General features: G+C 39.4%; 10 protein-coding genes, 2 long non-coding RNA genes and 4 other non-coding genes across 21 annotated transcripts; 7 read left to right on the forward strand and 9 right to left on the reverse strand.

The window, feature by feature from the left end:
• Positions 1 to 28,639: 28,639 nt before the first annotated feature.
• LOC141646446 (uncharacterized) lies at positions 28,640 to 29,750 on the forward strand. The gene is made up of 4 exons (XR_012545559.1): positions 28,640 to 28,718; positions 28,826 to 28,910; positions 29,048 to 29,120; positions 29,392 to 29,750. It is a non-coding gene; the product is annotated as an uncharacterized LOC141646446 (long non-coding RNA).
• A 1,185-nt stretch (positions 29,751 to 30,935) lies between these two features.
• Positions 30,936 to 38,253, reverse strand: LOC141648402 (putative disease resistance protein RGA1). 5 transcript variants are annotated; one of them, XR_012546022.1, is made up of 4 exons: positions 38,186 to 38,253; positions 33,410 to 36,830; positions 31,309 to 31,461; positions 30,937 to 31,222 (listed from the first exon to the last, which is right to left on the reverse strand). XR_012546022.1 is itself a non-coding variant. In XM_074457053.1 (2 exons), exon 2 carries the CDS (start codon positions 36,812 to 36,814, stop codon positions 33,419 to 33,421), a length of 3,396 nt encoding a protein of 1,131 aa, XP_074313154.1. In that variant the 5' UTR covers positions 36,815 to 36,830; positions 38,186 to 38,253; the 3' UTR covers positions 33,010 to 33,418. The 5 variants fall into 5 exon arrangements, 1 of the variants encoding a protein (XP_074313154.1); XR_012546024.1 differs by lacking the exon at positions 38,186 to 38,253 and adding an exon at positions 36,888 to 36,972 and having other exon boundaries at positions 33,410 to 36,757; XR_012546023.1 differs by lacking the exon at positions 38,186 to 38,253 and having other exon boundaries at positions 30,936 to 31,222; positions 31,309 to 31,499; positions 33,410 to 36,879.
• LOC141648404 (uncharacterized) lies at positions 32,707 to 38,254 on the forward strand. Its single transcript, XR_012546025.1, has 2 exons — positions 32,707 to 37,542; positions 37,835 to 38,254. It is a non-coding gene; the product is annotated as an uncharacterized LOC141648404 (long non-coding RNA).
• A 1,412-nt stretch (positions 38,255 to 39,666) lies between these two features.
• Positions 39,667 to 44,180, reverse strand: LOC141648403 (uncharacterized). The gene is made up of 5 exons (XM_074457054.1): positions 43,620 to 44,180; positions 41,824 to 42,276; positions 41,213 to 41,350; positions 40,209 to 40,448; positions 39,667 to 39,996 (listed from the first exon to the last, which is right to left on the reverse strand). The coding sequence occupies exons 1-5, from the start codon at positions 44,019 to 44,021 to the stop codon at positions 39,880 to 39,882; spliced, it is 1,350 nt and encodes a 449-aa protein (XP_074313155.1). The 5' UTR covers positions 44,022 to 44,180; the 3' UTR covers positions 39,667 to 39,879.
• Positions 44,181 to 45,859: 1,679 nt separating this feature from the next.
• TRNAI-UAU (transfer RNA isoleucine (anticodon UAU)) lies at positions 45,860 to 45,933 on the reverse strand. Its single transcript has one exon. It is a non-coding gene; the product is annotated as a tRNA-Ile (tRNA).
• Positions 45,934 to 46,772: 839 nt separating this feature from the next.
• On the reverse strand, positions 46,773 to 46,846 carry TRNAI-UAU (transfer RNA isoleucine (anticodon UAU)). Its single transcript has one exon. It is a non-coding gene; the product is annotated as a tRNA-Ile (tRNA).
• Positions 46,847 to 47,684: 838 nt separating this feature from the next.
• Positions 47,685 to 47,758, reverse strand: TRNAI-UAU (transfer RNA isoleucine (anticodon UAU)). Its single transcript has one exon. It is a non-coding gene; the product is annotated as a tRNA-Ile (tRNA).
• Positions 47,759 to 48,597: 839 nt separating this feature from the next.
• On the reverse strand, positions 48,598 to 48,671 carry TRNAI-UAU (transfer RNA isoleucine (anticodon UAU)). Its single transcript has one exon. It is a non-coding gene; the product is annotated as a tRNA-Ile (tRNA).
• Positions 48,672 to 49,286: 615 nt separating this feature from the next.
• Positions 49,287 to 49,658, forward strand: LOC141649937 (S-protein homolog 5-like). Its single transcript, XM_074458604.1, has one exon. The coding sequence runs from the start codon at positions 49,287 to 49,289 to the stop codon at positions 49,656 to 49,658; it is 372 nt and encodes a 123-aa protein (XP_074314705.1).
• Positions 49,659 to 55,602: 5,944 nt separating this feature from the next.
• On the reverse strand, positions 55,603 to 58,249 carry LOC141648406 (uncharacterized). Its single transcript, XM_074457058.1, has 2 exons — positions 58,089 to 58,249; positions 55,603 to 56,754 (listed from the first exon to the last, which is right to left on the reverse strand). Exon 2 carries the CDS (start codon positions 56,747 to 56,749, stop codon positions 55,763 to 55,765), a length of 987 nt encoding a protein of 328 aa, XP_074313159.1. The 5' UTR covers positions 56,750 to 56,754; positions 58,089 to 58,249; the 3' UTR covers positions 55,603 to 55,762.
• Positions 58,250 to 58,341: 92 nt separating this feature from the next.
• LOC141648405 (uncharacterized) lies at positions 58,342 to 61,829 on the forward strand. Of its 2 annotated transcripts, none has more exons than XM_074457056.1 (2): positions 58,342 to 60,327; positions 61,523 to 61,829. In XM_074457056.1, exon 1 carries the CDS (start codon positions 58,941 to 58,943, stop codon positions 60,300 to 60,302), a length of 1,362 nt encoding a protein of 453 aa, XP_074313157.1. In that variant the 5' UTR covers positions 58,342 to 58,940; the 3' UTR covers positions 60,303 to 60,327; positions 61,523 to 61,829. The 2 variants fall into 2 exon arrangements, with proteins under 2 accessions (XP_074313157.1, XP_074313158.1); XM_074457057.1 differs by having other exon boundaries at positions 58,342 to 60,312.
• Positions 61,830 to 62,753: 924 nt separating this feature from the next.
• On the forward strand, positions 62,754 to 66,485 carry LOC141648390 (AP-1 complex subunit sigma-2-like). Its single transcript, XM_074457012.1, has 7 exons — positions 62,754 to 62,910; positions 63,785 to 63,871; positions 63,954 to 64,045; positions 65,433 to 65,541; positions 65,648 to 65,683; positions 66,001 to 66,087; positions 66,220 to 66,485. The coding sequence occupies exons 1-7, from the start codon at positions 62,908 to 62,910 to the stop codon at positions 66,289 to 66,291; spliced, it is 486 nt and encodes a 161-aa protein (XP_074313113.1). The 5' UTR covers positions 62,754 to 62,907; the 3' UTR covers positions 66,292 to 66,485.
• A 7,122-nt stretch (positions 66,486 to 73,607) lies between these two features.
• LOC141648407 (wax ester synthase/diacylglycerol acyltransferase 7-like) lies at positions 73,608 to 79,514 on the forward strand. The gene is made up of 6 exons (XM_074457059.1): positions 73,608 to 74,510; positions 75,780 to 75,852; positions 77,726 to 77,793; positions 78,038 to 78,250; positions 78,815 to 78,952; positions 79,059 to 79,514. The coding sequence occupies exons 1-6, from the start codon at positions 73,683 to 73,685 to the stop codon at positions 79,242 to 79,244; spliced, it is 1,506 nt and encodes a 501-aa protein (XP_074313160.1). The 5' UTR covers positions 73,608 to 73,682; the 3' UTR covers positions 79,245 to 79,514.
• Positions 79,515 to 83,223: 3,709 nt separating this feature from the next.
• Positions 83,224 to 108,225, forward strand: LOC141646447 (wax ester synthase/diacylglycerol acyltransferase 5-like). Its single transcript, XM_074454332.1, has 6 exons — positions 83,224 to 84,065; positions 85,383 to 85,455; positions 105,219 to 105,286; positions 106,727 to 106,939; positions 107,477 to 107,614; positions 107,859 to 108,225. The coding sequence occupies exons 1-6, from the start codon at positions 83,235 to 83,237 to the stop codon at positions 108,036 to 108,038; spliced, it is 1,503 nt and encodes a 500-aa protein (XP_074310433.1). The 5' UTR covers positions 83,224 to 83,234; the 3' UTR covers positions 108,039 to 108,225.
• Positions 108,226 to 115,753: 7,528 nt separating this feature from the next.
• On the reverse strand, positions 115,754 to 116,569 carry LOC141649938 (uncharacterized). Its single transcript, XM_074458605.1, has one exon. It carries the CDS (start codon positions 116,567 to 116,569, stop codon positions 115,754 to 115,756), a length of 816 nt encoding a protein of 271 aa, XP_074314706.1.
• A 4,658-nt stretch (positions 116,570 to 121,227) lies between these two features.
• LOC141649939 (uncharacterized) lies at positions 121,228 to 121,800 on the reverse strand. The gene has a single exon (XM_074458606.1). It carries the CDS (start codon positions 121,798 to 121,800, stop codon positions 121,228 to 121,230), a length of 573 nt encoding a protein of 190 aa, XP_074314707.1.
• Between the last annotated feature and the right edge of the window lie 22,379 nt (positions 121,801 to 144,179).

Consider the following 144,179-nt stretch of genomic DNA (forward strand, 5'->3'; position numbering starts at 1 on the left):
CGAAAAGGAAGATGCCATCAAGGCCGAGGTCGATAAGTTGTTAGATGCAGGCTTTATCATCCCTTGTACATACCCTGAATGGCTAGCTAATGTTGTAATGGTTAAAAAGTCATCAGGGGGGTGGAGGATGTGTGTTGATTTTACGCAACTTAATAAAGCATGCCCGAAAGATTGCTACCCCTTGCCTCGGATAGATAGCTTAATAGACGCAACGGCAGGCTACACAATGCTGAGCCTGCTCGACGCCTTTTCAGGATACCATCAGGTATTCATGGCAGAGGAAGACATGCCTAAATGCGCATTCATCACCATACACGGCACCTACATGTACAAGATGATGCCGTTTGGTTTGAAAAACGCCGGCGCGACTTACACAAGACTGGTGGACAAAGTGTTCCAAAATCAAAAAGGGCGAAACATTGAGGCTTACGTCGACGATGCTATTGTCAAGAGCAAGTCCGACGGCGAGCACCTAGCCGATTTACACGAGACATTTTGTTCACTAAGGAAATACAAGATGAAGCTTAACCCTACAAAGTGCAACTTCGGTGAACCGGGCAAGCAAATTCCTCGGCGTGCTTGTCGGCGCCGGGGGAATTGATGCCAATCCAGAGAAAGTGCGAGCAATTCTAGACCTGCCGGAGCCGAGGAATCGCAAAGAGGTCATGATATCTTGGCCGGGAGGATGGCGGCCCTTGCCCGTTTTATCTCTCGGTCAGCCGACAAGAGCACCCCATTCTTCAAAGTGCTAAAGGGGAATAAGGACTTGGCTGGGGGAGGAACAGAGCACGGCTTTCAAACAATCGAAGGCCCACCGCAAACTCTCCCGACCCCGTCAGGCACCGACGCCTGGGGAAACACTATATCTATATCTAGCAAGTAACCTCGGCCACGGTCGGTCGTAATCGTCGAGAAGAAAACAAGCAAGAAAGACCCAATCTACTTTATCAGCCATACACTGTTGCCTGCCGAGAGAAACTACCCGCTGATTGAAAAAGCAGCCTTTGCCGTGGTCGTTGCCGCAAGGAAGTTGAAACCCTACTTCGACGCACATCCCATGACGGTCTTAACCGACCAGCCGTTGGAAAAAGCATTGGAAAAATTGAACGATCAGGCAGACTTATCAAATGGGCGAGTAGAGCTATCTCGGCTTCGGCATTCAATACAAACCGAGGCCTTCGATAAAGGGGCGGTATTTGCGGACTTCTTGGCCGAATGCACGTATCGGGAAGAATCGTGTCCCGGCATGTGGGAGGTATATACCGATGGATCCTCCACAACGAACGGCTCGGGAGCCGGCATCCTTATCATCAGCCCAAACGGGGACGAATTCGAGTACGCTTTGAAGTTTACCTTCTCGACCTCAAACAACGAATCCGAATATGAGGCAGTGATAACCGGAGTTGAGTTAGCCGAGCCGCCAAGGGCGTAACACATCATTTTGAAAACAGACTCTCTCTTGGTGACTAACCAATACGAAGGAGAGTACTGGCTCGGGACGATGGGATGGTAAGATACCGGAAAAGGTAAAAGCCGAGACCTCAAAATTGAAGTCATTCAAAATGCGACACATCCCTGTGTCCGAGAACAACCGGCCGACGCTCTCTCAAAGCGGCGGTTCAACCATAAAGAATATCACCGAACCGTCTTTGGTGGACATCAGGAACGCTAAAAGCATTGACGAAACCATCGGCATGGTGTGCGACGTGGAAGCCGAGACGACATGGATAACTCCGATAAAGAGGTATAAACTGTCAAATGAATTACCAGGGGACCGCAACCTCTCACAAAAGATAAAGAGGATCGCAGCAAGGTACTTGGTATTCGAAGGAGAGTTATACAGGAGGTCCGTGACAAGGCCACTCCTAAAATGTGTCGGTCCAGCCGATGCAGAGCTAATACTGACAGAAATACACGAAGGCATCTGTGGACATCACATGGGGGCAAGAACACTAGCCCACAAAGCTCTCCGAGCCGGCTACTTCTGGCCCACCATGCTTGAAGATTCCAGAAACAAAACCAGAAAATGCAACAACTGTCAGATGCACGCTCCGGTGATACACGCACCTTCCCGAGACCTGCAACCAGTGCTTAATCCCCTCCCCTTTGCACAGTGGGGAATGGATCTACTAGGGCCATTTCCAACGGCATCCGGAGGAAGAAAGTTCCTAATCGTCGCCGTCGACTACTTCACCAAATGGGTTGAGGCGTGGCGTGCTGCAAAAATCTGCGGCGGCCGTAAGAAAGGTGATCCGGGAAAATGTCATAACTCGTTTTGGGTTACCCCAAGTCATGGTGTTCGACCATGGCCGAGAATTTTGGAGTGACACAATAATGAGCTGGTTGGAAGAACTCGGCATCAAATTTGCATACTCCTCCGTCCGCCACCCCCGAGCAACAACGGACGGGCGGAGGCGGCCAATAAAACGATCCTCAACGGCTTGAAGAAGACAGTTGAAGACCTCAAGGGAAGATGGGCCGATGAGCTACCCGGCGTTCTATGGTCCCTCCGGACCACGGAGAAAGAAGCAACGGGGTACAGTCCTTTTCACCTAGTCTACGGGTCCGAAAGCGATCCCGCCGATTGAAGCAACGGTGCCAACATTGAACGGCCACTTTTAGCCCGGATGAAAACGAGGAAGGCCTAAGAACCTCCCTGGACCTGGTCGAAGAAAGCCGAGATACGGCACGCCTCAACTTAGCAAAGATATCGAGCCGAATGAAAAGGGCCTACAACCGAAGAGTCCACAAAAGGGACTTAAAAGTAGGAGATCTGGTCCTAAGGAAGTCAGCCGCCACCAACAAAGGAAACATCCATGGCAAGTTGACGGCCAATCGGGAGGGTCCCTACAAGGTAGTTGAAGAAATGAGGCCGGGTACATACCGGCCGACGGACATGGGAGATGTACCTTTGATGAGCCATTGGAACACCGACAATCTCAGAAAATACTTTGTATAACAAAATGAGTTGCCCAAAACAATTGTTGGCACCCCAATGCATATTCATATCTAATGAGGAGTCATCCAAGTTTTTCATCAAAGTGTTAATCCACCCCAATCAGAAGGCATACTAACATATGTACACAAACAGACAGAGCAAAACCTCGTCTCATCCCGGCCTTTAACGGGAGTGACGGGGGGACGAGCCGATATGCTAACATATGTTCAACGGCGGTCAAAACGTAAACTCCGTTGCCCGTGAATGGCCGGGAAGAGACGAGTGAAACGCGACTGCCCTCGGCAAATTAAGACCGAGCTTAAAGACGTTAAACACAGTTGAGATACGCATCCTAACTGCCTCGGCCAAGCCGAAGGTAAAAACGAAAAAGCGCTCAATTAATTAACGCAACTGCCCTCGGCAAATTAAGACCGAGCTTAAAGACGTTAAACACAGTTGAGATACGCATCCTAAACTGCCTCGGCTAAAGCCGAAGGTAGAAACGAAAAAGCGCTCAATTAATTAACGCAAGAAGACAAGTGAAGGAATAAATCAAAGGCCTCGGTCAAGCCAGAGGCAAAACAAGCGAGTTCTCATTAAAGAAAAAGATAACAAAGTTACAAGAAGGAGAAATACAGACGACGGCCGTCCCCTTTGGGATAAGCCAAGACTCTACCTACCAAGGTTTCACAAAATACAAGGAAAAGTAAAGCAAAAGGTTACGGACTGGTTCTTTGAAGCGCCAAAAGGATGGCAGGGAGAAAAGGCTTAATAGTTGGCCCCCGAATAGTGAAGCTATCCGAGACGCCGGGTGAGCCGGTGACGACCGCCCGTCTCCCTATGCCGTTCTTTCGCTTGCCCTTACCGCCATCGGCAGCGTTACCCTCGGTGAGCGACTTAGATGCGCTGCAGGCAGCCTTAGCATCCTCGGCTTTCTTAGCGGCCTTAGCATCCTCGGTGCCTTGATCCAGCGAGACTCCTCCTCGGCCGCCCTCGTCTTCTCTCGCAAGGGCCGCCTTTGCGGCGTGTCGCCTCCTCCTCCTTCTTGGCCCTCGCATCCTCGGCAGCCTTATCCGCCGCAGCCTTCTCTTTAGCCTCGAGCCTATCGTCGAACAGCTCGTCAAATTTTGTCCATAGAAAGGAGCCATCCGGATAGACCTCATCTACCACCTCTCTGAAAACTTCTTCGGTCAGGTCCCTATACTGAGCACACATGCGAGGGAGAATCGTGCTTTGAAGTGTCTCAATATCCTTCTCCCTTTGGGCAAGGATAGCACTAGTCTCCCTATGCGACTCAGCTTGGAGCCGATACGCCCTCTTCGACTCCTCCCTTTGGGCGACAACAACGTCGTAGCCGCCCTTGTACCTGTCCCGTTCCTCCTTTAACTTGGCGGCGGCAGAATCAGCAGCCTCTACCTTGGCCTTCTCGGCCGACACAGCTTCTCAATTTCCTCGACCCGCGCTGTGCAAAGCAAGGAGGTCATGTTTAGCCTTCCCGGCCACCCCTTTGCGGCAACAACATCGAGCCTCACTGTTTGCTCTATCAACGGTCCCGTATCGGCCAAGGCCTTTTCTTGCTCCCTGATACGAGAGCCGACCAGATCGGACCAAATCCCAACCTTCTTGCTCAGCTTTGTACCCTCCGCTATGAGCCGGTCGTTGGATATCGACGCGAGTACGGAGTCGACATTTTTTCCCGCCGTCTGCATAGGCCTCTTCTCAACTCGCCGCTCAGCAATTGGGACAGATCGCGCCGGTTGATCTACAAAAATTCAACCAAAGAGTCCACGTCAACGTTCATGGACATACCAGAGAGCCGGTCATCGGGTATATCTAATGAGCCGGCTAAACCGAGCCGCAAGTTAGACTGCACCGGAGGGCTTGCTCTTCTTGGCCGATTGATCCGTTTCTCGGCGCGGCATTAACATGAGCGACGGAAGCGAAGCATCGGTGGCATGGGTAGATCTTTTCCTCTTACGCCTAAGCGGAGATCCTCAAGATCGGAATCCTCTCCATCAACAATGTCAACGACCTCCACCTCTGGTGGAGGCGGAACAGAGGTTGACACCGTCGCCGCCGTAGACTTGGCTTTTCGGACCGGCGAGGAATGGGCAGACTACCTTGGCCTGGGCCGCCGTATCGTCCAAGCCCTTCGGGAGGTCGTGGCGACGGACGGCGGTCATGCACATCGACCTTCGGATTCTTCTCCTTAACGTTTCCGTCTTTGTCCAGCCCCATCTTCTCGAGGAGTTGCTCGGACAGTTCGGGACCAAAGTGCTCTGTAAAAGAAACAAAGCAAAACTTAGACAAAGGGACATGTCAAGAAACAAACAACGAAAAACATTAAAGCAGAAATGGGCCTCACACCGACCCCACTCACCCCGTGCTGGGGCGGTATGAGGCCGACGTGGCAAAGCGGCTCATCCATCCGGATGACTTGCGTCGGGGCAACCAAACCTTCGGCGCCCCATCATCATCGACCTCGAAAAGCTTCGATTCGCTTCTCGTCCTCATTAAGATAGACATTCCGGCGTCCATCTTATTTTTGCCCTTGGGGATCATCTTCTCACGCTCCCCTTTGCTCTCGCACCGCAAGTTAACATGGTGCTCAAAAGACCGAGGCAACGGATAATCATCCGGGACCTCGACATACACCCACCGTTCCTTCCAGCCCTTGCAAGAGGTGAGCTTAGGCACGGTGAGATAGCCCGGCTCGGTCGGACGCTATACCACCCCGGCCACCTTGAACATTCATTCGAAGAAAATGAATTCGGCGGAATAAGTTTACCGTTGGGATCACCCCCCTGAAGCGACACAGCCACACGAAGCCGACTATAGTCCTAACGGCCAAAGGGTGAAGCTGCGCCGCTGCAACGTTCATCGCCTGAATTATGGAAGAGACGTACATATTGAGAGGAAACCAGGAGACCATACTCCGGTGCCTCATATATACGCCGATGTGACCGGGGAGGGCAACAGACGGCCTGACCCTCCCCGGGGATGACAATGTTGTACCCCTTGCCAAAAAAGAAGTGCTCTTGAAAAATTTGAGCGAGAAGCGGCGGACCAACTTATCGATAAAACCCACGATCGGCGCCGGTAGTACGGGCATCGTAATGATGCAAGACCGTCGCCCTCTCCGCCCCGGAAGGATTCCTTTCCTCATCATCATCACCGTCATCCACATCGTCATCATCCTCCCACTCCTCCAGAACTCTGCGGTCAACTTCCGGGGAAGGAGACCTAGGGCCCCTCGACCTTAACGGAATTGCGGCTACCACCTCCTCCTCATCAAAACGCGACGGGGAACCCCGGCGCACGAATCTTGGGACCGGCATCGTAGAAGACATGGTTCACAACAATTACTTAAACAAAACAAAAAGTTGAAAAGGTTTTTCGGTTTACCTTGAAGAAAAGTGCTACGCCGACGTAAAAATTCTGAAGATCGGAAGAGAGGGAAAGACTTGGAATTTTGGAAAGAAGAAAATTTTTAGAATGAATGAAATTGCTAACCAATTTCACTTCAAAAGTCTGGTATTTATAGGCAAAGGCCCATAAAGGAGGACCAATCAAAACGCAGCCCATAAAGCGTCAGCCAATCAACGAAGAGACACATGTCAGGCATGCGTACACGGAATGTCAATCGACGCAACAGTTGAATGTCAATCAATGCAACAGTAACCAAGCGTCTTCAACACGCCCCTTTATATCCCTTTGACTATTCATCTTCCTCAGCAAAATCCTAAAGTATCTGTTCTCCGCCGGCAGTATGACTAACCAAGCTAGGTAGCACCGGCCGGGGGCAATCAAAAGTACACCGGCACTCTCAACCTTGAGTCCGCCGGCCAGTAACATCTTTTCTTCCACATTTGATGTCCATTACCCATCCATGTGGAGGGGGGATATGGTACGGCCTGCACAGAAGTAAGCCGACGGAGAAGAAGCCGGGGCAGAAAATTTTCACTTGCGCAGAATATACGCTCAACATACATCGGAGCCCATACCACGGCATAGACTACGCTGGGGGCAAATTGATGGGGCATATTCTGCACCCGCTGACCAAATCAACATATTGAGTGGGGTCAAAGACATCCACAGCAAGCCAATGACTTAGACATCCCGGCCCGAGCCTTTCGGCTGCCCGCACCGGGTCTCGGCATGGCAACCTACCAGCCGGGGCACATACCCGCGTACTCATATCCAAGAACCCTCGGCATGGAGTCAACCAGGCTCGCCGGCCTGCCATGGGTCCCCCGGCCGAGGGTAGATCAGTCTTTCCACCTGCTACGCCACTTGGCCCACTTGGCCACTACGTGACAAAAGGTGAAAGTCTATAAATACTCCTCAATCCTCATTGAGGAAGGGATCCGGAATCTAACCTAAGAACCACTTAAATTGGTATTATCTCTCTCATCTCTCTACAATACACGTCATCAAGCAACATACTACTTAATCACAATAAGTTCACTGACTTGAGCATCGGAGTGAGTACGCTTGGCACAAAGCCAAGCCCTCAGTTTGCTCATTGTTGCAGGAGAGGCCGAGGAGAGCAGTCAAGGCTAGAAGAGGCATTATTCGACAAAGCTAGCGTGGTAAACAAACCTACTTCGGAATTCATACCCGGAACAAACGTATTTAAACGCGAAAGTGGTAATTGAACCCCATAACTTTTAGCAATGGTGAGATTAGCCCCCCATAAGTGTTATTTGTAGCAATTAAACCATTTTAACTCTTTAAGGCTCCGTTTGGCCAACACTCCAGATAGCTTATTTGACCAAAGTAGCTTATTTGATCAAAATTTCAGCTACCTGATTTTCTTGCAAGTGTCTGACAAATAGCTTATTTGGTCAAATAAGGTACTCCCTCCAATTTCTTATTATCTTCTCTCATTCCTTTTTTGGTAAGTTTCATTCATTTTTTATTAATTTCTCTCTCCTAAAAAATCAACAACTCTCATTACTTTATCTATTATTTATTCATTATTCATTCTTTATTATTTTCTCTCCCCTATAAATTACACAACTTACAATACTTTATTCTACTTTATTTCTTCTTTCTCCCCCTTTCTTAATTTTTGTGCCCAAAAGAAATGGGAAGATATAAGAAAATTGGAGGGAGTACTTGAAATAAAATGCTACCTCCATTAGCATTTGAGAAATCAGGTAGTTTAAATGATTTATTTTTCATTTTTTACACTGAAATGCTACCTCCGTTAGCATTTGAGAAATCAGGTAGTTTAAATGATTTATTTTTCATTTTTTACCCCTTTATTCTATAATGTTAAATAATTTTCATATCCTTTTACGTCATTTTACCAAAATCAGCTACCTTTTCAGCTAGTTTGTCAAACACATTTTTATATAATCAGTTACCTTATCAGCTCCTAATTTTCAGCTACCTTATCAGTTACCTTTTCAGGTTTCAGTTAGCTTTTCAGTTTTCAACTACATTTTCAGGTTTTCAGCTACCTTTTCAATTAGTTTTGTCAAACTAAGCCATAGTGTGGACAAGGCCCTCGGGAACTGCGTCCGAGGGATCCACACCCGGCATAATCGACTCGAGGTTCTTTCGAATCGAATTAAGACAAATTAGAGTCGCCACCAAGTTTTTTGGGAACTTGGAACCGTTCAAGTCAACTTTACACCTTTCATCGAAAAGCATAAAGCCAATCGACTACGAGTGATTAAAGATATAGACTTGTACCCTATATCACTCGAATTGAATGACTCTCGTAATCCAATGGTATTTAGACGGATCCACAAACCATAGATCTTGAGTAAGGGGTGAGGGTACGTGTTGGGAAGCCCATAAGGACACCCAACCCCGCCCGTCAATAACGGCCTCTACTAAGTCAAGTGTCGGATTTCAAACAAGATCATAGCTACTGCGATGTATGATATGCAAACGTTGTTTTAAACCCTAACATGTGACAACAGTTTCTATGTCGTTTTAGATGCAACTAAACTAACTTTGTCAAAGTTGTAATTTAGCATGTGGGTTGATTGATCTAACAACATACAAATAAAGCAAACAAGGCTTAAGGGGGAATGGGGGAGCCGTTGGGATCTACCTATTACAACCCAGGCATTTCATGCCGACACAACAACAAATTAAAGATACAACTCGATCTAAATACAATGGCTACATACAACTCAACACACGACACAAACACACGGCCATTGGGCCTTGAAAACCGTGCACATGGGGAAGGTGACTCACGGCCTACATGACACACGGCCGTGGGTCCCTCCTCGTATTGCGTGCTCTCACTTAATCCCATCGAATTAGACATTGGGCTACGCACCAAAGCATGCATTAGCATAAACCGGGCCATGTTGCTTTAAACGACATGCGGTTTACTACGCTCCTACAAGCATTGGGAACAACCGTCTAACCAAATAAAACTAAGGTTTTTAGAAAAGGTTTTGACTCAAAAGGGAGAACTAATTACAAATAGATTACAAAACGTGACTCAAAGAAACATAAACTAATTACAAGTGATAAAACAAATAAAGAACGAACGATGCAAAAACAAACGAAATAGGAAAGGCCAAACACACGGCCAAACACACGGCCAACCACGGCCCAACCAAAGCCAACCTAGTTCCTAAGTTAGATTTATTGATTAGATCGAATGATTGCGAAAAGGAAACGAAAACAAGTTAGAAAACGAGTTAAAAACGATGTTGATTGATTGTCGCGCAAGGGTGCATTCTACACGGCCTAAAGGGTCTAATTAGGTCAAATTCGCTAATTAATTTAACTCATCGAGTGTCAATAAGAAGGTGCTAATCACGCACTCTTATACTAGCGAGAAATTAGGTGAAAGAGAGAGATGCATTTAATTAATTACAGAATCGTCGATTGATTTTATAACTTACGTCGAAGCCACCTATCGTGTCTAATTAGGTTATTAAATTAAATTAAAGTCATCTAAATACGTCATAGGTTAACAACCAGAGGTTAAACTAACATGCAACGGGTCCTAGGGTCATCGATTTGGCGAAACAAAAGGGGGTCGAAAACGAAGAACAAAGTTAGATAATTGTCTTATTTATGCCCTACTTTGAACACGAGGATATGTAAATGAGACGGGGGTGTACGACCGACAGATGTAGCGGTTTCTTTTCCCATCTCAAGTCAACGCGGGTGTTCGTGGTGGTACTTTAACTCATACTCGGACTAACTAGTTTCGTAGTTAATTTAAAACAATCGATAAACAAGCGAAAAAAACAAACAAAAAAAGACGATAAAAAAAGGCATAAAAAACGAAATAAAAAGAGAGAAGAGAAGGGGATTTGATGCACCCTCAACCTACATGTATCGTTGACACCGTCTTGGGTCGTAATCGATGGTAGATTTTATCTCGAGAGGCCGTCGTCGACGAAGTAACAAAGCAACACGCGTTTTGGAAAGTTTCTGGACAGCAGTTTTAAAACAGTGATATCTCCCTCGTTTCACGACGAAAATTCGATCCGAAAGATGTTTTGGAAACTAGAAAGAGAGGAGAACAAGGATCTTAAAGCAACCCCTGCTCGATTTGGGTTATTGGGCACGAAAAACGAGCACAAACAGAACTGGACAGACAAGAGTAAACCGCGAAAACAGAGTGTTATTTCACTCTGTTTTTCGAGGGATCTCGTGTGCTCTCAAGGTCAATTCGGCTCGTAAATCTTTGTCTAATGTGTAGATGGATGTTATGTGGTTAATTAGGAACAAGAAACTCGAATTTTTATGGTGATTTGATGGAGGAACGAAAGGGTTTTCGAAGGAGACACACAAACAGTTTCAGTTTGTGTGTCGGTTTTGTTTAGGGTTTTTGGAGGATGTTTAGGGTTTGTTTCTGAGGTTTAAAGCTTGTGGGTGATGGTTGGATGTATGGAGAACTTAGAGGAATGATTGTATGGTGAAGGGGTGGTATTTATAAGGGTTTAAAATAGGGTTTAAGGGAGGAGGAGGCAGTCGGGCTCAATGAGCATAGCTGCTGTCCATCGGTTTTGGGAGGGGTTTCTAGGGTTCGTTTTGGGGGATTTCTTGGTGATCAAGCTAGGATAATATGGGTAGGATACTAGGGTATGGGTTAGGGTTAATGGGTACGGGTCTTGGTAGTGTTTGAAGCGGGTTTGGGCTCCGGAATTGGCTCGCAAAACAGGGGAGGGTTTGCGGTTTATGCGGGCTGCTTGGGGTTGGTTTTGAACGAGAATTTGGGCCATGGTATGGGGGTTCGAACATGGGTTGATGGGTATTGGTATAGGTGGGTTAGTGTACTCGAGATTCGTGCCAATTCGCAAAGGAAACGGGCTTAAAAACCGAGCTAAAATCGAGCTCAAAACACACGATGCAAAACGAGTTTTTCGCTTTTAAAATTGATTTTTCAAACCAATTAACAAATTGAAATAAATGACTTTTCAAATCAAATATACTTATAAAATGATTTTTCAAATCAAATATTTATTTTATTTTCAATAAAATAAACTCGGGAAAATAAATTCAAAATAAAACATCATAAATTGAATTCATCTAAAAAACCATAATTTAAATATCATTTAAATCAACAAAATGAACTCATTAAAAAAACACTAATTTAAAAAAATCATTTAAATTAATAAAATGAAATCACTTAAAAAACATTAATTTAAACATCATTTAAATTAATAAAATACTTCATCGACGACGCCATTCTACATCGTAAAACGAGCTCCAAATAATGACAATGACAACTAAAGAATACATGTGTCCTATCATCATCGGGTGTTTGTCGGGTTCCCTATAAATTCCAATATCGACGGATACGGGTATCTCTGAGCCCCCACTTTGACCGAGGCTTGGACAAGGCGAAAGTCAAAGTATACCCCAAGTCCCTTTCGACCGAGGATTCTTGGTCGTTTATAGTCCATTAGACTTGCGTATATAAGCTCGCTTGACCATAAGAAGAGATCATACCGAAACTTCGTCGGGGATTAACTCTTCCTTCTATTGCGTCGAATTATCTTCGTTGGTCATCGACCCATGAATTGCATAAATGGTGGGTTGAGCCTTATCCTTAGGCGCCTACGTATCCGTTTCTGACGGAATCAAACCCGCGTCGTAGTTCGGCAAGAACCGCCGACACACAGCCCAAAGTTTATCATCTCTTTGGCGTATGTCCAAAATTCATCATCTACCGACATTGGCCCAAAATTTATCATCTCATTGGCCCTTGTCTAAATGGGACGGGACTTTCCGAGGAGGTTGCCGTCGCTTTCATCATTTGCTTTCAGCTAAGGAATTCTTCCATTTCATACTCTTGTAATTGAATTGAATTCTCGGTGGATATCATCCTCTACATCTTGATAATGGTCTCTGAAGCCAACGGCTTCGAGCCCCGATTTCTAATGGCTCTAAAGTCGAAGACTTTAGAGCCCCCAGTTGAAGCATATCCTGCTACATTTGAAACATAGAAAATGTACGAGCAATAATCATCACATAAGCACATTTGGATCATCGATCTTGGAATTGGATCGTTTTGAAGTACTGGGTCATCGACCCGAAAATTGTATTTGAAAGACTGGGTCATCGACCCGAAATTTTGAAATTGTTGACAACTTTGAATTTGAAATGAATCACTTGGATGTTGGGTCGTCGACCCAAAAAGTTTTTGAAATTTTGAAAGTTATTGAAATTTTGAAAGTTTTTGAAATTTTGAATGTTGAAACTTTTGATTGATGGGTGAGCATGAAATGCGACTCAGACATACTATATGATTCGTGAACGTGGGCGTAGCCCGCTACCGCAAAACAAAAAGAGAAAACAAAACCGTAAGTGTGCACGGGTTTTAGTTCAAGTATTGACTTGCTGGGGGTAAAAATGTAAATTGGCCATTGTGGCGCCAAAAGATGGCAAATGGGAATCACAAGGTCGTCGAACTTGGGACGGAGATTTCGTATGGCATGGGCGTGCTCCCGAGGGCACATGTGAATCAAGATCACTTGGCATTGACAAGGTGGATTAAACTCACAGAGGAACAACGTTGGCTTCGCCCAGACACTAAACACAGGTTAATTTTATGAGAACACTTAGACATCACATATCACTCTTGTTGGGAACATTCTGTCACTCTTCTCCTCGCCTCCTTTCTTTTCAGCGAGTTTTCATCATTTCTTGCCACCGCCTTCTTTCTTTTCAGCGGGCTTTTACTATTTTTTTTCCACGCCTTCTTTCTTTTCAGCGGGTTTTTCATATTTTCTGTTCCCAACACAATCCCACATTTATGTGTGTAATACTCCGTATTTATATGTCTAGGGGGTACTCTATCGAGTAGCCCTTACTCTGTCGAGTAAGGGCAAGTTGCGAAGATAAATAGTTTCTGACCTGTTGGGCACTCGATCGAGTTGCTGGGGCACTCGATCGAGTAGGGGGGTACTCGATCGAGTACCTTGGGTACTCGATCGAGTGTCCGGTTTTACGGGGGAGTTTTCTCGGGTTTTGTTAATTACGCGATTAAGGTATATAAACATATTCGGCATTGTTCTAAATCACTTTTTACAAAACCTAAAACCTGTTTAAGAGAGAAAGCAACTAGTCTTCTTCCTAATCGCGTTCTTGACAATTTCCGGAGTTCAGACGGTCAGTTCGTATCGTAGTTCGTGTCGTTGGAGTCCTTGCGTCGAGGGTAAGCTTTTAATATAATTTATATAATGATTTGTTAAGATTAGTGAAACCCTAATTTAGGAATTGGGGGTTTTTATGAATAGTAATTGAATAGTAGTATCTATGTGTTGTATGGTAGGAGGAGAGTTCATAGAAGAGGCGTTTTGAGACAGCTGTAGATACCGTCTGCGTGTTGTGCTTTCCAGGTAGGATTTCCTACTCAGTATTAGTCCCATAATGGGATATTGGTGATGTGTTGTAGTTAGTTGTTTGATATGATGATTGTGATTGTGATTGTGATTGTGATTGTGATTGGTTGTCTATGGCTCTCGAGATGCGTTCTCGGCTGAGTGGGGTCACTTGCGGGAGTGACTTCACGCCCTAGTTTCGCCCTTCGTGGAACCCGCCACGGGAAGGGATGTGCACATTAATGATACGGGGTTATCGCTCGTACGATGAGCGGGGCTTAGGTGGGAACGGCTGCGGTCCCCCATTTGTGGTGGGTCCGGTGGACGGTCGATTGAGATGATGGGAGTTGGTGGTGTGTGTGTGTGTGTGTGTGATTCGGTTGTCTGTTTGTCTTATTGTTGTTATCTATATTGATTGTGTGATTAGTACTGACCCGGTGTTGTTTTGTAAAACCTGCGGTGATCCATTCGGGGGATGGTGAGCGAGATATTGAACAGTATAGAGATGAGTACTTGGGATAGCGGGATGGCCACGACATGATGATAGAGTCTTCCGCATTTGTAGTTTAGCATTTCTTATTATTTCGATTGAGAAAGATAGTTTGAATAATGTATCGTACTTTTAGTTGGTTTCATGGATTGTAACTATTCGTTAAACTATTTATAATAAACGTTGTTTCTGTTTTGTCTATTTGATTATCATACCTCGGGCGACCGAGATGGTGATGTCTTCATACCTGAGTGGTCCTGGTAAGGCACTTGGAGTATGGGGGTGTTACAAATGGTATCAGAGCCGACGATCCTGAAACCTGTAACCAATGAACTTAATGAACATAGGGAGTCAATTAAAAAGAACCCGGGGTAAAAGTTGTAGGAGCTAGTGCAAAGGCTTGGGAGACGTCCTAAAGTCGCAAGGGGTCGCCCTACAACTTTGAACCGGTCACATGGGAAAGTGTTTGTCGAGTCGTATGTGTGTTTGGTTAACTGGTTTATGAATGTGATGGAATGTGTTAATTGTTGGATGTTGAAGTAGAAAGTTGAGCATGTGAAAGAAAATGATGATATGAGGAAACTTGTTGATGAGATATATAGAACTGTGGTTGGAATGAGAAACATGATGGATGATTCATAATGTGACATAATAATAACATGCGAATAGAAATGTTGTGTTGTATACGTATATTTTGTCTGCATAGAGTTGTATGATAAGTTTATGTACTTGTCCACGATTGTTCATGGGCATATGTTGTAAGAAGTGTGTAGCTGTAATTGATGAATTAGTTGGAAGAGATTAAGTAAGTAATTGCATAAGAATATGAAATTCATGGGTGGAGCATGTTTATGTGGGTAAATCGTGATTGACAATTAAATAACCTATGTGCATGATGAATGTTGTTGCTTGATTTTTGAAAATAGTAACGTATGATTACGAATACTGGTTTTATGAGTTTTGGACTGGTTTTGTTTGCTTGGTTGTTGTTTAAGTCGTTTGGGAAGTAAAAATCAATAGTTGTGTTTTTCGTTTATAAAGAGGTTGTCTTTAAACTGTTATAACTTGAGATGCATAAATGATTTTGATGTGATTCCAATTGGAGATGATAGCTTGTTCTTTTACGATTCTAACGATAGGTCACACGCCCAAATTGACCAAGTAATGAGTGAGTTATGACCATTTACGAAAACTGGGACAGTCTTGAGAATTAGGGTACTCGATCGAGTATCCGTGGTACTCGATCGAGTAAGGGGGCACTCGATCGAGTACCTCAGTTACTCGATCGAGTAGCCCTGGTGATTTATTTTACGTGCTTCTGATCTTGACCTACTCGATCGAGTAAGTCCCTTACTCGATCGAGTGGCCTGTACTCGATCTAGTGACCCCTGTTTTGGGTCATATGCTTATCTTTTGACTTCGTTGCATATTATGTTTAATTCAAAGTTATTATTTTGCTCTTTTATGCATTGTTTTACATGTATATTGGTCTTGACGCGTAAGTTACCCAATCTTGTGGTGTAGTGAGTGGCTTTGTGGTGAGTATGAGTTCGGTGGGAGGACATGAGTTATATGTGTTGTGATAGATAGTGGAAAAAGAAAAGGAAGATTGGTATGGTGTATAGAGACATAGAGCATGTTTTGTGAGATGAGATGAGTGATATGTTTGTATGTTGAGTAACGTAAAAGTAAGTGAATGTGGGCAAAGGATGATGTGAGTATAAGGAACGTGAGAATGAAAGGATTGAGAGTAAGGATATGGATAGTGACAACCTGAGATGTGTAAAGAATTATGGAGGGAGGTAGTTAAGAGCCGTGTGGGTTAAGAATATACATAATGAAAGTTCGTTTTAAAGGGGTTGAGAAGAGTGGTATATAGTGAACTTTGTGGAGACATGTCGCGGGGTGGAGATTTGGCTTTTTAAGAGATGAAACTATTGTGGGTTTTCCTTGGGCAATTAGCGGTATGAAAGGAATTTTGATTTCTAGAGATGTAAGAAGGGAGATGCAATTGTTGAACAGTAAACGTTGATTTTATGGATGGATTAGTGGCAAGGGTGATTGGTGACATAATAAGAGAATATTTGTGGTAAGAAAGAGTGAGATGATATCGATATGAAATAATTAGATGTGAGTTTTGGAGCAGTGAGAACGTAACTGGATTTCTAAAGAGTTAGCTAGAAGGAATAAGGAGTTGAACTATTAATTGGTATTATTGAGTGTAAAGAGAAAAGAAGGATAAAAGTAAGCTGAGGAAAATATTCACCGGAGTCATGTGATATAAAGGTAAGGAATCATTGAAATGTGTGATAGCGTCACGAGGATGTTAGTTAATGGTTATAGAGGAGTTTTAGGACAACATGATTAGTAATGAGTTTCAAGGAATTAAGAAAAGTAAGAAGTTGGTAGAATATTTGCACGATACGAGATTTTTGGCGGAGAGTTAGATGATGATACAATTAAGGATAGTATTGGGAAGAATATTGAGGTAATTTTGTTGATGGATTCGATGTTTGTTATTTGGGATGTCAACCAAAGATAGGAAAGAAATCGTGATGTTTAGAGATAAGTGTAAGAGGTTTGATGTTCGGACAGTGGTAGTGTTATCGTTTGTGGTGTTGTCACTAGTGGTTAAGAGTGATGGTATATTAGAAAGGTAGCAATTCTAAAAAGGTTGATTTGGTAGGGACCTGATTGTGGTGTATGATTGTAAGAGGGTATAAGATGTGGTTAGATGAGGCGGATGCTAATAGTTGAATAGTAAAGGTATGGTTATATTTGGCAGGAAGTGATGGTTGTGTGAATGGGGGAATATGTTATGAGGGGCATATGAGTTAAACTCGGGCGACAGGTAACCTTTATCGAGGGGTAACTTACGTGATCAGGATTGACTGGTTGGATGTGATTATGGGTCTATGTCATATATATAAATGTTTGTGTGAGGTTGTGACCTCACAAGAAATGGTATGGTGTGATAATTATAAGTTGTTATCCCGAATTTTACGTAATACATGTTGGATACGAGAACGTTGGAATGATATCCAAAAAGGTAATAATTTGACTGATTTGGCATGACTAGTTATGCTTGTCTGTATTCATGATACATGTCAATATGTGATATGGTAAGGGGATGATATTCACGAGGTTAGTATCTGTCTAATTCATAAAATATGTTGTGCTATGATTTAGTAAAGTGGATTTGAGTAAGTTTTTCTTGACTGAAAAGTTATCCTGAGTCAGTGTTTATGGGAGTTGTATGCAGTTGTGATGTCTATCGATGTGGTTGTGGTGCCTCGGGTGGTGATCCGGACACGCTATTTAGTGTTGTGATGCGGGTATTTTCGCACTACGGTGTGGTTGTTGGTGGCGGTGTTGTGATGCCGTCACCGGTTGTGGTGGATTAGGCGGGATGATTATGATTCGAGTTTCGAAAGTACATACCCGATTATACATAGTTTGTTGTTCGTTTGATGTTGCTCCTGCGAGTTTCGGTTTACGCATGTAGACAGTTGTCTTGCTTATTGATGTTCTCTTTACCGAGTTAAGTTAAGAATGAGGTAGAGTATGATAGGAAATAGAGTTGAATATGTTTTCGTTGTTGTCATGGTATAGTGATGTTCTATTGATGGGATACGGTTGTGAGAGGTCGTTACAATAATTATGATCTTGTTCTAGTTAAGGTTCCAGTAGACATGGTAATGGCAAGTGAGTCGTAGAACATGTGTGGTAATGACCCGAAAGATGCAGGTGGTTCATAATCTTTTGTTGAGACAGTGAGTGTAGGGTATTGGGAATTAGTGTCATGTTAAGTTGTGTATGAGTTTTGCGGTAATGGAAGAAAGAACTTGATGATCTAGTGTGCGTGTACATAACGAGTGTGGATCGTGAGTTATGCTTCTGGGAGATAAGTGCCTTACATAGAGAGGTATGTTGTTTTGCAGAAATAATGGAGAGTTAGTATGGTGATTTCGCTACGAGTTTTGAGGTATAGGTTAGATGGTGTGGCGAATGAGTTGAGGTATGAGGAATGTTTAAGTAAGAGAGCCTTGGATATATGCATGGCGAGTGTTTAGATTATAAGCGGTTATCTTACACATGTGGTGGTAAAGAGAGTAATGAGATGTATCTAGTATTTAGTATTAGTGAGTTACGAGGACGTAACAGTTATTTTAAGAGGAGTAGGATGTGATAAAAGAGATTTTGATGGGTGTGCATATGGTAGTATATTTGAAAGTAGAGTGTTGGTGTAACATAAGATATGGATTTGTATATGTTGTGGTTGATAGTGTTAAAAGGTCACGGACGTGCTTGTAGTAGTTTGATGTTAGGAATGCGAGAATACTTCGATAGTGTTGACAGTTGGATGATGAGATTATGAGTGTGAGTAAACTTCGAGGACGAAGTTCCTTTAAAGGGTGGTAGAATGTAACATCCCGTTTGATGTCTATGAGTGTCTTGATTTTGGATTTGATAGTGGATGATATTATGGAGCTAGCAGCGTTAGAGGATGGTAGTTGGTTATGTATGGAGTTAGTGTCGTGAGAGATATATATATGTGGAGTTGATACGATATCGTGAGCCATGTTGTGGAGGTAGGAATAGTTAGTGGAGTTGGTGTTACGAGTTCATGTTTGGGTTGGAGTTTTGTTTCGAGTTCTTAGTTACGTTGTTGTGTCTTGATCGAGTTAGCATGTTTGTTTTTATGTATGGGTTGAACTTCGGGGACGAAGTTCTTTTTAAGGAGGGAAGACTGTAATACTCCGTATTTATATGTCTAGGGGGTACTCTATCGAGTAGCCCTTACTCTGTCGAGTAAGGGCAAGTTGCGAAGATAAATAGTTTCTGACCTGTTGGGCACTCGATCGAGTTCTTTGGGGCACTCGATCGAGTAGAAGGTACTCGATCGAGTACCTTGGGTACTCGATCGAGTGTCCGGTTTTACGGGGGAGTTTTCTCGGGTTTTGTTAATTACGCGATTAAGGTATATAAACATATTCGGCATTGTTCTAAATCACTTTTTACAAAACCTAAAACCTGTTTAAGAGAGAAAGCAACTAGTCTTCTTCCTAATCGCGTTCTTGACAATTTCCGGAGTTCAGACGGTCAGTTCGTATCGTAGTTCGTGTCGTTGGAGTCCTTGCGTCGAGGGTAAGCTTTTAATATAATTTATATAATGATTTGTTAAGATTAGTGAAACCCTAATTTAGGAATTGGGGGTTTTTATGAATAGTAATTGAATAGTAGTATCTATGTGTTGTATGGTAGGAGGAGAGTTCATAGAAGAGGCGTTTTGAGACAGCTGTAGATACCGTCTGCGTGTTGTGCTTTCCAGGTAGGATTTCCTACTCAGTATTAGTCCCATAATGGGATATTGGTGATGTGCTGTAGTTAGTTGTTTGATATGATGATTGTGATTGTGATTGTGATTGTGATTGTGATTGGTTGTCTATGGCTCTCGAGATGCGTTCTCGGCTGAGTGGGGTCACTTGCGGGAGTGACTTCACGCCCTAGTTTCGCCCTTCGTGGAACCCGCCACGGGAGGGGATGTGCACATTAATGATACAGGGTTATCGCTCGTACGATGAGCGGGGCTTAGGTGGGAACGGCTGCGGTCCCCCATCTGGCGTGGTGGGTCCGGTGGACGGTCAAGTATTGAGATGATGGGAGTTGGTGGTGTGTGTGTGTGTGTGTGTGACGGTTCAATTTGTCTGTTTGTCTTATTGTTGTTATCTATATTGATTGTGTGATTAGTGCGACCCGGTGTTGTTTTGTAAAAACTGCGGTGATCCATTCGGGGATGGTGAGCAGATATTGAACAGTATAGAGATGAGTACCGGGATATTTGGGATGGCCACGACATGATGATAGAGTCTTCCGCTGTAGTTTAGCATTTCTTATTATTTCAGTTGAGAACAGATAGTTTGAATAATGTATCGTACTTTTAGTTGGTTTCATGGATTGTAACTATTCGTTAAACTATTTATAATAAACGTTGTTTCTGTTTTGTCTATTTGATTATCATACCTCGGGCGACCGAGATGGTGATGTCTTCATACCTGAGTGGTCCTGGTAAGGCACTTGGAGTATGGGGGTGTTACAATGTGACTCAGCATCTTTGCCTAAACCATTAGATAAAGCTCATTCTGAGACTTGATACTATTCGTCTGAACCTATATCCTTATCCTAGCCTACATCGAGTGCTAAGACCGACTCAAACAAAGGTGGCTTCATTTGGACTTGGTTAGGACCCGTAAAAAACCGACAAGATGACAACTTGGATGATGGGTGGATTGAATCCCTTATTCTGAAGGACTGCCTACGTATTCGCGTGGAGCGAAATCAAATCCGACGTAGTTCGATCATGGTGCATAAACAGGGCATTTTGATTGTGTGTACACACTCGAAGGTTTCACCTAAGGTATCATGTCATATTCCATTCTAGCCTGTAAAGTACCGTTAAATCCCGTGTTTGGGGTTAGGTGTAAAAGGCTTGGATCTTTTGGGATGTGGAGCTTGGTAATAACAAGTTGGAATGGTTAACCATCATTCTGAAGGTTTGTTTTGTGGTGCTAAGGCCAAGGTCTATGGCTGTTGATGTGGTTGGAATGGGTGTCTCGGGTTTGACGAAACACGAGTGCAAATGGGTTGAAAAATGATGTGGGTTCAAATTTCCATGTCTGGACCCTAAAGGCTAGGTATAACAACACAAGCGGAATGATTCTCAAAATTCCCGACTATCCCCTTCAGAATCGTCTCGGGGAAGGACTTAGGGGTAAAGAGGTTACTACTTAAGCTTTTGGGCTTCGCCCATTGAACTTCAACTATGGGTACTTGACTTGACTTCTGGCCTCTGTAACTTCGACATCCAACCAAAAAGCATTCCGCAATAACTTCAACATCTTTTTTCATTTTTCCTTTTTCTTTCATCACTTTTCATTTTTCTTTTTTTCATTTTTTTTCATTTTTCCAACTTTTCTCTTTTTTTCATTTTTTCATTCTTTTTCATCTTTTTTTTTTCTCTTTGAAAATGATCTTCTATTCATTCTCTTAGTCATAAATGGATACACCTTGAAAACTGGGCTTCGCCAACTAAATTGGGTAATAACTAACAATTCCTTGTTAGAACGGGTCGATATCTTCTCTCTTCGAGATGGGATGATTTTGTTGGGGAAAAGGCTTGCCTTCCATCATCGATAGGGGAAACAAGGAGCTAGTCCGGGTTTGTCATAGAATCATCTAAAAGCTTGTCACAAACATTGGTTCAGATGGAGGTTTTCTACCACCAGACATGGAATAGGTAAAGGAATCAAACACGGGATCCTAGTGTACCTTACATTTTAAAACAGGACATATTTCCACCCCAGGGATGCCTTTGAGTGTGTTGTGCATTTTATCATGTTTCGGAATGATTGAGGATTGGAAACAAGACATATTTGGAAACGAAACTGAAACTTTTTATTGGAAAGGCAATTGCTTAACAGACTCAAAGGAACGATTCCTAGGACACACCCTAGGTCATCGCGGAACAAACGACTCAACTTCAAGAAAAGAAAGTCCTAGACTCGACTCGACTAAGAAAAGAAAACAGATCCCGACTCATAATTTTTCAAATCTGGTCTTGAGCTTTCCCTTGTTCAGCTGTCAGCTTAGATGCTCGGTTCTAGTCCTTGATCCCTTTGATGGTCTGCCTCCATCCTGAGGTAGTCCTCTGAGGATCTACGCCAGTGATGACGGTTGGTGAATTGAATTGTCCTTTATTAACTTCGTTAACAAGAGGAGTACATTCTAGAGCAAGACTCCCGATTTAAATTTCATTCTTCGGGTTTGGCAAGAATTCAGAACAATCCACAAATATATTCCCGATAAACACTCCTTTCCGGTGACATGGGCGGATAAGATGGGAATAATCGACATTGTCTTCGACAGAAACAAAGTTGGCGTGATCGCCAAATGGATTGGTGATGTTATTAGGTTTAACAGCTGGGATCGGGAGCGTTCCGTTCTCAATCATGTCTTGAATTTCGTGTTTCAGTCGATAACACCTTTCAATATCATGGCCTTTCCCTTGATGAAAGGCACAGTAGGCAATTGGTTTATACCATTTACCTTGTTGATCAGCGGGAGGGTCCGGAGTTGGACCAATAGGCTTCAGCTTTCCTTGGGCTATGAGCCTTTGGAGAGCGTATGTATAAGTGCATCCGATATCGGTGAATGCCCTAGGTGTTTGGCGCTGCGACTTCTTCGATTGCCCTTCTAAGAGATTGATGGCTTCATCAATATGGGTCGTTGCTGGGGCCTTGGCCTTAGACGATGAGGCCCCTTGGTACCCTTTCGGCTTTTCAGCCTCTGCCCTTATGACATCATCTTCTACCTTTATCCCGATTCTTATCAATTCTTTGAAAGAGCCAAAATTCTGGTATTTCAGAGCATTGCGGTAAACAGGTCGTAGATTCTTTACGAACTTATCTACCATTTCAACTTCGTCAGGCTTCTTGGCTAATTTCACGCTTTCAGCGCGCCATCTTGCAAGGAATTCAGTAAAGCCTTCTTTGTCTTTCTGTGTCATCACCTCCAATGTTCTTATGTTGGTTTGAATCTCGACATTATCAAAGATAGTGCTTGCAGAACTCCACCGTAATATCCTCGAAAGTGGGGAAGTTCTTAAGGTCAAGATTGTAGAACCACGCCTTCGGGTGTTCATCCAGAGATTGGGCAAAAATTTCAGAGAGCATGTCAGCAGGTACTCCCTTCAGTGCTAAGTACCCCTTATAGGCCTTAACATGGTGGACTGGATCTTCTGTGCCCTTAAACTTAGGGATATCAGTGAGTACCATGTTTGTGGGCAACTTATCCTGAACTGGGGCATAGGCCCTAGCATTCTCATAGTGAATGTTCTTCCCCTGGGAGAGTTTCAAACGGTCTTCGATGAACTTGAACCGTTTTTCCAGATCAGTCAGTGGTGGAGGGGAATCTTCACCCAGCTTAGATTCGATTGCATCCATTCTGGCCATCATGAGGTTCACGGCCTCAGTGAGTTTGTTAACAGCATCTTCCATTGCTTGACGTCGGGTTTTTGGCGGCCTTTCTACAAGAAAACCCCGTACTAAGTCAATATTTAAAGTAAGAGCCCCTGCACACTTAAGGACACGACCCCAACTTGACTCAAACACAGACTCGACTTGAGATTGGTTAACCAAAGGTTCGACTCACGGTTTGATTTAGACATTGGTTCATTTTAGACTCGACAAAACGACATGACTCAAGCTGTCATAACTCGATTCTAAACTGGACTTGGTGTGACCAAACCCGTGATTGGGCTAACATAGCCCATGGGTTCGCGTGAAACGTCCATAAGGGCCTAGCCTGGACGTTTTTTGTGGACTATTCTAGACCAAAAGGTCGACCAACATGACTCAAAGCCCAAGAGGTGAGTTTGGGTGACCCAACAAGGTCGTGTTCTAGCCCCTTAAAATGAAACATACCCGGCCTAACATGGCCATGACCCGGACACGACTTGACGCATTTCATGCTTGGTTGAGGTTCGGGAAACATTTTGGATTGATTTTGAAAAACGAAGGATTGATTTGAAAATGAGATTTGAAATGGGCAGCATGCCGGCTATAAAAGCTCAATTTGGGCCGAAATTCTAGTCCTATTTGGGCAAAGCATTCGCGTTTTGAAAATCATGCTAGGTTTGAAAGTAAGTTGTTCAAAAGTTCGGTTTTGAAAAGGACTTGGAATTTTCGAAAAAAAAAAAAAGACTCGGGAAAACATATTGCACATTGTCATTCTCATGCTATAAGGATGTATGCTCCTAGACATCTCTAAGTCTCGGCAAGTCTTCTACAAGAAGGTCTATGCCCTCCATCCTTTGCGGTCTTATAAAGCGAGGTGTCTTAAGGTAAAGTACCTAGAAGATCGTCCCCATTCCCAAGAACCACGCGAGGCGAAGTGGAAGCGAGCAATGTGCAGCTTCCCGGCATAGTGGGGACGTCGCCCCCACGCATCATGAAGAAACGCGGACGGCCCGGGCAAGTCCTTAAGGGTTTATGCATGAATCGTAGCACTATGAGTAATGTTTTACTTTCCAACACTTTCTTTTCAAGTTTCACCTCGGAGGAAAAGACCCTAGAAACACAAAGTGTAACTAGTCCTCTCTTCCCAGTGAGTCGCCAAAGCGTGGACAAGGCCCTCGGGAAGCTGCGTCCGAGGGATCCACACCCGGCATAATCGACTCGAGGTTCTTTCGAATCGAATTAAGACAAATTAGAGTCGCCACCAAGTTTTTTGGGAACTTGGAACCGTTCAAGTCAACTTTACACCTTTCATCGAAAAGCATAAAGCCAATCGACTACGAGTGATTAAAGATATAGACTTGTACCCTATATCACTCGAATTGAATGACTCTCGTAATCCAATGGTATTTAGACGGATCCACAAACCATAGATCTTGAGTAAGGGGTGAGGGTACGTGTTGGGAAGCCCATAAGGACACCCAACCCCGCCCGTCAATAACGGCCTCTACTAAGTCAAGTGTCGGATTTCAAACAAGGTCATAGCTACTGCGATGTATGATATGCAAACGTTGTTTTAAACCCTAACATGTGACAACAGTTTCTATGTCGTTTTAGATGCAACTAAACTAACTTTGTCAAAGTTGTAATTTAGCATGTGGGTTGATTGATCTAACAACATACAAATAAAGCAAACAAGGCTTAAGGGGGAATGGGGGAGCCGTTGGGATCTACCTATTACAACCAGGCATTTCATGCCGACACAACAACAAATTAAAGATACAACTCGATCTAAATACAATGGCTACATACAACTCAACACACGACACAAACACACGGCCATTGGGCCTTGAAAACCGTGCACATGGGGAAGGTGACTCACGGCCTACATGACACACGGCCGTGGGTCCCTCCTCGTATTGCGTGCTCTCACTTAATCCCATCGAATTAGACATTGGGCTACGCACCAAAGCATGCATTAGCATAAACCGGGCCATGTTGCTTTAAACGACATGCGGTTTACTACGCTCCTACAAGCATTGGGAACAACCGTCTAACCAAATAAAACTAAGGTTTTTAGAAAAGGTTTTGACTCAAAAGGGAGAACTAATTACAAATAGATTACAAAACGTGACTCAAAGAAACATAAACTAATTACAAGTGATAAAACAAATAAAGAACGAACGATGCAAAAACAAACGAAATAGGAAAGGCCAAACACACGGCCAAACACACGGCCAACCACGGCCCAACCAAAGCCAACCTAGTTCCTAAGTTAGATTTATTGATTAGATCGAATGATTGCGAAAAGGAAACGAAAACAAGTTAGAAAACGAGTTAAAAACGATGTTGATTGATTGTCGCGCAAGGGTGCATTCTACACGGCCTAAAGGGTCTAATTAGGTCAAATTCGCTAATTAATTTAACTCATCGAGTGTCAATAAGAAGGTGCTAATCACGCACTCTTATACTAGCGAGAAATTAGGTGAAAGAGAGAGATGCATTTAATTAATTACAGAATCGTCGATTGATTTTATAACTTACGTCGAAGCCACCTATCGTGTCTAATTAGGTTATTAAATTAAATTAAAGTCATCTAAATACGTCATAGGTTAACAACCAGAGGTTAAACTAACATGCAACGGGTCCTAGGGTCTGTCGATTTGGCCGAAACAAAAGGGGGTCGAAAACGAAGAACAAAGTTAGATAATTGTCTTATTTATGCCCTACTTTGAACACGAGGATATGTAAATGAGACGGGGGTGTACGACCGACAGATGTAGCGGTTTCTTTTCCCATCTCAAGTCAACGCGGGTGTTCGTGGTGGTACTTTAACTCATACTCGGACTAACTAGTTTCGTAGTTAATTTAAAACAATCGATAAACAAGCGAAAAAAACAAACAAAAAAAGACGATAAAAAAAGGCATAAAAAACGAAATAAAAAGAGAGAAGAGAAGGGGATTTGATGCACCCTCAACCTACATGTATCGTTGACACCGTCTTGGGTCGTAATCGATGGTAGATTTTATCTCGAGAGGCCGTCGTCGACGAAGTAACAAAGCAACACGCGTTTTGGAAAGTTTCTGGACAGCAGTTTTAAAACAGTGATATCTCCCTCGTTTCACGACGAAAATTCGATCCGAAAGATGTTTTGGAAACTAGAAAGAGAGGAGAACAAGGATCTTAAAGCAACCCCTGCTCGATTTGGGTTATTGGGCACGAAAAACGAGCACAAACAGAACTGGACAGACAAGAGTAAACCGCGAAAACAGAGTGTTATTTCACTCTGTTTTTCGAGGATCTCGTGTGCTCTCAAGGTCAATTCGGCTCGTAAATCTTTGTCTAATGTGTAGATGGATGTTATGTGGTTAATTAGGAACAAGAAACTCGAATTTTTATGGTGATTTGATGGAGGAACGAAAGGGTTTTCGAAGGAGACACACAAACAGTTTCAGTTTGTGTGTCGGTTTTGTTTAGGGTTTTTGGAGGATGTTTAGGGTTTGTTTCTGAGGTTTAAAGCTTGTGGGTGATGGTTGGATGTATGGAGAACTTAGAGGAATGATTGTATGGTGAAGGGGTGGTATTTATAAGGGTTTAAAATAGGGTTTAAGGGAGGAGGAGGCAGTCGGGCTCAATGAGCATAGCTGCTGTCCATCGGTTTTGGGAGGGGTTTCTAGGGTTCGTTTTGGGGGATTTCTTGGTGATCAAGCTAGGATAATATGGGTAGGATACTAGGGTATGGGTTAGGGTTAATGGGTACGGGTCTTGGTAGTGTTTGAAGCGGGTTTGGGCTCCGGAATTGGCTCGCAAAACAGGGGAGGGTTTGCGGTTTATGCGGGCTGCTTGGGGTTGGTTTTGAACGAGAATTTGGGCCATGGTATGGGGGTTCGAACATGGGTTGATGGGTATTGGTATAGGTGGGTTAGTGTACTCGAGATTCGTGCCAATTCGCAAAGGAAACGGGCTTAAAAACCGAGCTAAAATCGAGCTCAAAACACACGATGCAAAACGAGTTTTTCGCTTTTAAAATTGATTTTTCAAACCAATTAACAAATTGAAATAAATGACTTTTCAAATCAAATATACTTATAAAATGATTTTTCAAATCAAATATTTATTTTATTTTCAATAAAATAAACTCGGGAAAATAAATTCAAAATAAAACATCATAAATTGAATTCATCTAAAAAACCATAATTTAAATATCATTTAAATCAACAAAATGAACTCATTAAAAAAACACTAATTTAAAAAAATCATTTAAATTAATAAAATGAAATCACTTAAAAAACATTAATTTAAACATCATTTAAATTAATAAAATACTTCATCGACGACGCCATTCTACATCGTAAAACGAGCTCCAAATAATGACAATGACAACTAAAGAATACATGTGTCCTATCATCATCGGGTGTTTGTCGGGTTCCCTATAAATTCCAATATCGACGGATACGGGTATCTACACATAGTTTCGCCAAAAGTGAAATTCAACCCCTTTTTAAAAATTTCACAAGAATTAAAATAAAAATTCATTTTATTATAGTATTATACAATTTATTAAACGCAAATTCTTATTTGTGACGGAGGGTATCCGTCACAAACAAGAGAGGGATACCATATTGTCTCACAAAAAACCCATAGGGGTGAGAGAAGGAGCACATGGGGTGGGTGCCCACCTTGTCCCCTCTACCCATTTCCACTCACAAAATACCCGTCGCAAGATCCGACCGTCGCAAGGGAGACCTACTGTTTATTAAATACTAAAAATTACAATTAGAACTTTATGAATTTCTACATAATTTATTATTCATTTGTTGAACACATTTACATAATCTTTGGTAAATTGTTTGTAATTTATATAGTGTTATTCATGCATATATAATAAATTGTCAAAATACTATAGAACTAAAAAAAAATAACTCTCAAATTTTAATATAAAAATAAAATTCTGAATTCATAAAAAAAAAAATTTTATATTTGATAAATTGGATTATAAAATGGTTTTATGATAAGAATTTGGTGAAAATTTAACAGTTGGGGTTGAATTTCACTTTTAGTGAAACTTAAGGGGCTTGATTGCTATAAAGGTAACTTATTCGGCTTAATCTCACAATTAAACAAAGTAATGGGGTTCAATTACCACTTTTGCGGATATTTAAATATACAAGTTATTAATATAAAACTTTAGGCTATCAAAATAAGATATTTTTTTTACAAGTTTATTAACTAATTTTTTTGGGCTTTTGATTATTTGATTAAAAATGTGAGTTAATTGTTTGGACTTTTGGATTATGGGCTGGTCTTATGCTATAAGATAGTCCATGTGTATTTAAGCATTTATGTTATATGTATAATTTTCTTTCATATGTACTTCCAGCCAATGAGGAGGAAGAGTTTATCGGCTCCGCTGTGAAGTGGAATACCATTTCTGAACACTGAAGACAGTAGGTAGTAGGTACTACTTAAACCTTGACTACCGTCTTAACTTGTATGTGCGTGTGTTAATTGGAATGTGTCTATTCTACGCCTCTTCTTCTTTGGCTTATGGCATTTTTTATACAGGTAAGTTTTTTGGGGTACTTACAGGAATAAGACCTGAACTTTTGTGGAAAAGCATTCGCAATTGCAGTTTTCTGAATTTTTTGAGGTACACTATGGCTCTATGCTGTTAGAACACATTTGTGGCGTGAGGAGCGTATTTAAAACTAGTCATCTTATTGATAATTGTATTAGAAATAAGTGTTAGTAGTTGCTATTGATATGAGCATTTGGTTTTGCTTGCAGGACCAGAAGAAAAAGCGACCCACAAACGAAATTTGTTTCTTAATCTCGCTACTTGGCATTTTGTTTCAGTATGGTATGATGGCATTTTAATATGGTTAAGTTTCAGATCTTTTAGTTGAATTAGATATGTACATATTCTGACTTTGGTCCTATGGTAAAAGTAATATTCGTAGCCCTTATTCAGCTTCCATCTTTCGTCTTTCGTCTTTCATATTTTATTTATTTTGGTTGGTTATGAACATTGTAGCCTTGTAGGACATGAGTATCGACTATAGTAGTTATTTCAATTTTATTTAAAGCAATGCATGCTGCAGTATTAATTCCGAATGTGTTGTGATTTTCAGGCGGTAACAAGAAAGACAAGGTAATGGCTGAGAATACATCAAGGTCAAGCGAAGCTGAAAGCTGGTTGCTTATTCCTGTAGAGAGTTTAATGTGCTAATTAACCTAATTTGAAGTTTTTGTCTACTCAAACTACAAAATACTGAAGATGGAGTAGATAATGTGTACTTTTTATTAAATATGTTTCCCTAATTACCTTTGTAAAAACTAAAAAGGATAGAAGCCAAACCGATGATTTTCGTTTTAGATTTGCTTTTGTTAACGGTGATGCAATTAATCTCTAATCCACTAAGAGGAAGTAGCATTCAACATGTCATTGCTACAATGTTTTTTTCTTACCTACCATGAATAGGTTGTGATATGCGATCCACCATCAATCGGTTTTATTCTAGGTATCTATTTTTTTGGGTTTAATTCAAATTTCCAAGATTAAAATTAAGAAACTTTATTCTAATTGTTCAATTTTACTTGATCTTGAAATTAGAAACAAAAGTAACCCATGTAGGATTGGAACCTACATCCATGATCCACCGTATTGTTCCAACTCCTAATTGATTTAATAGGCTTTTATATTCATATCACATGTCCTCAAAATTGATGAAGTAACGAGTTATGACTTATGAGTTATTAAACGTGTTTTAAAGCATGGTCATTATTGGCACGGATCAGATTAATGCAATTCATAGCAATGTTAGAATGTGACTTCAAATTAGCTAGTTCGGGTCAGGTCGGGTCATTTAAATCGGGTCACTTTTGGGTCAGGTTGTTTCGGGTCGGGTGGTTTAGCTATCTGGGCCAGTTCGGGTCATTAAAATCGGGTCAGTTTCGGATCAGGTGGTTTCGGGTCGGGCGGTTTCGGGTCAAGTGGTTTCGGGTCGAGTGGTTTCGGGCCGGATCAATTGCGGGCCTAGAAAATCTCGGGTCGAGTTCGGGTCGGGCCGGGTTAATTCGGGTTCCGGGTCATGTTCGGGTTCTACAACTCGGGTTATTTTCGGGTCTCGGGTCAGCTTTTACGGGTCGGGTCATTCGGATCGGGTTTATTTTGCCAGGTCTACTTGTGACCCAAGCACACAAAGTAAGTAACTGAAATCAGTCTTGTTTCAGATGAGTCGTTTTAGTCTGAAGCAATAAGACGGGATTTTATAACCATTTCACAGTCAAATGTGACTATTATCGAAAAAACAAGTTAACATAACTTGTAACACTGCCTGTACCATTGTGTTTATATTTAATCATAAAATGTTCACATATGTCCGTCTAAAACTTCAGAGAAAAATGGTCGTCTAAAACAAGAATTTGCATTCTCAAATAATTCTGGGCATTTCAATACTCTAATCTAAGAATGCAATCTTCATTATACAGAGTATATTATCCCTCCGCCCTATTTATTTGTTTACCTTTTATATTCCTCGGCTCCGCTGATTCCCGCTTTTTTAGGCAACAAGGTAAACAAATTATGATATTTATGAAGTGTCCGTTGCTGTCAATGATGGCTTCCCAAATTTGTCAAGCACTGATACCTTCTGATTATACTGCCCAGGAAGCAGTCAAACCAGTCAAGCAACAATGATGTACCAGAAAGGATAATTGCATTAACTGTGGCTGACCAAGAAGATTTTGTTTATGCTGTCCCACAGAAAAATTTCCATGTAAATATTAAAATAATAGATTTTTCCATTTTCTAGCACAAAAATTAGGCAAATTACAGAAAAAAAGAAATCGTTTTTTCGGTGTCTGGGATCCCACATGTAATTAGTATGGATCCGCCAATGATATCTTGTAGCTAGAACTGGCAAATTGACCTGACCCGATCCGAATAACCCGACCCGACACCTGAACTCAAACAAGAAAATGTTGATATTTGGCTCCCCAGTCCAAAGAAAATGTTGTTTCAAACAAGAAAAGGGTAACGATTTTACCTCAAATGTCATATTGCGTGATGTGATGCAGACGCCCACTCATCAGTCATCAGCAATGCGTTTTTCAGGCGCTGCTTGGTCAGATGTAGGTGGGAATCGGGATGTCAATTCCTGCTTCAGCTTCAGACAGTTGCGCATATTCACGACAAAACCCTGATAGGAAACGACGAAGTCTTCATATGGCTAATCCTCTCTAAGAACACAGATGAACAGTAATGTTTTACCCTTTTAAACCTTACCTTACTGAGGCCGAAAGGATTAAGCATGGAAAAACGAAACTTCTTGTTTTGTCAAGTAATATCACTTAACTAGAATACACACCCATCCAAACAGCACAAAAACTTAAAAAAGACGGTATTACAACAGTTACAAGTGAGACCAACACATTAACCATATCATTAGCTGAGGACTACACAAATATCAGGCTTGTCCCCCTTACAAACCCCATCATCATTCCCCACCTTACCTAGCGCTCCATACTCGTATAAACTACAGTACATAACTAAATTTATCGACTAAAAGTACAAACTGACTTAATACTTCAATCCCACATTCAACATTCCCATGTACTTTATAGTGTCAATAGATCAGGACATGGGCTTACTGTAGGAGTTTGTGTGCCAGCTTTCAGATACACCAAATTTACTGAGACTGCCTCAACATTCCCATGTACTTTAGACGCTCAATATCCCCTGATACTCTCAATACTCTTCAACAAATTCTCCATTGCGGTATTGTCATAGAGCCTTTAGAATCAACTAAAGGTCATATGTTTTTTTTTTAGTACAAACTAAAGGTTATATCTAGAATGTAAACTTCTATATCCTCTCTCACCCAGCTGTTATTTGTCCGAAAAATTACCGACTATATCCTTTTATTATTCCGAAGACTTGAAGTAGACCTTAATTTCTGAGACAATCTTATTTTCAGTACATACCAGTTAGCTTTGCCAATGTAAATCTATGGCATAAATATTCAGACCATTCTGTCAACATGATGCATATCAACAGGCAACAGCAGAGCCATAAAACATAATTTTGAAATAATTGCAAGCCAGTGGACAAATTGCTCGAATATTTCGAGTTTTTTCAATGAAATTTAGCTAATTCATTTTTTTGTCATAATTTTGAAATATGACAAATTGCTCGAATACTTCGAATATTAATTCCCATATATTCCAATATAATACATTCATTGATCAACATCCTAAAACCCAAATTACCCCAGTACAAATTTCTCTGAAAAACCCAGAAAACAACATGACTGTCTGCTTACATCAATCCATTATACATATTGAGAAGTGAGAACTACCACAAATTAGTCTTGTGTAACGCAGTTTTAACGTGTCCAAATCACAAGAAAACCATTCCATAAGCACCAAATTTCAATTCCCTACAGTATTGATCTCCATATATTGCAATATAGAACAGTCATTGATCAACATCCTAAAACCCAAAGAAACAACATGACTGTCTGCTTATTTCAATTCATCAACTCATCATACACATGAGAACTACCACCATATTGCAATTAGTCTTGTGTAACGCGATTTTACACACGTATCCATATCACAAGAAAACCATGACCAACATTAATCTAAAACTAGTTACTGTAAAAAAGAATCCGTTCTACAATATACTTACGATAAGCCCGCCTCACACAAGTGCAAGTGTATAACAAAATAACTAAAAAGATCAAATCTTTAATACAAAAAAAAGTAAAAGGTTAAAGATATTCATAGAAGTCAATATACATATATATGAATTATCACAATTATGTCGCTCCGACTCGTTTAGAAGTCAAGATGCACAAAATAAGCAAAAACACATACAGCAGAGAAAAATATCCTCAAGTACAGGAACCGATGGAACCGGCATTTAATATACTGTATACAATTATCCTGAGGTACCAAAATCAAGTGAAATTAAAAATCTAGGAAACGAAAAAGCAAATCCAGATACAAAAAAACACAGATGCAGCACTTAAACAAGTTCCTCGAGCATAAAAGAAATTTCCGTCTCAACGTTCTAAAAGGCTAGACTAGAGACGTCGAAGGAGATGTAAACATCCACATGAAAAGATTTAGAGGAAGAACGTGCACCTTTATTTACTAGTCTGAGTCGCACGAGTCTAGACTAGAGACGTCGAAGGAGATGTGAGGGATGTGACAAATATTGGCCCACTCCTTGCCGCTTGGTTCTTCACATGCTTCTCTTAGTTCGTATGAGCAGTTTAAGATCTCAAGTTTCTTGAGGGAAGTGATGTTTTGGAGTGCGCCTAGTGATTTGAGGCCAGTGCAGAAAACAATCGTGAGGAATTGAAGTGATGATAAGCAGCTTATCCATTCTGGTAGACCTTTCAGCGATCTACAAGATTTAATGGAGAGGCTTTCGAGAGCGGTCAAATACTTCATCCCTCTGGGCAGCATTTGCAGAGTTTCAAGAGACTTCAGCTCCAGGTAACGGAGATTGTGACGTAGGGATTTCCAAGGCATGTCATCGTCAAATTCCTCGTCCACTACCGGTATATTATCTAGTGATAGAGACTCCAACGCAGTGAGATGTTCAAACACTCCTGAAACACTAGTCAGTTTTCTGCACCCTTTAATCTCAAGGCCTTGTAAAGATGAAGAGCTCTTGAATACCTCCTCAATTTCCGATAACCTCTGCAATTCGTCATCATTTTCTATCCATATGTGGGTAAGATGTCTAGCAGGCAGAGTAGTGAGATAACCCGCACTGTCTACTTCCACATCTAATTTGACATCTGGACCTAGTAATATCCGCAACGACTTGCTGCTCCTCACCTTAAGAAATTCTAGGGTCGGACAAGGAGGAAGAAATGTCAACTCAGGGCATGATTCGATTAATAAATTTGAGAGACGAGGAAATGGTAGTGGTTGCCAATGTGGCATGGAGCTGCTGCCATCACCTTCACCAATCCCTTCCCACCATCCTTTCAACCTTCTCAAACCCACAATTTCGAGAACCTCAAGGGATGGGAAAAATGGTAAATCCTTTGACCCAGAACCACCACTGCCCATTTTATTGGTCTCCATATACTCCAAATTATTCAACTCGGAAAGAGACAATTCTTTCAGATGCTTCAACTTACTCAACAATGGGATTCCATGCAAACTCTCACAATTAGAAAGGCTAATGTAGACAAGATTAGGAAGAATAATTGACCAGTCATCATGTGCTCTTCCCCACCTTGGAATTTCAGTGCCATTATAATTCTCCAAGGACAACTCCATGAGACTACTATTTGGCTGCAGCTTCTCAATCAGAGCCTCATTATTGGATTCACCAGCTTCTTTATGAAAAATTATCGATATCACCTTCAGATTCTTAATGTGCTCCAAATAACCGCCTTCCCATTTATTTTCCTTCTCAATTACAAGGTTTTTGTTGATCTTGATTTCTAGCTCACCCCTTAAATTGACAAGTAATTTCAAGTCTTTCAATTGTCCTCCAATTTGCTTCCCAATTGAACTCACTCCACCCACTTTAAAGTGGGATAGGTCATGCAGATTAGTCAACTGGTCAATGCCCAAAGGCATGCAAGTCAACCCTGGACACTCCTTTATATCTAAGAGCCTAAGATTTACCAATTTGCAAAAATCTTTTGGCCACTCTTTCAAGGTAACACAAAGTTGCAAAACTAAACTCTGTAAATTATATAATTTCGAAATGGAATTTGGGAGTGTCTTGAGAGAAAAACTTTTAGAGAGATCAAGATATCTTAAGTGCAACAATTGACCGATTGACTCAGGCAAAAATTCGGCATCTGGCAAAGATAAGCGTAATGATCTAAGGAAACGACAATTAGCTACGAGAGTTTTCACCACATCAGAGTAGACCCTTGAATTCATATAACATGTACGAATATTACTTTCAGGGAAAAAACTGTTTGTCCATACTTCCTCATCAACAAATAAATGGCGATTTTTTTTGCTTAAGTTGTTTGGCATACTATCAGTCACAATAATCGTATCTCCTGCGACTTCTTGAGCTAGATCGTGCATTAAATCGTGCATTTTAAATGATATGATATTACCTAAGTCATCTATTTCCACATCTTGAAAAAAACACCGTTTCAGTAAGATTAAAAAGCAGTCCTCACTATCACCAATGTATCCTTGCGCCATCCAAAGACTAATCAACTCCCGTTTGTCCATTTGGAAATCCTTAGGGAATAAAGCGCAATACCTAAAACAGTTTTTCACAGAAGGTTGGAGATTGTTGTAACTGAGCTTTAAGATAGACATAATTGGATTCTTGTCTGTTTCAATTTGAGGTAACCGGTTCTTTTCAAATAATTCCCATCTATGTGTTTGACCATACAAAAGAGTTCCTAGAACTTTTATAGCAAGGGGAACATTGGAACATTTTGTAACAATATTTTTGCCAATCTTGGTCAACTCAGGGTCACTCGCTGCTTCTGATTCTCGTTCGAACGCAGTCGACACAAACAAACGCCACGAATCGTCATCAGACAAACCTTTTAACATATACTTTTTAGGGTGAGCGGCATTTCCTAATATCACATCAGCTGTCTTCTCTAAACGGGTAGTAATGACAACTCTGCTTCCCCAACCACCAATTGTCAAGTATTTTCTCAGCTTACTCCACTCATAGGGATCTTCTGTCCAAACATCATCTAATATAAGCAAGTATGTCTTATTTTTTAGTTCTTCTTGAAGTTTTGTTTGCATGGATTGCATAGTGGAGACATTACTAGGCTTTTCATTTGTTGATGATTCTATTATATTAGCTAAAATTGCTTTCACATTTAATTCTTTTCCATCTTGGTCGGAGACACATGCCCATAACTTCTTCTCAAACGTAGTACCAAGCCTATCGTGATTATACACGAGTCGAGCAAGAGCCGTTTTCCCCAACCCTCCTATTCCCACAATAACAACAAACTCAACATTTTCCTCAACATTAGGATCAAGCAACATGTCTAAAACCAACTTCACATCGTCCTCCCTCCCGATTATATTCTCATGGGTTTCATCTAAAAAGGAACAAGTTTCCTCTTTCCTTTTCAAAGTAGCAAGAGGATCAACCTTAAACTCATATCTAGCATGATCCTTAGCTATAGCATCCAACTTTTGTCGGATGCTCTTGACCTCTTGAGAAGTTTTGTAACTAAGAAGAATATGATTCTTAGACGAAAAGAAACGACTCACCTTATCTAAGACATTCTTGGAGAATTTAGCACCAGCGTTGAGTTCCTTCTGTTTAGCGGTAGTGATAACCTCGTCAAAGAGATCATCAGCTTCATAGAGAACCTCATTAAGCTCATCAACCCAACCCTTTTCTCCATGGGAGAGCTCGGGTTTCGCTTCCGCATCCAAAAGCATGTTTTTGATGAAGGAGACAGAGTTGTTAAGGTTTTCGACATCAGATTTCCAGTCTTTCATGTCTTTGAGGACAGGAGACTGTAAAAGTTGAAACACTTTGTCAGCAATGGTGATCAGTGTTCCCAAATCTGCCATAGCTTTGTGTAATATGCTGGAGAATAAGATGAGTGATAGAATGAGAGTAATACTAATAACTTTGTGAAATAACCTTGTTGTATAAAATGAGATGCTCAATCCTACAACTTTAATTATTCTTCAGTCCCACCACTTCCATGATTCTTCAGTCATACAACTTACTAAAGTAGTCAAGAGTAATAAAGAAACAAGTCAGGTTTGACCATTGTAGAGCCTACAACGATCCTATTTAACACGGAATGCCATTGTAGAGCGTACAATGATCCTATATAATGAAAATAATACGAGAAGTAAACATTTTGTCTCAACTGTTAGTTTACCTTTTGTTTAAATACAAGAAAATAGAAAAATTAAACAATTGACCAGAACGGACAGAATAATACACAACAATTTTATCTAAATCAGCACTAGTGTGAAAATAAAGTTCAATGTCCTTCCTATGTCCCGATAAGCGCAAATTCTCATTTGAAATGCCCGTAAGTTACAACGAGATATATGCGACCATTTTATGATTAAAAAAATGACCATTGGTAAACTGGTCGTCAATTTTTATCAGGACGCCCAAATTAGGTGTCACCCTCTCACATGCATTCTTAATTGAAGGGGTCCCCACTCACCCCATGTGAGAGGGTGGCGCCCAAATTGGCTCGGTGACGCCCTTTCATTCTCCTGTAATAAAATGGTCACTTTTCCTCCACTATAACATACTCCCTCCCAGTCACTATAATGTTCCCTCTTTACCGAAACGGATTATTCAACTAATGTTCCCCTTTCTATTTTTAGAAACTTTTACTCTTATTTTATTCATTCCTCTCTCCTATCACCAAACCCCACACAATTCTTTTACTCCTATTTTATTACTTTCCTTTATGTTTTGGCCCCACAATTCTTTATTTAACTACTAATAATTCATCTCTCTCCTATCATCAACCCACACAACTCTTTTACTCTTATTTTAATACTTTTTCTTAAGTATTGTCCCCCATATCAAATGGGAACAATATAGTGACTGGGAGGGAGTATATTATAATAAAATGGTCACTTTTCCTCTGCACGTTTCTGAAGCATGATTGGAGGGCCCAGAATTATTAACAAGGAATCCAAGGATGAAATTGAACAGAATATCTGGGCCTTGATAGTATGAAGATGACTGTAAATGTAATCCCAAAATTTACAGGGGCGGCGTCGTGTTTGTTTATTATATGACGCTTTTGATCTTCGAGAAGGCAATTATAGAATACAATTACAAATATGATCTACCATTGTTGGACTAATAAATTGAAGATATTTGTGTTGTGATTGCATGGCTAGTATACTTTTATTTACACATGAGAATAACAATCACAGAAATTATATGGCGGTAATACATACCTGTTCTTGATTAAGAGTGAAAAATATCAGCTCTGCTACATCTTCCTTGTGAAACCTGAGAAGCTAATATTTGAAATTAGTGCTGAAAATTAGGGGATTTTAAGAATGAGAAGATCACTCAGTTATTTGGTTAATCGCCAAAGTGCTACTTTAAGAATGAGAAGACCTCACCAATAGATCGGGTTCTGTCAGGTTCGTATTCGTGTCACATATATACGGGTCACAAATCCTTCAACCCAAACCCGACCCAATTAAATATCGTGTCGTGTTCGTGTCGACCCACTTACATAAATGGGTCATTAAGCTTCAACCCAAACCCGTTAATTTTGTGTCGCGTTCGTATCGTGTTTTCGTGTCATGTCATTATTTGTCGGCTCTACTTTAGCCTCATAATTTTGGCACAAATACTTTTATAAAACGGCCTAACACGAGAATATTTATAACAAAATATTTATAACAGATCCATGTTATAACGACCTTTTATAAGTCTTAACAATTACATGTCCCTTTCTTGTTGATAGGATCCGTTTTAGTCCCATACATTTAATGTAAATTAAATGTTCGATATATGGCAAAAGAAAAAAAATATTATACATTTCACTAAGTAAATTTATTTTTAAATATAGAAGACGATGTTTAACTTTAGAGCAATAGCAATAGTGGTTCTTAGTCGAACTCAAAATAAAAAGTTCTTCTATTGAAAATAAAATGTTGTTCTTAATTTTAAGAATTGAGTTCCAAAATAAAAATTTGGTTGTTCATACATGGGAATTTGAGAACCAATAAGCATACTTTGAAAAATGTGGAAGACCAATTACTTATTTTTTTTATTATTATTTAAGAACTTTATACAAATGTCATCTATTGTGGGTAAAAGCTATTAAACATTGAAACTAATAAAATATGATACTCCGTATGACATAAGAAGAACTTAATATCAAATACTCCTACTGCTATTGCTCTTACAACAAGGTTAAGAAGCGTAATTACTACAATCAAAATTTAAGGGCTTATCTCACAATTAAATAAAATTAAGGGGATTAATAATCCATTTTGCATAATATATACTCCCTCCATTCAACTCCACTTTACATGTATTCCATTTCCGTCCATTCAACTCCACTTTACTGGTTTCCTTATTTGGCTAAAAAAATGACAATTCTATCCTTATTGAAAATCTTTATTTACAAAAAATGCCACCCAAACCCCACACTAACCCACCATAAAACCCCACCTTTATGTTTTTTTAATATTTTTAACCTCTTCTTTCTCTTTCCCCATGTACTTTTAATACTTTTTTAATCTGCTTCTTAATATCCGTGTAAAAACCAAAGTTGCAAAGTGGAGTTGAATGGAGGGAGTAGTCTCCAACAATTTAGTTTATGTGACCGTCTTTCACAAGATTTCCTTCTAGACAAGTTTTGACCATCAATTGTAAAACAAGGTACATTGCCATCTCTCCCAAGAGGTAATTGTTCATATTAAGAGGTATTAAGACTCGGTTTGAGCATACTCTATTAACGATCAGTACTTCAAATCTATACATCAATCACTCGCTCTTAAGAAGGATTATTTTAAACCTACCAAAAAATTATTCGCTAAAACGAAAACCTACAAAGCACATTGATGGGGGTAAACTAGTACAACATGAAACAAGAATGATAGACAAATAACAAAAAAAAAAAAACACAAATCTATAATTCATCTCTGAAGGCCTTGGGTTCTTCAGATTGCTCAGAATAAGATGCATAAGCTTTAATAATCGAAGCATAAATGTCGACTCCTTTCATATATTCTGCTTCATTTAGGAACTGCATCAAGTAAAACACAGTCACAGTTAGAATGCAATAGCTATACTGCTGTACTGCATACGAATGACATTGATATGCATCTGTGCATCAGATACTCTGTAGATTGTTACTGACATTCATAGAGCAGTGCATCAAAACTGGACGTTTACCAAGTACCAAAGAGATACATGAGATATAATAAAGGATTATAAATACACAGAGAAAGTAGTTACCTCATTATGGTCATGGAATAGGGGTGGAGTATTAGCAATGGGAGAAAATCCGATTGCAGGAAGCCCTTGTTGCCTAAAAAAGCGAGCATCAGTGGAGCCAAGGAATATTTCCGGCTTCTCGAGTTTTCCACCAGCATTTAGGACAGCTTCTTCTAAGATGGTCCACCAAGGGTTCGAACTGTCAGCCACTGTTAATGCCGGCTTCCCAAATTTGTTAAGCACTGATACCTTCTGCTTATACTGCCCAGGCAGCAGTTAAACTAGTCAAGCAACAATGACTTGCCAGAAATGATAATTGCATTAACTACGGCAGACCTAGAAAATTTTGTTTATGGTGTACCGCAGAAAATTTTCAAGTAATGATTATACTAAAATAATCAATATTACATTAAGCAGCACAAAAATTAGGCAAATTACACAAAAAAAGAGAATTTTTTTCCGGTGTCTCGGATCCCATGTAATTAATATGGATCCACCAATGATTTCTTATAGCTGATGGTCACCCATATTTTCCTGGTGGTAATACATAATCCCTATCCTACTCATCTCTAGAAGCCCGTCTCAGGATGTATGAACCATGTAACTCAGGGTCTCAAGCTCGTTTGCAAGTATCTGATGTGATAGTAGTGTTCAAGCGACAGTCTTGGCTAGTTTTGTGAAAAATCCACATGTTCTTGCCTTAAAATGAACTCATACCCATGTCCAAGCATCAAGTGTTACACGACATAACATGAAGAGTTGGAGTAACATAGTAGTATATGATATGCTGGAAGATGGAAATTATCCAAATATCAAACTTAAAATAAATGGATAAGGTAATAGAGCCAGTCAGAGACTCCGACCTGTTTAGACTATAGAGTGGTTAAGCCAAGCCATTACACATTTACACTCCACTAATTTCACAACGAAGAAGGGCAAATATTCTATTTGTTGTTGAAATTTGAATGCGTCTCCCAAGTGCTACAAAAATGGTTTTTCAAACAAGAAAAAGCTAATGATTTTACCTCAAATGTCATATTGCGTGCAGCAGGCGCCCACTCATCAGCAATGCGTTTTTCAAGCGCTGCTTGGTCGGCTGTTGGTGGGACCCGGATGTCAATTCCTGCTTCAGCTTCAGAGGGTTGCATATTCATGACAAAACCCTGATAAACAAAAAGATTCCACATGTAAAAACTAAAAAATCAAGTGTTGAAGCACCGGACTGTTCCTACTCAGAAAGATCTCAATTGACCAGTGGAATCAAGAGGAAAACACGACGTCTTCATATGGCCAATCCTCAATAAGAACACAGATGAACAGTAATTTTTTACCCTTTTGGACCTTACCTCACTGAGGTCAAAAGGTTTAAGCATGAAAAAAATGAAACTTGTTTTGTATAGTGAAATCCCTTAACTAGAATTTAGAAAATACGGCTTGCAAGTGAGACCAACCCATTGACCATGTGAGACTGTCTCATAACTCACTGTACAAACATATATGTTTGTCCCTCGTTCAAGCTTGAAGCTACATTTATCAGAGTAAAACTACAAACAACGGACTTAATACTTCAATTAATCAATTCCATTCAAGTTTCCCATGTACTTTATAATGTCAACAGATCAGGACATGGGCTTACCGTAGGAGATTGTGTGCCAGCTTTCAAATACACCAAATTTACCGAGATAGCCTCCCCTCCCATTTTTAAGCCACTCTTTACCATATCAAACTCAGATGCTCGATATCTCCTGATACTCTCAATACTCTTCAACAAATTCTCCATTGCAGTATTGTCATAGAGTTTTGCCCCATGCCCAGGTGCCCCTGTGGCCTTAATCACCAACCACATTGGTGACCTTTCGGCATAATATGCCCTATAGTTCTCATCGCTTGATGGCATCCCCTCGTCTAATACAAAGGCTACATTCATTTTCTTGAATACATCAGACTCAGCCAACTTTTGGGCCCCATCCCTTCCTCCAATCTCTTCATCCGGCACATATGATAGATATATGGTACGAGTGGGCTCAAATCCGGAATCCTTCAGCTTTCGGATAGCTTCTAAGTACTGTAAACCCACACATTTCATATCCTGTGAACACAAAACACGTCATTTTCAGTGTCTTTAGAACGACAAACATAGTTCACTGATCCTCAAATCTGTTACTTCTACTTTGCGAATAGCCTTTCAGTGAAGTTATTATTCGCCAGACTACATCCTTTTTTCTTATTCTGACGACTTGAAATAGACCTCAGTTTCTAAGACAATCTCATTTTCATGACATATCAGTTAGCATTCATTGGGAACACTTGAAAACACTTTTGTCAATGTAAACCCATGACATAAATATTCAGACCAATCTGTCAACAATGCATATCAAGGGCGAAGCCATAAACGACAATTTTGAAATGCTGGCAAGCCAATGGACAAACTGCTCGAATATTTCGAGTTTTTCAATGAAATTTTAGCAAATTCAACTTTTTGTCAAAGCCAACACCCCTCCTTGCCCAATCTCCATACCCCATTGATCCATTTGAAATCATCAACACTTCCAAACTCACATATTTGAACAACAACAACATTAGAGCCTTAATCCCTAATTGATTTGGGGTCGACTAACATTAATCATCCTTTAAAACCGTCAATGAACCTCACATTTTTGAAGCCATTCCATAAAGCACCAAATTTCAATTCTCAACAATATTGATTTCTTTTCTATTTTTTTCGCATTTTGCGGTGTGCATTCATCCATCTACGATTCTAAAAGATGATTCATGTCAGCCGACCCCAAATCATTTTTGAATTATGGCTCTGATGTTGTTGTTGTTGTTGTTGTTGTTATTGATTTCCATATAGTACAGTCATTGATCAGCATCCTAAAACCTAGAGAAACAACATGATTGCCTCCTTATTTCAATTCATCAATTCATTATACAAACGAAAACTGCCACTATATTCCAATTAGTCTACTGTAAGACGGTTTTACACACGTATCCAAATCACAAGAAAACCATGACCAACATTAATCCAAAACTAGTCATTGTTAAAACTTAAAATAATCCATTTTACAACAAAATTACGCAAATCAGTTACACACAAGTATACATGTACATAAAATAACCAAAAAGATCAAACCTTTAATACAAAAAATGATGACCTGAGACCCTTTAACAATTAACATAAATATCAATTCATCAATTCATTACACATATGAGAAATTGAGAACTACCACTGTATTCCAATTAGTCTTGTGTAAAGCGGTTTTACATAAGCGCAACAAAACAATAACCAACATTAATCTAAAACTAGTTATAATTAAAAAGAATCCGTTTTACAATATACTTACGTAAACCCGTCTCACAAAAGTATACATACACATGTACAACAAAATGCTTAAAAAGATCAAAACTTTAATAATACCATAAAACAACAACCTGAGAACCTCTAGCAAAAATATTGCCAAGAGAATCAATATGAGCAGAAAAAGGAGGGTGGACCCACTTATGAGATTCGACAGGAACAACATCTGTATGAGAATTGAGTAAAACTGAGGGTAAATTGGGTAATTTCCCAGTCCATTTTAGTAAAATTAAAGGTTTATTTTTGACAAATTCAATAACTTGAGATTCAAGGGATAGTGAATTAGCTTGTGAAAGTATAAAGGAAGTAGATTGGTTGTAATTTGGGTTTGGTTGTGCTGTGTTTATTCTCAAGTATTCTTGAAATCTTGTGATTATTGATGATGATGATGATGATGGGTTTTGGTGTGCTTTAATGGTGATTAAGAGGATTGTGAGATGGAAGATTTTGATGATGATGTAGTTTAGTGACTGCATTTTTGGGGAGTTTGACTTGTGCGTTAAATTTCATTTGTCAGGACGGAAATATTAGGACCTTTGTTGATGAAATGCGCGGTAGTGGTGGCAATCGGGTTGAGTTTGGGTCGAGTCAAGTCGGATCGGATTGGATTTAATCGAGTTGCGGTCATATACTCATATCGGTAGAGGTGGACATTGGGCTGGGCTGGGCCGGGCTGGTGCGGGCCAAGGGCGGGCTGGGCTGGGGTAGAGCAGCCCTGGCACGGCACTAAAGGAGGACCGGGAAATTTGTCGGGGGGCGGGTGGCCAGTTTTAGTCGGCAGACACAAGACTATAGGGCGGGTGGGCGGGCTGTTTACAAAAAAAAAAAAAAATTTATTTTTTTTTTTTTTTAAAAAAACAGTGGCAAAACCGGTCAAAAAACTCAACATCGCACGGCCGTAGGGTCGACCGGCCGGGCACGATCTTTGGCCATTTTGCTAAAGTCGCCCGTGTGTGATCTTGGCCGTCTTGTTGGCCGGGCTGGCCCGCTATGTTGTCCACCTCTACATATCGGATCACCCAAACCTTTTGGGTCAAGTTGGTTTCGGGTTGGGGCCCAATTATTTCCGATCAACCTGGTCTATGATCTCATTATGACATTACATCGATTTTTTACCATTAAGTTCAGTTTTCAACCTGTTATTAAGCCAAACGTATCAAGGTAAAAGTTAAATCTCTTTCGTTTAGTAATGTGGATGTCGCCATTGTCGGGTCATCGATCTTATCGGGTCAATATTAGATCGGGCCGAATTCAGGTGCAGGTCACTACTCATCGGGTTATAGCAGGTGTCGAGTCGCAAAAGGGTTGGGGTCGGTTTTCGGTCGGTTTGGGGTGGATTTTTCGAGTCAGGTCAAGTTTGCTCGCTCTTTTGCAGGCTTTTGACTCACGACACGTTTATTTGAGGGTTAGAGGATTATTAATCTCGTTTAGTCAGAGAAATGGGGTTTTGTGTTACTAGAATGTCTTCAACCTCGGTTAACAATGGTGTGAATTAGTCGTTTCTCTTATATTGAATTGAATCGTAATTGAATCAAACTCGGTTAAGCACAACGGTTGAAAAGGGTCTAATGTATGTTTGTGGACGTCGTGGGTTGATGAATTCCTCTTTTGCAACAATCTTAATAGCCCTCCGTTCAGATTATTAGTTATCTTTGTTTCCAAATTCCCCAAAAAAAAGTCAAATAGATAACTATCTATCAGAACGTATGGAGGTAATACTAGGATACAACTTGTTGGAACTTGTGTGCTTGAGAAGATGCTTATAATCAACTTTGTGATTCCAAGTTTAGTTAGAGCAAGAAAGTTTTGTGTCACTAGCTTTTCATCAAACTTGGTTAATATTCAATAATTGTGTGAATTAGTTATTTCTCTTGCATTAAATGTATAGAAACTGAATCGAAATCGGTTAAGCATGCTCGCACCTTGGTTAAAAAAAAGGTATGTTGTTTTTTAACGTTGTGGGTTCAATTCTCCTAGCGACAATGTTATAGTACGGTAAAACTTGTTAGAACTTGGTTGGCAGTTTGGCACTTGTGTATATCCCTTGGCAGCAAGTCAACAACCTAAGGGTGATGAACAAACTTGGTACAACATTGGCACCAACGACAATCGTTTCATTTCTTCTAACTCCCGATATCATCATATATGGTTCACACGATAATATTTACTTTCTTAATCAAAATTAGTTGTGATATTAGGCAAAAAATTAAACGACATTAAACGAAAAGGGTTAAACGAAAAGGGTCCTATTTAGCAAAAAAAATTAAGGGTCAAATTTCGCAAAAATGAAAAAAAAAAATAAAAAACCAAAAAATGCTCTCGGCGAAGCTCGAACTCGCGACCTTCGGCTCATAAGACCAACGCTCTAACCAACTGAGCTACGGGGGCTAATTGTTACATAAATTGAATGGTGTGAATTAGTCGTTTCTCTTATATTGAATTGAATCGTAATTGAATCAAACTCGGTTAAGCACAACGGTTGAAAAGGGTATAATGTATGTTTGTGGACGTCGTGGGTTGATGAATTCCTCTTTTGCAACAATGTTAATAGCCCTCCGTTCAGATTAATAGTCATCTTTGTTTCCAAATTCCCCCAAAAAAAGTCAAATAGATAACTACCTATCAGAACGTATGGAGGTAATACTAGGATACAACTTGTTGGAACTTGTGTGCTTGAGAAGATGCTTATAATCAACTTTGTGATTCCAAGTTTAGTTAGAGCAAGAAAGTTTTGTGTCACTAGCTTTTCATCAAACTTGGTTAATATTCAATAATTGTGTGAATTAGTTATTAAATGTATAGAAACTGGATCGAAATCGGTTAAGCATGCTCGCACCTTGGTTAAAAAAAAGGTATGTTGTTTTTTAACGTTGTGGGTTCAATTCTCCTAGCGACAATGTTATAGTACGGTAAAACTTGTTAGAACTTGGTTGGCAGTTTGGCACTTGTGTATATCCCTTGGCAGCAAGTCAACAACCTAAGGGTGATGAACAAACTTGGTACAACATTGGCACCAACGACAATCGTTTCATTTCTTCTAACTCCCGATATCATCATATATGGTTCACACGATAATATTTACTTTCTTAATCAAAATTAGTTGTGATATTAGGCAAAAAATTAAACGACATTAAACGAAAAGGGTTAAACGAAAAGGGTCCTATTTAGCAAAAAAAATTAAGGGTCAAATTTCGCAAAAATGAAAAAAAAAATAAAAAACCAAAAAATGCTCCCGGCGAGGCTCGAACTCGCGACCTTCGGCTCATAAGACCAACGCTCTAACCAACTGAGCTACGGGGGCTAATTGTTACATAAATTGAATGGTGTGAATTAGTCATTTCTCTTATATTGAATTGAATCGTAATTGAATCAAACTCGGTTAAGCACAACGGTTGAAAAGGGTATAATGTATGTTTGTGGACGTCGTGGGTTGATGAATTCCTCTTTTGCAACAATGTTAATAGCCCTCCGTTCAGATTAATAGTCATCTTTGTTTCCAAATTCCCCAAAAAAAAGTCAAATAGATAACTACCTATCAGAACGTATGGAGGTAATACTAGGATACAACTTGTTGGAACTTGTGTGCTTGAAAAGATGCTTATAATCAACTTTGTGATTCCAAGTTTAGTTAGAGCAAGAAAGTTTTGTGTCACTAGCTTTTCATCAAACTTGGTTAATATTCAATAATTGTGTGAATTAGTTATTAAATGTATAGAAACTGGATCGAAATCGGTTAAGCATGCTCGCACCTTGGTTAAAAAAAAGGTATGTTGTTTTTTAACGTTGTGTGTTCAATTCTCCTAGCGACAATGTTATAGTACGGTAAAACTTGTTAGAACTTGGTTGGCAGTTTGGCACTTGTGTATATCCCCTGGCAGCAAGTCAACAACCTAAGGGTCATGAACAAATTTGGTACAACATTGGCACCAACGACAATCGTTTCATTTCTTCTAACTCCCGATATCATCATATATGGTTCACACGATAATATTTACTTTCTTAATCAAAATTAGTTGTGATATTAGGCAAAAAATTAAACGACATTAAACGAAAAGGGTTAAACGAAAAGGGTCCTATTTAGCAAAAAAAATTAAGGGTCAAATTACGCAAAAATGAAAAAAAAATAAAAAACAAAAAAATTCTCCCGGCGAGGTTCGAACTCGCGACCTTCGGCTCATAAGACCAACGCTCTAACCAACTGAGCTACGGGGGCTAATTGTTACATAAATTGAATGGTGTGAATTAGTCGTTTCTCTTATATTGAATTGAATCGTAATTGAATCAAACTCGGTTAAGCACAACGGTTGAAAAGGGTCTAATGTATGTTTGTGGACGTCGTGGGTTGATGAATTCCTCTTTTGCAACAATGTTAATAGCCCTCCGTTCAGATTAATAGTCATCTTTGTTTCCAAATTCCCCAAAAAAAAGTCAAATAGATAACTACCTATCAGAACGTATGGAGGTAATACTAGGATACAACTTGTTGGAACTTGTGTGCTTGAGAAGATGCTTATAATCAACTTTGTGATTCCAAGTTTAGTTAGAGCAAGAAAGTTTTGTGTCACTAGCTTTTCATCAAACTTGGTTAATATTCAATAATTGTGTGAATTAGTTATTAAATGTATAGAAACTGGATCGAAATCGGTTAAGCATGCTCGCACCTTGGTTAAAAAAAAGGTATGTTGTTTTTTAACGTTGTGGGTTCAATTCTCCTAGCGACAATGTTATAGTACGGTAAAACTTGTTAGAACTTGGTTGGCAGTTTGGCACTTGTGTATATCCCCTGGCAGCAAGTCAACAACCTAAGGGTCATGAACAAATTTGGTACAACATTGGCACCAACGACAATCGTTTCATTTCTTCTAACTCCCGATATCATCATATATGGTTCACACGATAATATTTACTTTCTTAATCAAAATTAGTTGTGATATTAGGCAAAAAATTAAACGACATTAAACGAAAAGGGTTAAACGAAAAGGGTCCTATTTAGCAAAAAAAATTAAGGGTCAAATTACGCAAAAATGAAAAAAAAATAAAAAACCAAAAAAATGCTCCCGGCGAGGCTCGAACTCGCGACCTTCGGCTCATAAGACCAACGCTCTAACCAACTGAGCTACGGGGGCTAATTGATCCATAAAGCAGGTAGCATTTAATTAAATTTAATTAGGGTTCAAAATCACATTAATTTTCGCAAAGAATGAAAAACATTATTATGTACAGTAGCCTATTGTAACTCTGAAACTATGTTTACATTATCTGGTTTTTACGACATTTTAAAACCGAATTAGTCGATATACATCGCCTCTTTTTTAAAGGGGTACGAAAATAGAAATAATCATATGTCTAAGTTCATAGCACTTAGGAGTTCATAGATTCCAATTTTCTACGTTATATTCATCTCATGAAATTGAATACAATGAGTCAATGTTCATATATGAATGTAAATCATCCATAATTGCAAATAATCTTTGCACTTTACTAGATAGGGTCAATTGTATTTAGTGTTATCGTTTTGGCATTAATGATGACCTTTGAGATACACACTGGTTACGAAATAATCTTGTATAAATACCCGACGTAACCAATTACAATATCAACAGTTCAAAACATAATCATCCTAAATAACTCCAAAACCGACACCGATCACCAAAATGACCAAAATACCCCTAATAATATTCATACTACTAGCCCTAACCACAATAAGTCATGTATGTGAAGCACACCGTCAAATTGTAAGAATGACTAATAAGTTAGATGGCAATAAAAACGTTAAAATTCATTGCAAGGATAAACACAAAGATTTAGGAGAGTATGTAATTGGGTTTAATGGGTTATATGAATTTACGTTTAAGCCTCCATTTATCGATACATCGTTATATTTTTGTAGTTTTGTGTGGGATAATAAAGTACATTGGTTTGATATTTATGATGTCGACCGTGATAAGGATGATTGCTTTAGGTTTTGTTGGTGGAGTATTCATGAAGATGGTCCTTGCAAGGTTTATGGTGTTGCTCTTGATAGTCCTCAACCTAAAGATGAGACATGTTACAAGTGGAATAAGGATGTAGAGGATCGTGTTGAATCTGCAGTGACGGAGCTAGGAAATTAAATTAATAGTAATATTTTTACTATGATATTGTTTTTAGTGGTTTGTTATCGTTTGTGTATTCTAAGAATAAAGGATTGAATCAGAATGATAATTATAATGATAATAATAGTACTTTCATTTTCTATTTTCTTTAATTTGCTTTTTTAGTGTTCATAATTATCGAGTTTTGACTGTAAATAGGTTGAAGAATAAAAAAAACTTACTACATAAAGCAAAAATAATTATATTTGATATCAAATTCTATATCCATTTATTTTTGTCGCATTCATATTTTCCCTCACTTATTTAATATTTTTTCATTTATCCTCAGCCTTATAAACAAACAAGGTGAAGCGGGTGAAAAGGACGCACATGGTACAATTTTGACCCTTCAAAGCTAAAGGTGTAAACTACATTTCAAAAGAACAAGATGACTAATTTTAAGATCAAATTACAAATTAAACTACTCGAAGTTAGATATTCTTGCTGTTCCCGAGTTTACATTTGCATGCTTTACTAGGGAAAATAAAGCAAATGTAAACTATTGATTCACGGAGGGAGTATTTCATTAGATTTTCACCATCTTAAATTTTTTGTAACCTTTTAATCCTTTATATAGATTTTTTTTTAAAAAAAATTAATTAATCAATAATCCTTATTATGGATTTAAAATATTTAAAATGTTGTTAAAAGGGTAGTGATGACTGATGATGAAACATTCATATCTCGCCGCCTTAAATTCACCCATATTCATATGACTAATCTTATCTTAATTTCCAAATGAATTATCGTTATGCATATCCCTTAAATTCACCCATATCCATATGACTAATTTTATCTTAATTTCCAAAAGAATTATCATTATGCATATCCTATTCATTTAATTTAGAGTGGATGAATATCGACATAATAAGAGCGGCTATTCCATCGCTCGTTGCAATTTTGTTGCTAACGTTCATAATATGACCTACGAGACATGCATGAAAATACTTTCCTAATTTCTAAGGCGTGTAAAAACAATATGAATAGACTTATTGAGTCATTGTGGTGTAATTCAGGGGCGAAGCCACCTAGTAGCAAGGGGTGGCGGTCGCTACCCTAAACTTTAAAAAATTGGTTTAGAAGACGGATTTTTGCTACCCCAAATATTGCTGAATGAGTAATAAATAAATGTTATCTCATTAAGTGTACAATAGATATTGTGGTTCTATGGTAAAGTCTTTCATTGCCAACCTAGCGCCTCGGGTTCAAATCCCACTACCTACATATTCCTTTCTAATTTTTCTTTTTAATTTTTTTTTTGCTACACCAGAAATTAAATCCTGGCTTCGCCCCCGGGTGTTCATATCATTATCTAAACCTATTAAAAAAATTGGATTATTAATTAACAATATAAATATGTATTTAACTAAAATTTTGATCAAATAAGTTGTCAAATAGAGTGGAAATACAATGAATATGGGGATATGAATCTTAACATCCTACATACAGACGACTTTTTTTAAACAGGATCAGTTCTATAGGATCGTACCTCTGCATCCTACATTCGGAGTTTATCCAATTGATCAATTATCGTCAACTTTGTAAATTGCAACTAATTAATGTAAGGAACAATTAAATTGAAAACTATACAAGGAAAATGATCTTTGCATACGAGTAAGGAAAATGGTCAACTCACCTTCTATAGTTTTTATTCACTTAACGTAAAATTTAGAATTTTGCATTAATTAAATATCATTAATTATCCCTCCTATTTAACCAAGGTTTAATCTCAAGTAAAAACAAATTAATCATATAATATCTTACAAAAAAAAACATTTTTATTTTATAGTATTTGCCAAAAAAATTGTTGAAAAAAAAATGAAAAACCAATGCATGATAATATTCTTAATGATGGTAATAATCCATGGAGGAATCAACCTTAACAAGGCGGCGGCATCGAACGACGATTACATACTTAGGATTACAAACAAATTAGAATCAAAGTCGAGTATTGGTATCCATTGCAAGCATAAAGGTAATGGTGGTGAGAAAATGATCCCTTATAATGGAAGATATGAATTTAGTTTTACATTACCTAAATTATTTGGAGGTGCAACTATAATATCTTGTAGTTTTAGATGGGGTAATAATTTTAAATGGTTTAATATTTATGATGATGAAAGGGATGCATTTTGTGCTCAACTTTGCACTTGGATTGTCCAAGAAAATGGTCCTTGTTTTCAAGGTAAAGAAGATGTTACCCTTTGTTTTCCTTGGAATAAGGATGTTATTAATTAAGTTATTATTAAGATGTTTATTTTAATGTAATCGAGTAATTAACTCGTTAAGTAATCCGTATAATTAAGATATAATAAGGATTACTCGTAAGGATGATGATCGTATTGTATTTTCTTTCGATGATTATGATAAATTAAAGGAAATGAAATGTATTAGTTGGATCTCTTTTAGTTTTGCGATTTTTTATTCCGATTGTCGTGGTATTTTTAAAGTTTATGTTCTTCGTATTATTATTATTATTTTTTTTTTTTTGATGACGTGGGGTTGAATCCCCCGGGTCCATGCATTTCCGCACCACCACATGGACCATGTAAGCCACCCCCTTCATTCGGGAGCTGCAGTGGCCAAGTGATCATCGTCCCAGCTGGTAGTCGAACCCGGGACCTCTCAACTCCTGCACTTCTGCAAGCTTCAAGGTTTAACCCGGTTACCACTGGACTAACACCACTTGGTTGGTGGTGGTAAAACTGTCTTATATGAAAAGTCGCGATGTTTGAACATCTTTTCACGAAATTAATTAATTACGAATTACATGTTCAATGATAATATAATAAGTATTCCGAGTTTCGACAATGAAGCTTAGAAGAAAAATTAAAATCTCATTATGTGTTCCAAAATATTAGTTGCAATAATATTTTTTGACGATTTTAGAAAATATTTAATCGACAGTTATTATAAATACAAGGTGAATAGAATCCAATATACGAAGTGTATACGAAATGAATGCTTGAAATTAAGCAAGATTGTGCACTAGACAAATAACACACATTGCAGACGTTAATTAGCTTAGTTGGTAAAGTCGTGAGAAACCATACTCATAATCTACCGTCAGTATCAGAATCGCCCCCCATGACCTCCTTTACACCAAAAAAAAAAAAAAAAAAAAACAAATCACACACATTTTATTGCTGAAAAATTACGTCGAGGACAAGGCAGGTAACATACACGAAGGAGGTTTATATGCATGATTTCAATTCTAAACTAATTTCTCAATATTTTTAAGATTACTAAAAAAATAAAATTACGTGATCATCTCACTACTATAAAATGACAATATCATTAACATTCTCATGCATATGAATAAGCACAAATTAAATTTTACAATGCAGAAAACCTACCTAAGCCTTGTTTTCTCGTGTTTAATTTTATTATTTTCGACGAATAGTCAGGCAAAAGTTATAGTAATAATCATTAACGACCTAGGCGAGGGCATTAAACTCGACGTTCATTGCAAGTCGAAACAAGATGATTTAGGGATGCACCAGTTACACTTCAAAAATCTATACAAGTTTTCGTTCAAGCCCAATATAGTGTGGCCGGTCACGTTGTTTTATTGTAGCTTCCAGTGGAACGACGAAATACGTTGGTTCAATATATATGATCAGAAAAGGGATGATGATATTTGTCGTGAAAATTGTTATTGGAACATCTACGAAGAAGGACCTTGCTTGATCATTCCTCCCAATCGCGAATTTCCTCGATGTCGCGATTGGAAAGGAAATCCCCGACCAAGTTAAATCTCGTCGACGATAGTCGTGGAGTTATTCACTAGTAACCTTCCATCTTAATGAATTAGAATTTGTATTAATATTCATTATTTATTTCTCTATTTATCCGAGGTTTAAACTCTTGTAAGACTTATTACATGGATAAAAATTTAAAAAATTGATGAAAAAGAAGTTGATGAAAAAAAGAAAGGTTTAACCTTCCATTTTATTTTATTTTTGCAAAAGAAAGTTGATGAAAAATAAAAATCAATACTTGATCATCTTCTTAATGATTGTCCGGGTTTACCACAGAATTGACTCGACCCGAATTTTTATTGTTGCAAAATGATTATTATCAACAAATAACTCGATAATAGTTTATTCCAACCGACCTGACCCGACCCAAAGTCCAAAAACCCGAAATAAACTAATCCGAACCCAACCCAATTAACCCGTTTGCCAGGTCTAGCCGTCTAGGGATCTGGGCCATGCTCTACAACAAACGAACCAATAACTTGATATGGGTCTATGAAATGGTCTATTCGCTTTTGCTGGAAAATGGTCAGCTTTTGACCTTAACAAACCCACTAAGAAGCCTTCACTAGTGGCCAAGTTCACTCACCCAATAGCCCAAAAGAGCTTAGATAAAACCAATTGTTATTCATAGTGAGATATCAAACCGAGTCGAGTCCAAGCTCGGCCTTGCTCGGCTTGTGCTCATGAAACAAAAATTGACCTTGAGCTGATTTCGAGCTCACCCGAGTTTGAAAAAATTGAGTTCATTACCATACTTGCGAATTTTAACTCAAGCTCGAGCCAAGTTCGAGTTCAATTTGAGCCCATATATATTTGTTAAATTATTGTTTTTTTTTTTCTTTCGATATTTTCAAAAACATGATCCCGAGGTTATATATAAAATTATTGGGCAAATCAATGAAAATGTTTGTTTTTGTTATACAAAGATATAATCATGATAAATATTTTTACAAAATAAAAGCAAGATTTTAGTCTACTAAAGGAAATATTATAAAGGGAATATGTGAATGAGTACTATCCTCCCGAAGAATGCACGAAATTTTTCATTATCCAAATATCATTTGCTTTTGCATCCCGGATTAAGAGGACTTGGTTAGTCCAACCCAGAAGGTCTTCCTTCAAACGCTCATTTTCGTCTGAAGGTTTTAGACGGGTTATATGTGACTGATTTACCGCCAAGTCAAAATGAGACCATTTTTGACAAAAAAAAAGGTTACCAAACAAACAGTAGTTACAACATTTTATCGTTAAATGGTCACATTTTACGATAAAAAATAGTTATATAAGATCGTCTGAAACCTTCAAACAGAATAGTCCGTATGAAATGAGAATTAGTAAGTCCCAACTATAGGATTATATGAAGAATGCTCGAATATTGCACGTTTGCACACCATACACACATTTTATTGCTGATAATTTTACGTCGAGGACAAGGAGATTATAATATGCATGACTTCAATTCTAAAATAATTTCTCACTATTTTTTCTTATTCTCAAAAAATTGCAATTATATGATCATGTCACTACTATAAAATGGCAATCAACAATTTTCTCATTCATATAACTAAAGCACAAATTAAATTTCAAATTTTAATTCGGAATACAGATGACCTACCTAAGCCTTATTTTCTTATGTGTAATTCTATTATTTTCGACTAATTGTCGAGCAAGAACTCATGTAATTATAATTAACGACCTAGGCGAGGGCGTTAAACTCGATGTTCATTGCAAGTCTAAACAAGATGATTTAGGGATACATCAATTAGCCTACAAAGATCTATATGATTTCTCATTTAATTCCAATGCTGTATGGGCAGTCACATTGTTCTACTGTAGTTTCGAGTGGAACAACAAGTTACGTTGGTTCAACGTCTATGATCAGAATATCGATGCTCAAGTTTGTCACGACAAATGTTATTGGAACGTCTATGAAGACGGACCTTGCTTGATCATTCCTCCGACTCGTTGGGTTTCCCGGTGTAAGGACTGGAAAGGAAATTCCCGACCAGGCTAAAACTCATCGGCAACAGTCACTGCATCATTGGTTTATTGATCTGCTTCGTACAACGACTATTTATTAATCGAATATTTAATCTACTTTTTATAAATTTATTATTTACTACTGTTCACAATTATTACTGCAAAAGAAAGGAGACACAAACTTTAAACACGCGACCTATCATTCAGAAACCTTTCGTCTTAGCCATTAGGCTAAAACCTAGACATTAGTTTTCCGTGCAGGAAACTGAACTGAAATTAAGTTACAAACAAAAATGGAAAAATGCGAAACAAAATCCGCTACACAAGCAACGAGCAAATTCTCTATGTCGAACCATATTTCAAACAGAACTTCTTTTTATTGTAGTACAGCATCTCATTCAAGCTAAAATCCACGTTCTTCTGCGACAATACCTTTTGTCGCAACTCCAAGCTCTTTTTCAACCCATGTCGGAAAAAATCAGGATATTCAACAACATCCTGAATCCTTCTTCCCATTACTCCCACAAGAAACTTTATCTTTGGCTCTAATGAGTTTTTGATGCTTTTGATCAATACCGGGGGATAGCCAGACACCACAGTCGCTATTTGCTGACCATCAAATCCCGAGTTCTTAAGAAAATCAAAATTTGGTCTAAGAACTTTATCAACATCTCTACACAAAACTTCAGGGTAGTTTACAGCCACTTTTTGAAGATCCGGCTTTGTGAGACCGACCTTCGTAAGAAAATCTACAGTTGGTTGCAATCTTTTTTCGACATTATAACCCATTATGTAAGGATTTTTCACCAGAATCTTGCCAATCAATCCCTCTTCAGTTAAACCAAGCTTGGTAAAGAAATCGACAAGTCGAGTAAGCTTTGGCTCTATACTATAGCTAACAATTCTAGGGTTCGTCAATATCATTTTACCAAGTTGTTTCTCGGGAATCCCGAGTGCCTCAAAGAAACCCAACAATGGACAGAGTTTTCCCTCCGCACTGTGAGAAAAGATGTAAGGAAATTTGATTATGGCAGTCGTAACATCTTCTGGCTTCGTAGCCAGAGTTTTGAGGCATTGAACCATGGGTTCAAGGGTCTCATCGACTCCAAATGTGAGAAGTTTAGGACACTTTCCAACAATTGATGGAAGTTTTCTCTCTTGAATGCCGAGGCTTTGTAAGTAAGCCCAGTTTTGGGATGCCTTTTCCCTTTGTAAGTTCTCAAGCCGCTTGCATCTTTTAAACATGTCGTTGATGCTTTTATCGTCAAAACCTTTGTCCTTGAAGAACCACAGAACACTGCCACTGTTATGGCTGCTGCTAACCTCCATAGCTCCTGCAAACAACAATATGGTCTTTACGTTTGAGCCAAGTGCCAAGTGCCAAGTGCCAGGACATAAATGTACCTATAAGCTCATATTGGAAAGGCAATAACAAGAATTTTCTTATAAAAGAAAAAAACTCGAATATGCAGGTTAAATGCAAAAGATTTAGAACTCGGCACTCGGCAGTGCATTGAAGAACATGTATAACAACATCCAACGGTTCAAAATTCTACTTCGTACATAAAACGTATCAAAGTTAGAGGGTTTTGAATGACACCGGTTGTCGGACTTGACGCTGGTGTTTCCCGACTCATCATCAGTAAACTAGACATAAATATGAAGCGAAGGTGAGATCCTAAGTCAGTTTTTAATTGTTGAAGGTTTAATAAACAGAAATAATTTACTGTGATTGGAGAAACACATTATATAGGAGAACTAAATTTAACGCACCCAAAGCTTAAATCCATTACAGCCGGACTATGAAGGAAGTGCAGGGGTCCTGGATACCGTAAAACTAACATTTTGTATGCATTCTGCCTATTATTTGAACTAACAAATTTTAGAATACACAAGTTTTTCACAATATGCTACAGGCCTACAGTTCACATTCTTTGAAGGGATAAGTCAAGAAATAGGTGAGTCTGCCACGCTTAACGCCATGATATTTCCGAACAGATGAGTAAGGCAACTGAGCTATTTACCACAAGCTATCACCAGGAGCGAAATTCTTAGCAATGCTTTTTCGTTTTAACGATTAAAAGGCAATGACTATTGCAGACTACAAGTTAAGGTTAGCAGCCTCATTACCCTCATATACAAATGCAATAGCCAAAATTTCTCGTGCTTACGAATTACACATTCAATTAAACAACTACATCCAACAAATGTCGTAAAAACTCAATAAGACCGTTGTATAGCGTACAGCAGTCCCACTCTTTTTCATACCCATCAATTAAAAGTAACAATAGCAGCTTTGTGGGGAAAAGGGGTCGGATGTACGCAACCTTATCCCTGCGTTAGTGACATAAATAGGTTGTTTCCAAATGACCCGAAGATAAAAATTGAGTCAAGAACTATGATTGATTGAATTGAGAAAATACATGAATAGCATCACCAATTTAACAAAACAGCCATATAAACCTTCATACTACCAAAATTGCAGAAAATCAACATTCCCATTAACTTAAATTAACAAGAAACACCATGATTCTTAACTGATTAAACAAACATAATCCATCTCAAATGAGCTTTGAAATTTGAATTATGAAAGTCAATTAAAAGTTATGAACTTTTGAATTAAACATGAATTTTTTTTGCTTCTAATTAAATAAAAATGAGTACCAACCTCTTTTTTCTGAAGTGAAATTGTTCAGAAATAAACAAGCATTTGTAGAGAAACCCAAGAACACCTCTCAAAGTTTTGAGTTTTTTTGCTGTTCAGTGTCTCTCTTTGGATGATGAAATGACTGATATCTTATCCCCTTTTTTCTTCCTTTTTTCCTATGGAAAATGAGGACTAAGAGCTAGTCTCGGATACGGGTTATTCGAATCGGGTACAAGTCGGATCAGGTTCCTTTATTACGACATGATAAGAAATCGGTCAAATTAACCAAGATATTTGGTCAAATTTCCCCAAAATCGGGTCACCGGAAATTAGACCAATCAAGGTTTGGGTCGAGTAAATTAGGATTCAAGATTTCAAGCCATATTCAAGTCCTGAGTCAACCGGTCGGGTTCACATCAGGTCGATTTTGCCAAATGTAGATCTAAGTCGTGTAAACTGTAACGAAGTCTTTCGAGTCAAGGCAAAGTTAAATTATGTAAATCTTAATCGGGTTATTCAAATCGGGTCATTTTGCAACATGTCTTTGTACATTATAAGTAGACTTGACAAACAGGTTAACCTGGTCGAGTCATTTTCGGATTTGGCCAGGTCAATTCGAGTCTAGGCATTTTCGGGTCAATTTTTAACGAGTTTTATTTAGGGACGGGTCATTTTGATCGGGTCAATTCAGGTTACGACTCAATCTCGGGTCTCTCAATTTGGGTATCGGGTCATTGGATGAAATTACACTACCACCCTTGATAAATTACTCCAATAACCTTAAAATCCCTAAAACCTCCTCAAAACCTTCAGAAAATCATTTTTTTTGTGGCATCAAAATTTCTCATCAAGATTCCAACTTGAAGCCAGAAAATGAAAGCAATAAGAGGTAACACTTCAAATCTTACTGCTTTTTCCAAATTACTGAAATCTTTTACAAACTTATCTGAATCCCATCAAATTAATAGCCATGAAAGTTCACATTTGTTGAAAATTAGGGTTTTTAGTTCCTTTAATGGTAGAAGAAATGATAGGAATGATTTCAATAGAGGTAGGAATGATTTTAATGGAGGTAGGAATGATTTTAATAGAGGCAGGAATGATAATGATAATGATGATAAGTTTTCTGGTAGAGATAGGGGAAATCATGGTTATAACCCTAATGCTGGTATACCTGCTAGAGGTGACAGGCAAAGGCCTCAATTTGGTGGGCAAAATATGGGCCCGGATCGCGATAATCAGCCTCGAGATAATCATGGTTATAACCCTAATGCTGGTAGACCTGCAAGAGGTGACAGGCAAAGGCCTCAATTTGGTGGGCAAAATATGGGTCCGGATCGCGATAATGAGCCTAGAGATAATCGGCCTCGAGGAAGGAGGAATGATGGGTTTAGTAGGCCAGTTGGTGGGGATAGGAATATGGATAGGGAGAGGGATAGAGCTAATTTAAAATTGAGTGATGATTTTTTTAAGTTAGATGAAAATGATGAGGTTGAAGGGAAGAAGGATTATCAGCCGTCTGTGCGCGAGCTAGTGAATAAACGTGGTGAGAAGGAGGACGGTGAATTTCTTGAGAAGTTTAAGCTTGGTGGTGTGGGAAAGGAGGAGAGTCGGTCTGATGAGGTTCATAGAATCCCTCCCCCTGAAGAGGAAAAGATGGAGGTGCCCGAGGAAGCTAATGAGATTTTTAATAAGATGAGGAAAAATGGGTTAATTCCTAATGCAGTGGCAATGCTTGATGGGTTGTGTAAGGATGGGTTGGTTCATGAAGCTATGAAGCTTTTCGGGGTGATGCGTGAAAAGGGTAGTATGCCGGAAGTGGTTGTGTATACTGCTGTGGTTGAAGGGTTTTGCAAGGCTCATAAGGTTGATGATGCTGTGAGGATTTTTAAGAAAATGCAAGATAATGGGATTGTGCCTAATGCTTTTAGTTACAGTGTCTTGGTCAATGGACTTTGTAAGGCGAAGAGATTGGAAGAGGCGTTTGATCTGTGTGCGGAGATGTTGGAAGCAGGACATTCACCAAATGTTGCGACATTTACTGAATTGGTACATGAGTTTTGTAAGGAGAAGGGGGTTGAAGATGCTCAAAGGTTTATTGAGATGTTGAAGCAAAAAGGGTTCTGTTTGGATGAGAAAGTGGTCAGAGTTCATTTAGATAAGACGGGTCCAACGTCACCAATGGTACGGGAAGCAATCTTTGGCCCGAAGAAGACTACAGAAAGTGCAGTTTAAGTCTTTTCATGTGAGCCTTGATCGCGTAAGCATGCTAAATTTTCAACTGATTTCGTTTCCATTTCGTGAACATGTCGGTTAATTGAAGGTTGGCCAAAGTTCATGTATGATTTACTTTGTCGGGCATCTGTGGAAGTTGCTACTCCCTTTGTCCCCGTCATTTGTTGTCTTTTTCCATGTTGGGTGTCTCAGTCAATTGTTGTCCTTTCTATTTTAAAAATGAACTTGATGGACAATTTGATCATTCACATTCAATTTATTCCACTTGTCATTTAGTAATTGGCCCCTTCCCCTTTCCTTGGTCTTTGTGCCAAATCCAAAGGACAACAAATGACCGGGACAGAAGGAGTATTTTATTATGGATCATCGTGATTCAGCTGCTATGTTTGGAAAAAAATTCATTACATCGAACCAACTTTCCTTGTAAAACTGAGTGTCTTGTCATGTGAGAACAAACGCAGTATTTAAACCTCATTCTTGGTGTCGTGTGCTCCTTATGTTTGGTGGTGGCAATTTTTTATGGTTTATCCGAAATGGGCAGTGGATCAAAGTCAGGTAGTAGACAATTTATTATGGTTTATCCGAAATGAGCATCTTTGTGTTGTTGACATAAGCACAAAGCTGCATATACCGAACCCCTTACCGTTGCTTTTCGGAAGAGCCCTTCAGGCATTAGGTTAATGCTGTTGTCTCTGCATCATATTTGGACCAGCTAATTTATGGATTCGAGCTTTAGCATTACATTGCTGTAGCTGAATAATTGACTAAATGACAGGGATCCGCCTTAACTCTGATCCGTCAAACACGTTGATTCACCTAACATGGAAAACTGGAACCAGCCTTTTGTGTTTCACATAAGGTAAAGTTGCATACAACCTGGTGTAAAGGAACCCGAGTTTGGCTCCAAATTGGCTAGGAAATTTGAGCTCAAGTTCAGCCTTGACTCGAACTAAACCAGGACTAAAATAATAAGATTTAAGACTCGTGTTCAGCTGGGAGTATATGTGGTTTGAACGAACTGAGATAGAGGGGTTGATGAGGTACATAGACGGGAGCATTTGACGATGAAATACTGTTATTTTAGCGCAATCTGATGCATAAGCATGTAGAATGCTGCAACCTACCTCTAGGCCAATCTGAAATAGCATGTCTGACTATCTGCGCATTTATTGCTTGAATGAGCTGATACCTGAACTTTGATTTGCATTATTTCATTGCAGTGCTGTGGTTACCATTTCTGGGAGAGTAGAGCATATATAGCAGCCAAGAAGTGGACAATTTCTGCAGGTGACTTCATGTAATTTCCTGCATTCCAAGAAGATCGGCCGCATACTACAGGAGTCGAAATCACAATATCATTTCGCTTGGTGTTCAGTGGCATGCAACCCCTAGGCATTATTTTTTTTTGTTAGTAGTTGATGTAGAACTAGGTTTGATATAGCAATACTTTGGATTCGAACGACTGATGAACAAATTTCTTGTAAAACGGTTTTATAATAAGTAGAGATAAAAAGGCCGTTTATAAAACTACCTTGGTCCTTTATTTTATTTGACCAACTCGGAGAACTACGGAGTAAAACATATGGGAATATACTCGTGACATTTTATTTCCAAGTCTATAGTATAATCGCCAAAAAACGTTTTTAATTAATAATATTGGAGTAGGTTTTACATTCTTTTTCAATGTACAAGTATTTTTTTTTTACTCTGTAATACTGATGTAAATTGGTTTGAGCTGTAATTTCTCAAAAAACTTTTAAACCTTGCAAATAAGTGGTTAAAAATACGATTCTTACACTTTTTATAGATTAAAAAATCAAACCGACCGGGATATTTCTATTAACTTTACTTTACTACCCAATTGACCAACTGTTCAATTCTCGAAAAAGACGTCAATCATTAGACCTGTACTCCGGCCCGGAACGGATTGGGTTGGCCAGGGACAGGCTGGGCTCTCCTGGTCAGACTCGGGCCAGGCTAGGAGAAGGGGCTGGCTTGGCCAAGCTGGGCGGGGATATGCTTGACCCGGGTCAAGGGTTGACGGGCCTTACCAATTTATTTATTTTTCCTTTATTTTTGCTAAAATGGAAGGCCATGGGCGGGTCGGGCTGGGATTTTAGGACCCGGGCCAAGATCGGGCTGGGCCAGGTCAGCCCGTGCTGACGGCTAACTATCAATCATACATTTCTTTAATTTCAGTCAATTATCACATTTAACTACAGTATTTTTTTCTCATTAAGAAGTTAAATCGAACTTTACAAAAAAAAAAAAAAAAAAAGAATAGAATACACACTTGAAGAAAATTGGTCTTGTATGCAACAGTTTTACACGAAATTAGTGCAAAACCGTCTATTAAAAACTTATACCCCGTAAATATCTTTCACTTAAACATTGGAAAGGTAAATGTAAGATATTTCTCCACTATTAATCTAGATAAAACCGTCTTACACAGGAATCGTGTTATTAACATAAAAACGGAGGCAATATTTGAAAGGTGGTTAACCTGTTATTAGACGTTTGATATTGGCAAAATTTGGGGAAAATCCTTGCAGATTTGCGATCTTTACATTTCTTCGTCACTCCGCTCTTCTTCGATCACCCAAAAATGGTACGCGTACTTCATTCATTTCCTTTTTTTTCGCTATCTACCGATTTTTCACTCTTTAATTTCATCAATTGGAACTAGATTTCTAGATTGATCGTTATCAATTGAAGTTTAATTGACCTAATTTCGCGAATTTTCCTAGTTCTAATCATGTATCTGAATTCGTATTGTTTAGTAATCATAATATGTTCGCTGCGATCTTTGATTTCTTTCGTTGTTTTTTTTTTCTGTGGATTATTAGCAGATTGCTAGGTTGATCTTTGTCAATTGAAGTTAATTTGACCTAATTTCACGAATTTTATCTGTGCTGATTATGTAATTGTGCGAAATTGTCAAATTTCGATTGAAGTTATACTGTTTAGTAATCGTTAGATGCTTGCTATGATCTTTGACAGCTGAGTTTTGGACGTTTGTTCGATTCGTGTTTGTGATTTGGAAGCTAATGTGACTGATTCTTGATTATAGACAGTTGGCAGACGCCTATTGCATCAAATGTTGCGTCTTCGATTGTTGATGCATGATGCTAACTTGTATTGAATCACAAAATCTCATTTGAGACCGTCTTAAGCTTGGGATGACTTATTTCCATGCTCTGTGATTCGTTTAATGTTAGTTATGATGACTATGATGTAAGATAAAGACGGTATTAGGCAAGACTAACACTCGTATTGAGTATATTGAATGTGATTTCCAAATTCAGTTTGTGATTCTAGTTAATCAACATGGAAAAGTAAGATTGACACGTCTTAAGTTTAAGACGACCTTTTCCCATGCTGTGTAGGTTATTTAATGCTAGCTGTTATGGCTATGTTGTAAGATTAAGACGGTTCTAGGCAAGATTAGCACTTGTATTGAATATGTTGAATGTGATTTTCAGATTCAGTTTGTGATTCTTATTAATCGACAAGGAAAAGTGAGATTGACAAAGTGGTACTCACCATATGCACAAAAGGAGAGGAGTAAGGTACAATGATCCTTTCACTGAGTTAACTAGTGATGCTGCATTTTGTTGAATACTTGTAATCAACAACGTGCTATTTGTGAAGGTTCTTCGTGAGCTTGGTGGTTTGATACTACCTCGGGGACCAAAGCTTTGTAACTTTGTCGATTGGAGAGGCCTAAAGGTCGTCTATAGAAGGTATTCCTTGTATTTTTGCTCGGATACCTGGGTAGATGGAGTTTTATGCTAATTTGGGAGTAAAAGTATGCTATGCTGAAAATTTCAATGATGATTGCTTAGTCATTAGTGGTTGTGATGTAAATTAGACATGGTGTTTTATATCTTTAATCCTTTTGAAAAAAAATCAGTTGGGGAATTCTGAAATTATAATTACAACCTATTCAATCATCAACCATACAGAAGGCAAAGAGCACATTACGAAAAAGGCTGAAGCTTCACAAGGAATGACTTTGCATATCTAACCTCTATCATTAACTTAGTGGATGGCTCAATTTCATGAGTTCTTCTCCAATACTAGGTTTTCTCTTGTTGGGGTTAACTTCGGTCAAATGTGTGTCCTTTGGTTCTGAATTATGATGTAACAGAAAAATGATTCCCTAGCCGGCTGCAGTTCTTTTTATTGTGAAGTAGTGGTCACTTGATGCATTTCTCGATGCAATTCATTTTGTCATATGGAAACAGCCTCCCTGTGTTGCTACTAGCTAACATAGGGGGATGGGTGCGTAGTGCGTACATCTGACCACCCCCTTCTTTTACCTTGCAATTTTGCTGTACCCCTTGTATCAGATATGATTGCGCGCCTTCAATCATTAGCTATAGTATTAGTATTCACCATGTTCATGACATAAATTATTCTGTCTTTCTGCTTTATAGTTGTAAGAAACTAGGAATCTTTGGAAATATTACTGAGGTCTCCATAATATGGTAGTGTCAAGTCATAGAGCCTGCTTAGGAGGATGCTTTAAGTCCATGTTTGCCATCACCTTGCTCGTGAAAATTTTAGTTTGATGTGGACACTGTTGCAACGATCTCCTGTTTGATCATTTGATGTAGCCTCTATCACAGTTTCTGATATTCACATTCTGCTTAGAATTTTCTTTTTGGAGTGAATTAGAAGTTTAGAACTATTTAGTTCTTCAATATTTTTCTGTTATGAACTTGACTCTCAGCAGATGTTAACGAATACTGAAAAGCTTTTTAAAAGTAAATACAATAATTTTTGAAAAAGATATTTATTTTAAAATCTTTCATGTTTATCCAGAAATAGCCAAATTGACCTGATATAAAAACTTCTGATTCTGAATAGGTGCACATTCACCCCCCAATACACTGCCTTGTGTTGTGTATTTCTGTTTTTAATTCCATGTTCCAGCGTCATGCCTTTGATACTGCATTCTGAAAGCCTCTTAGTATTTCACGAGTTCATTCTAAAAGATGTTTCTAAATACTAGCATGTGCCAATGTGTGTAGGGTTGAATCTTCTATAAAAGCACTAATTAGGTTTCTCTAGTTCATCTTTGCTTGGACTCTCACGTCTTTGTATTGTGTATTGTTATGAATGCAGGTATGCGAGCTTGTATTTCTGCATGTGCATTGACCCGGAAGACAATGAACTAGAGGTCCTTGAAATGATCCATCATTTTGTAGAGATTCTAGACCGGTATTATGGCAGTGTAAGTACTCTCCTACATTCTTATAGAAACACTCTAATCTGCTCTCCTCTCATCTCGCTGTCTTTTAATTCTAGGCTTGATTAATTTTTAATGTGCTCCTCTTCAGGTCTGTGAACTGGACTTGATCTTCAACTTTCACAAGGTATTTATGAAACTATGAGTATGACCTGGAAAACGAGTATCGTTTCTGAATTAGTATCATGAAAGATAGTTCCATCAATATAATGTGGAACCAACCCATTTAACTAAAAACTACCCATATACCTTCAGCCAGAAACAAATAGGAAAAAGAAAAGAAATACTAGTAATTAGAATTAAGAAATAATATATGACCGTTTCATGTGAGATGTGTATTCAGAGAACATGAAACTTAGTTTATCAACGTCACTGTTATACATTCGTGACCCGTTTAACTTATCTTAATTTTATCTAATTCTCTATGTGATATGGCCATGATAGGCATACTATATTCTTGATGAGGTTTTAATTGCGGGTGAGCTGCAAGAATCAAGCAAGAAAACTGTAGCCAGACTGATTGCTGCGCAGGTACATTAATTCTCTGATCGTGTTCTCTTTTTTTTTTTGGGTTTTGAAGAAAAAAACATTGATTACTACTGGGAGTCTGAGACTGATATACCGGTTATGCAAGAGTATTCTGACATTGGAATTGAAATGCAGGATGCACTGGTCGAGGCGGTGAAAGAGCAAGAGAGCTCAATCAGCAATATAATTGCGCAAGCGACAAAGTAGGCTTCTCTTGAGGTGCATGTATTTGTGATTAAAATTTGATGTAATTGTTACTGTTTTGTGACGACTTGCATTTTCGTACAATCATGGTATGCTTTAATATTTGTTCTACCGCAGCCCCCAGGTGAACCTTTCTTGTCATATTGTATTATTGTTTCACTAGCAATTGTATGTTCAGTGTTGAGCTTCTCTGTGAAGTTAAGGATCTAGCTTCTTATAGAAAATGAGCCTTCTAATCGAACGCGGATATGTTTTAGACGGCGTTTTAAAAAACATATTCGGAATTCTGAATTGTCCAACTCTTGACTACCATGGACTAGACTAAAATAACTATGTTAACACATAACATTAAGGGTTCCATCTAGAGGTGATCAAGTGGGCCAGCCAAGCCCATTAGCCCAAACCAGCCCAATTCACTTTTTTTAAAGAGTGGCTTGGGCCTTTTATTTTGGCCAAAAAAGCTCACGGGCTGGCCCACAAGAGCCCAAAGTATATTTAGGCCGGGTTAGGTCAAGTGTTTGGCCCAGACCAACCCACATTTATAAATAAAGGAATTTTTCATGTAGGTTGTACACATCCCCACTTAAAACTAAAGTCAAAGCATCTTCAGGATCCTTTCCGTTTCTTTTTTGGTTTATTACCTTTCCAATCGATCGGATCTAATTTTAGACCAACCCATGTATTCTCCCTCAAGCCCGGCTTGGGTTGTGAATGGCGTAGCCCTGCCTGCCAGCCCACACCCCAAGCCCACATGGCTCGCTTGGCCTACCAACCCCTCATGGCCATTACACCCCAGCCCGACCAACTGTTCACCTCTACTCACATAGTCACATGAACCTACCAAAATAGAAGGTTTAAAAAGAGTGTATATATTCCCACTTTGAACTAAAGCCAAAACATCTCATGCAATGTAGGCCAATTCTATTATATATTTCCTCCGTCCCGATCATTTGTTGTCCTTTGGTTTTTGGCACAAAGACCAAGGAAAGGGGAGGGGCTAATTGCTAAATGACAAGTGGAATAAATTGAGTGTAAATGATCAAATTATTCATCAAATTCATTCTTAAAATAGAAAGGACAACAAATGACTGAGACACCCTAAAATATTTTTTGATTACATAAATAATCGATATCGTTTATGTTTATAAGGCTAACCAACTATAGTAATTGGTCAGACACCGTAAAATATAAAAGGACAACAAATAACCGGGACAGAGGGAGTATGACATAATTTGTACTCCGTATAAGAGAATCTCTCCGAAACTCAATACAATCCGACGGAAGAGGCTAATTAGTCGTTTTCTTCCCAGTATCTGTCTGCTGATGAATAATTTCTGTCTTCAGTTCATATATTGCGACTAGCAATCCAACCCCACATATTTTTCACGTGAAACTACAAAGTTGAGTGAATAATTGAGTCCATATAATACGTAAACAATTGAATAAGTCCTTAGCACGTGAAACTACAAAATTGAGTGAATAATTGAGTCCATATATACGTAAACAATTGAACAACTCCTTTGCAAAAATGCAAAATATCTTATCGTGAAACACGAAACTTGCATTATGTGGATTGCAGAATAGTCTACGTACGCACCTCCACAAACCACATACACTCAAGCTTTGTACGAGATTTACTTTAATGTATATGTGGTCCACCATATACTTATGTAATAATAGTGATGCATGATAGTGGGAACAAAGTTGCTCATTCGCTTGCGAAATTCAGTCTTAGTCGTAGTAGTGATCAAGTATGATTTGAAGGGTATCCAAGTGAAATTGGAACGATTGTAAACTCTGATTTTCGTATTTTAAATTAATATATATATATATATATATATATATCTTATTTCAAAAAAAAAAAAAAATGAACACAAAATCTCATTTGTGACGGCACGTATCCGTCACTTTGGAGTGACGGATACCATTTTCCCTCACAAATGACCCAAATAGAGGAGAGAGGGAAGCACATGGGGTGCCCCCACTTTGTCCCCCCTATTCGTTTTCTGATGACATTATCCGTCACTTGTTTCGACCCGTCTTCACCAAGACTAATTGTTACACTTTATGTATATGTGTCATCCATATATAGTTTTACGTTAGAGCCTACTTAGAGGTGGCAATAGAGCCAGCCGGGTATCGGGACTGGGCCAGGTCAAATAGGCTCGGGTCATATTGGATCGGGATGGATTTGATTTGGGTGCTTTCGGGAAAATGATGTATCAGATAGAGTTTGGTTATTATCGGGTTCGATTACTTCATCACATATTATTCACATCACTTCAATTTTTAGACCATTAAATTTAGTTTTTAACCATTATTCAATACTTTCATTTTGATCAACATTAAACTTAATAATTGTTAGATAGGTCAACAATTTAATCGGGTCAGTATCGGGTCGGGTCTGGGTCCGATCCAGGTTGCTGATCATCGGGTCATGTCGGGTTACAGGTCGGTTCGGGTCGCTTTCGAGTTGCAATATTCTCGGGTTATGTCGGCTCGGGTTTGCTCGCGTTCGAGTCAAATTTCCCAGCTCCAGTTTTATATAGACCCTAGCAAAATGTTCTATATATACCCGAATGACCTGACTCGTACCCAAGCCGATTTATCTGAGTTTAACTAGTAATCTGAATTGACCCGATCAAATATGACTTCACCCGAATATTTGTGGTTGCACATTGATCTTATCCCTATACAATTTGATAATAACAGGGCTTGAAAATGCCACAAACTTGAAATGAGACCCCATCAAAATTAATCCGAATACTTACATGAATTCCGAGGGTATTCCGATGCTAGACTATATTAAGATGTAAAGTGGTTATGTATAAATTAAGTCCATGAATATAAAGTCGGAAATCTACTCGGGTTTGCTAAATATTCATAGTTTCAAACTCTAATAGAATAACTCGTAGCCAGGGGTCTCGGATTCGCAGAATGCAAACTCACAAGAAAGTGCTTTACCACCCTAGTAATCTTACCCGATTTAAATCTAGACTAAACAGAATGGTCTACATACTCCAAATTAGAAAAAAAGAAAAACAATAACCCAAGAGCATAAAAGGAGTCCTATAATGAATAAAATTGAAAGGCACGTATGCACATGCATGCATGTCCCTTCCATATTACGGACGTAAAATGGTTACTATAATATGTATGGGACCAGTGAAGTTATATTAAGCACAACAAAGTACACACAAGTTGGGCTCGGATGGGCTACCCTTAAAAACCACCTCATCTGGTCCATCGGTGATGGCTCTTCCATCCGGTTGTGGGATGACAAGTGGCTCAGTCTTGGCCCACTTAGATGTATCAGCTCTGGCCCCCTTACCTATTCTTCCTCCTTGGCTAACTTGAATCCTATCATTTTTGATGGTGCGTGGGCCCTTAATTCCATTGACTTCGTCCTCCCGGATCACATCATTCTGGAGATCCTTTCCCTCCCTATCCCCTCTTCTCCTAGGCCGGAGATTCTCACTACTTCCCTCGCCCCTAATGGCAAATTTTCTATCAGCGACGCTTACCACTCCCTTTCCGACCCCTTGCCTCATTGTCCTCCTTATACCACTGACATGATGTGGCTCTGGAACCTCCCCACCCTCCCGAGGATCAAGGTGTTCCTGTGGTTAGTCTGGTGGGATAAGCTTCCTCACAACGCCTCCCTCTCCCGGAAAAATATCCTTCATTCCTTACCCCACTTGCACTCTCTGCCCCAACCCTTCCCTCCTCGAGTCCTTTCTTCACGCCCTTCGTGAGTACCGTAGCTTTGCTTCTAGCGTTTGGTCTCTTCTTAATGTCTCCCCGACCTTCTTTACCCCTGATCTTAAGAGATGGATCTTCGATAACTGTACCTCTAGCAACCATCATTGGAACACTCTTTTTTCTTTCTTCATTTGGCGTATCTGGCTAAGGTGCTGCGAGTCGATCTTTTCTTCCCGCACTCCCCTGCCCCTGACCGCCTACTACAATTCTGTTTCTTCCCAGGCCTCGGCCTGGACTCGTGCTCATGATCACACCCTTGCTACCCCGTGCAACATTACCACTCTTGATGCCTTCTGCTATCCTATTAGCTGGGCCCTCCCGCCGCGTGGCTGGCTTAAAACCAACGTCGACGCGGCTCTTTCTTCCTCCTCTTCCTTAGCTAGCCTTGGGTGTGTCAATAGAGACTGGGATGGTTCATGGGTTTCGGGCTGGTCTTCCCGGTTTTCTGCTTCCAACCCTTTTCATTGTGAGGTCCTTGCCATTCGGGATGGGATTAAGCGGTTTAGGGTCCTTGTTAACAACGTCTTGATTGCCTCCGATTGTTTGAATGCCGTTAACTCTATTTTGCGCCATGATGCTCCTTGTGGGCCCTTTGCTAACACCATTCTTGAGTGTAGGGACCTTTTGTAGGACTCTCCCCAGTTGAAGCTGGTTTTTGAAAAGAGATCGACTAACCGTGTTGCGGATGCTATTGCTCACTACTCTCTTTTAGAGTCTAGCCCCCGGAGGGGTTGTTTTGAGGGGGGCTGCGTCCCTCATTTCCTATTTGAACTTTGTAATTCTGATAATGTTTTGGCATGTACGCCACTTTCCCCCGACCCTCCCCCTTGATGTAACTGAACATTGTTTTTGAACCATTTATTTACGTTCGTTTACTCAAAAAAAAAAAAAAAGTACACACAACATTACGATTTATGAGTAAAGATCGTGTGAATCTAAAAAATGGAGGTCCATTCGTTCTTAACGGTCAAGATTAAATATGGATCGATCGTATGGTTGTAGATTTATTTGGGAATAAAAAAATAAATGAAAGGAATTGAAATATATAATATAGTACGCCCTCCGTCCCGGTCATTTGTTGTCCTTTTCCTTTTTTGGGTGTCTCAGTCATTTGTTGTCCTTTCTATTTTAGGATGTTTTTTAAAGGGTTCAATGACTATACTACCCCTTGAAAATACTTTGGATGGAGTCTGAATGTTTCCCGCTAGAACTGATGCACGAGTGGAACATAGGGGCCTTACAAAGGGAGCCTTTTTTTTTGGTAACGAGAGAACCCACATCCGCTACCTTTTGGTGCGCACTGGGTAAATCCGCGGGTGTACGTGATAGCCTGCAAACCACGTATACCAGGTAAACCACCCGAGGGTGACAGGCTCGAAGTCTATTAGGCATGGACTCAAGCCAAGAATGCTCCATAAGATTTTGCTCTTGGGAAGTTTGAACCTGGGTCTCCTGGGAATTTCACCCAAGTTTTAACCACTAGACTCCACCCTTGCGGGCAAGGGAGCCTTTGTTAAAAGCAACTCTGGTGGAATATTTGGAGGGCCCCATCATATTTTAGCAAGGCTAATAGTTACCCGCTGGAACTCATGCACGAGTGGAAGGGTAAATTGGTATTTTTATTGGTTTTTTTAGTCTTTGTGCCAAAATGAAAGGACAACAAATAACCGGGACTGAGGGAGTACCATTCTGCAATATTACCTTGCCTTACGTAATTCTGTCCGTCTCTATCACGACCGTTTAAAAGGGAGTTTCAAAAGATTTTTAAAGTAGAGGCGTATAATATAAAAGGGCCTTAACTCTTATCGCTTGAATATTGTTTTGAAATTATATAGTTTTATTTTTCTCTTCAAAAATAAAATTGAATTTAATTGAGTAATTGGATTGGGGGTGTTTGGTAAACAGTAGATTGGTGAATTTTCAGCATATTCAAGCCTTTTAGCATGTTTGACTCACCAATCTACTAATTTACGTGTTTGGTAAATGATATATTAAAACAGTAGATTGAGCTTCAATCTACTGTTTTCCAATATGCTGCTCCACCCAGCATATTCATATTAGTAGATTGGGAAAATTGAATCTGTCAACCATTTACATATAGATACAACAATCTATTAACCTAAATCCGCTAATTACCAAACACTTTTATTAAATATGCTAATTGAAACATACTGGTCAAACTGTCAATCCAATCATCATTTATAATCGCTTGATCAACATTTCTGCTTATTATTAATCACGAAAGACAAAAGAGGGCCAATAACTAAGAAAAAAAATTGTATTGTTTATATATAATACGGTTTTTTATTCTTTTAGGGTCACATTTTGACATTTAAATTTTAAAATACGACATCTTAAACCCATTAGACGAGCCTGATCTCTTTAGGGATGGACCACAGAATGTGTATGGTGTAGCAAAAATATAAGCGTAAGAAGTTATTTTTAGACTTAAAACTCCTTTTTTTCTTTTGCAAATAATTAGCAAAGTCTTTTCTATTCAGTTGAGATGAAACAATGATATTGCCAAAAAAAAAAAAAAAATACTCAAAAACCTAAGCAAAATACGGAGTATGTACTAAGGTCGACTAAAACTAATGTTTATTTAATAGCTAAACTTTTACTAATATAGTTGTAAATTGAGATTTATATATAACTAGTGACTACTAATTCCTACGAAGTATTTTTTAAGCATAAATTAATTTTACATATATATTCCTTTAAGAATTAAATTGTTGTCACTTTCACCCAATTTTAATTTGATATTGAGATTCCTCACAACAAATTAAAACAAAATAGATAACAAAATGAAAAACTAAATCAAATTAAAAACCTAACATCCGAGTGTAAATTAAACCTTAATAATCTTAAAATAATCAATCAAATCTTCACCAACCTAATTTAACTACGTGTAATTTTCCTGTCTTTCTGAGCATTTTTAAAGTATTTTAATCTTTTGACGTCACTACTCAAATTTAATTGAGCTTATATATATTATTATTTTTGAGTTACATTATAAGTTTTTGAGCTTGATATTTACGTAAAGGAGCTCAGAAACTTTACATTAAAATTCAAAAATTTTACCACAAAACTCGAAATTTTTATATAATAAAGGTGATTGATATCTTGCTAAGATATTAGAACTTAGAACAAACAAACATCAACTACGTACTCTCCCTTTGCTAAGACATGATTTGATAGACAAAAACTCACTCTAGCACTTGTGCGGTTGTGCCACAAATTATTTTATTTATTTATTCACAAATTTATTTAAGACGTAAAGACAAACGAATAGCCAAACAATTACGTAAAGATTATTACACTCCCTCTATCCCCGTATTTGTTATCTTATTTCATTTTGAATATCTTAGTCAATTATTGTCCTTTCTATTTTAGGAATGTATTTGATGAGCAATTTGATCATTCGCATTCAATTTGGTACACTTGTCATCTTATAATTGACCTCCTCCTCTTTCATTGGTCTTTGTGCCAAAATCAAAGGACGATTGACCAGGACGGAGGGAGTAAAGTTTAAGAAGCATCAAATATATAAACAACATCAACCTTCAAAGTTTTTCATTGCAATTCCTTTACTCTCTTATAAACTCCTAAAATTTAAGCTAAGGCATACTATCATGGAGGAAGAAGAGCCAGTTACACCCATGGGTCGTCTTTGCCTTCTTCCCGAACATAACCATGTAATTCACTGTGCCATAGGGTTTAAGAACCCTATTGACATAGATGCCCTAAAGCATGAAATCTCCAACTCCATCATGATCAAAATCCCTCGTTTCTCATGCATCTTAACCGTTGATCCCCATGACGGTTCAGAACACTGGAAAAAAGTCAAAGTTACTCTGGACGACCACATAGTCAATTACAGAGGCAGGTCTGATTTAGCTCATGATTCTGAATCAGACCCGCCTCTGCAGAGTAATGATGATGATGATGATGATGATGATGATGTCGTCAACTCGTATTTGGCTGACATGGCCATCTCATCACCCATGAAGATGGACAAGCCATTATGGGAATTGCACATCTTGCATGCACAAAAGTTCATCATCATGAGAGTTCATCATGCTATAGCTGATGGCATGTCATTAATGTCATTGCTTTGGACCATGGGTAAATCACAAAGTGATGAGCATAATCAAATTAATAATAATAATAATAATAATAATAATAATAATAATAATAGTAATAATAATATTATTAATTATGCTAATATTAAAGGAGGTAATAATAAAAGCATGAAAAATATGGGATTATGGAAAAAAATAGTGTGTATTTGGTATACAATAGTGTTTGGTTTAATGTTTATTGTAAGGTGTCTGTGGGTGAAAGATAAAGCAAGGGTGATTAGTGGCTTTGTGGGTATGGAGTTTTGGCCAAGGAAGGTTGCTACCGCAAGGTTTAAAATTAGTGACATGAAGACCATAAAAAATGTCATCCCAAATGCGGTAAAGTGTTTAGCTTTTCACCTAATCAGTTTATTAGATAGTCTTGTTTGTGACGATTATAAGCTTGTGACCTCTTACAGCCCTCTTTTACCTGTCCTCCTCGGCCACTTGCTCTTCCACTTATTCCTTGTGAGAGGTCACAAGCTTGTGACGGAATAGTAATGTCACAAATGAGAATTTGTGTCGGTTTATTCTATTGCAGTATGCTATATGCGATACTCCCTCCGTTTCTTAGCAAGGTTCACTCTTTCTTTGTTAAGTCGTCTTTTTATAAGGTTCACATTACTACTCCCTCTTAAAACTTGACAATCCACAAGGGAACGGTGAACCTTGTGGAGAGACAGAGGAAGTATATGTCTAATTATTATGCATTTAAAAAGTGTTAACTTTTCTCAAAGGTGGTGTCTATTGGTAAAATTTGGGTGAAATTTCCAAGAATTTCAGATTTGAACCTTACTAAAAATAATTTTATAAGGATTTTTTTTTAATGACGTGAGGCTATACTTTTTAAATTTCGAGCCTATCATCTCTTGAAAATGGTATAGCGTGCAACTACATGTTCACTCATCATAAAAAGAAAAAAAAAAAGAAAAAAAATCATTTAATTGTTTATTCCTTCAATTCCGTGATTTGCCTATGTTATTTTGATGTATATCGGTTATTAGTTTAATTAATTTTTATATTGAGAATGTTTTTTATGTGTAGACTGATCACCCGTTTATATGTTGGTCAATATATATAATCCATTATTAACAACACAATGGCTACAGTAAGATAGTCCTCTCATCCCTTTTTTTTTATGTAAAAAATAAAGGTCAATTAATATTTAAAACAGAAAAAAAAAATACATGTTTGGTACTCGTTTGTATGATTTATACATCATTGAATTAAAGTTTATTATAGGTCTAAACTTTAACTAACCTTAGCATTTAACTTTTCTTATATATGTCTAATTGTCTAAATTTGTAAATCATATGGGCATTAAAGTTGTAATGTCAAGTCGTTGAAAAATGATCGATAAAAGGGAAAGTATAACGCCACGACCAAAAGCTACAATGCCACCAAGTCTCCCACATGCAAATACAAGGATAATACCCTTTTAATGATCGTGGCGTTAGAGATTATAGCTCTGGTGTTTATGGTAGCCCTAAAATAATGTGAATAGTTAAATGTTTAAGAATGTTCAAGATATATTCCATTTACTTGAATACTCTTATAGGAGTACTTATTATGTTTCTAATGTACTTCCCTATTATTGGAATAATGCAGACCGTGAATGATGTTCTATGTGGAATATTATGGTGTGGATTGACAAAATACCTCAATATTCAGTATCCTAGAGGTAACCAACTACGAAAAATACTTGTATCTTTTAGAAGCACGTTTTCCTTATATTGAAAGAAGGAGGACTAAAATAAAAATGAGGAGGATGAAGCTCTTCCTTTAAGTGTATATATAAGGAAGACGTTCCCTCGAAAGACAGACAAGTATTTCTCAACCTATTAGAACTAATCAACAATCTCAACTTATTGAAATAAGGACAAAGTATACTTTTCGTCCAACTAAATTTTTTGTCTACTTGAATATGTATGTGGTCATGGAACTTTATATAGGTAAATTGAATTGAGATGTAGGGTCGATTCCAAAACGATAGCTACTACTCCTTGTTTTATGTTTCAACTTAAAAATTATTGTACGCACATATTATAGAGACTACACTTTAAAAAGATATCATGTACTTTCTTTAGAGATGGAAGTGGGTTGTATGTATCAGGTTGTATTTCGTATCGGTTTACCGTGCTAGGAGAAAAAAATAGCACGGCCCAGGCATGAAAAGAAAGGGTGTTGTTCTGTGTCGGTTTAATGGAAATGGTGTTCCAGACACGGCTCATGGCGTGCCGCGCTTGAACGTGCCCAAATAATTCCTCCACTTTAACCTTTACTTCTTCGTATTTTCAGCGTGCGCCGATGTGTCATGCCTGGGTGGGTCGTGTCATGCCTGGGTTAGAAATAGTTTTTTTTTCTCAAACTTCGGCTCAAGCACGCACGGTATACGGCCCGTAGTGTGTCATGCCGTGTTGGGCCGTGCCAATCCCGTATTTTCGTGTCGTTCTAAAATGATCCATGGGCCGTCTTAGGGCGTGTCAGCCCAACGACCAGCGTGACCACTTCCATCTCTACTTCCTTTTATTATTTCACAATAACAACAATAGCAATATTACTCGAGAGACTATTGTTTAAAAAGTTATCACGTACTTCAGCAATGTTCTTTTGGACTTAATTTTGTTGAACTTTTATGAACTGAATTTACTTGTAGGATCTGAATTGAAACTGGACTTATAGGATCTAAACTTTTCTGAACTTATAGGATCTGAACTTTTCTGAACTGAACTTACACTATCTGAACTGCACTTAAAGGAGGTGACATTAAATCCAAAAGAATAAGGCCTAGCTCCTTATATGGTTAATCAATGCGATATCGTGAAACAAAGAGTATTTCAGCCGTGTTCTTTTAAACTTAATTTTGCTGAACTTTTCTGAACTGAACTTATAGGACCTGAACTTTTTTGAACTAAATTTATAAGATCTGAACTTTTCTGAACTTATAGGATCTGATATGAACTTATAAGATATATGAACTTTTCTAAACTGATGAACTTATAGGAGCTGAACGTTATTGAACTGAACTTATTATAGAAACTGAACATAACGTATAAGATCTGAACTGAACTTATAGCCTAGGATCGAACTTTTTGAAACTGAACTTATACTATCTGAATTAAATTTAAAGAAGGTGACTCTAAATCCAAAATAACAGGTTTATTAACTTTTTGAAACTGAACTTATATACAATCTGAATTAAATTAAAGAGTATTAAGTGAGTGTTTGGTTGGGGTTTTGGAATGGATTGGAATAGATTTAATCCATTCTAGTGTTTGGTTGGAGGTTTTTGGAATAAAGTTTGATACTCAATGAGTTCTAACTTCATTCCAACCCTTTGAAATCTCATACGTACCCATGTGTTCACTCAAGTTTCTAACTCAATTCCATCTTATTACTACCTCTATATTCATTCTGACCAACCACTTATGAACAAGTATGAGATTCTAATTTCATACCACTATGATATCACAATCGTCCATTCCATACCATTTCAATACTTCGAACCAAACTACCCTAAGTGAAGTTTCTTACTATACTACTTTCTATATTAGATTTGCAAGATGGAGTGCAAATAACTGGAATGTGCCCTTATAATTTAAGACAACAACCAGGAGTTCAGGTTTTTCCTTCACTAATGTCAGTTTTATTTTTTATTTTCATTTTGATGCTATATATAAATGAATTATTACTCCCTCTGTTGCAATTATTTATTTTATACACCATATTTATTTTTTCTGATGAGTATTTTAATAATTAATTAATTGAGTTGGAGGGAGTATTATATTAATAGTTTCTAAATTTTCTTAATTCTTATCCATGCATGTTGACGTTACAATTGGACGTTGTATGTACGTGATTATTAGGATGTGGCTTCCATGCTAACAAAGAATACAAGGACACCATGGGGCAATAGATTCTCAGTGATTCTGCTACCATTTGTTTACATGAAAAAAAGTTTAGAACCTCTTGCTTATGTTACACTTGCTAAAGAGATGATGGATCGAAAGAAACAGTCCATGGAAGCTCGTTTGTCTTACAATGTTGTTAGCCTAGGCTCTACTTTGCTTGGTCCCAAGGTAATTACAACTTCCGCCGTTTCGTTTTATATGTCGTTTTAGGAATTTTACAAAGAATAAATAATATTAACGAAAAACGAAAAAGAAACATGAATATATATTTGTTTGTATCAAATCTTATTTTAGCCCCAAATATTAACTTTGTTTTTAAGATATTGAGAATTTGCAATTGGAGGAAAACTTCATTGAAAATGAACGATAAATAAAACAAAACAATTTTTTTCAACGACATATAAAACGAAATGGAGAGGCTATCATTTTAATTTATTTTCTAATTATTTATTACAACTACATATAAACATACGTCTTTTGTCCTGCAAATTGTTACAACTACATATACATGGAAAACTGTAAAATGATAAATAAAATAAAATTTTAATCTTTTCTAAAACGACAAATAAAATGAAATGTCAGAAGTATATATCTAAGTTGAAACGATAATAATAAGAAAGAATGTTTATGAAAAAAAAAAGGTGTGTCAATTATAAAGGGATTTAACACTTTCTCAAATGTATAATGATGATACTCCATATAATTTGTTTGTAAATTGTAATCATATTGCAGGTTGCAGGCTTATTTTATTATAATCTTTTCTGTAATACAAGCTTTTTAATATCAAATATTGCCGGTCCATCCGAGTTAATTTTAATTGGTGGCAACCCGGTAACTTCGATTAGAGTTACATCTTCTAGCCAACCTCATGTAAGTCTTCATTTTCTTCGACTAAGTCACGTCTGTTCATTCGAACGGGTCAATTTTACCAGGTCTAATCGCGAACTTATGCAAGTATTTGATTTGCATGGTATAGGCATTAACAATGCACATGGTGGGATATGAAGGATGGGGAAATTTGCAAATTCAAGTAGCCAAAGATGTGATTCATGACCCAAATATGTTGGCCAAGTGCTTTGAAAACGCATTGCTAGACATGAAGGCAGCTGCACACCATTATTGTGACCATGTCCCTGCAACTACAAGGGCCAAACCAAATTAGTTGCAACTATAAAAAGAGTTGGTCTACCTTAAGACAACTCATTTTAGTCTGAAATATTAAGATGGGATTTTAAGACTATTTTACAGTTAAATATGACTACTTTTGGAAAACAAAATTACCATAAGCTATAATACTAAATGGATTATTGTGGTTACATTTGACCATAATAAAATGGTCATAAAATCCCATCTTTTTTAAAAAAAACAAAAATAGTCCATCTAAAACAAGAATTTGTGCTATAAAAAAGGTACCAAAAGTGATTGCTTAGTACTAGCTTATTTTCGACGATAAGTCATCTACGTTAAATAAATTAAATATGGTTTGCTGAATAAGTTATTTAACAAAGTTGTTAATGAATGCAATAAATCGAAGATGAACAACAGTGCGGTCCAATCCGGCCCGCACTAGCCCGACCTTCCTATTGGGCCTCACTTAGCCTCAGCCCGCCAGCCCAGACCTCAAGCCCGCCCAACCCGTGTTCTCCCTCGGGTCGGGCTCGGGTTGTGAATGACGTAGCCCGACCCCCTAAAACCACAACTCACATCCCCAGCCAGCCCGCATGGCCTGGTTGGCCTACCAACCGCTCCTGTATAGTCGGGCTGTTTCAGACTTCAGGACCATCACACTTCTAGGCTCTAGCCCGCTCCGGCTCAGTGTCTACCTCTACTCATATAGTCATATATAGGGCTGTTAAATGGCGCGGGCTAGCTCGATCCAGTCCGCACCCGTGGGCCTGTATTTTCTAGCCCGATCAGCCTGTGAGTCAGTCCAACTCAACCCGCCCCTCCACCATGGTCAAGCCCGTGCCAAAGATTTTTGACCCAGTCCGGTAAAATCTTTAGAAAAGTATGAAAAAACACTATATGGGCCGGTCTCGGGCAGACATTATGAAGCCCAGCCGCCCCCTATTTAATGTTGAGCCTGGACCACAAAACGTTAGCCTAGCGCACATCTCTACTCACATAGTCACATGTACGATTTAAAACATACCAAAATATAGAAGATTTAAAATAGTGTATGTATAATTTGTATAAGAGAATCTCATGCAATGTTAGGGCAATTCTATAGACATAATTTGTATAAGAGAATCTCTCCGAAAGTCAATTCAATCCGACGAGGCTAATTAGTCGTTTTTGTCACTGTATCCGTCTGCCGATGAATCATGTCTTCATAGTTCATATATTGCGACGTGCAATCTAATTAACCCCACATATTTTCACGTGAAACAACAATCTTGAGTGATTTGAGTCCATATAGGCATATATATACGTAAACAATTGTATAATTCAAAAAAAAAAAAATGCAAAATATCTTATCGTGAAACACGATGCTTGCATTATGTGGATTGCAGAATAGTTTACGACTTACGTATGCACCTCCACAAACCACACACACTCAATCTCATACACTCCAAGCTTTGTACGAGAATACGAGATTACTTTATTATGTGGTCCACCACATACTTATGTAATAATAGTGATGCATGGAGTACGAGATTACTTTATTATGTGCCTTCTATATAGATAGACTAGCAAAAGTGATCCGATCGACTAGACTGACTTGACCCGTATTCGACTGACATTCGAGCTAATAACTCGAACATAATTGACCATAATTCGAATTGACTCAACCTAATATGACTCCAACCAAACGTTACTTGTTTCACACTGCCAATTATCCCTATATAATTTGATAATAACATAATTGAAAATGAGTCAAACCCGAAATGAGACTGACCGAATCTAACCCGAATTCTTACAAATCCGAAACGAGCGGCTTGAAACTGACCTTAACCCCATCCGACCCGGTTAATCCATTTGTCAGGCCTACTTCCATATGACTAATGTATATTTTTGTAAGGAAATTAGGAGACTATATATATGACCTGTGGATCGGATGTAAAGTCGTAAATCTACTCAGGGTTGTTATATATTCATAGTTTCAAACTCTAATGTAAAGTCGGAAATCTACTCGGGGTATGAGATGAGTCCTACAATGAACCACTCAAAGTAAGTGCAATGGTCCGTAGTTCTTAGTTTTGGATTTGTCAATTAGAACTTTAAAATAAAGTTTTTTCATTGTGGATGGTAGTGAGATTGTCAAAATAAAACTAGATTCTTTAGAATTACGTTCTTAGAATTTTGTAAGAGGATAAATAGATTTATTTGATGCCTTGATGGGTGTGAGAGGTTTCTAAGTAAACTCTTTTTCTTTTTTCCTTTTTTTTTTTTTTTTTTTTGCAAATTAGTAAGTCTTATCTATTCAATTGAGATGAAAGACTCTATCGCCCAAAAAAGACTCAAAAATATATAATAAGCAAATATGCACTAAGGTCGACTAAAACTAATGTTTATTTAAGAGTTAAATGTTTACTAGTAGTTGTGAATTGTGATTTATATATAAACTAGTGACTACTTATTCATACAGAGTATTTTTTAAGCGTAAAATAATTTTACATATGTATTCCTTTATTATAAATAAATTGTCATCACTTTCACTCAATTTTGATATTGTGATTCCTCACAACAAATTAACACAAAAAATTGATTATGAAATGAAAAACTAAATCAAATTTAAAACCTAATAACCAAGTGTTAATTAAACCTTAAAAAAAAAATTGTATTTCTAGGTTTACTTGCCAAACTATTGTTATTTTAGGGTCATTTTGAAATTATTTTTCACAAATGGGTCTACGTCATTAATTTTTCTTTTTTTAGATTTAAGAAGTAGCGACTTAAATCTTAGGTAAAATAATTTGGAAATAACTTAAAAAAAAAAAAAAAAAACTTAAAATAATCAAATCAAAATTTCACCAACCTAAGCAATATGAAACCTTACTATTTTGCCCATCCTTGTATTTGCTTTCTTATTCTTGTGTCTCCAATATTCTCTATTGTAAACAGTACTTGTCTTGCCCATCCTTGTATTTGCTTTCTTATTCTTGTGTCTCCAATATTCTCTATTGTAAACAGTACTTGTCTTGCCCATCCTTGTAATTGTGTTCTTATTTTCTTTATTTTCTTTATTGGTATACTTTCTTTGAAAATTAGAACTTAAAAGTACCTTTTAATAGTGAGATAAGTTGAATAGAACAAATTTTCAAAATTGGAGGTGAAGAACAATTAGTAGGGTAAAAAGTTGTTGAAATTATACATTGTACCCCTAAGTTATTCGGTTTTCTATATTGTATTCCTATCTTTTTGAAATTTTATTGTATACCTCTGAATTCTATACATTAGTTTATACCATGACCTTATTGGTTGTCTTCATTAACTTAGTTTGCTAATTAATCTATTAAATCATCTCTTTAACATTCCAATTCCAATTATCCATCAACTACCATACCTACTCATTTATCTATTAGCCCGTTGAATTACCCTTTAATACACACAATAGTATACTTCCATCATCATTGCATATTTCACAATGAAGGTTTTTAATAGTAGGTTGTGGTAAAATGTGATTTTTTTTTCTCTATTCTATCATACGAGTGCTACGTAACTATGTACATAGCAGAAGGACAAGAAGAAGTCTTTGGCAGGTGCGGAAAATACTAAGGGGGCGTCTTATACATCATTTCACAATTGTTTGAAAGTCCAAACCCTTTAAGTCTTACAACAAACGAATAACCAAACAATAACATACCTATCGAGTAATCTACAAATAAAGTTTAAGAAACATCAAAGAATATTATTACTCCCTGTTCCGGTTATTTGTTGTCCATTTTCATATTAGGGTGTCTCAGTCATTTGTTGTCCTTTCTATTTTAAGAATGAACTTCATAAGCAATTTGATCATTCACACTCAATTTGTTCCACTTGTCATTTAGTAATTGGCTCATTCCTCTTTCCTTGATCTTTGTGCCAAAACCAAAGGACAACCATTGACCGGGACGGAGGGAGTAATTCATAGCAATTCCCTTATATATTAGACACTCTCTTATGAATTAAGCCATAAAATTTTGCAAGTATATTTTTAATACACACAAGCATGGAGGAAGAAGAACCCGTTACACCTATGGGTCGCCTATGCCTTCTTCCTGAACATAATCACATAATTTATTGTGCCTTAGGGTTTAAGAACCCTATTGACATAGATGCCCTAAAGCATGAGATCTCCAACTCCATCATGATCAAAATCCCGCGTTTCTCATGCGTCTTAACCGTTGATCCTCATGACGGTTCAGAACACTGGAAAAAAGTCAAAGTTACCCTAGACAACCATATTGTCAATTACAATGGCGGGTCTGATTCTGAAACTGGATCAGATCCGCCTCTGCATAGTAATGATGATGGTCATGATCCTATGTCGGATGATGATATCATAAACTCATATTTGGCTGACATGGCCATCTCATCACCCATGAAGATGGACAAGCCATTATGGGAATTACACATCTTGCATGCACAAAAGTGTATCATCATGAGGGTTCATCATGCTATTGCAGATGGCATGTCATTAATGTCATTGCTTTGGACCATGGGTAAATCACCAAATAATAATAATAATAATAATAATAATAATAATAATAATAATAATAATAATAATAATAATAATAATAATAATAATAATCTTAATTATGCTAATAATAAAGAAGGTTATAATAAAAGCTTGAAAAACATGGGATTATGGAAAAGTTTAGTGTGCATTTGGTATACAATAGTGTTTGGTTTAAAGTTTATTGTAAGGTGTTTGTGGGTGAAAGATAAAGCAAGGGTGATTAGTGGCTTTGTGGGTATGGAGTTTTGGCCAAGGAAGGTTGCTACCGCAAGGTTTAAGATTAGTGACATGAAGGCCATAAAAATGGCCATCCCAAATGCGGTAAGAATAATACTATGTTTTATCTATTTCTATTATAGTATGGTATATGTGACCAGCGGTGGAGTTAGGAATTGACATCAGGGGTCGAGAAATTTAAGCGGGTTAAACTATATGTGTAATAGAATAAACTAGAGAAAAAGTCGGTAGTTTCAACTAAAAGTAAGTTTAAGAAATATTTCCTTGTTCAACGGAGGTGCTTGCTCTTGCTATCCCCACCTAGCTCTACCACTACATGTGACATGTGTATAATATTATGCACTTAATAAGTGTAACTTTTCACCCAACCGGCTTAATTTGTTTCCATTTTGATTATTCATTCACCTATTTTATTTTGATTCTCACGATTATTAATTTAATTAATTTTTATTTTGAGGATGTTTTTATGTTTAGATTGAACCCTGTTTAAATTTTGGTTGGAATTGGAAAAGAGGAGGGAGCCCTCAATTCTCAACAGATAGTGGATGATTTATTCTATCCCATAGTTTGGGTTCCTAGAATATGGAACCACCCCCTACCTCCTACCGGAGATTTCTATTTTAAATTTTGGTCGACGTATTATTGTCCATTATCTCATCTATCCTTGTTTTCGTGAGAAAATACAAAGGTCACAAATTATTCTAGACAGTAAAATAAATTCTAAGGAATACCGGATATACAAGATTAATCTACACCTAAATTAATGAGAAGGCTTAACTCTTATTCTACTTAGATTTTACTTTATTATTTATGAAGAATGTGGTCAATTTCAACATTTTCATTATGTAAAATTGTAAGGTGTACGTTGACGTATCCTAGCGGTTAACATGATGTAATAGGTCAATGTCTAATTCTCTATTTGGCAAGATATTTCAGGTAGTTTATTTGATAAAAGTAGCTTTTTTGACAAAAATTTCAACTACCTTATTTTGTTTGCAAGTGTTTGGCAAGTAGCTCATTTAACCAAATAAGTTATCTGAAATAAAATGCTACCTTAAGTAGTATTTGAGAAACAAGGCACCTGATCTTTTTCTATTTTTCTATTTTACCCATTCAATCTATAATATTAAATGATTATCATATACTTCTACATCATTTCACCAAAAAACAACTAAATTTTAATCTATAATTTGTCGGGACATTTTTTATACAATCAGCTACCTTACCACCTCCTATTCGGCTGCCTTATAGATTACATGTCCAGGTTTTAGTTAACCTTTTAAATTTCAGTTACCTTTTCATATTTAAATTAATTTTATCAAACAGAACCTAAAACTGTTCAAAAAATTTCATTTAGTTCAATATTGTGTTTCTAATGTAATAACTATTGTTGAAATGCAGACCGTAAATGATGTTCTATGTGGAATTGTATGGTGTGGACTCACAAGATACCTAAATATTCAGTATCCTAGAGGTAACCTAGCTAACCAACAATCTATGCTAATTGTTGTTGTTGAAATTGTTATAAGTTGCAGAGAATAGGAATATATTTTGCATAGAAGAATTGGTAAATTATATTAATTGACTTGATTGCAAATTACAAAGGAAGGTACGTATATATAGGTTAAAAACTAACAGCTAGAAAATATGCTAAGAAAGGAAAAGATACAATATTGACATATATACACAAAGTGTCCGTTGGGAGAGCTTGATGTGCGTGATTTGCGGGTTGATCCTATTACCACCCACCCCCCTCCCCTCTCAAGTTGGTGCGTGTAAATTTACGACGCCCAACTTGGATAGAAGATCATTGAACGGGGATCGTCCAAGGGCCTTCGTAAGTATATCAGCCAATTGCACTTTGGTAGGAACGTAGTTCGGCTTGATGGGACCGTTTAGGATTTCATCTCTTATAAAATGGCAATCCACCTCAATGTGCTTGGTGCGTTCATGAAATACGGGATTGCGGGCAATATGGAGAGCCGATTGATTATCGCATGATAGGGCAATGGGCGGACGATGAGCTATACCGAGAGATGTAAGAAGGCCTTTGAGCCATTTGAGTTCGCACACGGTATAGGCCATAGCTCGATACTCGGCCTCGGCCGAGGATTTATAAACCGTAGTTTGCTTCTTTGTCTTCCACGAGATCGGAGAACTCCCGAGAAAGACAATGTACGCCGAGAGTGATCGTCGACTGGTTGGGCAAGTAGCATAGTCGGAGTCGCAATAGGCGTGAAGGAGAAGGTGAGTATTTGAACGAAGAAGTAATCCTTGACCGGGATTGGATTTAAGGTAGCGTACTACTTGGAGAGCCGCTTGCCAATGATCCTGCCTTGGTGATTGCATGAACTGAGCGAGAATATGGACCGAGTAAGTGATCTCTGGTCGGGTAATGGTAAGGTAAACGAGTTTTCCCACTAGATGTCGATAAGGTTGAGCATCATTAAGAATAGGGTAGTCGGACTCGAGTAGATTATGGTTAGGTTCCATAGGGATGGATGCGGGTTTTGAGCCCAAAAGTCCGGTTTCTTGAAGGATGTCTAATGTGTATTTACGTTGAGAGATGTAAATGCCACTTGAGTTTCGTGCTATCTCCAAACCCAGGAAGTATTTGAGGGGACCTAAGTCTTTCATGTGGAAACAATTGCTTAAGTAAGTTTTGAATTGTTGAATCATGTGTGAATTATTCCCGTATATGACAATGTCATCAACATAGACTAAGACATGGATTTCAGCTTCGGGTTGGAGAATGGAGAAAAGGGAGTGATCATAGGGACATTGTGTGAAACCATATTATTTGAGTGCGGAAGCGAGTTTAGCATACCAACATCTTGGAGCTTGACAGAGTCCATAGAGAGACTTGCGAAGACGACACACTTTCCCATTTGAGTTAGATAGAAATCCCGGTGGGGGTTTCATGTAAACTTCTTCTTCAAGGTCACCATGTAAGAAAGCGTTGTGAACGTCCATTTGATGGACATCCCAATTCTTTGCAGCTGCAATGGTTAAGAGAGTACGGACTATGACCATCTTAATTGTAGGAGCAAATGTCTACCCCTTCGATTTGTCGATTGCCCATAATGACAAGTCGAGCCTTATATCGCTCGATGGAACCATCAGCATGATATTTGATTTTGTAGACCCATTTAGAACCAACCAATGGCCTTTTTGTGAGGCGGGAGAGATTCAAGATTCCAAGTGTTGTTGCATTCAAGAGCATCGATTTCATTTTGCATTGCCTCGCGCCATTGTGGAACCTGCATTGCTTCTTTGAAAGAACGTGGCTCGTGATTGTCAGTCACGGCCGCTAGAAAACTTTTATGGTTAGGTGAAAACTTATCATACTTAAGAAAGTTGGAGAGGGGATAGCGAGTACCTGAAGATGGTGATGCAGAGGCGAGGTGAGTGGAGGGACCTATAGGAGGACTAACATAGCCAGAGAGGCGAGTGTTTGGGATCTTAGGACGATGACCTTTTCCCATAGGCTCATTGGTGGTTGATGGTTGAGAGTGAGAAGTGGCGTCTGTTGCCGGGGGTGAAGAGGTCGGACCCGTGGGTGTGGCCTCAGGTGTGGTCTCGGATGTGGTGGCAGGTGTGGTAGTGGTGTCATCGTTGGGAGTCGATATGGGTGAAGTGGTGTCACTAGAAGATGTAGGTGTGGATATGATGATTTGGTCGATTGGGGTGAGACTTTCATCAAGGAACGAGTTGGAGGGTGGAGATGTGTCATGAACATTTAAAGAATGGTACGAAAATTCGTGTTCAAGAAAAATTACATCGCGAGAGGAAAAGTAAGTACCCGTGTCAAGGTCGTAGACAAGCCATCCCTTTTTGCCAAAAGGGTATCCTAAAAAGACACATTTCCGACCACGAGGAGCAAATTTATCATGGGAACGATTTATATTTTTCGCATAGCATAAACTCCGAAAGTGCGAATATGACTCATGGGTGGCGGTTTGTCAAAGAGCATCTCATAAGGAGTCTTACCATTATGAATAGTAGAGGGGGTGCGATTAAGGAGATAGACGGCACCTAAAATGGATTCCCCCCAAAATCGAATGGGTAGACTAGCCTGAAAGAGAAGGACGCGAGCGATATTTAAAATATGACAATGTTTTCGTTCGACTCGGCCGTTTCGTTGAGGGGTGTCAACATTAGAGGTCTGAAACAAAATACCATTTTCGCGGAAAAAATTTTCAAGACTATGAAACTCTCCCCCGTTATCACTACGAAGAACTTTGATATGTTTGTGAAATTGTCTTTCAATCATAGCGAAAAAATTTAAAAGGTTTTGACGGGTGTTACTTTTGCGACGTAATAAATAAACCCATGTAGATCGAGAAAAGTCGTCAACTATAGTGAGAAAATATTTTGATCCACACGACCCATTTTCAGAATACGGACCCCATAAGTCACAGTGTATAATATCAAAAATATTATCAGCAATATTAGAACTTAAGGGGAAGGGAGCACGAGTTTGCTTTGCGCGAATACAAATGTCACAATGCTTACTGTGAAAAGTAGAATGTGAAAAGTTTGTTTTATTAATAAAAGGTAAAAAACGAGAAATATTGGAAGACGGGTGCCCCAAACGACGATGCCAAAGTTCGATGGTGTCAAGATTGCCAATGATATAGGCGTGTACCTTGTCATTCCGAACACCCTTCAAGAAATAGAGCCCCTCACTTTGCTCACCCGCACCAATCACCATCTTCAAGGTACGGTCCTGTATCAAACAAAGTTGTTGGGAGAATTGTATAGTGAGAGAGGTGTCTAATAACAAACTGGAAACAGATATCAAATTACATTGCAAATTTTCGGCATAGAGAACATCTCGTAAAATAAGACGATGCGAGAGATGTATGTCGCCACTACGATTGGCGATAGCCATGTCGCCGTTGGGAAATCCAACGGATAAAGGTGAAATAGAATGTAAATTAGTAAAATGAGAAAGGCAACCCGACATATGGTGCGAAGCACCGGTGTCGATAATCCAAGAGAAAGTAGAAAATTTACCGTTGAGACGATCATTATTGTCGATTTTAAGGTTCTTCCACATTTGGGTTAATTCATCAAGTTCCCGAGCATCAAGAGTATTGAAATCAATCCTGTCCAAATTGTTAAGAGAAGAACGAGAAGTAGAAGCACTATTACCGTTGGTAGAGCCGGATGCTGCGGCCATGTGAGCACGGGGAGTGGAGTTAGCCGTGTTATTTGGCTTGCCACGCTCCTGCTTATTTCGGCGAGGATCAGGAACGAAAACAGCTTAGCTTAGGTCCGTTGCATTGGTATCAATATAGACACGGTCACGGGGTCGATCTCCCCAATATTCGGGCCAATTTCCCATTACACGGAAGCAAGTACGTAAATAATGACCATGCTTTTTACATACGATGCAATATGGGCGATTAGAATTATTATTATGAGAATTATTATTAGCACGATCAGAATAGTCCCGACCCCCTCCCTGACTTGAGTTCGAGGCATGATTAACTTTGGCAGCAAAGGCCATAGGTTCAGGGCGAGTGTCAGTGGTATGTTTAGACAACGATCTAACGCCTTCTTCTTGAAGTAATCGGTTGTAAACAATATTAAGATTGGGAAGAGGGGTTATGCCAATAATTTGGGAACGAGCATTATCAAAACGTTCATCTAAGCTCATTAAAAAATCACGTACCCGATCTTTTTCGCGACGATTCTCGAAAATACTTACCCAGTCACAGGGGCATGATTTGCAAGAACAGGCCGGAATTGCATCATGCTCCATCAATTCATCCCATAGGCTAGTAAGACGACCATAGTACGTCATCAGTGACTCGGTAGGAGCCTATCGACATGTGCTAATTGCTGCCTTTAATCGATAGATGCGAGCCTCATTCTCCTGATTAAATCGTTGACGAATGTTGTCCCAAACTTGTTTGGCTTCGGGACGACAAGAAATGGATTTGGCGAGGTCGGCTTCGATGGTGGCGTATATCCAAGCCGTGACAAGGGCGTTGGTGGAGCGCCAGATTTTGAAGTCGTCCGCCGTTTCTGAAGGTTTGACAATGGTTCCGTCTATATAACTCGGCCATCTTATCTTTAGCAAGAAGGGCGAGACGGAACGCACGAGACCACTCATCATAATTATTTCCATTGAACATAACATATGAGATCTTGGTGCCCGGATTTTCGATTTGAACAACCGAGACCACTGATGAAGTATTGGATTGATTTTGTGTAGGATTTGTCATGATTATAGAAGAAGAAAAGAAAATTGGAAGATAAATGAAGATGAAGAAATATTAGAAGAAGAGCCTGTTTTCTGATACCATGTTATAAGTTGTAGAGAATAGGAATATATTTTGCATAGAAGAATTGGTAAATTATATTAATTGACTTGATTGCAAATTACAAAGGAAGGTACGTATATATAGGTTACAAACTAACAGCTAGAAAATATGCTAAGAAAGAAAAAGATACAATATTGACATATATACACAAAGTGTCCGTTGGGAGAGCTTGATGTGCGTGATTTGCGGGTTGATCCTATTAGAAATAAGGACAAAGTATACATTCCATCCAACAAAAAATTAGTCTACTTCCTTAAAAAGAATAAAAAAAATTGTCTACTTGAATATGTATGTGGCCACGGAACATGAGTAAATATCCTCTTCATTTCTTAAAAGATATGAAAGTTCATTATCTTTCAAGGGTCTGGATCTAATTATGGATAGATTGGGTGGTTGTAAATATACTTCAATAAGAAAAGGTAAATGAATGAAAATGAAATATATAATATAATATGAGTTTATTATAGAGGAAATGGAGAGGATCCAAAATGACGGAACAGTATGTAAACTGAATTGTGATCTAGGATCGATTTAAAATAATAATCAGTTAGTCGTCCTTAAAACGGAGGTATTCCCTCTTAATATTAAAATGGATTCAAGTAGCATCGCATTTAATCATATAAAACAAATATTTTGCTTTTCTCCAAGCATTCTGCTTATGTTTTATTCTTAGAAGTATTATACTTGACACGTCTAAAACTTAAGACGGACATCCGTTTTTAACAAGAACTTGTGAACAATAATAGCTACTACTTCCATGTATTATGTTTCAACATCAACTAATACTACATGAAGTACGAATATTTCAACTTTAATTTAAGTATGAATACTAGGTGTTGATAATGGACTAGCAAAGACAAAACAAGGGGTTGATAATGGATTAGCTGGGATGCTTGCCTCCACTAATAAATAAATGAGATATTCTACATGGTATCCCTCTATTTTTCGACTTTCTACATGGTATCGCTACACTTTTTAAAACATACATGGTACTCCTAATTGTTGTCATGATCACTAAGTGTACCCCTAAACTTTATTTTCCGTCAATTAAACTTAGTTTTAGGCGTTAAGTGATTACGTAAATACGTAACCAAGCTTGTCATTTATCATTCCATGACATAAGGAGTCTATTAGGCTCAATATCCATCTTTGGACGTGATAATTTGGCAGGGAATCAATAAATTTTCCATCAAATTTTTTTTTAGCCCATATATATCAATAACTATTATGATCGAGATGGATGTTGAGCCTAATAGAGTCCTTATGTCATTGGATAATAAATGACATGCTTGGTTACGCATCCAAGTCATCACTTAACGCCTAAAACTGAGTTTAATTGACGAACAATAAAGTTTAGGGGTACACTTAGTGATAATAACAACAATTAGGGGTACCATGTATGTTTTAAAAAGTATAGGGGTACCATGTAGAAAGTTGAAAAATTAAGGGGTACCATGTAGAATATCCCTAAATAAATCAAAAAATTTAATTTTTTTGTTCCTAGTTTTTTTTTTGCCGTAAGGAACTTAAATTAAATAGTAAGGAAAGAGTTTAAATACATCATAGGGGCGGGTCGAGGGAAAGTGGCGTGCTAGCCAAAACAAAGTCTAATGTACAAATGTCCATTACAAATAAAGGGGCGTGCGCCCAAATAAAACACCCATTACAAGGTCTAGTGTCTTTGATGGCGAATTTAGCGAAAGTGCCCGCAACTTTATTCGCTGATCTCTTCTCAAAAATCATCTTCAAAAGCGGTGATGCCTCCAATTGTTCCCTACACTCGAGAATGATGTTAGCATAAGGACCGCAAGGAAGATCACTCTTTAAAATAGCATTGACGACATTAATACAATCCGAAGCAATCACAACATTCAGGGCAAGGGCGCTAGCAAAAAGTAACCCTTCACGAATGGCGAGCACCTCACAAATGAAGGGGTTTGGGGCAACCAAGCGGACAGACCAACACTTAACCCAAGACCCAAAACTATCCCTAGCAACACACCCCACACTAGCAAAGGAGAAAGAGGTGGAGAAGGCCACATCAACATTGACTTTAAGCCAATCACGCGGGGGAAAGGCCCAGCTACCAGGGTAGCAAAAGGCAAAGGGGCGGGAATCAACAGGGTAGAGGGCAAGGGGCACGACTGCTAGCATACACCTAGGCAGCAACTTGGGCAGAGAAAGAGTCGCACATATGAGAAGTGGATAGGGGGAGTTGGAAAAAATATTATCACATCGCCTGATCCAAAGGCGCCAAATAATAAAGGTGAAAAGAGTGTTCCAAGAGGGGTTAGAAGAAGTACAGTTGTCATGGATCCAAGGTTGGAGATCAAGGGCGAAGAAAGATTGCTGAACGTTAAAGTTTGCCCAAATATCGCTAGCGTGGCTACAATCACAAAGGATATGAAGAGTAGACTCGGGGAGGCTACAATCACGAAGGATATGAAGAGTAGACTCGGGAAGGTAGGGGTTGGCACACCGAGTGCAACTGGGAGACGGAAGAATGGATCTTTTAAAAAGAGTGTGATTGTGAGGGAGTTTATCCCACCAAGCGAGCCAGATAAAAACTTTGATCTTAGGTTGGGTGGGTAAGGCCCAAAGCCAAAGCATGTCAACAGAGAAGGAAAGAGGGGGAGGGGAGTTCTCAAAAAAGAAGGAATATGTGGAACCTAAGGAAAACCTATTCTTGGGCGCCGGGGAAGAAGATAGGAGGTCGGGTCTGGGGTGCTCTTGATATGGGAATGGCTAGGATTGAATCAATAACATGGGAAGGGAGGACAAAGTCAAGGGATGCAAGGGACCACTATAACACCCTCACATACCAAGGTGCCTTACCAGGACCAGCCTAGTATGAGAGACTGTTACCATCTCGGTTTATCGAGGTTAGTAGATCAAAAGTAACCATCCCAAAATATTTATTAAAGTATAAAGAGTTAACGATTACATGTTCCAAAATCAAATCTAAAACAAAAGTTCACTAGTACTCAAAACAAATGAATCTAAAGCAGCTAATCTCGTGACAGCGGAAGATAGACTCGAAGTGATGACTCCCCAATCTCGTCCCCATAGCTAAAGACCATCATCACCTGTCACAATATGCTCACCATCCCCGAATGTATCACCACAGATTTTACAAAACAACAACGGGGTCAGTTTACTACATAATCAAAATAAGACGAGTATGAAAAGATAAACAGCTGTTCACCATCCACCTCCAACTCCCAATCACATCATGTAAATGACTACACACTAAAGTGTATAGCCCTGCCAGTGGGGGACCGCAGCCTTGCCCACCAAATCCCCGCTCATCAACGAGCAATAACCCTGTTCATTAATGTGCACATCCCCTCCCGTGGCGGGTTCCATAGAGGGCAAAACTAGGGAAACCAACAACCATCACAACACCAACACCAACCTCCACTCCAACAACAACAGATAATCACAATTTCAATCGTACAAACAATTACCACATAATCTCAAATCAATTAAACAGTAAACCGAGTAGGGAAACCCTACCTTTTCGCAATCTGTTATGCTGCAGCCAATCATACAAATGCACAACGAGTAACACATCATCACCTACAAAAACGATAATCAACAATCAACAACACATACGATGACCAAAACCCTAAACCCCCAAATTAACCCAAACTAGGGTTGGCTAACTTATAAGAACAACAATAAATCGACAATGATAAGACACTTACTACGACGATTGACATGGAATAAGATGCTAGGACCCACAATCGACGACCTTTGCCTTAGAATTGATGAAGATGATTAGAGGAGAATGAAATGTAGTTAAGGTTTTGGAAGAAATGATTTTAGAAACTGACAAACAACTTATATATAATCTCTAATCATTTTAACCAAAACCGCGGAAATAACCCGTAACAGACCGGGCACTCGGCCGAGTACCTGACATACTCGACCGAGTACGACCCACTCGACCGAGTACCAACATGCTCGGTCGAGTGCTGACACTCCAGAACCCAAACTTACGACACCAGAAAACATACTCTGCCGAGTAAGCCCTACTCGACCGAGTCGCCTAAGATCCGAAACCTATAGTATTACAGTCTTCCCTCATTAAAACGAACTTCGTCCCCGAAGTTCACATCCATACCTACGTAGCATGCACACATACCACTCCACCAACCAACACCACTCAACGCTCATCCCCCAACCTTGACACTAACTCACCCAACAAGGCCACCTCAACAACGTCACTCAACTTAGCATCAACCATAGAATAGCCTCTCTAACTTCATAATACCATCGAATACCAACAACATAAGTGTCGCCAACTCTGTCTTACTCCCATAACGCTCACTAGAAAACTCAATACCAAGACAATTCACCAAACAAGATCGACCACCAAAACGAAATGTTACATTCTACCACCCTTAAAACGAATTTCGTCCTCGAAATTTACTCATACACATAAACATCCTCACCCAATCCATCCTTTATTCTACACCAGCACTCAAACTTCCAATTGTACTACAACATGTACAACCATCAAACCCTCTTTGTCGCATCCTCCTCCTCTTAAGATAAATGTTACGTCCTCGTAACTCACCAATACTAGATCCTTAGCTATATCTTCTCATTATCTTCATCACCACCGCATGTCAACGATAACCGCCTATAGCCTCCACACCTACCCTACATCCATTCCTATATCCAAGGCTCTCTTACTCTAGTCGTTCTAATACCTTAATTCATTCGGCACACCACCTAACCTCTACCACAAACGACATACTTCTTTATACATGCACTTATCTCCACAATCATAACTCACGATCCATAATTGTTACATACACTCACACTAAATCCTCAAGTTTTCCTTTTTATTGCCGTAAAACTCATCCATAACTTAACATAATACTATTTCCCAAAATCCTATACTCACTGTCCCAATAAAGATTACAAACCACTTATCGCTTCTGGCTCAGCGCACACTCATTCCACAAAACTCTTGCCACAACTATGCCAACCAATGCCTCCTCTAAAACAAGATCGAAAGTACTCTAACAACTCCTCACCATTGTGTCCCATCAACATGATATCACTATACCATGATTACAACGACCACATGCGTAACTCTCTTCCATATCATACTCTACCCTCACACCCAAGCCGAAACTGGTAAGAAACATCAATAAACAAAACAACAGTCCATTTGTCCAGACCGAAACGCACAGGAAACAACACTAAACAAAACAACAATTTATATAACTGGTATACACTTTCGAAAACTCGTCTCATAAGTATCCCGCCTACTTTACCACAATTGATGACGGCATCGTAACATCGTCATCAACAGCCGCACCGCAACGCGAAAATACTTGTAACACAACACGAAGTATCGTGCCCGGATCGCCACCCGAGGCACAAAAACCACATCAATTGTCATCGTAACTTATACAATCCCGAAGACACTGACTCAGTACAACTTCCTTGACCAGAAGACTTCGTTAAAACCGTGTTACTAGATCACAACGCAACATATTACATGGAATAATAGATAATAACCTTATGAATATCATCCATACTATCACTCATGAGGCCGGAACCTCACACTGTCACTTAAAGATATCATACATACACATACAAGTATAACATATGACGTGGAACACTCATATAACGACTCATAACTATCACACCATACCATTACTCGTGAGGTCAGAACCTCACACAAAGATTTACACACATCATGGACCCATAATCGAATCTAACTAGCCAATCTTGATCACATAAGTTACCACCTGATAAGGCTACCTCTCGCTCGTGCTTAACTCGTATGCCCTTCCTATCACATTCTCCCATTCGCATAACTACCACTTCCTGACAAATGTAACCATACCATTAATACTTAACTACTAGCACCCGCCTCCTATAACCACCTTTCATACCCCCTCACAACCATACATATCAATCAGTCTCCACAAAATCAACCCCTTTAGAACAACTAACTTCTCTATATAACATCATCCTCCACCACTAGTGACAACACTACGACACTACCATCCTTCATATGACTACTCTCTTACTATCACTTCTTAATATAACAATCGTTTCCTCTCTTTGGTTGTCATCCCAACAACGAACATCAAATCCACCAACAAAATTTACTTCAACATTCTTTCCAATTCTATCCTTTATCATATCGTCACCTAACTCTCCACCAAAATCTCATATCGTGCAAACACTCTACCAGCTTCTTATTCCCTTAATACCTCGAAACTCACGGCTAACATATCGTCCTGAACTCCTATATAACCATTAACCCACACCCTCTCATGATGCTATCGTACATTTTCATGATTCCTTACTTTCATGTTCCTTATCTTTGGTCAACGTTCTCTCAGCTTAATTCCATCCAATAATACCAATTAATGATTCATCTCCTTCCTTCTTCTAACTAACTCTTTATTAATCCGGTTACCTTCTTGTTGCCCCACAACTCAAATCCCATTCCTTTATATTAATATCTTCTCATTCTTTCTTATCACTGATCATCTCTCATCGTACTACTCACTCACACTTGTCACCATCAAGTCCACACAACTAACGGTTACTCTTCAATTAGTTGTGTCTCCTTTTCGTATCCCTAGAAACCAAAAATTCACCTCACACCGTTAATTGCCCAAAGAATTACACACTAGGCTCACCTCTTGATAATCCAAATTCCCAAACTCGGCCACTATCTACACATCGCGGCATAACTCGATCTCACTATACACCATTCGTTTCCATCCCTTTATAACGACCTTCCACCACTTATATCTTTAACCAACACAATCCTAACCGTCTCCCTCCATAAATCCTTACACATCCTAATTTTCCACTACTCGCATTCCTCATCTCAATCTTTGCATTCTCACGTTTCTTTACACTTACATCACCCATCCCCCTATACACTTACTTTTATATTACTCAACATGCGACTATATCACTCACCACATCTCATAAAACATGCTCTCTGCCTCGATAAGCTTTTTAATCTTTCCTTTCCTTTGCTACTATCCCTCACAACCACATATAACTCATGTCCTCCCTACCCAACACATATCCCTCATAAGTCGACATTCCCCACTTCATAGCATCTGGTAACTTACGTATCAAGACCGTCACAAATGTAAAAGAATGCTTTAAGACCCAAAACATACGTGTGCACATAACCTACGACTCAAAATATATGTAAGAACATAGCCGCCGATTCAAAACAACCGCGCAAAGAGGTACTCGGTTGAGTGCATGAAGTACTCGGTCGAGTACAGAACACTCAGTCGAGTAATGAGACTACTCGGCCGAGTTCACGACTCCAGAAGCTGAACAAAATTATCACGGGAAGATAACTCGGCCGAATATAGGTTACTCGGTCGAGTATTAAAGATACTCGGCCGAGTAGGGCCTACTCGGTCGAGTACCGTCACGGTTCTCAGCAACATCCAGTTTTCGTAAAACAGTCATATCTCACTCGTTACTTGGTCATTTTGGGCGCGTAACCTATTGTGAGAATCGTAAGAAGACAAGCTATCACCTCAAATTGAAATTACAGCAATATCATTTCTAGAACTCGACTTATGACCAAATAAAGACAGCCTTACCGAAATCAAACTCCACACAATTCACTTTTTCTTTCCCAAACAACTTAAACAACAACAAAGCGAACACAAACAACTCAATACTTTTAAAAACAGTATACTAGATAATGAGCTTTTATCATACCAACATCTTATGCACATGATTCTATTACCAAACAAACAAAACATACTTTTTTTTTTCTACTATCATGCCACACTATCATCTCCACTTTTCGCAACACATAAAGCCACTTAACCATCTCATCTCGAACCACAACATGCATATCATACAATAAGACATAAACACAAACACAAGCATACACCGATTCCCACAACACACCTCGTAGTGACCAGCTTGAACTTGTATGGGTAACATTGCGATTTCAAAACGTCTATCAAACCTTTGCGGTAGCTCCAAACAATTCCTACCCGGGTTCATTTTAATTATTCACCCTAAGTTCATTTGTTCATTGGTTTCGGGTTCCAAAAACATGGCTTTGATACCACTTTGTAACACCCCCGCATACCAAGGTGCCTTACCAGGACCACCCTAGCATGAGAGACTGTTACCATCTCGATTTTCCAAGGTTAGTATATCAAAAGTAACCATCCCAAAACATTTTTTAAAGTATAAAGATTTAACGATTACATGTTCCAAAATCAAATCCAAAACAAAAGTTCACTAGTACTCAAAACAAATGAATCTAAAGCAGCTAATCTCGTGACAGCGGAAGCAAGACTCGAAGTGATGACTCTCCATTCTCGTCCCCATAGCTAAAGACCTTCATCACCCGTCACAATATGCTCACCATCCCCGAATGGATCACCACAGATTTTACAAAACAACAACCGAGTCAGTTTATTGCATAATCAAAATAAGACAAGTACGAATAGATAAACAGCTGTTCACCATCCACCTCCAACTCCCAATCACATCATGTAAATGACTACACACTAAAGTGTGTAGCCCCGCCAGTGGGGGACCGCAGCCTTGCCCACCAAATCCCCGCTCATCAACGAGCGATAACCATGTTCATTAATGTGCACATCCCCTCTTGTGGCGGGTTCCACAGAGGGCAAAACTAGGGCGTGAAACCACTCCCGCAAGTGACTCTACTCAGCCGAGGACGCGCCTCGCGAACATCACCAACAACCATCACAACACCAACACCAACCTTCACTCCAACAACAACAGATAATCACAATATCAATCGTACAAAAAATTACCACATAATCTCAAATCAATTAAACAGTAAACCGAGTAGGGAAACCCTACCTTCTCGCAATCTATTATGCTGCAGCCAATCATACAAATGCACAACGAGTAACACATCATTACCTACAACAACGATAATCAACAATCAACAACACATACGATGACCAAAACCCTAAACCCCCAAATTAACCCAAACTAGGGTTGGATAACTTATAAGAACAACAATAGATCGACAAGGATAAGACACTTACTGCGGCGATTGACACGGAATAAGATGCTAGAACCCACAATTGACTACCTTTGCCTTGGAATTGATGAAGATGATTACCGCGGAAATAACCCGTAACAGACCGGGCACTCGGTCGAGTACCTGACATACTCGACCGAGTACAACCTACTCGACCGAGTACCAACATGCTCGGTCGAGTGCTGACACTCCAGAACCCAAACTCACGACACCAGAACACATACTCGGCCGAGTAAGCCCTACTCGACCGAGTCCCCTAAGATCCGAAACCTGTGGTATTACAACCACATCCCATCATGAATGATTGAGCTCACCTTAGCGTTGTCAGAGGTAGGGTTAAAGGGGCCAGAGATGATGTGTATCAAAGGCCTAAGATCAGACCAAGAGTCGTTCCATATGGAGATAGAAGAGCCGTCACCTACAGACTAGGTAAGGTGCTTCTTTAAGGTACGCCAGCCTATTCCTACATTTTTCCAGATATGGGAGCTAGCTTTGAAAGAGGTGGGGTGGGGGTCAGTTACTTACTTTGAATGGCACGGGAAGCAAGAGAAGACTTATTAACAAGAATCTTCCAACTTAACTTCGTGGAGAAGGAGTCATTAAGAGGGCGGACAACTCTGATTCCTAGACCACCAAGGGCCATAGGTTTGGTAACCAAATCCCAGCTACTGAGGTGGAGCTTGTTGGAAGAAGATCCAGACCAAAGGAAGGACCGAGTGATCTTGTCAATCTCAGAGAGAATGGAAGAGGGGAGCCTAAGGCATTGCATGATATGAGATGTGATAGCATTCAAGGTAGATTTGATCAGGCAAATCCTACCAGTCCTAGAAAGGAACCTAGTCTTCCAATTTGCAAGTTTTGCATTGAGTGAATCAAGAATAAAGTGAAGGTCAGCTCGCTTGGGCTTCCCTCACCCAAGGGGGAACCCAAGGTAAGTGCAAAGGTGTGGACACGGGGGGCCCACGGGGGCGCTTAGGAAAATAAGTGTTTGCATTTGTGGAGTCGCTACCAATTTATTGTGAAAAATTGGAAACCGTTTGAATACCTCGCGTCATGTCAAGACACAAAGTAATGACATGGACACCAAGAACTCGTTACCCTTAGCATTCTATGTCTAGAATGACTCTCGTGGATGCCAATGAACACGGATGTTCACAGAGATCTGGAGTAAGGGATGAGGGTACATATTAGGAAGATCTTTTGATCGAATAATCCCGCCCGCCTCGATAGCGGCCTCTACTAATGATTAGGGAAATTATCTATACTTTATATGTTGTCGATTATATGCATGCAATGCAACATCCAACGTTTTGATCCTAGCATGTGAGATTAGACTAAGTCGGTGAACAAATAATTTAGCATACATTGGGACGAAGTAAGGGTTTAGAATTAATTACATGTGAAAATAAGTAAATAAAACATCCAATAAATACAATAATAAATAAATTGCGATAAATAAAATTACAATAATTACAACGAATTAATTGATTTACGTCAAAAATACATTTAAAACGGATAATTTGAGAAAAGAAAAGGAAAATAATTAAAGTTAGAAAACGGACAGATTAGCGGTGATAATACGAATAATAGTCGATTAATACGTAAACTAACGAATTAGGTCAAAGCAATAACGGAAGTTCAGAGACGGAACTCAACTCGGAACAGGCGCAACAGTGCTGTGTCCCTTGGAAGAGGCGCAGTGGTCACTGCGTCTGTTCCTGAGGTGAGTTCTGGCTGTGAAACCGGAACTGCATGTTGTTAATGTTCGTTGGTGAATTTAATGATCGATTATTGAATATTTGATTCGGGTGAAAGTGATTTAACAGATTATTTACATATGAATTTGGTCATAAAAACGATAAAACATGAGATAAAACTAATTAAGACTATTATAACTAATTAAAACAAATTACAAACAAATTAAAGTTAGTAAAAACGAATTAGGTTAAATTGAAGATGGAAACGATGTGAAAGACAGATGAAAACATGTACAAAAGGTTGAATCTCATAAACTTGATATGAACGAATCGAGTCTCTAAAAATCCGGGTTTGATGTTAATGACGAAATCCAGCAAATATGAATTATTAGGGATTTTAGTCGGATTAGAATGATAAATTATTTAAGAACTATGTATTAAAATTATTATACGAACGAAATAAGAGGAAAAGACGAAAAGACGAAACAAAAGAGACGAATTAATGGAGAACGAAGGAAGAAGAAGAAAAGCAGGAACTGCGGCAACCCCAGGAAGAGGCGCAACAGATGCTGCGACCCTTCGAAGAGGCGCAGCAGTTGCTGCGTTTCTTCTCGACGTCTGTCTTCCGTTAATCCGTAAAACAATTTGATAAAAGGGTTTTTAGAAATCGTTCTTAAGCATATTTTTGACGTAAACCTTACAATAATAAAATACAATAATAAAAGATGGGATTTACACCCTCAGACTTACATGTTAGCGTCGCGAGATTTAACTAAATCGGTTTTTAGTGGTAACTCGACTCGATCTTTAATGCAAGTATGAAAGTGCCCTTGAAAAAGGATTTAAAAACAAATTGAATTATTGATTATGGTGTAGTTGGTCAAATTAGTCGGTCATGCAAAACGAGACTGGTACTCAGAAGGATCTGAGCTTACGTGGTCGAAAGTTCAAGCACGTAGACGTCAATAAGCAAGAGCGCGGTCTTAGAATGCAAAGGGAGAAGAGAAGGGCGGACACTCGAGTGAAAAATATGTGAGGCAAAGGCCTCTATTTATTCTAATCACGGAATTAGGGTTTAGGAAAAGAAATAGGAAAGAAAGATCCGAAAACAACCGACTTAGGTTGAAATACGGAAACTTGGACAAAAAGAAAGCCCTGAGAAAAGGCGCAGCAGGTGCTGCGTCCCTTGGAAGAGGCGCAGCACTTAATGCGTCCTTTCTCGGGTAGGTTCTTTCTGCGCGTAGAAAACGCGTTTGACAGTCTGTCGTATTTTAGGCATAACTTTCTCTACAAGACTCAGATTAAGGTGATTTTTGGTGGCGTTGGAAAGCTAAGAGAAAGATCTAGAACTTTCTGTGAAATAGGCCTGACCCAAAAAAAGTCGTTATGACCTCGTAAAACGGGCCTAAATGTCGGGTTGTCATTTTAGTTAAATGAAATGCACATTTTGTAATGTAAACTTTATGTTTAGCCCAAAGAAGTGATATGAGACTCAAAATGAGATATACCCATAACATTTATGACGTCCTAACCTTAGGTAGATAAGCACATAGCTTTTGACTCGGGATTTGACGGTTTTAGGAAATAAAGACGGTTTTTGACCCGGACTCCAAATGAACTCTAATTACTGCCAAAACGATCGTAATGACACCTAGATGACGACCATGAGGTAGACACAAGTGTATGAGTTACTGTTTATTAACCGATTTACGAAACGTCATAAAATCATGACATATGCTAAACATGCGGCCCAATCATCACTGGGTGTTTGGCGGGAGGTGCAGAAATGAGGTATCTACACAAGGTTCTTAGCACGCTTAATGCCTAAGGAGGCTTCAAACATGTTAATGTCCTCAAGAGGGGTGAGTTTAGAGAAAATAATCTTGCTCTTCAGCCTATTGATTTTTTTGACCCGAGGAAGAGCAGAAAGAAAGAAGAGTGTCGTGGAGAGCACACAAGTTTTTTTTCCGAAGAGCGGCCAAAGAGAAGAATGTCATCGGCAAAGAGAAGGCGGTGGGAGAAGAAGGCACCTCCTTTCCCAAGAGGGAACGGGGTCCAATCATTGTCAAGGCAAGAGAGATGGATGAGGTTAGAAAGAGCTTCCATGCAAATGATTAAGATGTACGGGAAAAGAGGATCCCCTTGTCTAATTTCCCTAGACGGGAGGAAGGTGGTCGACAGGGTGCCATTAAGGATGACATGTGTACTAGAAGAAGTAATACAACTCATGATGAGGGTGATAGTGTCATGGTCAATGTGGGCAGAGCAGAGGCAAGAGTACTGGATGAAGTCCCATTCTAGACGGTCGAAGGCTTTCTCTAAGTCAAGCTTAAGAGTGAACCACCCAACCGAACTTTTGGAAGTATGCATGAATGGAGGATCTCAGAAGCGACAATGAAGCTAGTGTCAGTGCCCCTTCCAGGGATTGAACTGCCTTGGTTTGGGGAGATGATGTTGTGGATAAGAGGCTTGAGGCGATTGACAATGATCTTAGTGACAATTTTATAGGTAGTATTACATAGGCTAATAGGTCGGAAGTTGGATCAAACTTTTTGTTCCAAGTTTACCCTAATGTATTAGTATTTCGCTTCTCCTAAAATGTATCACTGGCTCCATAATTAAAAATCAACGTATCAACACCTGGTTATGCCTTAGAGTGACCTGTTTATAAGAGACATACAATTAAAAGTCGAGTTATTTTAACTTAGAGTAAATTATCAGTTACACCCACGCTTAATCGACTTTTTTACATTTACTCCCACGTCAAATGTTTTTAATAATTTACACCAAAATTATTTGCTCGGGTTATATTTTGCACCCAATACCATTTTCAGGCGAAAAAAATAATGAAGTGACGATTTTGACCCCCGCGTCTATCATCTCTATTTCCCGTCATACATGAACTCCCCCAAACCACGGCGCTCACCGCCACCACCTCCTAGATCCTCCAGGCCTTACCATAGTACATCACCCACATCACCACCACAGACTCACAGTTGACAATCACCATCAACCCATTGTTGGCAAAATCGTTCGCCTTGGTCACTCACTCACTCTCCCTCATCTTTTTGGGTGCCTTGTGCGTGGATCTGGTGGTGGCTGGAGGAGTAATTCCGAGCGGTGGAGATGTAGATTTGGTGGTGCATGGTTGAAGGAAGGGAAAATATGCGACGGATGGGCAGTTCGCCGACGACCACCAATAATGTTGGTGGTGGGCCAAGTCGAGCGTGGTATGGCTGGTGGGGGTTGGGTGGATAGTTGGGGCGTGTTCAGGGTGAGGGAGGGGGTTGGATTTGGAAATCAAGGGTGGGGGTAAAATCGTCATAAAATTATTGTTTTACCGAAAAATGTTGAATTTTGACGGAAATATGGCCTAAAAATGGTATTGGGTGCAAAATATAACCTGAGCAAATAATTTGGGTGTAAATTATTAAAAAAAATTGACGTGGGAGTAAGTGTAAAAAAATGGATTAAGCCTGAATGTAATTTATAATTTACTCTTTAACTTATTGGGCCCACAAAAGGCAAAATGAAACAAATACGGAGTATCTCATTTTGTAATACAATTAAGTTATGTTCAACCTCGACCTACTTTAATTTGCTAATTAATTTTATTCAACATTCTATATAAATCAACTATTAATGTAAATTAAAGTCTTAGATATTCATCTTTTTATTAGTACAAAGTGTTAGGATTCAAAGTTCGGTCGTTTTAAAGAAAATTTAAAAAGGCATTTTTATAGTTGTTTAACGATCTAAAATAAACGAAAGTAAAGAACATTAATATACTTGGTGCTTATTTTCCAATGTTGATGTTGCTACGTGTACCAGATACATCAGCCCGGCGGAGACGGAAGGGCTATTAGGGGCAAGCGTAACCCCCCAAACTTTTATTAAAACTTTCTAAAGTTTTAAATTTATCTTATTATATTACTCATTCACACATTAACTCTTAAATTTTTTTGACTGCAACTAATAATCCTAGTTCTTGTTATTGCATACATGCCATTTTTTGCCTCCTTTGCTCGCTTACAATTCATTGAAACGGAGGAAGTAATGAATTTCCTAACTCTATTGTTATCGTTTTACCATTATCGTGAAGGAAATAGCAAGTGAATTAAGTTTCTTACTATAATACTTTCTATATTAGATTTGCAAGATGGAGTGCAAATTACTGGATTGTGCCCTTATAATCTAAGACAACAACCAGGAGTTCAGGTTTTTCTCTATTTATAACAGTAATAAATGGTTTTAAGTATATGAAATACAAGAGTAAAACTCTAAAGAAAAAAGGAGTAACTTTCCTTGATTATGTCAAGCAACTTTCCTTGGCCGCCTGACGATTAAGGTTTAGAGTAAAAGGCCTTGAGAATATGGGTTCGACTCCCCCCTTGCCACATAAATCAGTTTTTTCTAGCGAATTATTATGGCAAATCGCTTAGCGCATGAGTGACTTGTTTCCCAAGCAAATTTCCAAAAATCCCAATCTTACGTGGACCCATTTTAAGTAATATGGGGTAGACTTCAACTCAACGCTATTTTAATAATTTCTTTCGTTTTAAGCCCTATATATGAAGGAAGGAAAAAAAAAACTCTTTCCTTTAACTAATGACAATTTTCATATTTTCTTTCCGGAAAATACACGCAGTGCTCTTGAGGTTTGATATTTTTCCCAAAATACCCAATATTTTGATCCGGAAAACTTTAAGAGGCCATAACTCGTGTTTACGAGTTCAGAAAGTAATTTTTTTTTTCAAATCGATCATCTTTCCGAGAGCTACGATTTGAAAAAAAAATTGTTGTATTTGGATCCCGTGGCTAGGAGTTTTTGTATGTCAATTTTTTTGACCGAACAAACTTTGAGTGACCATATCTCTTGATCACGAATTCCAAACTCGACAATTTTTTTTCAAGTCGTAGTTCTCGGAAAAATGATCAATTTGAAAAAAAAAATCGACACTTTCTGGGCTCGTAAAACGAGTTATGGCAGGGGCGGATGCAGGAATTTAGGTTTGGGGTTACACAATTTTTTTAACCATGATTCTGATATTACTTTGCGCTTATTTACACATGTGTACTCTTTTATCGCCATACATACACGATCAAATATCGCAAAAGACTACATATATGTTAATAAAATATTGGAAATAAATATAAATCTGACATAGATAATTAGCTAAAAAATTATAACGTAGTCATTTTTGCGAAAAAAAATTGGCACTTTTTTCATTGTTAAGTAACCTTTCTCCTATTTTTAAAGCTAATAAAGACCAAAAAGCAAAATAAAGTAGCTAGTGGGAATCGAACCCGGTACTGCATGCAAAAACTCCTCTACACTTATCACTAGACTATTAACTTTCCATTGCATATAAAGAGAACTAACTGATATATATATAACTGAACTTTTTGGGTCACGTGATGACACTTGCCCTCACTATCCCTCCCCCCGATCCGCCCCTGAGTTATAGCTTCTTAAAGTTTTCCGAATAATAAAATTGGATATTTCGTGCAAAATATCAAACCTCAGGGACACCGCGTGCATTTTTGTTTTCTTTTCCTTTTTATGCTATAAATGAATTAATATATGAATAATTTCGAATTTCTAAATTTTCTTATCCATGCATGGTGACGATACAATTGCACGTTGTTCGTGATTAGGATATGGCTTCCATGTTAACAAAGAATACAAGGACACCATGGGGAAATCGATTCTCAGTGATTCTTCTACCATTTGTTTACATGAAAAAGAGTTTAGAACCTCTTGCTTATGTTACACTTGCTAAAGAGATGATGGATAAAAAAAAGCAGTCCATGGAAGCTCGTTTGTCTTACAATGTTGTTAGCCTAGGCTCTTCTTTGCTTGGTCCCAAGGTATTACTTCTATATATCGTTTCGTTTTAAATGTCGTTTTAAGATTTTCACAAGAATTTTAAAAAATTATTGAAAATAGAAAATGAAACCTGGATCTTTGTATCAAGTCTTATTTTCGAGTTTTAGTCATATACTAATAAATTTTGATTTCTAAGATGTTGTATGAGAATTTGTTATTGGAGGAGGGTAAACTCATTAGAAATGCACAATGACAATAAAATGAAATAAATTTTTCTTGCAAACGACATATAAAACGAAACAGAGGAGTATCATTTTAATTTATTTTCTAATTCATTATTAAAACAACATATAATATACTCCGTACCTCGCTCCTTTGTCCGGCCCGTAAATTGTTACAACATATATATACATGGAAAACCCTAAAACAACAATTAAAAAGAAAAGTATTATCTTTTGTAAAACGACACGAGAGAGTACATATCTAAGTTGATACAATAATAAGACATGCGGTTTTATACAAAAAAAAGGGTCTTACTATAAAGGGATGGTATATAATTTGTTGTAATTATATTGCAGGTTGCAGGCTTCTTTTATTACAATCTTTTTTGTAATACAAGCTTTTTCATATCAAATATTGCCGGTCCATCTGAATTAATTCTGATTGGTGGCAACCCAATAACTTCGATTAGCGTTACATGTTCTAGCCAACCTCATGTAAGTCTTCATTTTCTTCGACTAATCACGTCCGTAGTTGAGTATAACTAATACGGAGTAATATTTTTAACCCGACGAGTATAACTCGTTTATTTGTAATGTTAAAAGTACAACGATATGATTCATTTTGAAACTCATTCGAACGATTAAAAATTACTACGTACTCTGTAGTAAATATTCTATAAAACTGTAATATAATTATCGTTAAACCGGCTTATACAAGTATTTGATTTGTGTGGTGTAGGCATTAACAATGCACATGGTGGGATATGAAGGATGGGGAAATTTGCAAATTCAAGTAGCCAAAGATGTGATTCATGACCCAAATATGTTGGCCAAGTGCTTTGAAAACGCATTGCTAGACATGAAGGCAGCTGCACAACATTATTGTGACCATGTCACTACAATGCCTAAACCAAATTAGTTGCAACCATTAAAAATGTTCCAAGTAATAATAATCACATACAATAAATATTAAAATTAAAATATGGACCATCTTTTGTACTATTATGTATAAATAAATTTTGGCTTGACAAGTGTCAGAGAAGTGATTGCTTAGTACTAGCTTATTTTCGACTACAAACTATTTACGTTAAATAAATATGGTTTGTTGAATAACTTATTTATCGAAGTTAGTATAGAATGTAATAAATCGAAGATGAAACGATCAATAAAAGGGTAAAGTATCATCACTAGCTAGAAAAAAAAGTATTCAACATTAAGACTTCAGAGAAAAAAAATATTAAACTACTACTTACATAGATGAGATTAATATCCTATTTCAATACTAAATATTCTTTCTTAAGATATAAAACGTATAATCTTGCTAAGGTTTTTAACTGGTTCTACATTAAAAGCGTATTAGTGGGCGATCCCTAACTAGCACGATACCCTTAATAATTAAGTGTGAACTTCTTATCATTTCAAATTGTTGAGGTTGACCTATTTGTCTATTTTCACTTGTATTTTTCTATGCATTATCAATTTATCATTGTGCCATCCTTTTGGATGGGGATTGTGATTGTCACTTCGTTAAGAGGTCAGGGCGTGAATATTCCGTATATAACTTTGTTAATTACCTCATCTTATTAATTTATATTGTCTTATATTTAAAATTTCCTTCACAAGAATATTAGATGTAAACAATTGACTAACGGATGGAGCACTTTTAAAGTAGATGGAAGATCTTAGAGGTCACAAAATCAACCCTAACATCTAATATAGTAATATTACAGTTTTCTTTAAAATACTATATTATATATATAGTATATAGGAAAATGAGTAGCGTCAAATGTTGCCGGCACTCGAGTTTAATTTGATTCTATTATTAATACTCCGTATATAATTATATTATTAAAGTGTTTTGTAACATGATTATTATCTTTTTGGATAGTGTAAATAATTTTTAATATAAAATTGGAGTAAATAGTTCATTTTCTTACAAAAATAAAATTTTAAATTAATGAAAAAGAACGTGCGTACGTGACATTAATATAGGTGATAACTATTGCTGGAATGCATGCAGACGGTGAATGATGTTCTATGTGGAATAGTATGGTTGGGATTGACAAGATACCTCTACATACAATATCCTAAAGGTAATCTAATACTCCATACCATTTCTATCTCACTCAAGAAGTCTTCCTTAAGGCTGGACTTTTCCGCCAGAAATTAAGACAGATAAAATATAATCATTTTACAATAAAATTAACAAATAACTATTAACTAATAGAATTGAGAGAATATTAGGATTGTTATTAGAATTGATCAATCGTGCAATTACAAAGCTAAACTAGGCTATTTATACAAAGGTACAATATAAATAAGAGGAAGGAAATATCAAATAAGCTATACATGGAAAATGATTATATTTTCTTATATTGTGAAGATAGAGCATAATCAAAGCAACGGCTCTTTGATTTGGTGATTGAAGAGCAACGGTTATTACCCCCACCCCCCCCCCCCCCCTTCCTCAAGTCGGAGCGTGGAGATTCGTAACGCCCAACTTGGATAATAGTTCTTCAAAGGAAGCGCGTCCGAGAGCTTTGGTAAGTATATCGGCGAGTTGATTCTTGGTATGTATGTAACGTGTGATTATAGCACCCTTTTGAATCTCGTCGCGAACAAAGTGACAATCAACCTCGATATGTTTAGTTCGTGCGTGAAAAACGGGATTTTGAGCGATGTGTAAGGCCGATTGATTGTCACATAGTAGGGTAATAGGCTGCGTTTGTGGGATGCCGAGAAAGGTGATGAGGCCTTGGAGCCATTTGAGCTCGCAAGTGGTGAATGCCATTGCCCTGTACTCGGCTTCGGTGGAGGATAAGGATACAGTGGACTGCTTTTTCGTGTTCCACGAGATAGGTGACGACCCGAGGTAAATCAGGTAACCAGTAAGTGACCGTCGGGTATTTGGGCATGTGGCGTAGTCGGAGTCGCAATATGCGTTTAGCGATAAGTCGGAGTCCGATTTGAGCAAAATGCCTTGACCTGGAGAATTTTTAAGGTACCGTATCACTTGCAATCCGGCATTCCAGTGTTCACTTGTTGGAGCATGCATAAATTGAGCTAAAATGTGAACCGAATAAGTAAGCTCCGGTCTAGTGATTGTGAGATAGACGAGGCGCCCAACCAATCGTCGATACGGTTGTGGGTCTTTTAGCAACGGCGCGGTGGAGAGGCCCAATTGATGATTGGGTTCCATGGGGATACTCTTTGGTCGAGATCCAAGAAGGCACGCTTCACTAATTATATCGAGAGCATACTTACGTTGTGAGATGAACAGGCCGGACGAATATCTTGCTATTTCGAGACCAAGGAAATATTTGAGAGTGCCAAGGTCCTTCATATGAAAGCAAGTACATAAATATTGCTTGAATTTAGAAATCATGGTAGGATCATTACCACAAATGACGAGGTCGTCCACGTAGACAAGAACATGAACTTCGGTGTTGCCAGTTGAGAACGAAAAGAGGGAGTGGTCATATGGGCACTGTTTGAAGCCATACTTGGTGAGGGCAGCGGCTAATTTGGCGTACCAACACCGCGGTGCCTGTTTGAGCCCATATAACGATTTCCGAAGGCGGCATACTTTGCCGTTAGCTGAAGAATTGAAGCCCGAAGGAGGTCGCATATATACCTCCTCATCGAGGTCGCCGTGTAAAAAAGCGTTATGAACATCCATTTGGCGGAGAGTCCATTTTTTTGCGGCGGCGATAGCAAGTAAAGTGCGGACGGTGACAAGTTTCACAGTGGGAGCAAAAGTTTCATTGTAATCGATGCCTTCGACTTGGCGATTTCCCATGACTACAAGTCGGGATTTATAGCGTTCAATGCTCCTGTCGGCGTTGTATTTGATTTTGTACACCCATTTAGATCCAATAGCCTTTTTATTGGGTGGTAAATATTCGAGAGTCCATGTGTGATTCTTTTCGAGAGCATCAATCTCGAGTTGCATAGCCTTCTTCCATTGCTCGTCCTGCATAGCATCATGAAAACTTCGAGGCTCGTAATATTTTGTCACGGCCGATAGGAGAACTTGATGGTTAGGGGAAAATTTATCGCAATTAACATAATTTGAAATAGAAAACCGAGTACCTGAGGAGGAAGATGATACGTTGAGAGCCTTTGGCGAGGGACGAACGGTGTTGACAATAAAATCTTTGAGGTTCGAATTAGGGAACTTTGTTCGATGCCCACGGCCCATGGCTTCGAAATTGGGTTGGGGCCCACTGGTGGGCTGGTCGGTGGTAGAGGAGTCAGGTGCGGACTTTGTAGAAGCGGTTGGAGTCTCGGTGTTGGCGGGGTCGGGGGGTGGAGTCTCGGAATTGGCAGGAGGTTGAGTCGTGTTCGGTGTTTGTTGAATAATAACCACATCATCAGTGGAGTCAAGGTCATTAAAAAAATTTGAAGTCTCATGATCGCGTATATTGATAGCCTGGTAAGGAAAATTATCCTCCACAAACACATCCCGGGAATCAAAGTAAGCTTCCGTGTCGAGATCATAGAGGCGCCAACCCTTTTTACCGAAGGGGTAACCGATAAATATTCATTTACGACTACGTGGGGCGAATTTGTCGCGGCTGCGATTTATTGTCTTTGCATAACAAAGGCAACCGAAAATACGCAGTTGTTCCATAGGAGGAGGTTTGTTAAATAAAAGTTCGTATGGAGTTTTACCGTTAAGAAGTTTAGAAGGTGTTCGGTTAATTAAATAGACTGCTGTTAACACGCATTCGCCCCAAAATAAAACAGGAAGATAGGCGTGAAAGAGAATAGCCCGGGCGACATTTAAAATATGTCAGTGTTTTCGTTCGACCCGCCCATTTTGTTGAGGGGTGTCAACTTGGGAGGTTTGAAAAAGGACTCCATTTTCATTAAAAAACGACAAGAGACAAGCAAATTCCGTACCGTTGTCCATTCGTAAACATTTAATCTTGTTGTTAAATTGGTGCTCAATCATGGCAAAAAAATTTAATATTTTTTGACGAGTTTCGCTTTTATGACGTAATAAATAGACCCATGTTGACCGTGAAAAATCATCAACGATGGTTAATGATGGGGCATATTCTGCACCCGCTGACCGAGTCAACATATTGACCAAGGTCAAAGCCAAAAGACAACAAGTCAAAGGAAAAACAGCCTAACCGACAAAGCCTGTCGGCCTGTCACTTGGGGCTCGGCTCGGCAACTAGCCGGCCGAGAGGCATATCTACGTACTCACATCCAGTCCCCTCGGCATGGAGTCAACCAGGCCTGCCGGCCTGTCATGGGTCCCTCGGCCGAGGGTAAGACAGTCTTTCCACCTGCTATGCCACTTGGCCACTTGGCCACTACGTGACAAAAGGTGAAAGTCTATAAATACTCCACATCTCTCATTGAGAAACTAACTAGAAAATCTGGTATAAACTCCCTTATCTCTCTACAATATACTTTGCCAAGTTAAACATACAACTTATCTTTCTAAGTTTACTGACTTGAGCGTCGGAGTGAGTACGCTCGGCCAAAGCCGAGCCCTCAGTTTGTTCATCTTTACAGGAAAGAGTGAAAGGAAGAGACCAACAACGACATCATTCTACAAGCTTAAGTGGTCACAATCCTGCTCCGGAATTACACCCGGAACACTGGCTGAGGGCCGGTGTGAGGCTGACGTGGCAAAGCGGCTCGTCTTGAAGGACGATCTGCGTCGGAGGCATCCATCCCTTCGGCGTGCCATCCTTCTCAGCCTCAAACATGCTCATTGCCCGCACTTCGTCGTCTTTAAGATAGACCTTCTTGGCGTCCATCTTAATCTTATTACGGGAGACATATCTTTCATGCTCCCCCTGACTCTCACACCGCAAATTGACGCGGCGCTGGAAGGACCGGGGCAGTGGATAGTCCTCCGGAACCTCGACATATACCCACCGCCCCTTCCAGTCTTTGCAGGATGTCAGCTTGGAGACGGTCACGTAACCCGGCTCGGTCTGTACGCTGTACCACCCCATGACGCCTTGGGCAGACAGCCGAAGATGGTGGAGCCGGCGAAAAAGGTTCACTGTTGGGGCCTCCCCCTTAAAGAGACAAAACCACACGAAGCCAATAATCGTCCTAATGGCCAACGGATGCAGTTGTGTCACGGCGATATTCATGGCTTTGATTATGGCCGCGACGTGTTCATTAAGAGGAAAACGGAGCCCATACTCCAGATGCCTAATATACACACCGATACAACCTTTGGGAGGGCAACAGACTGCCTGATCACCCACAGGGACAATAATTCTATACCCCCTGCCGAAGTTGTAGTGGTCTTCGAAAAGTTCAGGCCCGGAGACAGAGGCGAACTTGTTCGTCCAAGCGCGATCAGGCTTAATCGAGCAGGTTTCGCCGTGCCACAAGAAATGCGGCCTCTCTGGATCAGTTTGGGTCTCTTCCTCCTCATCATCATCGAAATCCTCGAGATATTTCTCGTCGATTTCAGGTGAAGACGACTTGCGACCCCCGAACCCTACCGGGGTGACAACCAGTGGCTCCTGTTCATCGGGACGCGACGGTTCGCCCCCCGGGGTTGAGGTACTAGGCGGAGCATCAGCAGCAGACATGGTGGCAACAAATACTTAACAAATAAAAGTTGGGGAAGAATTTGTTTGTTTACCTTGAAAGAAAGTGTTACGCCGAGTAACGCTTCGAAAGTTAGGAAGAGAAAACGCTTCGAAAACTAGAGAGAGGAAATTTTTTAAGAAAAAGAAGTTTGCACGACAAAATGAGGGGCATACTGCTCTATTTATAGAGCAAAGCCCATTCAGTGGACCAATCAGAGCAAAGCCCATGAAGCGTCCACCAATCAGCACCGGGCCACGTGTCAAGCATGCAGCCACGAAATGTCAATCGACATACAGTAACCAATCTTCTTCGACACGCTCCTTGGTATCTACTTACCAACGGCCAGCTGATCAACCAAGCTTGGCAGCACCGGCCGGGGGCAATCAAAAGCACACGGCACATTCGATGTCCATTACACAACAATGTGGAGAGGGGATATGGTACGGCCTGAACAGGACCAAGCCGAGGAAGAAGTTCGACATGCGCAGAATACGCTCAACACGCATCGAAGGTCCATACCACGGCATAGACTACGCTGGGGGCAAATTGATGGGGCATATTCTGCACCCGCTGACCGAGTCAACATATTGACCAAGGTCAAAGCCAAAAGACAACAAGTCAAAGGAAAAACAGCCTAACCGACAAAGCCTGTCGGCCTGTCACTTGGGTCTCGGCTCGGCAACTAGCCGGCCGAGAGGCATATCCGCGTACTCACATCCAGTCCCCTCGGCATGGAGTCAACCAGGCCTGCCGGCCTGTCATGGGTCCCTCGGCCGAGGGTAAGACAGTCTTTCCACCTGCTATGCCACTTGGCCACTTGGCCACTACGTGACAAAAGGTGAAAGTCTATAAATACTCCACATCTCTCATTGAGAAACTAACTAGAAAATCTGGTATAAACTCCCTTATCTCTCTACAATATACTTTGCCAAGTTAAACATACAACTTATCTTTCTAAGTTTACTGACTTGAGCGTCGGAGTGAGTACGCTCGGCCAAAGCCGAGCCCTCAGTTTGTTCATCTTTACAGGAAAGAGTGAAAGGAAGAGACCAACAACGACATCATTCTACAAGCTTAAGTGGTCACAATCTTGCTCCGGAATTACACCCGGAACAGTTAAAAAATAAGTAGACCCGCAAGACCCGTTTTCTGAGTAAGAGCCCCAAAGGTTGCAATGGATTAAATCAAAAATGGATAAAGCATTATTAGAACTTAAAGGAAAACAATTACGAGTTTGCTTTGCACGAAGGCAAATTTCACAAGTTTGACTATGAAAAGTAGAACGAGAATTATTGTTTGTAACAGAAAGAAAACGATTAATTTCGGAAGAAGGGTACCCCAACCTCCGATGCCACAGCTCATTATTATCGATGGTGCTCACCGCACAGATTTTAGCGTCATGTTGTCGAACCTCTTTTAAGTAGTACAGTCCCTCGCGCTACTCACCCGCACCAATCATCCTCCTCGAGGAACGGTCCTGAATTACACACATTTTTTGAGAAAATTGAATAGTCAGGCTATCATCGAGAAGTAGACTGGATACGGAAATTAAATGACAATGAAGATTAGCGGCAAACAAAGCATTATGCAAAGCAAGTCGAGGGGATAAAAATATATCCCCACAGTGTGTGGCTCGGGTTCGATCCCCATTCGGTAGTCCTACCGATAAAGGGGAGATGGGTCGTAAATTAGTAAAATGCGATGGGCAACCCGACATGTGGTGGGATGCCCATGTGTCTATGATCCAAGAAGTTATCGGAACATTACCATTAAGGTGATCGGTAGGAGCAGAGGACTTTTGAGATCGTAACAGCTTGGAGAGCACGACGAGTTCGTCCGGGTTCAGATTATTGAAGTCAATATTGTCAAGAGACGAGGCAGCCGAGGAAGAGGACGCACCCTGGCTGATCATGTGTGACCGAGGGGGATGACCAGATTGGCGTTTCGCTTTACTTCGTTCATCCGGAATAAAGATGGCCTGACTGAGGTCGGTAGCGTCGGGACTAATAATAATGCGGTCCCGAGGTCGGGATCCCCACCAGTCAGGGAAGTTCCCTGTTACCCGAAAACATGATCGGAAACCATGTCCAGGCCGTTTACACGCAAGACAGGTAGGTTTGTTGGGGTTCGGAGTTGGAGGAACGGTCGAAGACAACCCCCTGTATTCCCTTGAGTTCCCCTGTTCATAGCAGCCTCCCCTCCCATTGCGTTTTGAGGTCCGTTAAAACTGACATTTGCAGCATAAATCATGGGTTCGGGTTGGGGAATGGGGTTCGAATTTTGAAGAGTATTTCGCATGCCTTCTTCATGTTGAAGACGACTGTAAATTTGATTCAAAGATGGTAAAGGATCGGTGCCTAAAATATGAGAGCGAAGAACACCATACCTATCATCAAGACCCATCAGAAAAGAGCGTACCCGTTTCTTGTCCCGGCGACGGTCCAGGTACACCTTCAGATTGCACGTGCAAGGATTACAGTGGCCTGTTGGCAGAGCATCACTGTCCAAGAGATCGTCCCATAGCTTCTTGATGCGGCCGTAATATGCCATAATTGTCTCTGTCGGACCCTGTTTACAAGCAATAATGTCACTTTCTAATTGAAAAATATGAGCATCATTTACCAATGTGAAACGATGCTTGATGTCGAGCAGAAGTTGTGTGGCGTCTTCCGGCAGGCTAATAGAGGTCCGTAAATCAGGCTCTATGGAAAAGTAAATCCACACACAAACCAAGGCATTAGCAGATCGCCATGATTTGTAATCGGCATCGGAAGGAGATGGCTTTGAGATGGTGCCGTCAACGTAGTCCAACTTCCCTTTTGCAAGGAGAGCAAGACGGAGAGTACGATACCATTCTTCGTAATTTTTTTCCATTGAGCAACGTTTGAGTGATTCGTGCTCCAGGATTTTCGACCGGAATAATCGATTAAGTCGAAGTCGGAGGATTTTGTGAGGTTTCAGAGGATGAAATTATAGTGTCGTTCGTCATGATAGACGGAAAGGCGGAAGAGTGTCTGCGTTTTTTAGGGTTAGGATCGGAAAACCTTGAAAGCTGATACCATAATAGAATTGAGAGAACATTAGGATTGTTATTAGAATTGATCAATCGTGCAATTACAAAGCTAAACTAGGCTATTTATACAAAGGTACAATATAAATAAGAGGAAGGAAATATCAAATAAGCTATACATGGAAAATGAATATATTTTCCTATATTGTGAAGATAGAGCATAATCAAAGCAATGGCTCTTTGATTTGGTGATTGAAGAGCAACGGTTATTATTAACTACGCTCATATTTCCTTACTACTTACTAGATTTTCAAGATGGAGTTCAAATTACAGGCTTGTGCCCTTATAATTTAAGACAACAACCAGGAATCCAGGTTGTTCTCTATTTTACTCTCTCTTTTTACATAGAAATTAAATACAGGCGATTACATTCATTTATAATCGAATTACTTATATACGGAATATTCATATACCTAGTATAACACACTTTTCAATTCATTCCATTTATCTATCTATTGTAAGTTGTAATGATACGATTGATCGTTTTGATAATTAGGACGTGGCTTCCATGTTAACAAAGGATACAAGGGCAGCATGGGGCAATAAATTCTCAATGATTCTCCTGCCATTTATTTACATAAAGAATTTAGAACCACTTGCTTATGTTACACTTGCTAAAGAGATGATGGATTGATAAACTGTAAGGCAACTTAGCCGTATATTATTGAATGAATATGACGATGTACAAGCCTATCATTATATACAAAAAACACACTATGTAAACCCTAGTTGGACTTGCCTTATTACACAAGATACATATCGAATAGGATCACATAATTTACACGAGATAATATTAGAGAATATATAACGATTATATTCTCTTCACTCCCCCTTAAGTTGGAGCATTTGGTATCCGAATGCCCAACTTACGCTGCAAATAATCGAACGCTTCTCCACCTAATGCCTTAGTGAAGATGTCCGCTATTTGTTCCTTACTACGTATGTGCGCTGTCATGATGTTCTTGCTAAGTAATTTCTCACGAATGAAGTGGCAATCAATTTCGATATGCTTTGTGCGATCATGAAATACCGGGTTCTTGGTAATATGGAGAGCAGCTTGGTTGTCACAGAATAATTGCATATATAGGCTGCTCGTGAGTGATGTGCAATGACATTAGAAAAGACATGACACAAATAAGCTCACTTGTTACAGCTGTCATTGCCCGATATTCAACTTCGGCTGATGACTTAGAAACCGTGTGTTTCTTCTTCGCTTTCCAGGAGATTGGTGTTCGTCCCAACGACACAAAATAACCGGTTAAGGATCTTCTTGACAAAGGACAGTGACCCCAATCAGAATCCGAATAACCTCGTAGTTGTAAGTCCGAGTCTCTGTTCATAACAATTCCCTTGCCCAGATTACCTTTGATGTAACGAATTACTCTAACTGCCGCTTCCCAATGCTCCTTCCTCGGCTCATGGACGAATTGTGACAGGATATGCATCGCATAAACTAAGTCCGGCCGAGTGATAGTCAAGTATACCAATCTCCCTATTAACCGTCTATATTTCGTGGGATCTCTCAATACGTAGCCTTTTGCAAGTGCAAGATTATGGTTTTGCGGAATTGGAGTATGAATTGGCTTAGCTCCTTCTATCCCCGCTTCCTTTACAATTTCAATGGCGTACTTCTGTTGGTTAAGGAATAAACCGGGTGCTCCATGAGCTACTTCGATGGCCAAGAAATATTTAAGACGGCCAAGATCCTTTATACCGAATTTCTTATCAAGGAAAGTCTTCAAATGGTCACAAGCTTTGGTATTATTATTGCTCACCAATATCATATCATCGACATAAACTAAGACACCAATAAAAACGTCTCCCTTATTCAACGGGGATAGGGAGTAATCTGCCCAAGAAATATTTAAGACGGCCAAGATCCTTTATACCGAATTTCTTATCAAGGAAAGTCTTCAAATGGTCACAAGCTTTGGTATTATTATTGCTCACCAATATCATATCATCGACATAAACTAAGACACCAATAAAAACGTCTCCCTTATTCAACGTGAAAATGGAGTAATCTGCCAATGATTGTTCGAATCCATCTAATTTCGAGGACTCGGCTAATTTTGCAAACCAATTTCTCGAGGCTTGTTTTAGGCTATATAAAGATTTCATCAAACGACATACCTTGTTGGTGCCGGCTGTTTCAAAACCTGAAGGCAGATTCATATACACTTCCTCACTCAAATCACCATGGAGGAAAGCGTTATTAACGTCTAACTGAGCAATATCCCATTTCTTCGTCACAACCACGGCCAACAAACAACGGACACTCGTCATCTAAGGTCTCGTGGTAATCCACCCCTTCAATTTGGGTGAAGCCTTGAGCTACTACCCTTGCCTTGTATCACTATATGGACCCGTCAGCTTTATACTTAACCTTGTAGACCCATTTACAACCAATAGGTCATTTTCCTTCCGGCAATTCAACAATGTTCCAGGTTCCATTTTTTTCCAGTGCCTCAATTTCGTTGGCCATTGCAACTCTCCATTCGTTCTTCTTAACGGCATCAAAATAATTTCTCGGCTCTTTAACGACATCAATAGCTGCAATAAAATTCCTGTGGGACGATGAAAAACAACGAGTTGTAACATAATTAATTAGTGGATAACGAGTACCTTTCTTGGAAGACGATGAATGAACTGGACGAGCATCGTTTGTGGATATGACACGAGTAGACTTGCATATATAATCTTTCTTCCAAGCGGGCTCAAATTTCGCTCGCTCTCCTCTACCAAGGCTCGGTTCTTCCTCTGCCACACGCCCTGCTTCTCCCTCGACAATAGACTCCCCCTTAAGGATGGGGTCATTAACTGCCGTGGCTTCCCATGCCTCGACATGTTCAGTTTCCATATCGTCTAAAGTCACGGTTTCGTTTGGGTCATCGGGAATCAGGGGCTGAGTGTTATTGTTCAATCCATTTGTAATATCATTGTTTTGGACTGAATTGGCCAAAGGAAAAATATGCTCGTAAAATATGACATCACGTGACACAAAACGTTTTCATGATTTTGGATCATACAATAACCAACCCTTTTGAGTTTTGGGGTATCCTATGAAAATACAACGAGTTCCTCGTTCTCTGAATTTGTCCTTTGGTCTCTCCTTATTGTGTGCGGAACTGAGGCACCCAAAAACACATAAATTGTCTAGGCTGGGTGGTGTTCCATACAACAATTCATAAGGTGTGCATCCATCTAAGACTCGAGTAGGAGTACGATTAATAAGGTAGGCTGCCGCTAAAATGCATTCTCCCCAAAAACTAATGGGTAAGTCGGATTCAAAACGTAAGGCTCTCGCTTTTTCTAGGATATGTCGATGTTTACGCTCTAATCGCCCATTTTGTTGAGGAGTATCAATGGTACTGGTTTGAAAAATCATCTCATTTTCCTTGTAAAACATTTTTAATGCTCCCGAGAGAAACTCGGTGCCATTATCACTTTGTACAATTTTTACGTGTTTTTCAAATTGAGTTTGTATCATTTTACAGAAGCTTTTCATCAAATCGCCTACCTCCCCTTTATCTTTCATGAGATGCACCCATACACTCCTACTATGGTCATCGACGATGGGTAAGAAGTACTGTGCCCCGGATAAACTACTGGCGTGGTATGGACCCCAAATATTACAGTGGATCAATTTAAATAAAATAGCACTGCGTTTATTATTTGGTTTAAAACGTGAACGAGTCTGTTTCGCCCGACAACAAGGGTCACAAACATAATCAGGATGTAAAGATAAATTGGTTTGAATTAAACTAGACAAAAAAGGTAAAACGTTTCTAGACGGATGACCGAGTCTTCGATGCCATACCCGTCCATCAACGACGGTTGTCCTTGCTACCTTTTCGTCCACTCGTGTCATATAATAAACTCCATCTCGTTGCTCACCCCGTCCAATCTCCGTCTTCGTAATCAGGTCTTGCATTATACAATAATTAGGATGAAAAATCACAACGCAATTATTTTCACGAATAAGTTGTTGGATTGAAATAAGATGACAAGTCAAAGACGGGACATATAAGACATCTTTGAGCTCAAACGTGGCACTTAAAACAATTCTTCCATGCTCCTGTGCTACAATCTGTGAACCGTCAGGTAGTCCCACAGTTGACGGTTCTCCTCGCCATATGTTAGATAGTAATTCATGTGATCCCGTCATGTGGTGCGAAGCACCACTATCAAGCATCCATTCGGTTGATTGTACATTAATCATACCTGATAATTTCTTACCTTCTGATTTGGCGGTGAGAAGTCCACGCAGCTCCTCCATCTCCTCATTTGTGAAGGTCGATTTCGAGGAATCTCCTTCACTTGTGGTTGCTGCACTCGCAACCTGTTGTGTGCTAGCCTGACATCTACCGCCACGACCATTGTCGCGTCCTCCACGCCTTCCCCTGCCTCGGCCCCTTGACGGATACCCGTGTTTCTCGTAACAGATGTCCTCCGTATGGAACTATTTCTTGCAGTAGGTGCACTTGGGTGGTAGTGGTGATTCTGCATCCGCCTCTTTCTGTGGTGAAGTAGTACTTCGACCACATCCACTACTGGTTTTTGCGGCCATATCCATCTCTGTTTTTTCTTCTTGGATGCGGGTCACAGCTTTGTGACGTTCCTCCCTTAGCACAAGTGCATATGCTCGACTCAAGGAGGTGAGATTGTCTTCCATTAATAAGTTTGACCTGATGTGGCCATACAATGCCGAGTTGAAGCCCATAATGAATTGGTGAACTTTCTCCTCTTCACGCTCCCGTGTCAAAGCCGCACCTGCTCCATAAGTACACGTTGGAACCTTGCTATAACCAGCCAACTCATCCCATATCATCTTTAACGCAGTATAATATTCAACCACGAATCGAGTGCCTTGCTTACACTCATTCAGATCACTCTTGAGTTGGTGGACACGAGGGGCGTTTCCTGCAGAATAACGCTCCTTTAATTCGTTCCAAATTTTGGTAACGGTTCCCGAAAACGTAATACTGGAATGTAATTTCTCATCAATGACAGTTCGTAGCCAAGCTTTAATCATCGCATTACATTGACGCTAGGCCACAAATTCATAAGAGTTATCTTCGCTGGGTTTCTTCACGGATCCATCGACGAAACCCAACTTGTTTTTTGCATCGAGGCCGTTGCAAACCGCTGCAGCCCATAAATCGTAGTTGTCCCCATTGAATCTAGTATGCGTTAATGACAAACTAGGGCTATCAGTGGGATGGAGATACAACGGGGATGATGGTGGTATGGTCATCTTTTCGACACCATCAGCGCCCTTGGATTTGTTGCTGGTATCGCCGTTCTTCGTCATGATAGTGTGGACATGGGCCACGTCTCGGTCTGCAGATTTAGGCCGCCTACCGGTCTGCGGTCACAGGCCACCTGCACGCCAGGCCAATCTGGTGGACATGCAGCGGTCTCTTTGAAAGCCACGCTCGGCGGCGTAAAATGCTTTCGACCGGATCGCTTTAGAACGGTCGGTATCGTCTCGGCAAGGGCCGCGAAACGATGTAGAGATGTTCGGAGTCGCCACCAAGCATTTGTGGGATGCTTGGAACCCGTTCGAAATCCACTTTATACCTAGGTCAAATCAAGGCAAAAAGCGGTGTTTGACATAGGTACTAAAGATAAGGACTCTTCCCCCGTTTAGCATTCTATGCCTAAAATGACTCTCGTACGCCCTGGATAAGGCCATCCACTATCCAAAGGTTCTGAGTAAGGGGTGGGGGTACGTATTGGGAAGCCCTTTAATCGGACACCCAATCCCGCCCGCGTTAGCGGCCTCTACTGATCGATCGTGGTTGTTTAAGTGCAAGAGTTGATAAAACGGTGTAAATGCATGAATGCACATCCAAAAGTCTTAACCTAACATATGAGCTTTCTAAGTCGGTTTGTTAATCCAAGTATCAAGCATAAGATGTCAAGTTGGATTTAGATATATTTGCATGTGAAAACGGAAATTAAACATCCATTTACCAAGTTCGGTTTATGATGCTTAACACGATCCATTTATTTGAAAAAGGATGTCAAATGACAAAGTGTAAAAACACGTAAACTTGTCAATCTGATCCGTCATGTATTCGGTTAAACCGTAATCGGGATCGTCCTAGACAAGTGCTAAAAACGAGGCAGAACAGTGCCAGGCAGCCTTGTTAAGGCGCGAGCCTATTGGCGATGTAAGGGGCTCTGCCCAGGTTTTGAAATGTAGAAACATGCAACCTCTTGGGGCGCGAGCCATGAGCCGACCCAATGGGGCGTCTCCTGGTTTTTGAAAAGGTTATTTAAAACCGTATTTATGATGAAAGATTTGCAAATATGATTTGCATGACTCGGAATAATTACTATTGTGTTAGTAATATTCGTTGTCGGATTTGCATGTTTTGAAAAGCATAATAAAATGGTAAAAGGAAAATGTTTGATTTGAACTAATTATGTCAAGTTCAATTATTTGTAATTAGTCAAGTTTGTCATCGTACTCGGATTAAACCGACATGGTATAAAGAACCAAGGATGATTATGAATTATGACTAATATATTTACAAATGTAAACAAATGAGAAAAATGCTAAATAAAAGAAAAGGGTGTTAAAATACCCATTAAAATGTAATTAACCAAATATATCACCGAGTCACGGAATAAACCGCCATGGTATAAAGAACCAAGGATGATTTTTATAATGGTCAAAATATGTTCATCATAAAAATGAATTAAAACATTTGAAATGGTAAAAACCGTAAAAGGAAAGAAGTAAGAATAAAAGAAAGTGTTGAAGGAAAGACGAACTCAAACACGGATGAGTCTGGCCCGAGACCCACAAGAGGCGCGAGCTCCCTTGCATAGCAAGGAGCTTCTGTCTCAGGCCAAAACTCGGTTTTGGCTCGTCTAACCTATATTTGAATCGTGTTATGCATTGTTCATGCTTATAGACTCATAAAAACAGTAAATACATGAAATAAAGGAGTTTTTACACCCTCAAACTTACGTGTATTGATGTTTGCGAAGTAGACGACTTTAGAGACGGTTTTCTCGTTGTGACTAATCGCGATCAAAGAAGTTTAAAAAGAGTGCCTTAAAAAAGGATTTGGTTTTGAAAATATGTTAAAGATATGTTAATTAAAACATGTTGATTGATTAGTTGAGTTGGTCGAATGGGTCACTCGAACGAACGGCGACGGTACCAAACAAAATGTGTAAGGCTTATGTTTACGATCGGTAGGTCGTAAACACGTGTCGATTTGTTGACTTAGGAAGTCGAGTATAGAAGTTTAAGGGAGAAGGAGGGGGCGGACGCTCGCGTGAAGTTTATGGTGTGTGATGGTGGGTATTTATAGAGAAATGTGGGATGGTAGGTCGGTTGTGTTTGCTTAGAGGCTAGCGGACACCGCTTTAAGCGCTGGGTACCCTGTGACTCAATGGGGTGTACTGTCCCTTTCACAAATTTGGATTTTGCATTTGTTCTAACCAATGTTTTGTTGGTTGTGATTTGTGGTCTTTGAGGTTTGCTTAGCCGTGTAAGCTTCCTCTTGGGTGATATTTGGGGTAGGTATTTTGTGTCTTTGACTCGGGTTTGACCCGTGTGAGTCGGGATTTGAATTTCGAGTCGGTTTTTGGCTCGGTGTCGGTTTTGACTCTAAATAGGGTCATTTTAATGGAAATGACATGATGAAGACATTCATGGCATTATTTTTGACATTCGGGATTTGGTTTGACTCGGGTTGACTCGAGTTGCGGGTTTTTGAGTTGGTTTTGGGTCCGAAGACGGTTTTAACTCTAAATAGAGTTATTTTAATGGAAATGACATGATGAAAACATTCATGGCATTATTTTTTACATTCGAGATTTGGGTTGACTCGGGTTGACTCAGGTTGACTCGAGTTGCGGGTTTCTGAGTCGGTTTTGGGTCCGAAGACGGTCTTAACTCTAAATAGTGTTATTTTAATGCAAATGAAGTTAGAAAACTTTTGAAATCATTTTTCATATCTGAGTAGTGCATTAAACCGTCTCATGTATAGCCAATCCACGCACGCATATCAAAAACACATTATAGTCCGATCATCATCGGGTGGTTTTTGGAAGGTGCAGATACTGGGTATCTACAGAGCCCCCACTTTGACTGAGGCTTGGACAGGACGAAAGTCAAAGTATGATCTCCAGGTCAATCGAAGATTACAACCTGAAGACCATAGCGACGTCGAGGAGACTCAAAAGGGTTTGAGCCAAGGACCTGCCCTCGGGAAGGGCGACGTCGAGGCGACTCGGGGATTCGAGTCAAGGACCTGCCGTCGGAAAAATTTTAGAGTCTGTCGACTTCCGATTCGGGTCGTTTAAAGTCCATTAGACTACGTATAAAGGCTCTCCAGCCATAAGAAGAAATCATACCTGAGGCATCTTCGGGATACGTCCTTCAATCATTTGCGCGCAAAGGCTCGCCAGCCGGTGTTGAAGGTGGTGCGTTTTGAGGCTCGCCAGCCATAGGAAGGAGTCATACCTGAGGCATCTTCGGGATATGTCCTTGAGTCGTATCTTGTGTGCGTGCAAAGGCTCGCCAGCTGTGATAAGGAGTCGTACCCGAGGCATCTTCGGGATACGTCCTTGAGTTGTACCTTATTTGCGGACAAAGGCTCGCCAGCCATATGCGTTGTAAGGCTCGCCAGCCATCTATGGTCGAAAGATCGACTATGGGAAATAGCATGTGTGACATCCATTTGAAAATCGGCACTCGCTGGGGAGTTAGAAACTTCTCAGGACTCGCCGGGGATATGAGTTGCTGCCCGCTGGGAAGTAGCGTATGCTATGTAATCGACGGGGTTAAAGCCCTTGGACTTGATGGGTCGCCGTTTGTTGGGAAGAACCCAGTACTCAATTGGAGTGAGTTTGTCTTCTCAAGATTATCTGCATGGTTAGTGACCACACAAATCCGCAGTCGCATAGACAAGCACGTTGAATGCAAGCATATAGGCACATAAGCACATAAGCATGTGAGCAGTTAGCATATAAGCAAATAGCACATAATATCTCGCGCGAAGGGAGATAGACGTTTTGAATGTTGTGAAGCTTGAAGGCGAGTCTTGTTACTCGTAGATCTGTGATTTAATAGATTGGAGACACGTGATCGTTGTGACATTTGACTCACAGGGACGCATACTGACAGACTGACAAACAGACGGTCGTGAACATGATATAAAGTCGGTATTGACACGACACGGGGATGACCCTGACAGACTTTGCTCATGTAAGTGCAACTCCTAGCCAAGATACGGTGACAACGCGTATCAAATCCCTGAGGTAGAAGCTCCGCTTGGCTGGGGAACATGAATTGGTTATCTTCTCCAGACATCTTTGCCTCCGTTTGCTTGTTTGAGATCCCTCCTTGAGGCATGATGATTCGAAAAGAGGAACCAAAACCTTGTAATCGTCCGAACCGAGCCCTAGGCTATGGGCGGTTTATTTGAGACTCGAAAGATGTTTGAGGATAAAGGACGGGTGGCGTCTTGAAAGAGAAGCCCCCAGAGTGAGAAGGTGGGAATTTGACAAAACAGGGAATGGGAGACGTCTTAAGAAAGAAGCCCCCAGTAAAGAGGTATAAGATTAATTTTTGCAGATGGGTGGGCTGCTTTTGAGGATTGATGTTGAAGGTTGAGATTGAAAGGGGTATGCGGTTGTGTCCTTGTCGGGGGACTGCCTACGTATTCGCGTGCTTGCGAAATCAAACCAGATCGTAGTTCTGAGCTGGTTTTTGAGGATTGAAAATTGGAAATGTTGTGAAAGGAGTATGCGATTGTGCCCTTGTAATAGGACTGCTTACGTATTCGCGTGTTTGCGAAATCAAACCAGGTCGTAGTTCTGAGCTGTGTGTGCAATGGGTTGCAAATTGAAGGTGTGAAAATTGAATGTGTGTGGGGGTGTGGTTGTGCCCTTGTAATAGGATTGCCTACGTATTCGCGTGTGTGCGAAATCAAACCAGACCGTAGTTCTGAATGTGTGTGCCTAAGTTAACTTTTAGGACCTTAAAGTGATTTTGAGGTGTATGGTTGTGTCCTTGAAGGACTGCCTACGTATTCACGTGATGTGAAATCAAACCAGATCGTAGTTCTGAATGTGTGCCTAAGCGAGTTGTTAGGACATTAAAGTGTGGGTCACGACGGTAAAAGCCGTTTGGTGACTCGAAAAATTGATTTGAGATAATTTCTCCTTGATCATGAATCAAAGAGGTGTAATTTTTGAAAATGTTCCTTATCATGTGAGCACACTAAAAAGTGGACCCTAAGGGTAGATTGAGTATGTCCCGTTTCTCGGTAGCAAAGCATTCGAGGACTCCATATCTGGGTCAGGGTGAAAATGGCTTCGACATTAGGGAATGTGGAGCTTGGTAATAATGGTTTGTTTTTGAGATAAAAATCTGGAGTTGAGCGTCACGACGGAAAATTCCGTTTGGTGACTCGAATGTTGATTGGAGATAAATACCTCTTGATCATGAATCGAAGAGGTGTAATTTGTGAAAATGTTCCTTATCATTTGAGCACACTAGAAAGTGGACTCTAAGGGTAGATTAGGTATGTCCCGTTCTCGATAGCAAAGCATTCGAGGACTCCGTGGGGATTGTGGTGAAAAATGGCTTCAACATTAGGGAATGTGGAGCTTGGTAATAATGGGTTTGCTTAACAGATAAAAATCTGGAGCAAGAATTTTGTGGTGTTTAGGCCGAAGGGTAACGGCTTGTAGTGTGGTGCGGAATGGGGTCTCCGGCTTGATGTGGCCTGAGCACGAAATGGTTGGTAAATGATATGGGATCAGATTTCCATGTCTGGACCTTAAAGGTTAAGGTGTGATATTACGAGCTTGAGGGGGAATCCTCAGAAGCCTAGATAGGTCTCCCTGCAATAGTCTCTAGAAGGACTTAGGGGTGAAGCAGTTTTGATTATGATCTTGAGGAGAATCCCCAGGATCCTAGGTAGGTTTCCTTGTAGTAGTCTGCAGAAGGACTTAGGGGTGCTGGGCTTTGGACTTGTAGGTCCTGGACTTGGTGTTTTGGACTCATGGGTCCTGGACTTTGGACTTGTTGGTCCTGGACTTTGTGTGGTTGACTCATGGGTCTTGGGCTTTGGACTTGTTGGTCTTGGACTTTGTGTGGTTGACTCATGGGTCTTGGGCTTTGGACTTGTTGGTCCTGGACTTGGTGTTTTGGACTTGTTGGTCCTGGGCTTTGGACTTTTTGGTCCTGGACTTGGTGTTTTGGACTCACTTGTCCAGGATTTTGTGTGTTGGATGCTTTATTTGGATTTTGGCCTTTTTGGGAAAAGGGTTTCAATCTTGTTTTATTTTGATTTTGGCTTGAGTCTTAGCCTTGACGTTGGGTGAGTAGTCTTTGGCTTTGGTTTTTTTTGCTTTGAGCGAATTGATTTCGGCTTTGGTTCTTGCTTTGGCCTTGAACTTTGGCTTTGGGCGAATGGATATTGTCTTGGGCCTTTGATTTTGGCCTTTCGCTTTGACTTTGGACGAATGGATATTGGCTTGGGCCTTTGATTTTGGCCTTTCGCTTTGGCTTTGGGTGAATGGTTATTGGCTTGGGCCTTGATTTTGGCCTTTCGCTTTGGCTTCGGGTGAATGGATATTGGCTTGGGCCTTTGATTTTGGCCTTTCGCTTTGGCTTTGGGTGAATGGTTATTGGCTTGGGCCTTGATTTTGGCCTTTCGCTTTGGCTTTGGGTGAATGGCTATTAGCTTGGGCCTTTGATTTTGGCCTTTCGCTTTGGCTTTGAGGGAATGGCTATTGGCTTGGGCCTTTGATTTTGGCCTTTCGCTTTGACTTTGAGGGAATGGCTATTGGCTTGGGCCTTTGATTTTGGCCTTTTGATTGAATGGCTATTGGCTTAGGCCTTTGATTTTGGCCTTTCGCTTTGGCTTTTAATTGAATGGTTCTTTGCCGTCCTTCGTTCAAGGCAGGTAAAGGTTCAGACAGGGAAGTACCCGTTGGTGAGAGGTTGATACTTGGTGATTGGATGTTTTTGTGGGGAATGGGCTTGTCTTCCGTCATCGATATGAACAAGGAGATGTTCTTGTTTGTTATCTAGGTTCGTCGTAGAATCCCTTTGATAGAAGCTCGTTCTAAATTGGGTGCTAATGAAAGGTTTCTATTGCCAGACATGGAATAGGTAAAGAAAATGGACACGGAGTTTTGAGTCCTCTGCTTACTCGGTACGGAACGTCACTTGAGTGTACTCACATTGAATTGGAACATGTTGTTTGTTTTAAATCAATTCTCAAATCAATTCTCGTTGTCAACGGGAACTGGTAAAGGGGAGAATATATGATAGATGGAAATCGTGCTTTTATTTAGATAAATAAGATGTCAGCACAGACTCGATGAATACATGTGACTCATGGGGACAGCCCCCAGTTGTCTCTTAGGAATAAAAGGAAAGACACTAGGATAGATATGAGAAAGCCTAAGACTCGGACTCGGACTCGGACTTAATCGTAGATACGAACTCTTAATCATCATGTTCCTCCTCGAAGGTCTCCTCCGCAACATCCAGCGGCTTGATTGTCTGGTTTTGAGCATTGACCCACTTGAGCACTTCACTCTCGTTGTTGGGGATGATATGAGGACAATAGTCGATGAGGCTTTTATCTCCTTGCAGAAAGAGATGTTCATTAGGGTTGTCTTCATCACTTGGTTGGCATAGGGATGAAGCTATCAGTTCATGATTGTCGATCATATTTTAAATAGCATGTTTCAGTTTGAAGCATGTTTCAGTGTCATGACCATTTCCTCGATGATATTGGCAATAGGCATTGCCGTCCCAAAAACGGGATTTCTTGCATTCAGACGGGTCCGGAGTGGGCCCGATTGGTTGGAGCTTCCCTTCAGTCATGAGCTTTTGAAGAGCTTCGGCGTAGGTTGTGGTGAGTTTGGTGAATGTCCTTTGAGAACGTTCAACCATGCTGTTTGACTTGAGACATTCAGGAGGATTGTCCTGACTGAGAGGTGCAATTATGATTTTGCCAGCTTCAATCATATCTTGAATGGCATGTTTGAGTTTAAAGCAGATTTCGGTGTCATGGCCTTTGCCTTGATGATATTGGCAATAGGCATTACCATCCCAGAATCGGGTTCTTTTGTGTTCAGGTTTGTCCGGAGTCGGACCAATGAGTTGGAGCATTCCTTTTGAAGCAAGTATCCCCAGAGCGGTGCCATATGTTATTCCCAGATCTGTGAATACCCTTTGATGTTTTCCCCTGGTTCCAACATTGGTGGTTTTTGGGATGTTTTTGTGAGTTTTGTTTTTGTTTTTGTCAATCCTGGGCGGAAGCAGGATTGGGTCGTTGTCAATGGGAAGTTTTTGGGATGTTGCTTGATATTTTGAAAGGATATTTGTTAAGGTGATTTCATGTTCTTTGTTGGTAGGTTCGTGGATGTGGGAACCATCGGATGACTCCTCATTTTCAACAGTTGTTGGTCGGTGAACGGAGGGTCGGTTTTCTCCTTGATGGTTAGGTTCATTTTCAGTACTACCAAACCTCTTCTCCAAATTAGCTACTCGAGTGTTCAAGTCATCGATAGCCACTTGTAGCTTTGAGAATATGTTGTTGATGGAGACAGAGAGCATCATTATACCGCTTTGTATGCCATCCTCATCAATTTCGTGAATTTTCTCATCGCCAGGAGAGACGAGATGAGAGCAGTCTAGGGAAGATTCCTGAATGTGTCCAATAGGGTTTTCTGGAAGGTTCTTTTTGTTTGTTGAGGGAGGTAATGGTAACTCGCCCTTTTCAATCATGTCAAGGATGGCACATTTTAGGGGGAGACACATTTCAGTATCGTGTCCGCGACCTTGGTGATATTGGCAAAACAGTTTTCCGTCCCATCTACGTCCTCGCTTGTTTGGTAGAGGGTCTGGAGTTGGACCAATTGGTTGAAGTTTTCCTTGGGAGGTTAGCCTTTCCAAGGCTGTGGCATAAGGCATACCCAGATCAGGGAAGGACCTATGAGGTCGTCTGGTTTTGGTTTGGTCGTTGGCCAGTAGCCGGCTTTCAAGAAGCTTAACCCTTTGCTCAATATCGGAAGAGGGAGAATTCCCGATTATCATTTTTTCCTCAACTTGGGAGAGACGAGTGCTCAAGTTTTCCACGGTAGCCAGGATTCGAAGGACCATGTTATTGGTTTCAGCAGAAGTCATGGCGGATGAAGGTTGATCAGCTTCTTGAGTTCCTGGTTGACGATTGATGGCACCCAAGGGATTCCTATTGACATAACGATATGCGTTATAACATGTCTTGGCAGGGGATTGCACAAACAAAGGCAAGTGCGACAAATATGTATAAAAGGCAGTTTTGTCGTGAACACGCGACGGTGTGACTAGGTTATGAGTTCATTAAAGATTGTGAATGACTTCTTGTGTATGAACTCAGGGTGCATGACGTTGAACTTAGACTCGAGTGTCGACTTTGGCATAGTGATGCCTAGACAGACGACTTCTGACTCAGTTTGGATGTGTGTTATGTTGGAGCTTGTGTCCTCCACAAATTAGTGTGATAACATTTGTAAATCTCTTACAGGTTCACAAGGGTATACTTCGTATATTTAATCAGTTGATTAACGTTTACCTAATAACGGTTGGCTTGCTAGAAAGTTTGACGTTATTATCATACAGATGGCGGTGATCAACTGGTCCCTAAAGGTCACACCTATAGGATGTGTTTGAGAAATGTGGTTATAGAAATATAATCACATTGATGCCCAAAATGACTAAAAAGTTAGTCGATGTGTTGATGAGATAATTATTTAATGAAAATTAAATAATATTAGTTGAGACGAATTAACTGTCAATTCGTAAATTAAATATAATAAGTTATATCTAATTAAATATATGTAATGTTAGCTTGGACGAATTAATCTGTTAATTCGTAATTAAATATAATCAGTTGTATTTAATATCAACAAGTTGAATGTGTCATAGTGGTAATAGTGAGGGTACACAAGCCAAGAGGTCATGGGTTCGATCCTCACTAGATGACAATTTAACAAACTTTATATATTTTTGGAAAGACCAAAAATAAGGAGCTTATAGTCCTTATTTTGATCGATGGCGAAAAATTAGGAAAGTATTATTCTTTCCTAATTAACTCGATAATTCGGTCAGTATAAAAAGAAAGGGAGAGAATTATTTCTACCCTAATGCTTTTTCTTGACCTTGCCTCCTCTCTCTCATCACAAAACACAAAACAACTAAATTTTACAGAAAATTTTAGATCGATTTCTAGCATAATCAAAGGGCATATCTCATATCGTCTTAGGTGCAACTAATAGGCGAATATCAATTTTGATATTGTTCTTAGGCCAATTTTGCTAGGACCGAAGGTTAATTCTAAATCCTTATACTTTGTTTATGTATTTTGTTTATGACCTTTAATCATCATTGTTAAATTCGTTATAATCCTTCTAGTTTAAGGGAAGTATACAGATTATTTCCCACAAGTGGTATCAGAGCACTAGGCCACGATTTTAATCTTGATGATTTTCATAAATTTGTATGTGAACAATAGAATTTTCGGAAAAAAGTTTTTTTAGAGTTTCGGATTTTTTTTTTGGGTTCGAAAAAAAAAAAAAAAGATTTGTGCCGTTTTTCCTGCTAGTTTGATGATATTTTTCCACTTTATTTTTCATATTATAGTTTATAATCAGTTAAAATTATCATATGAAGAATTGGGAGTTTTTGATTTAATGCAGATTAAGTTAAAATTAAATGGAATCGTCATGTTTACGATAAAAAGATTGTTTTTGCTATATAGTTTTTGGCATATGAATTAATCATGTTCATTATTTCATATGCTAATCATGTTCTAATAGCAAAGGTAAACAATTTAGTCATCAAATTTTGTTTTAGGGCATATTGCCGCAAAAGAAAAAGAAAAAAAAGGAGGGACGGTTCTAGGGTTTGCCGTAGAGAAAAAAAAATTATTTTTGTTTTTTTTTGGTAAACCGAGAAAGAGAAAAAAAAAGGGGGAAAGTTTTGTTTTCTTGTTTTTTGCCATATTGCCGAGAAAAAAAATTATGGTAAGTTTTTTTGTTTTTCCTAAATTGCCAAATAAAAAAAAAAGGTAGGCTGTTTTTTTCGGCCGTGTAGGAGCTGAAATAATAAAAAAAAAAAAAAATTTGTTGTTTATTTTCAACCGAGACCAATTTTAATTGGTTTTTGTTTTTTTTTTTTTATTTTGGCCAATTAGTTATTGTGAATCGGTGCACAATTTAAAGATACCGAGTTATTTTAAAGCGGTTTAAAATTTAGACGGATAGAATTCATATTACAAGTTTAATATGGATTAAGTATGAAATTAATGTGATTAAATTACGGAATTGTCACTTAATTTAATTTAAATAGGTGGTTTGGATAAATTAATCAACATAATTAATGTATTGTGTTATGTATGTTTAATTTATTTTAGTTGATGCTTTTAATTTTGTTGAATGAATCGAATGAATGAATTTTATTTACGTATTTATTTTTGCAATCGGTTGTAATTTGTAATACTTAGTGTGGCCTTAGTCAAATTATGTTTTCGTAATGAAGGAAACATGATTTCTTATGTAATTATGAGATCTCGAATCTCCTTTATTTTAGTTTTGGGTTTTTGAAATTAGAATGTAATTAATAGGTCAATTATGTAATTTTATTTATTGTAATTTCAAAGAAGACTAAAGATGGAGATTGAAGCTCACTCCCGCTACATGGATCAAGATGGAACATCAAGACAAGCTTCTCGGGTCCAAGGATGGATTCCAAACTTGTATTTATTGTTCATTTTGATAGGATAGGCCACACTAGGACTTTTACTGTATTTTACGTTTTTTTCATTCTTATTGCTTTTCATTCACATGTTAGTTTATGCATCATTTTCCGCCTAAAACCAAACCACCTACTACTAAAATGCATGAAAATTGACTCATATAGGTTGTATGTTAGTTTTCATGGACATGCAGATGTCACAGTCTTTAAGCCATCACCTTAGTTTAATCATTCTCGCATGCTAGATTATAGTTCACTTAAAATGAATTAAAATTAAGTTGATGGGATCTTCCTCTAAAACGGAAATTGAGATTAGTCTTTATAAGGGCAAACATCTATGAATCCCTTCTTCGTCGGTAGGCCTAATATGACCCCTTCTACGTTGGGTAAGTAGTTGTGTTGACTTAGTTTACCTCAACATCATAGTCCGAAGAGTTTCTCGTGATTATGATGGACTAAAGATAGTATTTATAGAAATTTATCGACCAAGAATTCTAACGGTAGAATTAGCTAAAAGGTTAGCTTATCAATTTACAGAGAATTGAGTCTTGGGGTCATTTATATAATTCTTGAGGGAGGTCAATTGTATAAATGTTTTGAGTCTTCGCGTTATGACATTAGTTCATTAGACTTAAAATAAAAACGATGCACATGCTTATTATTTTATTCTTCTTTCGCAGTGTAGAACACGTTTATTATCAATAATACTGTTACAACAAATGGCTGGAAATAACGCAATCCCAATGCCTAGTGCCACACTAGATCGTTCGTCCTGGCTTAAAATGTTCATGGACCAAATGAATCAGTCCACTCGACTGAAGAATGATGGATCCAATTTTGCGGATCGGGAGGCGGCACTACGGAATCGCCGCCATCGCGACGGTAAGCTCGGGTATTTAATCGAGCCAATACCGGTCAACCCAGGCCCAAATGCAGGAGCCGACGAGTCATTCGCTTATAGTGACTTCGTTATGGAAGCGGGCGCGATAAATAACGTACTCATCTTTGCAATGGAAACCAATTTGCAGAGACGCTTCATTGCCCAGGGTGCAAACAAGATTTTCACCACGCTCACTAACGAATTCTCAAAAGCACCGAGGATCGTTACATATGAGCATACCTGTCGTTTCTTTGATGCGAAACTCCAAAAGGGCCAACCGGTTAGCCCACACATTCTTCACATGATTGAGAATGTCGAGAAGCTGGAGGCACTGAATTGTAAAATCAGTGAGAGCATTGTCATTGACCGAATGCTTCATTCTCTTCACGATGGTTTTGCCCTTTTCAGGGCGAACTACTATATGAATGACTTGAAAAAGAGTCCTCATGAGCTACACTCCCTCCTCGTACAGACCGAGAAGGATATGAAATTGAGTGGGAGCGTGAAGCAGGATGTTCTCACGATTTACAAAGGTAAAGGTAAGGGCAAGGCTCATGGCGACCTAGCTGTAGGTAAGCCAAAGTTTAAGAAGTCAGGAAACGGTAAGAGTGCACCTGGTGAGACTAGTGGCTCACAGGGCAAGACAAAGAGCAAGGGCGGTGACATAGAGTGCCACCATTGTCACAAGACTGGACATTGGAGGAGGAACTTTCCCGTCTACCGTGAGGACATCAAGGCAGGCCGCGTCGTTCCTGTTGGTATGTCATCTTATATTCATATGATTGAGATTAACCATGCAAGTTTGAACTTGGGTACTAGATCTTGGTTGTGGTTCTCATCTGTGTAATCATTTGCGGGGCCTAAAGAACATCATACCTCTCGAAAAAGGTGATGTGGACTTGCGAGTCGGGAATGGAGCACGAGTTTCTTGCTTTGCCTCGAAGGGGACATATGTAATCCAACTCCTAGTGGTTTTGAGTTATCTTTAAATAACTGTTACTATGTACCCAGTTTATCTAAGAACATTATTTTATTTCCGTACTTGCTAAAGACGGTTTTACATTTTCAATAAAGGATAATAGTTGTATTTTCTCTTTTAATGAAATGATTTATGGCAAAGCAGTTTCCATGAATGGAATTTATATCTTAGATCAAACCACGGAAGTATTACACATGAATAATAAGAAATTAAAGGTTGGTGACAAAGATCAAACTTATCTATGGCATTGTCGAATGGGACACATAAATGAGAAACGCGTGAAGAAACTCGTCGATAATGGGACCATTCCCGCATTCGATTTTTCTACATATGGCACGTGTGAATCATGTCTCATTGGCAAGATGACTCGAATTTCCTTCAAAGGTGTTGGAATGCGCGCTAGTGACCTATTAGGACTCATACATACGGACGTATGTGGACCTATGTCAATTACCGCTAGAGATGGCTATAGATATTTTATCACTTTCACGGACGATTTCAGTAGATACGGATATGTCTACTTAATGAAGCATAAAAGTGACTCCTTTGAGAAATTCAAGGAATACCAGAATAGGGTACAGAACCAACTGGGTAGAAATATTAAAGCACTCCGTTCAGATCGGGGTGGCGAATATCTTTCAAATGAGTTTGATCAACACCTGAAAGACTGTGGAATCGTTTTGTAGTTAACTCCACCTGGAACACCTCAATTGAATGGTGTGTCCGAACGGAGAAATCGAACCTTACTTGATATGGTTCGATCCATGATGAGTCACACCGTAGTGCCTGATTCATTATGGGGTTATGCTCTTTTGTTAGCTGCTCTTATACTTAACCGAAGTCCGTCTAAAGCTGTCGACAAGACTCCATATGAAATGTGGAAGGGAACGATACCTAACTTGTCCTTTATTCGGGTTTGGGGCTGCGAGGCTTATGTCAAGTGGAGACACGAGAATAAGCTCGGCCCGCGATCGGTCAAGACATACTTTATAGGTTATCCAAAAGGAACATTTGGTCATTACTTCTATTCGCCTACCGAACATCGAGTTTTTGTTGCGGCTAGTGCGACGTTCTTAGAAAAAGAATTTCTCGAGAACAAGACGAGTAATAGAACCTTCGAGCTGTCGGAGATTCCAGAACCAACGACCGAGAAACGGATGGAGGAAGTGGTTCCTCCAACTGATGATACGGTTAATATTCCTGAGGAACCTAGGAGGTCGGGTAGAGACTCTCATCCTACGGACAGATACATTGGTATGGTCGAGGAGAATGACGTTTTACTTCTAGAAAGTAATGAACCCGCAACCTATAAAGGTGCTATGGCCTGTTCCGACTCAAAGCTATGGCTCAAAGCCATGCAATCCGAGATGGACTCCATGTATGAGAATAACGTATGGGATCTAGTTGATTTACCTAATAAGGTAAAACCTCTACAGTGCAAATGGCTTTACAAAATAAAGCGTTCTGTAGACGCGCAACCAGATATCTATAAGGCACGACTTGTGGCAAAAGGTTTCACCCAAGTGCAAGGATTGCATTATGATGAAATTTTTGCACCTGTAGTCATGCTACGTTCCATTCGGATAATCTTAGCGATTGCCGCATTTCATGATTATGAAATTTGGCAAATAGAAGTGAAAACCGCCTTCTTAAACGGTTATTTGGAGGAAGAGTTGTACATGGTGCAACCCGAAGGTTTCATAGATCCTGAGCATCCTAAGTTAGTATGCAAGCTTAAGCGTTCCATTTACGGACTTAAGCAAGCTTCTCGGAGTTGGAATCATCGTTTCGACCAAGTGATAAAAGAGTATGGTTTCACTCGATCGGTCGAAGAACCATGCTTATATATCAAGTCGAGTGGGAGCAAGATTATATTCTTTATATTGTATGTCGATGACATACTCTTGATTGGGAATGACATTCCTCTCCTGTCTTCGGTTAAAGAATGGTTGAAGAACCATTTCCAGATGAAAGATCTGGGTGAGGCACAGCGTATTTTGGGAATCCGTATCTACCGAGATAGATCACGACGGACGTTATCACTTAGTCAGGAGTCTTATTTGGATAAGGTTCTTGAGAGGTTCAGCATGACCAACTCCAAGAAGGGGGACCTTCCTATGACGACTGGGATGCAGTTGAGCAAGTCTCAGTCACCCACGACGCCTGAAGGGATAGAGCGCACGAGTCGTGTTCCTTATGCATCTGCAATAGGATCGATCATGTATGCCATGATATGCACACGTCCAGACGTGGCATATGCATTGAGTATGACGAGTCGGTACCAAAAGACTCCAGGTGAAACACACTGGATAGCAGTCAAAAATATCCTCAAGTACCTACGGAGGACTAAGGATTGGGTATTGACTTATGGAGGCGATACTAAGCTATGCGCAACCGATTCTGCAGATGCTAGCTTCCAAACGGATCGAGATGATTCAAAATCTCGGTCCGGGTTCGTCTTCACTCTTAATGGTGTTGCGGTCAGGTAGAAGAGTTCCACACAGAGTGTTGTAGCAGATTCTACTACTGAATCCGAGTACTATGCCGCTTCGGAGGCGGCAAAGGAAGCGATATGGATGCGTCAATTCTTACAAGGGCTTTCGGTAGTTCCTAGTTCGAATGACCCGATCACCATCTATTGTGACAATAGAGGTGCCATCTTCCAGGCTAAGGAGCCAAAGTCTAGCAACAAATCTAGACATGTACTTCGGAAAGCTCACCTGATCCGTGATTACGTGGAGCAAGAAGAGATAGGGATTGACAAGATTGCGACGGATGATAACATCGCAGATCCTCTCACCAAACCGTTGAATTATGATAAGCATGTAGGGCATGTTAATTCCATGGGAATTAAACATGTTCCTGAGTTGTAGTACTTGATTATGGATTTGATATATTATCTTTTTCATATACTATTTATAACTTCATCGTTTTATATATATAATATTTTGTTTTTCATGTGGATTGTACTGACAACATTGAACGCCACAAAGTGAACTGAATTACATTATATTTGTTTTGGTCCGTAATCGCCAATGTGAGCTGATAACTCCAGCTATTATATTGTGCAGTCGATTGATGGTGGGTTCAACGAGCCATAAGTCAAACGGTTGACTGATTGATCACAGATGCGAGATTATGACGATACCTCGTAGGACAACTTTTTGTGACAACGTAATGGAGTCCTAAATGTTTAAAAACATTCGGTGCCAGGTCGTGGATAGGACATCCATTGTGTTCATAGAGTCGATTCTTTTGACTATCGACTGTCTCTTGAGATTAAGGCAGTTTTTGGGTGACTTTGGTTTCTTTCTCACGGTCTGCCGTGAATCGGAGGCTAAGTAGATTTTTTCGGGTCATTTCATCTTGTGCTTACATCTGCAGGATTCGAGTTGAGGAAAATATCCAACCCTTATCAGGTATAGTTATTTCTCGGGGCCACTCGAGGAGTTGTGGCGAAATGCATGGCCATGCTCAAATGTTGATTCGTTTATCAGTTAAGTTACTCTCTAATCGGGGAAACCACTCTTGATAATGATCGCTTGTAAAATACGACCTTTGTGAATTCGGATTTGCAAATTGTTTTACATTGAGTGGGAGAAATTTTATAGGATATGAGAATCGGTTATCGCACATACACTTGTGAGGACAAGTGGGAGTTTGTTGGAGCTTGTGTCCTCCACAAATTAGTGTGATAACATTTGTAAATCTCTTACAGGTTCACAAGGGTATACTTCGTATATTTAATCAGTTGATTAACGTTTACCTAATAACGGTTGGCTTGCTAGAAAGTTTGACGTTATTATCATACAGATGGCGGTGATCAACTGGTCCCTAAAGGTCACACCTATAGGATGTGTTTGAGAAATGTGGTTATAGAAATATAATCACATTGATGCCCAAAATGACTAAAAAGTTAGTCGATGTGTTGATGAGATAATTATTTAATGAAAATTAAATAATATTAGTTGAGACGAATTAACTGTCAATTCGTAAATTAAATATAATAAGTTATATCTAATTAAATATATGTAATGTTAGCTTGGACGAATTAATCTGTTAATTCGTAATTAAATATAATCAGTTGTATTTAATATCAACAAGTTGAATGTGTCATAGTGATAATAGTGAGGGTACACAAGCCAAGAGGTCATGGGTTCGATCCTCACTAGATGACAATTTAACAAACTTTATATATTTTTGGAAAGACCAAAAATAAGGAGCTTATAGTCCTTATTTCGATCTGATGGCCGAAAATTAGGAAAGTATTATTCTTTCCTAATTAACTCGATAATTCGGTCAGTATAAAAAGAAAGGGAGAGAATTATTTCTACCCTAATGCTTTTTCTTGACCTTGCCTCCTCTCTCTCATCACAAAACACAAAACAACTAAATTTTACAGAAAATTTTAGATCGATTTCTAGCATAATCAAAGGGCATATCTCATATCGTCTTGGGTGCAACTAATAGGCGAATATCAATTTTGATATTGTTCTTAGGCCAATTTTGCTAGGACCGAAGGTTAATTCTAAATCCTTATACTTTGTTTATGTATTTTGTTTATGACCTTTAATCATCATTGTTAAATTCGTTATAATCCTTCTAGTTTAAGGGAAGTATACAGATTATTTCCCACATGTTACTGGCGTGACGCCGTTGGACAAGACATGTACACAAACTTGACCTTTGACCCGTAATGTAGGGGAAGTGCGGGTTTAAAACCCGACAGGTTTCGACTCTGCTAATGCCATTGGATATGTCTCGACAACTAGACGACACGACCTAAACCAGAAGGTAGGTATTAACTTCGGCAGAGACTCGACGTTATCTAGACGACTTGACTTGAAATCGACTGGACTCTAATCGACTCGAGGCTGAATCGGAAAGGTGGACTGAAATTTTCGAAAATAGAAATTTTCAAAAAGATTCATTTGTCGTTTTATGGACGGTTTCCGAAGAGTAAGGATCTTCAAAAGTTGGTCAGTTGAAGAGTTGTCTTAAGTTTATTTTCAAAAGACAGTTTGAGTTGAAATTGCGGCGGCTCTGAAAACAAAGTGTTGTTCCCGAAGCCGGTTTTTGAAATTCCGAATCACGGATTTGAAAATCGATAATTAAAGAATTAAAGAATTTGGAATCGTCATCACAATGGCCATGAAAACGGTTAAGTTTGTTTTCAAAGGATTTAAAATTGGGCTGAAAATTTGGAAACGGTCAGATTTGTTTTCAAGTGGTTTGAAATTGGATAGAAATTTGAAAACGGTTAGATTTGTTTTCAAATGATTTGATTTTGAATTTGAAATTAGAAAACGGTTAGATTTGTTTTCAAAGATTTGATTTTTGAATTGAAATTTGAAAACGGTTAAATTTGTTTTCAAATGGTTTGAAGTTGGATTTGAAATTTGAAAACGGTTAAATTTGTTTTCAAAAATTTGATTTTGGAAATTATGAGGATTGAATTCGTCATTACGACGGGTTAGAAAACCGTTTCTGTTTAAAAAAATTGATTTCGAATTTTGAAAATTCGAGGATAGAATTCGTCATTACGACGGCGTAAAAAGGTGATTTGAGAATGCAACAGTCGACGATAGACCGAGTTTTGAAACGGCCATTATGACGACGTAAAAGGGTATTTCGAATTGGCTTGTGAAAACCAAGGTTTGAAGTCGTCATTACAACGGCATGAAAAGGTGCATTTAGAATGGTTATAAAACCGGGTTTTGAAAATTGTCATTACGACGGCCTAGAAAGGCGTGTTGAAATGGTTATAAAAACCGGGTTTGAAAATCGTCATTACGACGGCCTAGAAAGGCGTGTTGAAATGGTTATAAAAACTGGGTTTGAAAATCGTCATTACGACGGCCTAGAAAGGCGTGTTGAAATGGTTATAAAAAACCGGGTTTGAAAATCGTCATTACGACGGCCTAGAAAGGCGTGTTGAAATGGTTATAAAAACTGGGTTTGAAAATCGTCATTACGACGGCCTAGAAAGGCGTGTTGAAATGGTTATAAAAAACCGGGTTTGAAAATCGTCCTTACGACGGCCTAGGAAGGCGTGTTGAAATGGTTATACAAAACCGGGTTTGAAAATCGTCATTACGACGGCCTAGAAAGGCGTGTTGAAATGGCTATACAAAACCGAGTTTAAAAATCGTCATTACGACGGCCTAGAAAGGCGTGCAACGGTCGGCGAAAGACCAAGGTTTGAAATGGCCATTATAACGGCGCAAAAAGGTGTTTTGAAAGTTTGAAATGACACGGAAGGACTTATGATCAGATAGCACATAAGCACTCACAGTTCATTATATTATGCATCATGCTGACACGGGTTTTGGCTTAAAAGGGTGGGTTACACACCAAGCAATCAAACCCCGATTTGCGAGAGAGATACCAATCCAAACAAAATGTGTAAGGAGGGTGCCCTAGCCTCGTGCTCGAAAGTGATGAAAGCTCTTTGACGAAACAGAAATGTGTAACGTCAACGGTATGCTTGACTCAATCGGGATTCGAAACGCGGGGATGAGAAAACTCACGCCGACGGGACGAGCCAATTGGTCGAAAAGGGTTAGGTTGTGGGCCCGGACAAGGAACCCGACCGTGACCGTAATATCAATTAATGCATTCCAACCAAGACCTCGTTCGAGTCTCACCATCTAGGGATCACAAAGACGTAAGTGTCCTAGTTTTCCCCAGCGGAGTCGCCAAACTGTGGACATGGGCCACGTCTCGGTTTGCGGATTTAGGCCGCCTACCGGTCCGCGGTCGCGGGCCACCTGCACGCCAGGCCAATCTGGTGGACATGCAGCGGTCTCTTTGAAAGCCACGCTCGGCGGCGTAAAATGCTTTCGACCGGATCGCTTTAGATCGGTCGGTATCGTCTCGGCAAGGGCCGCGAAACGATGTAGAGATGTTCGGAGTCGCCACCAAGCATTTGTGGGATGCTTGGAACCCGTTCGAAATCCACTTTATACCTAGGTCAAATCAAGGCAAAAAGCGGTGTTTGACATAGGTACTAAAGATAAGGACTCGTCCCCCTTTTAGCATTCTATGCCTAAAATGACTCTCGTACGCCCTGGATAAGGCCATCCACTATCCAAAGGTTCTGAGTAAGGGGTGAGGGTACGTATTGGGAAGCCCTTTAATCGGACACCCAATCCCGCCCGCGTTAGCGGCCTCTACTGATCGATCGTGGTTGTTTAAGTGCAAGAGTTGATAAAACGGTGTAAATGCATGAATGCACATCCAAAAGTCTTAACCTAACATATGAGCTTTCTAAGTCGGTTTGTTAATCCAAGTATCAAGCATAAGATGTCAAGTTGGATTTAGATATATTTGCATGTGAAAACGGAAATTAAACATCCATTTACCAAGTTCGGGTTATGATGCTTAACACGATCGATTTATTTGAAAAAGGATGTCAAATGACAAAGTGTAAAAACACGTAAACTTGTCAATCTGATCCGTCACGTATTCGGTTAAACCGTAATCGGGATCGTCCTAGACAAGTGCTAAAAACGAGGCAGAACAGTGCCAGGCAGCCTTGTTAAGGCGCGAGCCTATTGGCGATGTAAGGGGCTCTGCCCAGGTTTTGAAATGTAGAAACATGCAGCCTCTTGGGGCGCGAGCCATGAGCCGACCCAAGGGGGCGTCTCCTGGTTTTTGAAAAGGTTATTTAAAACCGTATTTATGATGAAAGATTTGCAAATATGATTTGCATGACTCGGAATAATTACTATTGTGTTAGTAATATTCGTTGTCGGATTTGCATGTTTTGAAAAGCATAATAAAATGGTAAAAGGAAAATGTTTGATTTGAACTAATTATGTCAAGTTCAATTATTTGTAATTAGTCAAGTTTGTCATCGTACTCGGATTAAACCGACATGGTATAAAGAACCAAGGATGATTATGAATTATGACTAATATATTTACAAATGTAAACAAATGAGAAAAATGCTAAATAAAAGAAAAGGGTGTTAAAATATCTGATGGGGCATATTCTGCACCGCTGACCAAGTCAACATATTGAGCAAGGTCAAAGATATCCACAGCAAGTCAACGACTTAGACGACCTAGCCGATGCGGCCCATCGGCCTGCCAACCTGGGTCCCGGCATGACAACCTGCCAGCCGGAACACATACCCGCGTACTCATATCCAAGACCCCTCGGCGGTGAGTCACCAGGGCCCGCCGGCCAGCCATAGGTCCCTCGGCCGAGGGGTAGATCAGTCTTTCCACCTGCTAGCCACTTGGCCACTTGGCCACTACGTGACAAAAGGTGAAGTCTATAAATACTCCTCAACCTTCATTGAGGAAAGGATCCAATCCAGAAATACACAACTTAACCTAAATACACTATTCATCTGGTATAATCTTCCTTATCTCTCTACAATATATTCCTAGCCAATTAGCATACAACTTATACATCTAAGTTTACTGACTTGGGCGTCGGAGTGGGTACGCTTGGCTCAAAGCCAAGCCCTCAGTTCGTTCATTGTTGCAGGAGAGGCCGAGAGGAACGATTAAGACCAAGGGAGAATCCAACTCAAGACATCATTCAACAGGCCACGGGTGGTAACTATACTTGCTCTGGAATTACACCCGGAACAATTGGCGCCGTCTGTGGGGATCGACACTAGAAGCTAGTCACATTCATTCCCAAAACAAAAAAAACAAACACACAAAAACCCACCCAAAAAGCCAAGAAGATGTCGAAACAACAAGACGCAGTCGTGACCGACGAAACCGCGTTCCACCAAGATGATACTTT

This window comes from Silene latifolia, chromosome 3 (assembly GCF_048544455.1).
Source record: "Silene latifolia isolate original U9 population chromosome 3, ASM4854445v1, whole genome shotgun sequence".
Taxonomy (NCBI): domain Eukaryota; kingdom Viridiplantae; phylum Streptophyta; class Magnoliopsida; order Caryophyllales; family Caryophyllaceae; genus Silene; species Silene latifolia.

Coding starts and splice junctions, on each gene's coding strand:
- LOC141648402 (XM_074457053.1), bottom strand. CDS start 36,814: ATGGCAGATTTGGGAACACTGATCACCATTGCTGACAAAGTGTTTCAA.
- LOC141648403 (XM_074457054.1), bottom strand. CDS start 44,021: ATGCAGTCACTAAACTACATCATCATCAAAATCTTCCATCTCACAATC. Junction 41,351..41,823: donor CTGGCACACAATCTCCTACG/GTAAGCCCATGT, acceptor TTTGTTTATCAG/GGTTTTGTCATGAATATGCA. Junction 40,449..41,212: donor CACGCAATATGACATTTGAG/GTAAAATCATTA, acceptor CTGCCTGGGCAG/TATAAGCAGAAGGTATCAGT.
- LOC141649937 (XM_074458604.1), top strand. CDS start 49,287: ATGACTAATAAGTTAGATGGCAATAAAAACGTTAAAATTCATTGCAAG.
- LOC141648406 (XM_074457058.1), bottom strand. CDS start 56,749: ATGGAGGTTAGCAGCAGCCATAACAGTGGCAGTGTTCTGTGGTTCTTC.
- LOC141648405 (XM_074457056.1), top strand. CDS start 58,941: ATGAAAGCAATAAGAGGTAACACTTCAAATCTTACTGCTTTTTCCAAA.
- LOC141648390 (XM_074457012.1), top strand. Junction 63,872..63,953: donor CACAAAAGGAGAGGAGTAAG/GTACAATGATCC, acceptor CTATTTGTGAAG/GTTCTTCGTGAGCTTGGTGG. Junction 66,088..66,219: donor CCAGACTGATTGCTGCGCAG/GTACATTAATTC, acceptor ATTGAAATGCAG/GATGCACTGGTCGAGGCGGT.
- LOC141648407 (XM_074457059.1), top strand. CDS start 73,683: ATGGAGGAAGAAGAGCCAGTTACACCCATGGGTCGTCTTTGCCTTCTT. Junction 78,251..78,814: donor CTACTTTGCTTGGTCCCAAG/GTAATTACAACT, acceptor ATCATATTGCAG/GTTGCAGGCTTATTTTATTA. Junction 78,953..79,058: donor CATCTTCTAGCCAACCTCAT/GTAAGTCTTCAT, acceptor TGCATGGTATAG/GCATTAACAATGCACATGGT.
- LOC141646447 (XM_074454332.1), top strand. CDS start 83,235: ATGGAGGAAGAAGAACCCGTTACACCTATGGGTCGCCTATGCCTTCTT. Junction 84,066..85,382: donor AAATGGCCATCCCAAATGCG/GTAAGAATAATA, acceptor GTTGAAATGCAG/ACCGTAAATGATGTTCTATG. Junction 106,940..107,476: donor CTTCTTTGCTTGGTCCCAAG/GTATTACTTCTA, acceptor ATTATATTGCAG/GTTGCAGGCTTCTTTTATTA.
- LOC141649938 (XM_074458605.1), bottom strand. CDS start 116,569: ATGGAAAAAAATTACGAAGAATGGTATCGTACTCTCCGTCTTGCTCTC.
- LOC141649939 (XM_074458606.1), bottom strand. CDS start 121,800: ATGATTAAAGCTTGGCTACGAACTGTCATTGATGAGAAATTACATTCC.